Source organism: Macaca thibetana, chromosome 13 (genome assembly GCF_024542745.1).
Source record: "Macaca thibetana thibetana isolate TM-01 chromosome 13, ASM2454274v1, whole genome shotgun sequence".
Taxonomy (NCBI): domain Eukaryota; kingdom Metazoa; phylum Chordata; class Mammalia; order Primates; family Cercopithecidae; genus Macaca; species Macaca thibetana.
In genome coordinates this window covers 101,994,400-102,111,641 of record NC_065590.1, presented here as the reverse complement: position 1 = coordinate 102,111,641, position 117,242 = coordinate 101,994,400, and the positions used below count along the sequence as shown (strand labels likewise).

The following is a 117,242-nucleotide window of genomic DNA, read 5'->3' as shown; positions in this document are numbered from 1 at the left end:
TGATGAATAAATGTCTTATAATAGTCATCTACAATATTTTAAAGGAAAGACATTATTGTGCCAACCTTTTCCGCATTGCTAAAGAGAATAATGCGGCGAATTCCTCTGAAGCCATGAAATGGAGGTGCCCAAATAAGAAGGAGCTTGAAAAAAAAAAAAAGCAGCTTGAAAAATTAATGCACGAAACGTTTAGTGCCAGCCCTGGTGATAATGGATGGTGCATGGAGGAGATTCCACTACTAGCTTTCTCAGGCTGTTGCTTTCTCCTATATTTGGCTGGCACATCTTCTAATCCAGAGGCTCATGGCCCTCGTGCAGGAATGTAATTGTAATTGCTGTGAAAATGCCTGCTTCTCCCTTTGCAGTGGGTTCCAGCGCATAAAAAAGTGAATTAACATAGGCTGCTAATCTATATTTTTCCCATCGTCCAAAAATATTACAACTTTATTTCCTGAAATCTTAGATGACTGCTTTTATATGATGTGGGAATGGAAACAACATGGGCTTCCACTTTGCTAAATTTATTGAAACTTAAAATTCCTTCGTAATATGACTGCCTCAAACTTATCAGATTAGATAATTCAGTTTTCCCTAGAGAGCTCTTCATTTCTTGATTTAGTGAAAACCATATGCTTTTACCTACAGGTGTACTTTATATTGCCTTTAGTAAACATGGGTGAATGTCTTTGTACCACACGAGAGGTAAGGCTAACACCAAGTGGAGTTAAATAAGTATATCATATTCTACTTAACTAAAGATTACCTTATGAATTCTACATAACTAAAGATTACCTTATCAATCATCCAATGCAGCGGTTCTGCCTCTGGGTTTAAGAAAGAAACTCTAACAATGTAGACATCACTTTCAGTATTTTAAAGAGCCTAATAAAAAATTAGACATTCATCACTGAAGTCACAGAAAATGACTCAACAATCAATTTATTTCTTTTCTTTCTTTCTATCCTTTCATTTCTTCCATTTTCCTCCCTTCCTTTTTCCCTTTCTCCCTTCCTTCTTTCCTTCTTCCTTTCTCTTTTCTTTTCTCTTCTCATTTCTCTTTTTTCTTTCTTCCTTCCTTCCCTTTCCTTTCCTTTTCTTCTTTCCTCCCTCCCTTTCCCCCTCCCTCCCTTCCTTCCTTCCCTCTCATCCTTCTCTGCCTCCTTTCCTGTCTTCCTCCCTCCCTTCCTTCCTTCTTTCCTTCCTTTCTTCCTCCCTTCTTTCCTTCCTCTCTTTAATTTCTTCCTTCCTCCCTTCATTCCTTCCTTCTCTTTCATTTCTTCCCTCTCTTTCATTTCTTCCCTCCCTCCCTTGCTCCTTGTACCCCTTCCTCCCTTTCTTTCCCCTCCTTCCACTCACTTTGTCTGTCTCACTCAATGTGGCGATGTGTTCTCTCTGTGCTTCGTCATTGAGTTACCTCTCCCATCTCCGGCACCCACTGATAAGGAAAGTCCAGTTTATCAACACTGCAGTGCTCATCTCAGTTTCCTCAGATACTTCCTGCTTGATTCCCATCTGCTCTTTCATTTATTAGATTTTAGAATCTTAGATGTTCTCTTCCAGGCCATCGCATTTGGTCTCCAGAATGAATTCCTTAGTAATGACTCAAGAGTCAACCTTGCCCTTTTGTCTTTTCTTGGTTGAGCTACACCTGTGATTTCTGAACATCTAACCTCTCTGTCAGCACAGCCCCATGGCTGGTAGCTTTGTATTTTATGTGCCAACTAGAAGCTCTGACTAGCAGCTCTCTGTTGATATATACTTGAATGAAAACCTGTACTTAAGTTTATAGAATACAATACAATTGAATTATAGTTTGCTTTTGTTTTTGTTTTTTCCAAGCGTGGGCTCCATGTGAAGCAAAAAAGGAATATTTTTCCTTGAATAAACATGCAACACAGATCCATTACAATTATTTCTCTTTCAACATCCAAAGTCCAGAAGTTTTAATGATTGGATGGAGCCTCCCTTCTTGTGAGCAGCAAAGTTATAGTTCTGAGACACAGAAACTAAAATGCCAGCTTTCAAGTCAAGCCTTGCATACCAAACGTCATTCCAAAAGTCCAGAAGAATAGAAATGAAAGTTTAAAAAAATGGTCAGTGAAGAATCACTTTATAAGCCAGTTCACTAAATCAATCACTGTGGAGAATAGAAATTCTGGGTCACCTGTCTGACTCACTGACAAGTAGTAGGTATAAGGTCTGGTGACTTTTCTGAAATAAAACATTTGACAAAAGAAAACTGAAAAAAAGTGTGACATATTTAACCCTTCCATATTTTCTCTCCCTGCCCAGAGAAGGGGCTTGGGATCCTTTCCTAGGCCATGGTTCTTGAAGGTTGCATTGGTACAGGAAGTAGATGAAGCAGACATCTGGTTCTAAGGACTCAGTAGAGCACTGCAGTCAGGGTTGTTATGAGCTGTGAATGTGCAGCCAAGACAGAAGAACGGCCACTCCTCAAAAAGTTAGGGGCAAATAGGTAAGTCAGAAATCAAGCAGCAAAGTGGACAAGACTGGCTTCCGAATGAAACACGTAGCTAGAATAGAAGGGGGTGATACAACAGAAGAGAAGATTGGAGAGAAGAAAGAACTCACCAACCTATGCTGATGCTGAACAAGTGCCAATCATGAGCCAATGTTATTGAATCCTCATAACTGTCTTATCTCATTTAACAAATGAAGAAATTGAGGCTTTTAGAGGATAGGGAATTATGGGGATCACATAGCTAATACGAGGAAGAGAGTGCACATCTCAGGAGAGTCATGAAGATTAATGGAAACCAAAGAGGCAAATATGGAACAAGAAAGGTATCTTGGACCTGAAGTATCTTCTCTCTTTGTAAGAAAAGTTCTAAATTTTCTAGGGTCTAATTAAAAGTTTAGTGTATTAGTCTGTTTTCATGCTGCTGATAAAAACACACCTGAGAGTGAGTAATTTATAAAGGAAAAGAGATTTAATGGACTCACAATTCCACGTGGCTGGGGAGGCTTCACAATCATGTCGGAAGGTGACAGGCACGTCTTACATGGCGGCAGGTGAGGAAAGAATGAGAGCCAAGTGAAAGGGGAAACTCCTTATAAAACCATCAGATCTTGTGAGACTTACTCACTACCACGAGAACAATGTAGGGGAAACCACCACCATGATCCAATTATCTCCCACCAGGTCCCTCCCACAACACATGGGAATTATGGGAGCTACAATTCAAGATGAGATTTGGGCGGGGACACAGCCACACCATATCAATTTGGAACAAACTATAGCAAAAGAGAGCAAGTGAGACAGGAATGTCTGTTGATTCTAGCCCTTGTACTTAACTGAAGGAGACAACACCAGGTAACCAACGCTTATTACCATAGTAGAAATACCTTCCAGGTGGGTGAGGCTGTGCACTGAGCCTGAATACTTCAAACTTATTTTTCACTTTAAAGTCTACATTTTAAAGTCCTTTATAGTACTAACGTAACTCATACATCTCCAAGTTAAACAGAAATTTAGTCTAGAATTGAATGTAGGTGGTTACTGCAGGATATTAGCACTTATAAATTACTGACTAGTACTGCTCTCTGTACTTTTCTTATTTCTCATGTTACAGAGGAGAAAACTGAAGCAATAGAGAATGAGTAACTGAACCAGCATTAAGCCATCTTGAAATCAGAAGGAACTGGGATTTAAACTGGAGTCTGTCTAACTCTACATCCTATGTTCTTTTCATTGTATCTTATAAATGTCAATCAAAAAATTCCTGTGAATTATTCTCTTATGCCATTTCCACATACAAAATTCTCCAAACTCAAGTCAAACAGCTGAAACAGACCAACATAGTTAATGTCAAGAGTTGTTATTTTTTTGTATAACAGTTTTCTCAGAATTGTCATTATTTCTCAAAAGTCATTCTGAATTCATGCTTTATTGTCTGTTTCTTTGAACTTTAAAAACAACCAAAAATCTATGGCAATCTCATAGTTGTATGCTTATTTTTTGCATCAAATTCAATGCTTCTAAACTCCCCTGGCTATTATTTTAGACATGGACATTTCATCAGGAATATTAGAAGAGCAATTGAGGGAACAATGAAATCTCATCTTGCCATATGTTTTGCCCCAATCTATTTTTCACGGCTTTGTGATTGTTATATTTTCCATAAAATTGATCCTCATGTAGACTGTTATGGTGAATTTCACAGCAGTGAATACAATTATCCCCAAATGGAGAAAGTGTAGTACTTGTCTACCTCACTGCAGAGGGTGTGATCTTAGCATGTAAACAGTTATTGTGGGGGGATCATACCAGATTTCAGCTTGATCAGGGAGTGTGGAGTTGACACATGTTGGAGGCGAGAATTATATTGAGTATTCTTAATTAACAGTTGTGTTTGATCAGGGATTTAGAAGTTAGCACCTGTGAGAAAGTGAGAATTGAATTCAGAATGGCCGACCTAAGCAGAACAGCTGTCTTGTTGTTGGTGGAGCTTAAGGCATTTGCTAGGAGATGTGCAGGGAAGTCAAGGTGAGTGATGTACATTGGAGGCACACAGTGATCTGTTTCTGTTTTTAGGGGAAAAATAATCACTCGTTGAATAATGTATTATTTCTACTTTGAATGCCTCCAGAATCTGACCACTTACGATTTGGATATCCAATTTTGTCTTAAATTTAACAATTATGTATCTACAGGTAAGGCAGCATAGCTCACTAGAAGGGAATTGTGTTTGGAGTTGGATAGTGCAGGTTGTATCTGGCTTCAGTGATTTTTTTTTTTTTTTTTTTTTTTTTTTGAGACAGAGTTTCGCTCTTGTCATCCAGGCTGGAGTACAGTGGAGCACATCTTGGCTCACTGCAACCTCCGTCTCCTGGGTTCAAGTGATTCTTCTGCCTCAGCCTCCCAAGTAGCTGGGATTGCAGGCACCCACTACCATGCCCAGCTAATTTTTTTGTACTTTTAGTAGAGACAGGGTTTCACCATGTTGGCCAGGCTGGTCACAAATTCCTGACCGCAGATGATCTGCCCACCTCAGCCTCCCAAAGTGCTGGGATTACAGGCGTCGCCACCATGCCCAGCCCACTGATTTTTGTTGTGTAAACTTGGGCATGGATTTTCCTCTCTAAAGCTCAATTTCTCCATCAGTAAAATGAAAGTTATGATTCCTATATAGCAAAAGTGATAAAAAGAGTTAATCTAATCCAAGTATAACACAGTTAGCAATAGTATCTAATACACAAGACAAACATTAAATGAGTGTCCTTTTCTGAGACATAACACCTTCTCCTCCAGGTAAACTAAGCTTCTCCTTAGTCCCTAAATATGTATCTTGTTCACGTGACTTCTGTGCTTCATCTGGGATACTGTTTTCACTTGGATTATTTTACTTTCCTTTTCCTTTTGTTCACATATTTCCCTCTTTGGGACGTATTTATAGCAACAACAAAAATCCCTGTTTTAATCTCAATTTCAGATTTAACTGGGTACCCTGTATCTTTCTTTGCTAAATCTGGCACACCTACTCTAGGAGGTGTTGTCTTTTTAAACTTTAGGATTTGGGCCCAGTGGTCTAAGTGGCAGTCACTAGACAAGTACCTAACACTCAATAAGTACTTATTGATTAGAAAGGAGAAAACTTATAACACGTATCCTGCTTAGTTGTGTTCAGACTTGCCTTATTAAATACTTTTTCGTTTATTTGTTAGAACTAGATTCTAAGTCTATGGACTCAGAGTCCTTAGTTTATTACAGTCATTATGGCATGTCAGTAAGAGTTAAAGTTCTTGGATTTCGTAATTATGTGTGAAATTTCCCAGAAGAGGATAAGCTTAACACAATAGCTTTACTCAATGGTAGACTTTCAATATGGCTAAATCTTAACCTAAAAGAGTAATTGTCCTTTACATTGCAGCCCAAATGACCCTAATTAATGACTTTGCTAACAACTGTTTTTGCTTATAAGCACTTTCTGTTACTTTGTTAAGTTAGGCATAAATATCCATACAATACAAAATATATTGTTAGAAATAATCTTTTTAATTCCTCAAGCTTACTTTCTTTGTATTTATTTAGCTATCCATTTACCTGTTCAGTTACTTATAGTTAGATAGGAAGCAAGTCAAAATACATTTATTGAGCATCTATTCTGTGCCAGGTGCTTTGATGAGAGCGGGATACAACGAGACAACTGAGCCTACAGAACTTGGGCCCTGAGGCCACTGAAGCTGTTTTAAGAAGAGAAAAATTAAGAAACAAACCAAATGAAGGGATATATAGAGTGCTCTGTGTGTGTGTGTGTGTGTGTGTGTGTGTCTGTGTGTCTGTGTACACATGCTTTTAGATAAGTACTTTAAAGGGAAGAAATTCAAGGAAAAATGTTGGCTCAGCCCTCGGAACCCTATAGACTTAAAAAGATTAACCTAAGGAGGCACACATTTTCTCAGAAAAGTGAAAGTTAAATTTGTATAAAACTATGACTGAATCATACATTTACTCTATTCTGCCTTATATTATCATTACTTGGGTCTCCACATTGAGTGGCCAAGAACCAAGTTGGGTCATGCATATAAAAGTATTTCTACTCTCTTTTATTGTCTAAGCTTGTAAAGTTTTACAAAGGTTAGAGAGCAGCTTTAATAATGATACCCAATCTGAATCTGTCAGCTGCTTCTTACTCTCATTCTCATAAGAATAAGCAGTGGTGGAAATTATTCCACAAATGCAAACACACACAGATGACCACAGCTCACTCCAGATTACTTTCTTGCTTAGGATCCAAAGACAATGACTATGTAAATCTGAAAACAAAAAGGACACATCAGTCCATTAAATATTAACATGACATTGCTTTTGAATTTGAAAATGTGTAATTTTTTTTGAAATAAAAGAATGAGATAGTCTTGAGATGTTTAATTTCTGGGATGTGGTAAATTTATAACTGTTTACCAAATAATATCCACAAACCCATCAAACAATATGTTTCCTTATATTAAGGTGAAGATTAATCAAATGCAATGTAACTCTGGCACTAAATAACTTCAAATTACCATTAATTTTGGAAATACTTGTAAGTTACTTAATAGTTAACATTAGTAAATATAGCAATATTTTAAAATATCAAGAAAAATACATAACTTAACAGACCCAATAAATTAAAACTTCATAAATTGCATGTCTTTTCTCGATTTCTTTTCAAGAAATTAATGGAATTATAAACTGCCCACAAACAGTTTTGAGACCAAGATTAAGGTGACCGGCATCCAGATGGTAATAGTGATATGTGGATATTCTTTGACTTTAACTGTATGATTTAAGTACAATAATGGGGTCTATATGGATTACATAGAAAACCAAATCTTAAGGAAGCAAACAGCATGAAAAAAGAAAGCACAGTGGTACCTGTCCAAATACTGAAGCCAAGGGAAGAGAGAGAAATCCAAGGAAAGAAGACGTGTAAAGTCATGGGATACCGAGATGAATTCTGTGCTGAAATGAGGATGTGGAGTCTCTTTATGCTATCATGGGCTAGCTTAAAGGCAGATAACACTGTAGGCAAATGCTCAATCTCTGCTCTCAGGTCAAAGATCCTCTGGGGAGATAGATAATCAAAAACGATCATTTCATGGGACCTGTGTGAAGGTAGTGGTGAGTGCAGGGCCCCACATACAGTGGAACCCTAGAAGGAAGGATGGGTGAGGGACAAAGGTCAGTGAAGGAGACAGAAATGAGTTTCAGGATTAGGGAATTCAGGTGATACATGTATTTTTTATTTGTTTGTTTTTTGTTTTGTCACATGAAGACATTTTTGGTAGAACCAAGCTTGATGTTTCAAGTCTGAAAATACTGAACACTCAGTGGTCCAGTTATCTTCTTCCACAGAGAAAACAGAATTAATTTTCCTTTCCATACCAAAGTCTACCAGATTTGTACTTTCTGAGGGGAGACAGTTGTTCTTGTTCACATCACATGCGCAGCACCTATAATAGAGACCTATCATTGTAAGTACTTACTCAGTGCCTGTTGTTGAACAGATGAGGCCCTCAAAGAGGAGCCATTCTAGGTGTGGCTGACTCAAGGTTCTCTTCCCTGCCTCATTCAGCCCCAACTGCCAGAGGCCAGTGCACTGTGAAGACAGCACAGATGTTGAGGAAGGCCCCTGCCTGTTGTCAATCCAGTTATTTAGCTTAATCTTCACTCCAATAGTCTATAAAAGTTCCTATATCTCCTTATTGAGAAATAGAAGCTCAGTGAAAAGTCCTTCCCATTAGCTGGTTTTCACAATACGCACACACTTAACACCTACACACATACATGCATGTGTGCATATATGCATGCATACGTACATCCAACCCACAAATCCCTGTGTGTCAGACACCAGCTGATTTGTCTGGGGCTGGGTACAGAGTGTGTGGAGGGGGACAGGCTGGGAGGGATTCCCATGTATTGGGCAAGGTACCAGCATCTCCTTAGCTCTTCCTGCCCCCACCTCACGTTCTTAGACTGGTTTTCCCTCTCCTTATTCTAACAGTAACATTTCTGATTTTCAGTTAGTCTCCTCAGTTCTTTCCTCACTCAGTTCCCTCAGTTTTTTTTTTTTTATTTCTATTGCAAAGCAAATCCTTATAGGCTATAGTGTATTTTCCTTTGTGTCAAGTATTTCAAACATGTCTAATTGTTCCCAGGTCATCTTTTGCAGTTTTTTAGTGTTACTAATAAGACATAATTACTCAGGCAGTTCTTTTGTCTATAATAAATTCTACTAGGTTCCATTTTAGCTATTATTCACTTTATTTTGTGTTAAACATCTCTGACAATGATACAGACTGTATGTTTTCTAGAAGACTGATAATAGTCATTTATTTTTGGCGCAGAATGCAGAGGTCATCAGGATGGCAACCATGTAGAATGTGAGCACTTGTTGGTGTCAAAGGCAGGATCCTAACGCCCTGTGCCTTCTGGCCCCGCCGCACTCACCCACACCGGGCATTTTCACTCCGAGGTGTGGGTCCCATCAGCCCGAAAGTCCCAAAGTTAGGTTTTCTCTTTTTTTATAAAATGACATCTTCAGGACTTAAATCATGAAAATACGTTCATTCCTCCAGAAAATAATGTTTCCATGCAGTTACCATGAACTAATACTATAATAAAGAATGGTCTTTGATATTGGCTCTTAAAAAAAAGAGACCAATGACAAAATAACTGCAGTTGCTGAATAATGATTTAAAAAATCAAAAAAAATCTGTAGTGATACTAATAAAATTTCTATCTAACATACTTAATATAAATCCTTTTGCCAAGAGAATGCTTAATGTCATCCTTTGAGAGGGGGAAAATTCACAACCTTTTCCACAAAGTAAACACTTTCTACATTTCAGCCACATTAACTATCAGGAAGTATTTTGTTACGAAGTAGAAAATGAGGCTGTTTAAATAACATGAACTGATGTCATTCAGGAGTAACTCCAGAAAAAACTGTGAGGCATTATTTCGAGTGGATGATAAATCTTTTTTGATTCCATCACTCTGCTGACATCTTGTCTGTCTGTTACTGTCAAGAAGTTTGACTTATTTTCTAACCACACCATATCAAATATCCTATTCTTACCTTTCTGAGCATTTACTCAACCTGAAGTCTTTCCAGATTCTGCTTGAGTGTATCCCAGCAAGACTAGTGTCTCTTCTGCCTTGAGGAAAATGGGTGAATGCCACTGGTTTGCTGGTAAATGTTTGAGCACCAGCTATCCGAAAGAAAGAAAAGAAGAGTCGTAATTTGTGGTCTTGGTCAATTCCTGAGGTGTAACTATTTCCACCCTTGATGAATTAAAGCCACCAGTTTGACTGAGCTTAGAGTTGGGAAGAAGTGAATGCATCACGAGCTGGAAGAGCTGGCTCCAGCCACACACTGAGGGTTGTGGACTTTCCTATTATTTGGGGAATTTATGAGATGAGAAGCTCCAACAGAGGAGTAGAGAGCTTCCCCTAGATGTCTGGATGAGAATGGAAGAGAGGAGAGGTGTTTTGATAGAATCGTTTGTGAGTTCAGGACTCTGATGAGAGTTCCAGGACAAGTTTGCAGCTTGGATTGGTCGTATGTGTGGGAACAAGCAGTCAGGGCAATGAGCAGGTGAAGTCAATTCTGAAGCTACACGTATGTTTCTCGGTTATTTTCAAACTTTCATCCTAAGAATCACATACAGCCTTTTCCAAAAATGCAGATCTCTTAGTTTTTACCCAAGCTGAATCAGTCCTTCAAGAGAGAGCCCTGAGAAATTATATTACAGTAATTGTCATCACTGTAATTCTACTGATTAGGCAAGATTAGGAAACAGAGAAATTGAAGCCTTGCCTTGGGGTGTAATTATCCAAGGGAAAGAAGTAGAATGGTGGTTTCTAATCCTAACTGTGCAACAGAATTACCCAGGGAAGTTTAAAACTTCTGCTGCTTCCCAGCCACTCCAGAGATTAGGATTTAATTTGTCTGGGGTTGTTGGGAAGGCTGGACATCTGTAGATTTAAAGAGCGCCCAGGTGCTTCTGATATGCAGCCAGGCTGGGAAGCGCTGATGTGGTCCTCCTGAGAAGGGGACTGACAACAGCACTCGAGGGAAATCAACAGTTTAAGCTGAAGCGTGTCATGTCACAACTGCAGCTTCTATGTTTATAAGTTTATCTTTCTCAGCAAACTGTGTCCTCCCGGAGACAAGGGCTCACGTCTGCTTTCCTTCTGTGCCCTCAGCACTTAACCAGCAGTGGGCATATGGTAATCCTTCAGTAAATGTTGAGTGAGTGAATGTCCTAATTGGCTTACCTCATTAATAACTTGGTGATAATGTGTTGATTAATGCATTATCTTGTTCTGAGTAACATATTTGTGTTTCTATGGGACCATCTGCAGACAATGACTTAACCCAGAGAAATACCTCCCCTGCTGCGGCAGGCAGGTGGGGGAGACATTTTTTATTAATCCTTTCTCTTTCGTACAAAGTGTATTATGTGGGCAGCTTGTTTTTATTAAAGACAGTCTAGTGTCCTCGTGTATTTGATTTAAGTGTGCCTTAAATATCAACTTCCCAGCTGGAAGGTACAGGGCAGGGCTTTGGAATAATTATTTTAAAAGAGATATAAAGTGGATAGTATTTCTATATTTACAAGCAGTTAAAGACATGCAGTGCTGGATAAGGTAAAAACTTCTCAAATGTGAAAAAATGACATTTTCCTCATAAGCACAAAATATTCCAGAATGACAAACATTAATTTATTCCAAAAGCATGTATTTCATTCTCAGTCCACAGCTTGTTTGGAGAATGAGCACAGCAAATATTCGTGTGTGCTCCCCGCACCTGTGGTCTACTTGGTAAATAATGTGTATCTCAGTCTTCGCACTCATGACTAATGATGAAGGAATCCATGCCTGTGTTCCCTCTGTACGCTTCTCCCATGTGTCTTACCTTTTCCTAGTTTGTTCTCTTGATTTTCTCAATGACAATTAAAATAGAATTCAATGAGAGAAAAGGGCTTCTTGCTTACTGCCATTGGTTCTGCTTTGATGACTTTAAAGTGAACAATCACCTGCTCTCCTCTGCGCTGGGAAGCCTGCATGTCCCGAGACCCGGGGAGGGAAGGGAACTTCTGTGTCTCTCCCCACAACCTCCTCCACTGGGGTGTGATGGAGGAAGGCCAGCTGGAGACGAGCAGTGTGGTTTGTATCAGTTATAGAGACCTTTCTGCAAGTCTACCAGATCTGGGCCATCCACCAGTGGCAACCTTGCACCCCAGGGGACATTTGGCAACATCTGAGACATTTTGGGTTGCCATACTTGGGGGAGGGGGTTGGTGAGAAGGTGGTACTGGCATCCAGTAGTAAAAGTTAGAGATATTGAGAAGTATCCAACAATACACAGGGCAAACCCTAAAACAAATGGTCATTCATCCCCAGATGCCCACAGTGCCCAGATTAGGGAACTCTGACCAAGGACTACATTCATATCCGTATCTGTCTCCAGGTGACTTCTTATGAGAAAGGACATTGCCCTCAACAATACATGTGGTTACTTGTCTACATTTCCATTTACTGAACTCTAGTCAATTCCTAGAGGACAGGAGCAGCACTATGCCGTCTCTGTACCTCCCAATAACCTAGCACAAACCCTTAGGCTTAGATGCCCAAGGAATGAAATGAAGTCAGCCAGCAGACACTCTCTGTCCTGAGCCCTCCCTCGCTGGCTCTTCCACGATATGTAAAATAGTTTGTTTTGTGTTGCACCTTGAAGGCCTCTGTAAAAGCGGGAATCACACCTTGGAGGCAAAACACTGGAATCACCCTCCATCTCAGCGCCTGTGCCACAAGGCCACTGTGAGGCCCTCATGAGTTCATGTGGCCACCTTTTCAGAAAGCCTGCTGCTCTTAATTAGCGTTAGCTACTGTTACTACTACTGCTGCTACTGTTATTATGACTACTACTACCACTACTATCACTATTATCACTATTACTACTATCACTGCTACCACCACTACTGCTACTGCCGCTACTACTACCACCACTACTACACCTACAACCACTACTATTCCTACTATTACTACTACCAACACCACTACTACTATTACTACTACTACAACCACCACTACTACTACTATTACTAATACCACCACTACTACCACTATTACTACTACTACAACCACTACTACTCTCATTACTACTATCAGCACTATTACTAACACCACCACGACTACCACCATTACTACCACATTACTACTACTATTACTACCACCACCACCGCTACTACTATTAGTAGTACTGCTACTGCCACCATCAGTATCACTACTACTGCCACTACTACCACTATTATTACTACCACTACCACCACTACTACTACTATTACTACTACTATCGCTACTATCACCACTACTACTATTACTACTGACACTAATATCACCACTACTACCACTATTAATACTACCATCACCGCTACTATTACTATTACTGCTGCCATTATTACTAATGTTACTACTACCACTACTACTATTACTACTACTGCCACTGCTACCATTACTGCTATGACTACCACTCCTACTACTACTATTGCTACCACTACTACTACTATTACTACTACTGCCTCCCCCGTTTCCTACTACTACTATTACTATTTAATCATAATTCATATAATGGGGAAAAGGATGTCTAACTCATTGGTTTATGCCAAAAAGGAAATCTCATTTTTTTCTTTATTTTTTCCCAATATTTTCCCAACCATTCTCCACCCCTGTCCTTGGTAACCACCTTTCTACTTTCTACTATAAGTCCCACTTTTAAATATATTCCACATACAAGTGAGATCACGCAGTATTTGTCCATCTGTACTAGGCTTATTACACCTCCATAATGTCTTCCAGGTTCATCCGTGTTGCTGCAAATGGCAGTTTTTCCCATCTTCTGAAGGCTGAGTAGTGTTTCATTGTGACATATGCCATATTTATTGATAAATCCATTCATTTGTTGATAGACACTTGGGTTGATTCCATATCTTGATATTGTGACTAGTGCTGCATTGAACATGGGAGTGCAGGTCTCTCTTTGACATACTGATTGCCTTTGGATATATATCCCCAGTAGTGGGATTGCTGGATCATGAAATCTGATTTCTAATGCAATAGTTCTAAAACGGGGTGTGATTTTGCCTGTCTCCTTAGGAAAATGTAGTAATGTCTGGAGATTTTTGGTTTTCTTTTTGATTACCAACAATGGTGGTTGCTACTGGCACCTATTGGGTAGAGGCCAGAGGTGCTGACTGGCACCCAACACCACACAGGATAGCCCCCAACAGAGAATTATGCAACTCCGAATGTCCCTGGTGTTGAGGCTGAGAATCATGGAAGTAGGCCAATGCGTGGTCCATTGCTGGGGAGCGACGGGCAGCTCTGCCCTCGTCTGCTAACATTGGCCTGTCACAACCATCTCACACCTGGAGCACAACTCTGCCTCCTGCCTTGAGCTCACTTTCAGGAAACAAGGCAATGAAAATCAATTTGATGCCATCAGGCTGCTTTCATGGACAGGCTCTTGCCACCTGGGACTTCTTACCTTGTCTCTGTTTTCCTCCTCCGGAGACCAGCTGGGCCCCGGGAGCTGGCCACGTTGGCGCCAGGAGCCTGCTGGGCCCAAGTCCCTGGAGCCAGCTGGGGCACATGGCTGCCTGCATGTCAGCTGTCTGGGAAATCCTGCGATTTGGTCACACGGGGGCTAGGAGCGGAGCACCCAGGCCCTACCCTCGCCCCTCACTCCTCACAGGGTGCTGAGGGCTGCCTCGAAGGAAAAATGAAATAAAATAAATGAGTAACAATAAATAAATCCCGAATGTGTCATCATGGGGCATCAGATGTGCCTCCCTTGAGACACCTCCCAGGGTAGGACCCATTGCTATGGTGAACAGTCCCGGGGAGCAGGGGAGCATGCTGAGGAGTTTCAGGGGAGGGTGGCATCACCCGTCAGCCTCTAGAAACCTCTCTCCTGAGCTTCAAAGGAGATCTCGCCCTCAGAGGAAATGCAGGAGGAGGATGTCCTTCCCCTTTATAGATGAGGATATTAGCAACAAGAGCTAACGCTCACTACATGCTGGGTCCAGCTCTAGAAAGTGTTGTATGTGGGAACTGATTTCACTCTCATTACTGACCCTAAAGGATTGTAAGGTGTGGTCAACACTCCACAAATGCATGGGATGAATTGGATTCTTGAGTTGGTTTCTCTTGACAGTTACCTGGGTTTAAGGCCAATGGAGACATTTGGGGGAAATGTGCGAGGATGAGGTTCATTGAGACTCCTTTTAGAACCCAGCTGATAAATAATATTCTCAGTGTAAATCTGGGCTCCAGACTTTTACGCATGTCACTTTATACACAGCCTGGTCTAAGCACTGGCTTATTGTGACCATTTGGGTGATACCAGGTGAAATTAGTGAAAAGTCAAAAATACGGAATTTTTAGACGAATAGGCACTTTCTTTCAAAGGTTGTTAAAGAAGCTGATTTTGTACTGCTTTTGCTGACTTTGATGAGGTGAGAGCACTGTAATTAGCCCAGCAAAATAAACACTCATGTTATTTCATGTATATATACTTTTTAAATCTTTCAAGATAATTTTATAGAGAAGACAAAATAACTTCTCCTATTTATTTATTTTGAGATGTCACTTTCCTAATTTGTGAAATCTAAATTTGTGAGAGTTAGAAAGAAAGCCAACTACCTAAGTTAGGCCTCCAAACCACTGTGCGTCCCTTTCAGGGCCCTGCCCATCTCTTTCTCGTTCCTTGGTTGAGAACACGAACTTCGGGACTTGCCTCACGTTAGGGCCTGTTCTTTGTTTCCCAGAAAGAAAAGGCTCTCAACACAGAGTCCCATGTACACCAGGCTGCCAACAAACACGAATTGAATGAAGGAGTGGATGGCTGGGTGGAAATGATTTAAGAAATCCTAACTAGGGAATTTCACTGGAAACTTACGAAATTCAATTTATGTGAAGTCTATGAATTGTCCATTTTTGCGTCTGCATATTCAATGCCATAGCTAATTTCCTGCTAAACAGTAGAAATTCAGTAAGTGTTCATGTTGAAAGAATGAAATTTGGAGCTGGGCATGGTGGCTCACGCCTGTAATCCTAGCACTTTGGGATGCTGAGGCCGGCGGATCACGAGGTCAAGAGATTGAGACCATCATGGCTAACACGATGAAACCCCATCTCTGCTAAAACTTCAAAAAATTAGCCAGGTGTGGTGGTGGGCATCCGTAGTCCCAGCTACTCGGGAGGCTGAGGCAGGAGAATGGCGTGAACACGGGAGGTGGAGCTTGCAGTGAGCCGAGATCGCACCACTGTACTCAGCCTGGGCGACTGAGCAAGACTCTGTCTCAAAAAAAGAAGAAAAAAAAAAAAAGGCCAGGCGTGGTGACTCACATCTGTAATGCCAGCACTTTGGGAGGCCAAGGCGGGTGGATCATGAGGTCAGGATTTCAAGACCAGCCGGACCAATATGGTTAAACCCCGTGTCTATTAAAAATACAAAAATTAGCCAGGCGCAGTGGCAGGTGCCTGTAATCTCAGCTACTCGGGAGGCTGAGGCAGGATAATCGCTTGAACTTGGGAAGCAGAGGTTGCAGTGAGTCGAGATCACGCCATTGCACTCAAGCCTGGGTCCTGGGTGACAAAGTGAGACTCTGTCTCAAAAAAAAAAAAAAAAAAAAAAAGAAAGAAAAAAAAGAAAAGAAAAGAAATTTGAGTGCTCTTTCATCCTCAAATAAATCTAGTAAAATAGAAATAAGATTAAGTCATGAGCATAATCATGAGAAGGCGGTCATTCTAATAACAGTGTCTTGACAAGTAGATGCTACATGTAGTGTAATATTTTGATTTAAAAAGTCCCTCTCAAAGTTTCCGAAGTGAGATAACGTACAACGATCCATGTTTTTAGCTACCTTGATAAGTTTAGTGCATCCAGAGCTCTTTCTTACTGGTTAACCGCCGAGTTTCAAATGCTAAGAAATTCTTGATTTTCTAACACAAATATTCAGTATAATTGCTGGTTGTTTGGGAGAAGAAAAATTTAGAATTCAGGAAGAAATAGAGAATGAAATGTTCTAATCAATCGAAAAAGGATTCTACAGACTTCGACGTTGTCTGGTTTACAAAGCAGTCTGCTAATCTCTCACGTGAAATGAATCCTAAGTTGTAGCATTAAAATAGTGATACTTAGATATAAAATTAGAAATGCAATTACAGTCAGAGGGCTTGAAAGAATCATAGAACCCACGTAGGATGACAGCACAATCGGGTGTGGGGAATGAAGTGTGCTGAATCCATCCATTTTGGTGCTAAAGCAGCAGCAGGAAGGAGCGCAGGGAAAGTGCTTAGAGGACAAATTAAGCTTCTAGCAACTGCAGCCGTATTGCATCAGTTAGCATCAATTAGGCTGCCAGGCACAGGACCGAGGCCACTGAGAAGGCTGCTGCAGTAATGAGAGAAGGACATTTTGCGCACCTGCAAAAGATGAAGTCTGTGAACTTGAGTTCATCACCGTAAGAGAAGATGCTGTGAGGGATGAGAGAAGATGAAAAGCACCCTAGGCTCCTGGAAAATCTGGAGTCCAGGGCCTGGTGTCCGGCATGAGGCCACTGTGCAATCTTGCCTCTCTGTGCTCGCATCTGTAAATCAGGACATAGAGGTACATCATCACTTAGGGTACGGCTGTCTTCTTATAAACCAGTCTGAGTCTGTGGTACCACATTAAAAATCACATATTGCAGAAACCAGGGCAGCCACTAGCCCCTGGGACATAGTGTGAATATAGCGATGGATGGTTTATTTTTCTATACCTGCCCCTGTGCATTGCTGGAGGACACGGTCACTATCTTCTTGATATTAATAGTGACAAAATTGACAACACATCAAATTTCTCTGAACAGTAATCTACTATCTACTGCACATTCAAAATCTGAGAAACTCCTCATGAATTATATCACTGAACCTTTACTTGTGCTTTATGAAAGTGCACAAGCAGGTTAACAGTAGGAGAATTCACCAGGTCACTTCCTTACCCGAGTTCCATGCTTTGTCTTCTCATTAACTCCTGTTGACCTGGACCCAGAAAGTCAAGATTTTATGTTTTTTCTAGAGTTAAAATGTTTGTCAGTTATATAATTTATAAAACGTAGCTTAGAAAGGTAAATAACTACCCCTCAGTCATATAACTAAAACGGGATAGATTTATATTTTAAATACTTTTCTCATCTGTTTCCAAACCCCACACTCTTTTCACGTCTCTACTGTTTAATAAATGATCATGTAATAGAAAATATGGGAGTGTATGAAAAGGGAACTAAAGAAGAGGACATTTGAAGAAAGAAAATTGAAGAGAATTATCTTCCACAAGGGAATGTATTTTTAAAAAATATTATCTAAGTCCTAATTTTTTAGACAACATATGAACCAAACAAACAAAACCACCTACGAAGTGCAATGAACATGTAATGTTCTCTCCTGGACTTTTGCATACAGAGCACATATTTTAAAGAGGTGGAAAGAACATTGGCCAAGACCCAGCCTTCCGTCTCTCTTCCCTTCCTCTCTCCCTCTTTCCTCTATTACTTCCCTCATTCATAAATTAACTCATTCATTCTTCAATGTGTACAGTTTTTTCAGATCTTGTCAGCTTATCTGGAGAATAAACTGTATGAAGGGAAGTAGTAAACAATGAGTTTGGACAGGCAGATCTGAGTTCAAAAATCATGCATTCAGGTAGGTGAGCAAACACAAGGCAATGAAGCTAAATTAATTACTATAGTAGATTCCTATGTTCATGGCAGGTTTAGGGAAGACTTCTGGAAGGCAGGAATGAGCTGAGATATGACACAGGGTTAAGAATTGCCAAACTGAGGACACATTATCCACTAGAATACTCAAAGGATAAATTGGTGATTTCCACTTTATTCCATTAAAATAAACTCTTCCCAGAGGAAGGAACTTGGTCATCTTCACTTTATTCCATGAGGACAACAAGATTAGGGACCTCACCTGACTAATCGTCACTGACTTACACTCATCTAGCCCAGCTTGTGATAGAGAGTAGTCTCTTAATACTTAAATATTGAGTCAAGGAATATTTTTCCTTGTCTGTTTTCAGAAACTCTTATCTCAAAAGATCACATGCTTAGGATCGTAGGTACTGAGATCACAAGGAAGGGGAAAATGGAAATAAATTGAGATGTCATAGACACAAAAGTCAAACTGCATCTTCTCATTTATTACCCCCAATACTATGAGCATCCTGAGGCTGAGGTTAATGATCAGGGAGGGTTACATCACCAAAGTCACCTTTTCAGTAAGAAATCAAGCTCAATACTATGAGTATTCTGAGGCTGAGGTTAATTATCAGGGAAAGTTGCGTCACCAAAGTCACCTTTTCAGTAAGAAACCAAGCTGGAGCTTAAGACTTGAGCTCTGTGATTCTAAAACCCTTGCCCTGGACCATGTATAAGATGCAAGTTTGCAAATGCTTCCTCAGGCTAAACATTGGAATACATAACTAGGCATGGTACCAACTTGGAAATTAACTTGAAGAGCAACAGAAGCACTTGCTTTATGAAAGTGCACAAGTAGGTTAGCAGTAGGAGAATTCACAAGGTCACTTCCTTACCCGAGTTCCATGCTTTGTCTTCTCATTAACTCCTGTTGACCTGGACCCAGAAAGTCAAGATTTCATGTTTTTTCTAGGACCAAGCTCCAGCCTCATCAATCATTTAGTGTGCTCCTAATGTTCTCTCAGGGTTTGACTCACACGTCGGCTGTATTCTTGTTGAGGACAGAGCAGATTCAGCCGCCTGGTGCTTCTTCTCCAGCGCAAGGGAAGAAGACACCATTGTGGCTAAATAATCTGAACTTTGCAGTGTCTTGCAGGATAAGGAAGATGGCAGAAACCACAGTAATACTAGATCAGGCAAGCGAAACTTCAAGTCTGGTGAGACAGGGCAGCCTAGGATAATGATTAGTGATGGGGACTAGAGGCAGTTCTTAATTTGAATCACTATTTTGTCACTAACTACTAGTTAGACATGATGCAAGTTATTTATCTTCCCTCAGTGTCATGTCATTTTTTTTTTGTAATTGATGAAATGGTGATAATAATGGTGATACAGATCTTCTATCATAGAATTGTGTCAGCATTAAATGAGACAATCCATAGATGGTTCCTTAGTACTGAAGGAAGGTTTGTTATCGTCTTTGACTAAGTAAACCAGTATGCATTGTAATAAATGTTTTTGCATGTTACATTAATTTTTAGTAAATAATAACATCCTGATCTAATAATAATTAAGCTTTTACAAGCAGGTATAACAACAACAGTAATAGCTTCCCTTTCCTTCCCCGATGCCCAGTAGGGATTTTGTTTCCAAATATTGACCAGGCTCAACAGATACTGTGAACATGGTCAGTCCTGTTGTCCTCACTGACATTTCTTGAACTCATCTTTCAAAGCACAAGAAGGCAAGGAAGTGCTGAATCCAGAGGAAGACAATGTTGACCATGCGCAAGTCAGCTCAGCACCATCTGCAGGAGGCCTCATTGTTTTCTGTTTAGATCTTATTTCTTTTTTTCTTTTCATTCCTTGTGATACTTTTTATTTGTTTATTATTATTATTTGGGTTTTTTGGGGGTTTTTTGTGGTTTTTTTTTTTTTTGACGGAGTTTCACTCTGTCGTCAGGCTGGAGTGCAGTGGTACAACCTCGGTGCACTGCAGCCACCACCTCCCAGGTTCAAGCGATTCTCCTGCCTCAGTCTCCTGAGTAGCTGGGATTACAGGCATGTGCCACCACGCCTAACTAATTTTTGTGTTTTTAGTACAGACGAGGTTTCACCATGTTGGCCAGGATAGTCTTGATCTCTTGACCTCGTGATCCACCTGCCTTGGCCTTTCAAAGTGCTGGGATTACAGGCATGAGCCACTGAGCCTGGCCTATTTGTTTTACATATTACTGCACTGGCCAGAACATCTGGAAAACACTGAATAGCTGTAATAGCCAACATCCTTTCTTGCATTCCATGATTAGGCAGGATGCTATTTAAGATAAATTTGGAAAGAATGTATTTCCCCTTTTCTAATTTCTTATACATATTTTATTTTATTATTTATTTTTGTAGTAATTTCAACTCTTATTTCAGATTCAGGGGGTCCATGTGCAGGTTTGTTACCTGGTTATATTGCATGAAAATGAAGTTTGGGGTGTGACTGATCTCATCACCCAGATACTGAGCAATAGTTTTCAACCCTTGCTCAGGGTTGTCCCTGAGCCCTTTGTCCACCTTTATGTGTCCTATGTCTACTGGGTCCACCTTTATGTCCACGAGTACCCAAAGTTTAGCCCCCGATTATTGGTGAGAGTATGTGATATTTGGTTTTCTGTTCCTGCATTAATTTGGTTAGCTTAATTCTTCCAGCTCCATCCATCTTGCTGCAAAGAACATGATTTCATTCCTTTTTATGGCTCTGTGGATTATATTTTTAATTCTTTTCTTGAATTTGACTTTGAATGCATATTAGAAACTTATATTCTCTTTATTCTTTCTTTCTGGATATTTCTGTCTCAATACTTTGTGATTTTTCAGAGATGCCTACCACCAAATTAATGTTTCATGAAATAGTATGTGTGGGCTTTAAGAGCTTGGATGAGACTATGAACTTTGATATGAAAATGAGGGTTATATATTCATGACCTTCTAGAGGAGAGAACTCCTAATTCCATCACCAACACAGTACCTGGTACATAGCAAATACTCAAATAAATGTTTGTTGAACTGACAAGGTAATCATCAGATGGCTGTTTTGATTTGCACATGGCAAAAAAGAACTGAGAATGAGCATGGAGACCTAAGAGAGATGATCCATCTCCATCATCCTCACTGTGCTTGTTGATGTTTACTGTATTATAGTAAGTCGATTTGTTATTTAGACGGTTGCTTCTGGAAAAAAATTATGAGGAAGGAAGACTTTACTCCCTGTTTAATAGACAAAAAATAGGCCATTGAGGACACAGACCAATTTTCCAAGGTCAAATGTGGACATTTTTACCAGGGCTCTACTTTTCACTCTGTGGGATTTTTTTAAAAATCTTGATTTTTAATATCAAAGTGAATAGCATTTCAAGCCCATTTTTTTTTTTTTTTTTGCTCAGATGTGACATTCTCATACTATAAAAGAAAAAATTCTTAAAAGAACAGATAAATTTAGCCCATGAAATGGAATTACCAACTGATTCCAAACCTGTATCTCTCCTTGACTGACTCTTAGATGGTAGGAAGTCACCTTGTGAGCCCCTATCTATAGAAATATTCAAAGACAATGGTTACCAGGAGGCTTGCATCAGAGAGTCATTTGGGGTCTTAATGGATTATTGTAACAAAAAAACCTTTTTGCCCTAAAGTAGTCATAGAATTATTATTAGATTGCTGGAATTGAAAGGACTTTTAGAATTGTGTAGTCCAGTCTTCTCATTTTTTGGATAAATCAGTCAAAACCCAGGAAGACTAATTATATTACCAGAGATCTCACAGCTACTTAGTGAAAGAACGGGAAGGAGATACCAAGCTTCTGGCTGAGCCATCTTTAATACAGCACAACGTCTTCAGAAAAATACACCCTAGTGTTACAGGTGACCTCCCCGTGACTTTGGGGATGCCTTTACAAAAAGCAAGCCATTTGGTAATACCAAATACGTCCTTCTGTTGATTTTCTAGCTTTTCTCCCTTAACTTCACCCTATTATTGAGGGACTATCTAAAGTTGGAAACAATTTTCTGTAACTAGTGATTTATAAAAATAGAACAGAATGATATCCTCAATCTCTCTCTCTCAACAGAAAATATTTCCTGAAGTTGGAAAATGATTTTTAAAAATTGTTGAAGCCCCTTAATTATAGTTTTCATAAAAAATCACTCTAAGTTTGAAAGAGGATGAAGAACACTCATGCACACATGCACAACACAGACACACATATACACACACACATATCCTAAGAAACTAGAATGTGCCTAAAGATTTGGCTGAAAGTATTGAATTTGTGAGAATAAAAGTTATGTTATAATCATATAATAGAAAAGATACATAATAAAAAAGATTTAAATTTTACATTATCACATTAATCTGATTATTGTACAGATAGGATAAAACAGTGCAATATAATACATTTGATAATTTCAAACACTCAGAAAGAACAACAATTAAATTACATATTGGCATAAAATAAGATACTAAAATTTGCATTTATATAACATATTTGGGATTATAACACTTCTTTCATAAACATTAACTTATTGTATACCTTTAAGAATTTGGGGGTTAGGTACAAATATGTTAATATTACCTTTCCAGATGATTGGCAGCTCAGTGAGATTGGCTTGGCCCAAATCATATAGCAAGTCAGTGGTGAGGCTTCAGATCATCTAGAATTTCATCCAGCATTCTTACCCCAGATCGGAGTGGTTCCTGGAGGATAAGGAAGTACCAATGAGGAAGACTTACGTTGCAGAAATGATGACACATAAAAATGTTGAAAAAAAAAGGAATGCATGATTTTGAAAGCTGAAGATTAATGACATGTAATAATTAGTGACATGGAACTGGTCTTATTTTGTTCACAAACTTTTGACTTGATAAAGGGAAAACAAAATCCAAAATCAACCTATGCTGACTACATATCAGGAAGTCCATTTGATGTTGAAAAACTAAAAATGATTAAAAAACAGACTTTACTTTTCTGGTGCTCACAAATGAGAAACTGAATTATAGCCAAAAAAAAACCAAAAACAAAACAGAAACTTGGAATATGAGTTCTAATAAGAAACAATTTAAATACAATACACCTTTAGTTAAAAAGGAATATGAGGTCAATATTAAATATTAAAAGAACAATGTAAAAATATTTGTATGCCAAAAAAATTATAATTATCTTTCAAATCTGATTTTTAAAGAAAACAAGGAAGTTATTCTCAAAGAGTTAATTTTATGTAAATGTAAATTAAATAATCATTTGAATGTTGGGCTTGTAAATTATACAGAAAATTTACAATTACGGGTCAGGTCAAGTAGCTTCTGATTTAAGAAAAAAAATCCTTAGTTTATGTAATATCAGATTTTCCTCATACAGCTATCAGACAACTACAGCTAATGCACGTAAGCACACACATGCATATATACATACACTGATACATAGTTATATCTATCAGAAAGATATAAGAAAATTATCAGGTTTCACATCAAGTAAATTGCTTTCCAATTTTATTAAATATTGGAGGCAAGAAGGTTTTTAAAAATTATTTATAAAATAGTTCATGTTTATTGTAGAAATATAAATGCTATAATCTAGAATAATTTAAAAATAAACTTATTTTTCTGCATATTTATAGCCATTTAAAAATGAAAACTGGACTCATAAAGCTTTTTGGAATTCAGGTTAATATTTTTATATTATCATGAATTAGAAATTCTTTTGAGAACATAATTTTAATAATTTATAAAGCGAAAGTGTATACCCAATAGTGTTGCTAACAATGGTTTCCTAATCTGAACAGAGAGGAGAACACTAATGGAGTGGTGTGAGAAAGGGTCTTGGCAAACGTGGATAGAAGGAAGCCTGTGTGAGAAGTGGGGTGCGGGGCTGTCGGTGTGGGAGCAGAATGTAGACACCCAGGAAAGATCAAGCGGAGGACAGATGAGGATGAAGTGGTTCCACTGTGCAGGCTGTTGGACCCTGAACGTGGCTGGGAACCCTGTAGATTGTGAAGCAGAAACTCTGAATCCCAGAGCTGACAGGTTAATTGTTAATCACATAGGTTAAAAAAAAATACATCGTATATATTTCACTTCCTTAACTACTTCCTTAACTTCCTTAATCTTTAACAATCTTTAATCTAAATCTCTGACTTTCATCTTCACTTTGGCTTTTTGTTGTTTTTTTTTTTTTGGTGGTGGTGGTGGTGGTGGTGGTGGTGGTGGTGGTGTTTTCGACATGGAATCTTGCTCTGTCACCCAGGCTGGAGTTCAGTGGCGTGATCTCAGCTCACTGCAGCCTTTGCCTCCCAGATTCAAGCGATCCTCCTGCCTCAGGCTCCTGAGTAGCTGGGATTACAGGTGCCGGCCACCATGGCCGGCTAAGTTTTTTTTTTCTTTTGTATTTTTAGCAGAGATGGGATTTCACCATGTTGGCCAGGCTGGTCTCGAACTCCCGACCTCAGTGGACCCACCCACCTCGGCCTCCCAAAGTGCTGGGACTACAGGCGTGAGCTATCACACCCGGCCTTGTCTTCACTTCTTTTATATAAATTCTTATTGCATGTCCCTGAGAAGTTACCTAACATCCCTGAATCTGTTCCCTCATCCATATAATGGATTTCATGATTATGAATGCAAGTATTTTAATATATGTATAATACCTATACAACTATATGCTATAGCTAGTTTAGTATATAACATTCAATTTAAAATAAATTTTCTTCAATTACAGTAAGTATAGCATTTTGCCTTCTGTGTTTTACAAATAATTTGATAATTAATTGATCTCAATAACTGATATCAATAATAATTTTAGTTTGTTAGGTAAAGGTAAAATTTGACGGCTTCACTACGCCTTTCTTTAACCCATCTTAAAACCAGAGAGCCATACTTCATTATTCACAGGGCGGAATGTTGCCAGAAGAATAAAAATATGTCTGATAATTATTGATAATTATTGCTTTTACAGAGTCCGTGCCTGAGTGGCTAGCACTCAGTGAGTGAATATCCTCAACACTCAGTATTTTGCAAAAAGCCTTGCATGATAGATGAATGGCTTTTATGCAGAGATGGGATGATGCATAAGGAACAGAAATCTATTATAGATTTTCTATTAAAATTAGCAAGTAAAATAAGTCATGGTTATTCCAAGCTCTTAGGTAAGAGAGGAGCAAATGTATTACTGGTGACTTTTTGGAGGACTCCCCCTCCTGTGGTTCATGCTCATTCTAAATTGCCTGAGAGTAAGCTGGAGACGGCACTGCACAATAATCCCATATGTAATGTGCTGATAATTAAATCCCTCTGACAATTACATCATGCATTAGCAGGCTCACCCCGATCCATTACTCATGATCACTGTCTTGGACAAAACAAAATGGGCACACGAGGGACCATTCGTACAGCAGATGCTCCTATGGAAGAAGGTAGCCAAATTCTGTTTATGTAATGTGATCCAGGCAAGGCTAAAGCAAGGGCTCCCTTCACCCTCCCCAGTGAGCACCAAGTTCATGGAGATAATGACACCCAATCTCTGCCACCTGCCTGGCCTGGTCTCATTGCCAGTCTAAAAAAGTACATGGTAAAGGTCAACCAGCATGGATGGCACCAGCATATTCCAGAGGGACTTCTGGTGACTTTGAGAGAAGCAGCAATGCTCTCATATTAAGCCTCACAGAACAAGGTTCTCCATTTAGAAAGAGCCAAACTATTTTTTAATTGCTAGGTTGAAATGTTACTCTTTATTTGATCACATAAAGATCATTCTGAAGTGACAAAAGATAAACTGTTACATAATTACAATATTAAATTATAAGTACTTCCAAAATAGACTGTTTGTATGTGTACACACACACACACTCACACACACACACACACACAGTGTTGAAGTTTCACATGTCCATGTATTTAACACAAGAAGTTAAGATATTCCTCAAAATTTTTGCAGACAACATGCATAACAATTTAATATTTACCAGATATATCCAAAGCTGCTAATATTGTAATTAATAAGAATTCAAATAACCAACATTGTCAATTATACAAAATGTTTTCTTCTTGCAATAGACTTTTAACATAAAAAAGAAAATAACAAGAGATGATCAGATATTCATATTAAAAATTAACAAAAAGCAAGCTAATTTTTAAAAGTCAAGTTTATCCTGGAGTCATTAACCTTCTGTTTGGATCTACATATTCAGTATAACCACTGCTATTTTTGGATAAACATCAGAGTAATGACTTTGAAATTTTTCTAAGGAGTGCTGACACTCTACCAGTATGTACTTACAGGATCAAACAAGGTATTCTGTACTTAAAATATCAAACCATGGTCTATTCTGATTGGTTGTATATCTACTTCACTGATACTCCAATATTTTGACTATTATTTCTGCTTCCAAGCTACAATAAACATGCAAGAATTTACTCCTGTTTATTATAATCTATTAGCTCAGCAAGTGATGTAAACTCATATTTTATAAATTATTTCTAAGACGAACATAAAATACGAAGAGCTTAAACCAATGAGAGAAGTCATCAAACTGTGGGAGAGGAGGTGGGGAATTGCTGGAACAGCTTCTTCCCATGGGCCTTGTACATATGTGCATGGGCAGCCATCTGTTTGTGTCTGCAGACCTGCTCCCTGGGAAGCTTTTGCTCTGGTTTGACTCCTGGAGACTGAGCAGGTCCCCTATCTGAGTGAAGCCAGGAGAATATATTAATTATGCACTTGGCTATGTGGGGGTCATACTAGCCTGATTTCAAAACCTGGCCCTACGATTTTCCAATCTCTGATCTAGGCTCATTCTTTACCCTCCCTGCACCATGCCTGCTTCTTTTTCCATTACTCGAGACTGTAAGGCTCTGCTGCTGTAATAAACAAACCTCATAATCCTGGTGACTTAACACAATAAATGTTCATTTCTTACTCTCCTAACCTCCAAAGTGGGTCAGAATACCCCAAGAGCACCTGCCTTCTGCATGGTAACATTGAGATCCAGGCTGCCTCCATCAAAAGATGCCACTGCACGGCTGGTCACGGTGGCTCATGTCTGTAATCCCAGAACTCTGGGATGCTGAGGCGGGCGGATCACCTGAGGTCAGGAGTTCGAGACCAGCCTGGCCAACATGGTAAAACCTCATCTCTATTAAAAATACAAAAAAATTAGCCAGGCGTGGTGGCAGGCGCCTATAATCCCAGCTACTTGGGAGGCTGAGGCAGGAGAATTGCTTGAACTCGGGAGGCAGAGGTTGCAGTGAGCTGAGATCGCGCCACTGTACTCCAGTGTGGGCAACAACAGCAAGACTCCATCTAAAAAAAAAAAAAAGATACCACTGCACATCATGTGAGAATTTTGCACTTGTTCTTAATTGCCTGTGCTTGGAAATGACACACAGCTTCTCTCCTCAATTGGCTATAACTATTCCAATGGCTACAAAGAAACTCTGAGAGAAGCTGGTTGGTCAGTTCACACGTGCAGGAAATACAGAAGAACCAAACATCAAGAGTATGAGTAATCTCCACACAATAATTCATAGAGGAAAAGTTAAAAAAAAGTAATATTTTCCAAAGCTGTTGGTATACTACTTGACAGTAAGTATGCAAGAAATGATCATTTTTATTATGCTGTGTTTTATTTCCATTATTAATTTATGATTCAGTTACATAGGAGACTCCTTTATCGATCCCATCCCTCCATTGCCTATGATGATTTTATTGCCTTTCCAGGATCCTCTTCGGCCGGCTAGGGCCACGAGAAGATCAGGCTGTCTTCCCCAGATGCCTTCTCGGGAGATGGCTGTACATTTAACAGGCTACCTTTCCTGCTGGCCAACCAGACCAAGCCAAATAGTAAAATACGCAATGTTTTCTACCTCCCTTTTAGTTCAAACTTCTGACATTCATAGGTATTCTGGTGATCTGCTTTTATTCCACATGTCCCAGGATTTGCCACTTGTGATAGCCTCCTGGCTTGCCTGCTTCATCCCATCTCCTCCACAGAAATCCAACCCGAACTCCAAATATGGCTTCCCACAGGGCTGAGAAGCAGAGCGCTAATAAAAATTTGGAGAAGCCTGAGGCAAAACAGATGAAATTTAATTTTAAACTAGGGAAAGAGAATCACTGTCAAATGCTATAGGAGGAAGGTTGTATTGAGTTTCAGAAGGCGGTCTAGGTGACACGTGATCCAACGCATTACGAGAGAAGAGTGGGAAGAAGGGAAGTAGAGAGGACCCGAAACTCGAAGTCTCTATACTGTGTGATTTTAACCTATGTCCTAGCCCCTGCTGGCCTTAAGACTGACTTAACCTCTACTCTAATAATTTCTAATCAGACATTTGATCAATTTTATGTCTGGTCCAATTTTATGTCTGGTCCTACAAGCATGCCCAATTGCTTAGAGCAAATAATTCTTCCTTCTTCACCTTGGAGGCCAAAAGAAAGCCCCGAGAAGCATGAGTCAATCATGTGCTCTCTTAATGCCTTCTTTTAAAAGCTATATATATTTAGGATTCATTTGCTTGTTTGCCAATTGTGTTAGTAGTTTTTCACAGTGATATAAAGAAATACCCGAGACTGGGTAATTTATAAAAGAGAGATGTTTAATTGACTCACAGTTCTACATGGCTGGGGAGACCTCAGGAAACTTACAATCATGGCGGAAGGGAAAGTAGGCATCCTCTTCACATGGTGGCAGGAGATAGTGAGAGCAAAGGGGGAAGAATCCCCCTTTAAATTATCCCTTGAAAAGGTTTCACTCTGTCACCCCGGCTGGAGTGCAGTGATCCTTTGAGGCTCTCTACAGCCTCAAACTCTAGGGTTCAAGTGATCCTCAGCCTCCCAGTAGTCTTTGCAGACAGCCTGATGGAGTCTCATGGCACAAGAAGATTAATTAAACAATGTCTTCTAATTTTAATAAATTTCTACAATCCAAAACAAAAAAGAATCCTTTATAAAACCATCAGATATTGTGAGAACTCACTCACTTAATCATGAGAAAAGTATGGGAAAAACTGCCCAGATGATCGAATCACCTGTCTCCCTCCACACATGGGGATTACAATTCAAGGTGAGATTTGGGTGGGGACACAGAGCCAAACCATATCGCCAGTTCTTACTATTTTCTCATTCAGTAAGACTCAGTATTCGGTATCAGTCTCTGGAATCTAAGGGTTAGAACCATCTGCTCATGAAAGCCATCAGGGAACAATGCAAAAGATGTGGTGCATTCCAAAGGTGAAGTGAGAACCATGTTGTTTTAATGTGCTTTGCATCTGTGTGTATCAGAGCAACACTAGTGTTCACTAAGCAGTCTGCCTGTGCTGGCCACCATGCTAAGCACTTTAATTGCATCATCTCATTCACTGTACAACACAAATCTATGACACAAGTGTTATTTTATCCTCATTATACAGCTAAAGACATAGAAGATGAGAATATTTTGTGAGCTTATCAAAGTCACACAGATGCAGAACTAAAAGTTTCTACTGTATGTGCTCTCGGATTGCTGCAGTTCAGACAGCAAATCCTTGGCTTGTGAATAATTCTCAGTTCATTGCAGAATACAAGCAAGGTACAGCCTGCTCTTTCTTTCATTAAATAAAAAGTGTGTGTGTCATAATAGGAAGCTGCTCACGGAAGGGATGAAGGCACATTTGTATGTCTCATCAATCTCTCCCCTATTAATTCACTCAGAGCTTTGAATGAAGCAATGAATGGATTCTCTCAGGCCCTCAGTGACTAATTCAGAGTCAGTGCCTGGCAACCAAGGTGTCTTTAAATACTTTTAGAAGGAGGAAAACAAACAAACAAGAAAACCTGACTGAATAACTGATAGATTTATCACCACAGTAACTAGTCTTAGTAATTCTTCTCAGGTAAACTGGTTTATTCAAGCATTCCCCTTGATTTTGATTGACCTCTGAAAAAATAATTGAGATGCTTTTCTGGGTTGGGAGATGGAAAGGTGACAAAGTACTGTAGTACTCAACCCCTTTCAGCTCAAGGAGTATCCTAAGTGAAGCGGATAAAGGTCCTTCCAAGCAGCCTGTCATCATCTTGGACGAAGGCAGCATCTTGCGCATAGGACACTTCCCATCAGCTCTCCCCATTATGGAACTTTTTCTTTTTTCAGAAATTTAGTCCATAAGTTTTGAGGTGATACTAATCAACCTCCTGTGAGAACTTTGCAGCTCTATCTCCTCTATTTGGGTTCCCGAATGGAGAGGACTAGGAGAGCCTGACCCCATTCCCTCTTCCCTTATTTAGTTCCAAAGTCTGCTCCATAAGTACTAAGACGATGCATTCCAATCTTATATGAAGGTTGAGTGTGAATGCAACCTGAGGATGCCTGAATACTGGTTGAAGTGCCCTTTCACTACAGAAGGTAAGACACAAAACAACACTTACACTGATTAGAGAAAGAAATAGAAGCCCAAAGACACCATGAACCAGCAGGGTCCAAGAGAAGACACTCATTGCTTCATAAACCTGTGAACAGACATTCAAAACCTCCCGTCTTCCAAGCAGGCCGCAATCTACTAGCCCTACCGGGTAATTAACAATCCTGGGCTTGGGATGCTAACGGCCCCCGTCTTCAGGGAGGGGCTGACTGGTTGGAGCACATTTTTGCCCATCTGCTGTCTAGCACTAGCTCTGAGTGAATTAATGGGGGAGATTGATGAGACATACAAATGACTGCCAGTATTTTTAATATGACAAGAAGGCATATGGGTAAGGACACAGAGGATATTCCTGTACTCATTTAGATAGGAAATAAAGCCAATATACAATCCACTCAAAAACTCTGAGTCTGCATACTATTAAGTAAGATCTCAAGTCACAGAAAAACTACTATAGTCATAAGTTTCAGTCATTTGGCATGTTTGGGAAAATGAGAATTCCACAGAAGTGATTTTTAGAAACTGCTGCATGCCCTTTTCTTAGAAGTGGCTCCGCACCCACCCAGCTGCAGGGACACCAGGCTCTCCTAAGACTCAAGCACGCTTCCTCTGCACTCCACCGCATATTTTATTGGGCCAATTCCTCAAGTCTCTGATCTTAAGATCCCAGATTACATGTCAATTCCTCAGATTAAACATTACTAAGACTGAAATCTATACTGCTTTTGTCTATGTATTCGCCATTTAAAAATGTCCCCCGTATCAACTGAATTGCTTATCTAGTGGTCTAATACTTGATTTTTCCGGCCAAGTGTAAACCCGGAGAGCAGAGTCTAAGACTCATTTACTCTTGCTATGATTTGAATGTTGGTATCCCTCCCAAATTCCAATGCTGGAACCTTATCCCCAGTGTAATGGTCTTAACAAGTGGAGCCTTTACGAGGTGATTAGGTCATAAGGGCTCTGTCCCCAGGAATGGATGAGTGTCTTTTTGCAAGAGACTTGGGGAGCCTATTTATCCCTTCCCTGCCTGAGGACACAGCAGGCATCACTCATGAGGAACAGACCATCTCAAGACACCGATTCTGCTCGTGCCTTGTCTTGGACTTGCAGGTTTAATAACTGTGAGCAATACCTTCCTCCCCTCCCCTCCCCTCCCCTCCTCTCCCCTTCCCTTGCCTCATTCCATTGAGACAGGGTCTGGCTACGTCATTGGGGCTACAATGCAGGGGAGCGATCTTGGCCCACTGCAACCTCCACTGCCTGGGCTCAAGCGATTCTCCCACATCAGCCTCCCAAAAGCTGAAACTGCATGCACACACCACCACAGGGGCTAATTTTTTTGTAGAGATAGGGTTTCACCAATTGCCCAGGCTGGTCTTGAACTCCTGGATTCAAGCGATTTGCCTGTCTCAGACTCCCAAAGTCCTGGGATTATAGATGTGAGCCACCACGCCGAGCCAATTTCTATTGTTTATAAGTTACCTAAAGGTATTATGTGATGGTAGTCTCAAAGGACTAAGACAATCCCACATTTCCAATGGGTGGCAAATTGCTCTGATGAATATTTGCTGACTGTTGCCTAAGTATGCCCTTGACCATTTTTCTTCGAGACTTAACTGATTCCCATGTGCCCCATCTTGCCCTCTGCTTCCAATACATCTTCCAGATTAAAGCCAATGTGGTCCTGCTAAAACAAATCTTATAATAACATTACTGATTCTACTAATGTCTCTGGTAATTGATGGAAATGTAACAAAACACCCTAAACTGAGTAGTCTACACCAAGAGCAGTTTGGGCAGGGCGTAATCGAATACACTCAGGATTCCCTTCCCTGGGTAGCTCCCAATTCTGTCAATGTAAATTGGCCAAGTCTCGCAACTCCTTTGTATATACTTCATTTTCTCCTGGGTCACACTTTTTTCCTGTTTCTCTGGGAAATGCCTGGACTTGAATCTGGTTATAGGTTTAAAACTACAGTTCCCAGCCTGTGCATCAACCTGCCCCAGGGTACCACAATAGCTTTACAAGGGTTCTACAGGATATTTTAAGGAAAATACAGAGATAGTCAATGTTTGTCAGACTCCATGGGAACGACTCGCTTGGTGTACGTCCAGTTTCAGCATGAGATCATGCTGCAGCCTCCCATGGTGTCCCGTGTTTCTAGATTGAGATTTTAGGTGTGCACGTGCCATTAGCAAATATTTGTGGTTGCTTAAGAATGAAATACAATTATTTTTTCTTTTGGTTTATGTGTAGTATTCTTTCAAGTAATAACAAAATAAAAAGAAATAAATGAATAAATCAATAAATATTGAGGGGTAAACTTCATGAACAGAATTATTGGGTATTTCATTTGGCCCAGGGCACTGCAGAACATTAGAGATGCTAAGGTAGCCATCAGTTGAGGAAATCTGGAAATTTCTGGACTAGAAGCAATGAGATTTGGTGAGAGAAGGCCCAAAGAATGATCCTAAGACTCTCCTTAGGTGATTACTTCAGAGAATGCTATTCCAGCTTTCTCAGGCAAGGGCTGGCTAATGTCCTCAGACAGGAGAAAAGGCTGTTTCTGTGGGCAGAAGAGGCTCAGCAGAATGTTTGAGGTCCTCAGTTCATAGGGACCTTCCCACCTGCTCCCATCCTTAGCTGTACTGATCCAATTTTCATGGCAATCTGGCCACCCACTAGATTAGACTTCAGGTTCAGCTTATAGAAATCTCAGTCCTGTAGCTAGAGATCAGATTGCTTTTAGGGCAATCTCATAGCTTTCCGGTACATTTTGGGCCTAGAATTGAGATTTTTAAATCCATGCAAATTTACCTGTTTTTTTTTTTTTCCTCCAAGATCTCTAGGATGTTTGCAAGCAGCCAATTAATTCCATTCTACTTATTTTTGGTGAAATTCACTATGATGGAGTTGGTTTCCAAAGGCACATGTTGACTGGTGCTCACAGGTGAAAATTTAATCAAGAGCTTTGTCACTGCTTGGGAAGGGCCCTCAGTGCCTCCTGTGCCCCTGCAACATGGTCACTGATGCCCTTTAACCTCATCAGAGTATCCAAAGAATTCATTTCACTTTCTTATCCTTAAAGTTATGTTGCCCTAGAGCTACTCTTAGTATCACCAACTATATTAATGGAAGCAGAATAGAATTATAAAATATTCTGCATTAATAAATTAGATCATAAAAATTGTGGTAAAAACTGAAAAGTAAAGTTCTAATAAGGAAAATGTGAAAAACAAAACAAGTCACTCACCAGCTCAGGAGAATGTGAATGAGTTGGAGCTTGGGGGAAGCTCAGAGCTGGACCTGCCTAGATGCTGGAGTAGAACCTGAAGGGTCAGACATGGTCGTCTGTGGGAATTTGTTGGGTGTCAGCAACTATCGCCTGCCTCTGGGTTTACGGCAAAGCTTCTGGTGATCAGCCGGGATTGCTACAGAGTCAATAGTCGAAAAGAACAGGGCACGCAGAGCAGAAAAGAAAAATGAAAAGCCTTCTGTCTCATTGTCTGTCACTGCCTGCCACGAATGATGACCTTCAGAGTGTGATGCAGATACTTCACTTCCATCTCCCAACCTAGCACAACTTAGTGGCCCAAAAGGACAAGCACAACCCAGAAATACAGAAAGAAGAGGATTCCAGGGACTTCAGTTTCCAGTTAGTCAAATTTGCCAATGGAGCCATCAGTTTGCACACGTACCCATTTGTCGCCGTTATCTGCTAACTCCTCTGTGGGCGTCTTTCACCACTGTTCTCTCTGGTCCTATTTAACTACTCACAACTTTGAAAAAGAAACCGATTTCTCAGTTTCCTCTGGGCTTCTTTATCTACCACCCCCCAGTTGCCATATATTGCTTTTGGAACTCATTGACCTCAATATCAGTAACTCTTCTCCATAAAAACCTTCCCAAGCTCTCGAATAAAGGTTAAACACTGCTCCTCCTCCATCTGTAGCACCGTGTTATTTCTGTCACGGTGTTTTCCTCACTCTCTTAAAGGTGTCTAATTCTTTGTTTACCCAGTTATATATAAACTCCTTTCGACTAAGGATTCTAGTTAATATAGTGTAAATACCTAGTGTAAATCTTGGCCTATAATAAATCCTAAACTAATTTTTCTTGTTGGAATAGAAAGAAAAAGGGGAAGAAAGAACAAAGGACTGGAGGAAAAGAAGAGAGGAAGGAAAGAGGAAAAGGAGAAAATCAATTAGAAAGGGCTGACTTTGAGAATCTACTATTTTCCATAGCTCTCTCCCGGTGCTTATCCTTTATAGGTCAATGAACCCTCAGGGCCCATCCAAGGTAATGCTTTGTCTTCTACCCTCTGGCATTCACTATTTACGTCACTGTAGGTAATTACTTTTTCCAGCTGGAACCAATCTTTGACCCTATGATTATAAGGAAAAAATCTTAAGTTTAGTTTCTTTTAATAATTGCTATTTTTATAGTTTTAGATGGTACAAGTGCAGATGTGTGACACGTATATATTGTGTAGAGGTGAGGTCTGGGCTGTTAGTGTACCCACTACACAAATAGTAAACATTGTACCCATTAGGTAATTTTTCAAACTTCACCCCCTCCCCACCCTCCCACCTTTCGTAGTCAGCAAGGTCTGCTCTCCCCCTCCCTACGTCCATGTGTACCTGTTGTTCAGCTCCCACTTATGAGTGGGAATATGCAGTGTTTGACTTTCTGAGTTATTTCACTTAGCATAATAGCCTCCAGATCCATCCAGGGTGCTGCAAAATACATGATTTCATTGTTTTTAATGGCTGAGTAGCATTCCATATATTCTATGTATATATGTGTATATAAACATATATACATCTATATAGTACATGCATACACTATATATACTATACTTGACATATATGATATAGACATATATACTACATATAGTATGTATGTAGTATATACATATACTGTATATACTAACTCCTCAATGGGCCTCATATATATGTATGTATAGGTAGATATACTGTATAGATATGTATATGTATATACATGTACTATACATCCACAGTATATGTATATACTACATACATGTATATATAATATGTATATACACAGTATATGTATATATGTATATAGTCTATATACACAGTATATGTATATACTACATACATACATAGTATAATGTATATGTGTAATTTATATATGTATAATACAGTATATATGTACTGTGTATATACATACATGTAGTATATCATAAATGCTATATATATGGTAGTACTTATATAGGTAATGTGTATGTATGTGTTTGTGTGTGTGTGTAGTATACCATAATACTTTTATAGTATATATATATATGTGGTGTATATATATACACACACTATATATAGTATTATGGTGTATATGCAACACTACACACATGAATGAAATACACACACACACACACATTTTCTTTATCTAATTCTCCATTGATGGACACTTAGGTTAATTCCATATCTTACTATTGCAAATAGTGCTGTGATAAACATATGAGTGGAGGTATCTTTTTGATATAATGACTTATTTCCCACTGGGTATATGCCTAGTAGTGGGATTGCTGAATAGAATGGTAGTTCTCTTTTCAGCTCTTTGAGAAATTTTCATAGGGTTTTTCATAAAAATTATACTAATTTACATTTCCACCAACAGTGTATAAGCATTCCATTTTCTCTGCATCTTCACCAACGACTGCTGTTTTTTGACATTTTAATAATAGCAATTCTGACTGATGTAAGATGGTATCTCATTGTGGCTTTAATTTGCATTTCTTTGATGATTAGTGATGTTGAACACTTTTTCGTGTTTGTTGACCACTTGTTTGTCTTCTTTTAAAAATATCTGTTGGCCGGGCGCGGTGGCTCAAGCCTGTAATCCCAGCACTTTGGGAGGCCGAGATGGGCGGATCATGAGGTCAGGAGATCGAGACCATCCTGGCTAACACAGTGAAACCCCGTCTCTACTAAGAAATACAAAAAATAGCCGGGCGAGGTGGCAGCGCCTGTAGTCCCAGCTACTCGGGAGGCTGAGGCCGGAGAATGGCGTGAACCTGGGAGGCGAAGCTTGCAGTGAGCTGAGATCTGGCCACTGCACTCCAGCCTGGGCTACAGAGTGAGACTCCGTCTCAAAAAAAAAAAAATTAAATTAAAAAAAATAAAAAAAATTAAAAAAATAAAAAATAAAAATATCTGTTTATGACTTTTGCCATTTTTTAATGGGATTTTTGTTTGTTGTTGTTGTTGAGTTGTTTGAGTTCCCTGTAGACTCTACATATTATCCCTTTTTCAGATGCATAGTTTTCAAATACTTTTTTCCCATCTATAGGCTATCTGTTTACTAGGTTGTTTATTTTGCTCTGCAGAAGTTTTTAGTTTAATTATGTCTTATTTGTCTGCTTTTGTTGTATTTGTTTTCGAGGACTTGTTCATAAATTACTTGCCCAGGCCAAAGTCCAGAAGAGTTTTTCCTAGTTTTTTTTCTAGGATTGTTATAGTTTCAGGTCTTACACTTAAATCTTTTAATTCATCTTGAATTAATTTTTATATTTGGTGAGAAATAAAGAGTCCAGTTTCATTCTTCTGCATATGACTCTCTCATTTTTCCAGTACCATTTATTGAGTAGGGTGTCCTTTCTCCAGTGTATATTTTTGTTGACTTTGTCTAAGATCAGTTGGTCGTGGGCCTGTGTCTTTTTTTCTGGGCTCTGTATTCTATATAATTGATCTATGTGTCTATTTTTATACCAATATCATGATATTTCCTTTGCTATAGCCTTGTAATATAACTTCAAATCAGGTAATGTGATGACTCCAACTTTTTTTCTTTTGATTAGAATTTCTTTTGTCTATTCAGGTTTGACTTGTTTGATGTCACAAAATTAAGAAGAGATAAAGTCACTTTGTTTTGTTTTTTCAGTTCTGCCATTTGTCTGCAAGCTGACTTGCAGTCTTTAGGATTTAAAAGGAAATTGCATCCAGGTAATGTCTTAAACAAGTGATTCACCACATAACAGAATTACTAACAAAAACCATATGATAATTTCAATAGATGCAGAAAACTCATTTGATAAAGTTCAGCATCTTTTCATGGTAAATCCCCCATCAAACTTGGTATCAAAGAAACATACCTAAAATATTAAAAGCATATAAGAAGCTATATAATTGATCTATGTGTCTATTTTTATACCAATATCATGATATTTTCATTTGCTATAGCCTTGTAATATAACTTGAAATCAGGTAATGTGATGACTCCAACTGAGCTTCCATTTATGACATTCAATGATGGCAATGGCTCCCATTTACTGAGTGTTGCTGAATGCTTCATGTGCATTATTTGACTTAGTCTTTTCAACAGCCGTGTTAGGTAACTATTATTATCACCATTTGCATAGTGTCAAGAATGTTACATTACTGTCTAAGGTCACACATCAACCTAGAGGAAAATCCAAAATTCTATTCTAAAGATCATCTATTAGGCCCTATGCTACATAATTTATTATTGAAGGGAATGCTCCATATCTACCCTGCTTATGACACAGGACCAACCCAGCTAATACAAGTGAGTGCTGTTTGTAAACCACTAACTATAAACTATAAAATGTGAAGATTTTATTGGAATAGTACTTTGCCTTCTGAGACAGTTGCTATACAAAATAAATTTCTGACAGTTTTCCAAGCTTGTACAATTTTTGATGTTGGTTTTGATTTTATTATTTTTGTCTTTTCCTTTTGTAAGGTAGTCAGCTATATTTGCTTTTTGTTCTCAGTATTTCTATTTCTAGGTGCCCTTGTCACAACCTGCAGAACTTAATCTTTTGTGGGTGGAAAACTAGATAGTCAAAAGAAGTGCCGAGTAGATTTAAATGTGGAAAATATGAATTATGAAATACGGGTTACATGGGATTTGGAATATGAATTTTGAGTATAAAATATACTTTTACCCCATTTTAACAAAATCTATGTCCAGTTTCTCAAGAGTTGAGGTCAAAAGGACCACTTGCTTTTGAACAAATACGATTTAATTATATGGTAAAGCCAATGACCTATTAGTGACAAAATATCCCATGCAAATGTTTAGCATTAAAAATACTTTTACCAACAGACAACATAAAAACGACTGTGACTAATGTAAACTAGCATCAATATCTTGATTTTATCCTAAAAAAACAAAACAATATGAAAATCGCAGAAGGGGTACATTTTTTTCCCGTTAGCAATTTATGAGAAAACTGGAAATATAGATTATGAAGATTTTTGGAAAAAAGATAACTTCATTAAAATACTGCATAAACCAAAATGAAAATGAGAAGCCACAATTTCATTTCTGCAACTCCAGTTTTATGTCCGCCTTTAATTTGGGGAATCCAATTGCACGTAGGGAGAATTATACTATAATTTACTAAATGTGGCCATAATTTTCTTTCATTTTTGAGAGTACAATTGGCTTGCTTAGCCCACAATTACTTTAGTGTCCAATTGCCTACACAATTAATTGCAAATGTAAAATGTTACTGGGTAGAGGCTCTGGGAAATGTGTTCCTGATGCCTGCCAATGCCAATAGTTGCCCGATGAGGACCAAAAAATTCACTTTGAAGGACAGAGCTGGCTCTGCATACTGACAGAGACTAATATTATTAAAATTGCCTTTGAACATAGATTGCAAGCAAGACATTGGCAAAAATCAAAGTGTAATTAAGAGATTTAAATGTAGATTTCAAAGGAGACTTGTTGTTAGGGCTTTTTAGCCAGTGGAGGAAGGATTAGCAGAGACAGCAAGCAAAACAGATGTAAAAGATTCTTCTTTAATGAAGTGTTTCTGTGAGTTCGTCTCCAGAGTGTTGGGAAGCAACCAATAGGAACATTTTGACATTTTGACATTTCAACCAGCAGCTGGAAGAGAAGCCTCTGCTAGTTTTCAGCACCTTCCATCGCACACCACAGGGTGTCAGAGAGGCTTTCACAGCAAAGGTGAGAGGTATTACATGCAATGGACCAGGCTAGACTTCACCATTTGAAAAAGTCCTGAGAATTGATAGCCTCTCACCCAGGTATGGTTGTTCATTTGCAATACCTCCAGAGTTTCTACTGTGTATATAAAGGAAAGAAAGAAAAAGCAGATTGCAAATACCTTTTATGTTCCTAGAGAGAGGACTGCATTTTGAACTGCATTTTGGGACCAGTTTAAATAATACATTTCTATTCGTGGATGTGAAAATAGGTTCAGAATTCAAAGAGGTTGCTGACCTATGATTTGGTGATATCATGATAAAATACAAATTACATTTTATTAGATAAAAGCAGCTTTAGCCTTTCTTCTACTTCAAGGCTATGGAAGAAAAAAAAAAAGTAAAACCGTACAATCTGCCATCTCATTCTCTCTGTGAACATTTTTCTCTTCCCAGTGCAATCGAAACACACATATGGTGCCCAGAATTAACATCATAAAAGGGATCCCATTGCTCTGCAGAGAAGACAGTAGTGAGTCATATTCTGAATCCATTTGCACAATTTAGGAATTCAATAGTTAAGGTCAACATACATATGTGAATTTTCATCTCTCACTCCCTCTCTCTCTAACCATGATTTCACACTCCAGTCGCAATCCAACACTACACATTCATTCTTGTTTTTCTTCCTTTCATATTTGCAATTCTTTTCTCCAGTGGTGAGAAAACCAACTTCTATTTTTTTATCTGATCAATTTCCCCTTATGCAAACAATGTCTTCTCACCTACAGGCACACCCCTATGTAGGAGCCCTCCTTACCCATCTACCCTAGCACATGAGTGTCGTGCTCACTCTCCTTGGGCTTCTATCCTCTGCACCAGCTGTTTGTTTGGCTCTACATCCTCCTCACTCCCTTCTGATTCTGAGACGCCCCCTGCAGGAAATCTTAGCATGGATGCCCTTGCATGGGTACCTGAATACCCAGCTACATCCCCACACCTCACACTAGGCCACCCCCCTAGAGTGGACCTTCTTCTCACTCTGGTTGGGAGTTAACGCCTTGCCCTGAGCCACTGCTCCCTCCACTGCCGGGCTAGTGTAGAAGCCTACTTTGCCCCATCTGATGGATTTTTGCACAAAATTCATCAGAAATAGAAGGGAAAGAAAGGAAAAGGAGAGAAGCTGGGAAAGAAGGAGATGGAGAGGTGAAGAAGAAGAAGAGGTAAGCTCACGGTAGACTTTTTGTGGATGAACTTCATCAGGTGAAGAAGTTCTTTTCTATGCTTTCATTACCAAAATGTGTTTGTGTGTGTGTGTGTATTTAACACAATTCACATACAAGTTTTATTAAAGCTTTTTTACTGTATAGAAATATTCTCATATGGCATTTCTCCTTTTCATACATTTAATGGGATGCAGAAGTCTGACTTTGTTAAGTATATTAAATAAGTTAAACTCTTGTCTACATTTGTATTTGTCTTCTTTATTATTATTGATATGCTATAGTTCTTTATATAGTCCGGGACTAGTTCTTGGTTGACTATACGTGTTGCAATATTTTTCTCCCATTCTGTGACTTCTAATCTGTTAATGTATTTTCTGACATTTATTGACTTTCAAAAGTTAAATCAGGTATGGATTACAGGGGACTGGAAGCAGGGAGATGTAACTGCGTTGGGTTTGGATCGTAATCTGGAAAGACACTATCTTGAATGCCATAATCCCAAATGTTGAAATCTCTAAAGATGAGAATCCCTAACGTGTAAGTCCCTAAAGTTGAAAATTCCTAATGTCTAAAATCCTGAAAATCACTATCACAGGATAATTGCCTAATGTTAGGCAGAACTATCACCTTGTTATTTTCTTTATGCAGCAGAAAATGGGTTTCAGCTGAATCCTCAAACCATGTCAGATTTGGAATTAGGTGCAATCAGACTTTGAAAAGTGAATTTCAAGATGTTACCAGTAAAGGGTTTTGTTACTGTTGTTGTTGTTGTTGTTTTTTAACCTTCAGCCCAATGCATTTGGCCGAAAAATCAGGTGAGTGGATTGGCCATAAGATACGAAAACAATGGAAACTTCAGTTTAAAAATATGCTATTCGCCTGCATTGGCATTCATTCCAACTGATGACATGTCACGACCTTTTAATGAATTAAAGCCATATTTGCTGTAAAAAGCCAGCGAAGTTACTGACTGGTTCAAAACTAATTACATGCATGGTGGGATGACAAGACGTACAAAAGTGTTGTTGGTTGATCACCAGTAATTGTTCCTGCCAAATGTGTGGACTGTATATGAGCACACGTGGAATAAATTTCTATGGACCAAAACAGCAAAGAAGTGTGGCAAAGAAGATAGGAAAAATTATTGCAGAATGCTCTTGTTGGTGTATATCAGATCATGAAAGAATTTCAAACTGAGTAGCGCCACACAGAAAATGAATGTGAATGTATTCTCTAAAAAGAGGACGTCCTAACATCTATCCCTGTAATACACTTATTTGTTTGAGTTCCTTGTAGATTCTGAATATTAGCCCTTGGTCAGATGAGTAGATTGCAAAATTTTTTTCCCCATTCTGTAGGTTGCCTGTTCACTCTGATGGTAGTTTCTTTTGCTGTGCAGAAGCTCTTTAGTTTAATTAGATTCCATTTGTCAATTTTGGCTTTTGTTGCCATTGCTTTTGGTGTTTTAGACATGAAGTCATTGCCCATGCCTACGTCCTGAATGATATTGCCTAGGTTTTCTTCTAGGGTTTTTATGGTTTTAGGTCTAACATTTAAGTCTTTAATCCATCTTGAATTGATTTTTTATAAGGTATAAGGAAGGGATCCAGTTTCAGCTTTCTACATATGGCTAGAAAAATAATAAAAATGAAAAATATTTACGCATATTCTTTTGTATCTTTAGAAAGAGAGAATAACTCTCTTTCTAAAGATACGATCATATAAATATACATAATTATATTTTCAGGATTTTAGTCTTCCCGGATTTCAGCACTCAAGATTTTAGCACCTGAGATTGTGCCTTTTGGGATTATGATTATCTTCTAACTGAGCCCTATTAAATATTGTTGAATTTGATTGTCTGTATTTTGTTTAGATTTTTTACCCATGTTGACATAGGTGAGATTAGCCTGTGGTGTTTCTTTCTCACAGTATCTTCTCTTGTTACTTTTCTTTGATTAACGTGGTTATGATAACCTTATAAAATGAGTTGAGGAGTATTTGCTCATCTCCTATCTTCTGGAAATGTTTAAAAATTTTTAAAGTCGTTATTGAATAATTGGCAAAAGTTGTTGGTAAAGTCTTTCAGCTTTGCATTTTGATTGTGACATGAATTTACTGCAGATGTGGTTTTACTGAATTTAAGATTACTTAGATTTCACTGTGGGCTAGTTTTGTTAAGTTGTAGTTTTCTAAGAATTTATCCATTTTATGTAAATATGCAAATTGACTTAAATAAAGCTATAACTAATCTATTTAATTGGGTGTCTAGGTTATTAAAAATAGTAAAATTAAACACTTATTTTAGGCTATGGGTATATTAATTCCCCTTAAGTTAAAAATGAGGATATAAATAGCAGAAAGCCTTTAAAATAAAATATAAAATATGACCATAACCTCAGTGCAGGGAAAGAGGTTTTCAAAACGATACAAAATTATTAAGTATAAAGTAAAATATTGTAAAATTTGCTTTACTAAAATTAAGATTAAAAAAATTAAAGATACCGTAAGAAAAATGAAAAGTCAAGCCACAGAATGGGAAGAAAAACTTGCAAAACATATAGCTAACAAAGAATGAATACCCAATCTATGGTAAAAAACAAAAGAGACTATAATATACCAATGAAAAAAGATACATACAGCTATGGATTAAAAATAACAAATAAAATTGACAAAACAAGGTATCTACATCAAGACACCATAACTAGGAATGCATTTAAGTCTGACCAAACATTTACGGCGGTGTGGAGCAATGGGAACTCTTGTATGCTGTTGGCCAAAATAAAAACCAGTGCAAACACATGGGACAGTCTTCTGGCAATATCCAGTAAAACTTGAGTATGTGTGAATGTATGATCAGCAATTCTGCTCCTAGGTATCTGCCCCTGAGAAGTTATTGCTCATGAGTACGAAGATATATCCTAGAATATTCATAGGTGCATTTTCTGAAATAGTCTGAACCTAGAAACTACTCAAATTACTATGCCTTATAGAATAGATACATATATTGTGGTATGTTTATACAAATGATATTACATAAAATAAAATAACTACAGTTATCTTCAACAACATGAATATTCAACAAAGCATATTATTGAGGAGAAAGGCAAGGCCCAAGAGAGAAGGTGAAATTTCCAGTGTGATTGTGTCACTCTGAACCATCAGATCAGGGGACACTTCTGTCCTAATCCCTTCATCTCATTGAAGTGTAGCAGTGTCTCAGGCCAAACCATCAGACTCCCAGTTCTGCTTTTGGCTTCACCTTCTACTGGCCACCACCCCCTGACTGTCTCCACTCTAGTCTCACTGGCTGCCATGCTGGTTTTGAACACACCAGGCAAGGTCACTCTTTGAGTCTTTGCATGGCTCTCCTTCTGTGGAGAACCCTCTTCCCCGGATGGCTAGAGGGCCACTGCAGCACTTCCTTCAGATCCTGATGAGAATGTTCCACTTTCAATGAAGCTTTCTCAGGCCACTGTCTGTCTTTTGCTTTATTATTCTTCAAAGCATCATCACTACATAATCTAATATTCATGTCTTCATTCATTTATTTATCTCATTAATCATCTGTTTGCTCCTAGTAAACTGTTACCTATGTGATAATACTGGTGCAAAAGTAATTGCAGTTTTTGCCATTAAAAGTGAGGGCCAAAAACCTCAATTGCTTCTAATGGCAAAACCCACAATTACTTTTGCAACCACCTAATATCTTTTTTTAAAATTGCTTCATCCTTAGTTCTTATACAGTGTCTAACTCGTGGTTGTTACTAAATAAATACTAGTTTATTGAATGGTAAAACAAATGGGAAATCCACACTCCAATTCCAGGAAAGCAATTACCACTGAGGGTGGTGAATGCAGACAGCATTAGAAGCTGGTGGCTTATATATACCTATTAAATGTGTCTCATTAAAAAGTGAATAATCAAAAAGCATATAATGCAAAAATGTTAACAGCACTTTAACCTCAGCTGTGCATATATTGGTTCCTATTTGCTTTCCTGTGTGTTTGAAATTTAAAATGTTTTATGATTTTTTAACATAAAGAGGAGAAACAACTTTGGAAGTTTGGCATATTGCATTGTTCTTTTGGGATATAACATATTATTTCCTTTAAACTCAGTATTTCTCAGAGATCTTTTAACATGAGACACATTTTTTTCAAGTGAACAGCTATAAATGATTTCTGCAAATAAATGTGGTTCCCTGTTTGTTTTACTACTCAACCAATCAATATTTATAAAATACCGATTACGAGTTAGACACTTGTCTAAAAAATGAGGATAGAGCAGTTTAAAAAATGATACCATGTTACCAGGTGGGTTATAGTCCAGTGAGAACAGACAGATGATAAACAAGTGGAGTAAATGAATGATTCAAAGCAGGGATGATAGATTAAGTAGCGGGGATGTTACAGAGAAAAACAAAGCAAGCAAGAAAGACAGTGGCCTGAGAAATGAGATAAAACTTTGACTTCATTTTCCTTTCAACTTGGGTCTTGTTTATCTCTAAGGTTTGCCAATATGTACTAGGACCAGAGCTCTCCTGTAAAATACTTTAACACTGAGACATTTACAAAAGTAGATCTCATATCACATTGTATTACTTATGTATATATGTATATATGAATGTATGTATGTATGTATATATGTATCAGTTTTCTAACCATGCTGCTTGATTTCCCAAAGCAAGTGCATCATATTAAAAAACATCATAAAGAGTACCTCATATTAATTTCCCAAATCAAGCTGCATGATTTGGTAAATTCAAGCTACATGATTTGGGAATGAATATGATGTACTGTTTATGTAGATCATATTAATTTATATTCACTTCTGCACTTGTCTAACTGAATTCATTTTTTAAGTTATATGTGGAGCTCTGCCTTAGATTTTGAGGGCATGGGGGCTACATACATACATATGTCCTCAAGGAAAATGACAAATATGTAACTGTTTTTCATTTTATTTTGGCTTCCTGGGAGCTTATAGCCCATTTTGTTTTTCAAATAAATTACATAAAATCTTGGACAAACTAAGCTAAACCAAGGTGAACCTGGTCAGAATGGTAAAAGAATAAGAAAACAAATCCTTTGAAGGAGAAAAATGGCAGAAAAATTTGCTAAGAGAATAAGCGAACTTATTTTTATGTTTTCAAATATTTGAGAAGTGTATACAATTTATCTGTTGACCCTAGAAGGCACAACTAACACCGATGAGTAAAAATGCAATACAGGAAAGAACTTTCTAGTTATCATAACCATCAAGATGGACTGAAACATATCATTAATGTCTAATGAGCATGTCTAGTACACATGGAAAAATCTTGAAGTTTCTTTCCAACTCTCCAGTTCCATAAATCTATAAATATTGGTCCTTTGATATTTATGCCAATCTTCTCTGTAATCTGGAATGAGGGAGCTCACTTCCCACAAAAGACCAACGCTCCTTCCTCATTTAGCTTCTTTCTAAAGGCTCTGACATCTATTTACAAAAATTCTTAGTGTCACAGAGTTCAATGAAGGGTGTTTGCACATATGTAAATAAGTGTGCATGCCTTGTCCAGGGTTGTTAAAGGTTACTGATGCGTGCCATAAATTTTTAAGAGTCATCTGCTGCTCTGGGCAGAGGCCACGGCTGGTAAGGCTGTTTTGCTGCCATCCACTCATCATAAATCCTTCAGAAGGCTTCGCACTGTCATGGGCAATTTTGTTTTTATTGTTACTCTTTCATTTAACAAAACATGATAAATTGGTTCTGTCTATTGTGCGTTTCTCAAATAGCCACTTCCTGGTTCATTATCATGATTATATGACACGTGAAAAGAATAGGGAAGGCTGAGTTAATGGGGCTGTCTATGAGCCACAGACTGCTAGGAAACTAAAAAGATCTGCATGTTGACAGCATCACAGCTGAGTATCGGGACCCACCAGATGTCCCTGAGCTGTGACCAAAATCAAGGAGCCTTTGTTGACACCCCACCCACACACACCAACACCCGCAAAGGTTATGCATTAAAGAAGGATGATAGATCAGTATTGTGCAAAAAGGAATAAAAATAAAAAAATAAAATATTGAATGTTTTCCTTATGAGTCTTCCAATTGCTTTCTTTGTATCCCCTATAACTCTCTCTATTGTGTAAAAATTCAATTAACAATTTCATAAATCAATTACAAGAGTTTTTTTTTTAATGAAGTTATCAAATATTTAATGGATGTTTTTCAGAGCACAATGGTGAAATTCAATTTCTAGTAAATTAGTTTTTTTAACCTAATCCCAGAATATGCTTAATTATGTAACATAATTTTGCGTTAGGTATTTAGTGACAGAAACAAGTACTATTTGGTCATTACAATCTCATGATTATAATTCATCAAAGTACATTCAGAAATGATTTTACCATGATTCAGCAACAATATCAACAAAACAGCAAATACTAAATTGAAGTGGAGTTAGATATTTTCTAGCTTCAGAAACCATTTTTCTAGGCCCAGAGTTTTCTGTGTGCGCACTGCACATAACCAACAATAGTAGTGATGAGAGCGAACACATGCACAGGGCTTTGGAGTCTGAAATGAATTTGCTCACCTGGTCCCTTCTTTGATCATCCTGATTATGCTGAGAGGTAGACAAGCTCTACTTCATTTTCCACATGAAGAACTGAAGATTCAGGAAGGTTAAGTGACTCTTCTTGAAGATGAATCTAAAATGTGCTAGGCTGGAATTCTGGCTTCAAAATCTGTTTTCTTTTCCATTTTATTTTCTTTTCCAACTCTGTCTCTCTGTCCCTTAAAAAATCTGTTCCTTCCCCTGCCACACCATGCCTTGTGGTTGATGCCTCAGTAACACTGAAATGCTGTCGGTGAACAGACCTGCCATGTGATTCCAGAAGCCCATGGCTTGCACAGCCTGTTCTGATTGCTTGGAATTCTTCTCCAGGTGAACAATGAAGCTCCTGTTGATCTTCTAAAATTCTTCATTGTCATCATCTCCTTAGTATCACATTTCCAGACACCTTTCCATATTTTTTTAAAGCTTTGTATTTAATGCCCAAACACACCCCAAAATAGAATTTCTTTCAGCCTCAACATTTGTCAATCTTCAGTCCTTTGTGATTCTTCCATCATTTCCTTGATGTATTTGTTGGTTTTGTGTTGCTGTTTGCCAGAAAATTTCAAAACAAATTTTAGACATCTGTGAATATGTTCATATACATTCTAAAACATTTTGTTTCCCATTTGTAACCTATTTATGATTATGTCATTTCTTTCCCAGTATGTCATCAATTGTCCTCAGTTTTTTCAACATGTATCTTCTGTTGGCTTATTCAAATAAGAATTAGAGGAGATTCTCATACTGTACCTTCTTGATGTGGAACTTGTATCCCCCTCAGTCTATAGCAGGCTCCCCACCTACCTCCGACATTTCCCCCATGCTTTTCCTTTCTTGAAGAAATGGTAGAATTTCTCAAAGTCTGGATTTGATTCATTGCATCTCCTGCTATTTAATATGTTCCTTTATCTTATTTCTTATTAACTAGGCAATTAAGTCTAGATGCTTGATTACATTCGGTCTTTATATATAGATAGATGAAACTTGATTAAATGCTTGATTAAATACATTTTGTATGTATGTATATGTGAATAATTGAAATGGGGTATCAAGCATTTCCTATTGCACCATCTCAAAGAAATACATACAATCTTATTGTTCCACTTTTAAAACAGTAAAGTTAATGTCTGGGTTCAGACATTATCAATCTGATCCATTCATTAATGACATCCCTGTCTATCTTTCCCAGTGGATTTCACCCGTGGTAAAGTAGTAAACAAAAGAAAACAAATATTTGTTGCCTAGCACCATTATTTCATTGGAAGTAGCAAAATGGTAATTTCTAAATTCAAACATTTGTCCTTTTTTGTAATTTTTTTCTGTAACAAACTTAGCCTCACCAAGTATTTTTTTTTCTAAAATGCAGTCTGTATTAGAAAGGCAGGATAAATGTTGTTATCTTCTTTTACTTAGCAATATTTAGAATAATCAGTGAGTGCCCTAGCAAACTCCAAAGTTGATCAATAAGGTTATTACTTTTAAAAATGTATTATTATAAATGAATGGACGTGTGCACATTTGTGTGTATGTATATGTGTGTGTACATTTTCAAAATATTTTTATGGTGTAATTCACTCCACTGCAGTTGACATTCTCTTGGTTGCTCAAATTTTCTCATCAAGGGCAGTAGAACTCCGTTTTGCAAGTTGCTTCTTATACAGATGGCCTCTTGTTCATCTGTGATAATTTATTTGCTTTCGACATGACCAAATGTCCCAGGCTCACATTTTATTAGATGAGACCTTTTAAATTGCCGAAATTCAATCATTTTGGACCTACAAAGGGACAATGTAATACAGTTCAAACTAATACATATTTTGCTCCTATAGTAGAGTGAGCTAGTTCAGGGAGTCCTGGTTCCTTATAGTGAAATAGTGTTTAGATATCATAGGGGATGAAATGTTAATTGGTCCTGGCTTTTGATTACTTCAATATATATTTCTTAAAAGAGAAAAAAAAACACAAGTGTGTAATAATTTTTCAATTTATGTAAAGATTATATGATTTTACTTTTATTGAAATTCTTTTTATTTTTGTATTTCATTTCTCTTATGAAAATCTTCCTTTCTAATTATACTAATAAAAACATATTTTCTTTATCCTATTTAAACTATGCTAGGCATATGCAATAGTCTCAAAAAACAAAGTAGTAATGTCAATATTGCTGACAGAACAAATATATTATAACAAAATTGTTATAGATTACCAGATGCAATATAAGATACTGTGTTAGGTTTTTCTTTCATTGCTGTAAAGAAATACATGAGACTGGATAATTTATAAAGAAAACGGGTTTAATTGGCTCATGGTTCTGCAGGCTGTTCAGGAAGTATAGCACTGGCATTCACTTCTGGAGAGGCCTCAGGAAGCTTCCAACCATGACAGGAGGTGAAGGAGGAACAAACACATCAATGGCAAAAGGAGGACCATCCGGGCGAGGTGGCTCATGCCTATAATCCCAGCACTTTGGGAGGCTGAGGCGGGTGGATCACGAGGTCAGGAGATGGAGACCATCCTGGCTAACACAGTGAAACCCCGTCTCTACTAAAAATAAAAAAAAATAATAATAATAATAAAAAAAAAATAGCCGGGTGTGGTGGCGGGCACCTATAGTCCTAGCTACTTGAGAGGCTGAGGCAGGAGAACGGCGTGAACCCAGGAGGTGGAGGTTGCAGTGAACTGATACCGCGCCACTGCACTCCAGCCTGGGCAACAGAGCAAGACTGCGTCTCAAAAAAAAAAAAAAAAAAAAAAAAAAAAAGGACCAAGGAAGGTAAGGAAAAGAGCCACATGCTTTTAAATGACTAGATCCCCTGTGAAATCAGAGCAAGAGCTCACTTCTCACCAAGTGGATGGTGTAAACCATTCATGAGGTATCTGCCCCCACGATCCAAACATTTCCCAGCCGGCCCCACCTCTGACACTGGTGATTGCATTTCAGCATGAGATTTGGGAGGGACGAATGTCAAAACCATACCAGATACCTTGTGTTTACTTTTAGCTTAGATTATACTTGGGTTTTAGAGTAACTTAATCATTATTTGACTTCCTGTACTACTTAGTTGATATATTTTAGGTTCATTTATTTCTACTTTTACAGATTGTTTTCTTTTTCATTCTTAAAAAAATTATATAATATTTTTCATGGTTTTAGAGTCCTCCAGCTATTTTGTAACACCATCTTAATATTTATATTATTTGCAATCATTGTATATATGATATTATACATTTGTGTGTGTTCATGCCAGTATATCTCACTTGACCAGGAACTAAGTGGGGTCAGGTTCCGTGTCTATATATAGCAAAGTAGTTGGCAAGAGAGAAAGTTCTAAACTTAGACGTGAGTCGTGTGTGTGTGTGTGTGTGTGTGTGTGATGTGAATACAAGAATGAAACAGTTGTACATCAGAAAGGTAAACTTGTAGTGTTCATTTCTGGAATACATAACATGTGTGTTGATCTCAATAAAGACTAGGAATATAGGTTGCTGGGGTATATTTGGAATCACTGGGTGTTCTTCCATGCCGAAAAGTGAAAAAAATTAGTGCTGAGTTAGGTAAAATGAACACATCTTAGAAGAATGAAGATGGGATATTAGCTGTGCAGGGCTTTTTGAAATTAGAACCTCAATGGTCAAGCTCTACAACTCCAGTTAGACAGATCTGGATTCAAATCCTAGCCCAGCTCTACCTCTGAATAAATATATAATATTGGACAAGTTATCTACATTTTCTCTAACCCAAATTCCCTTATTATGCAATGGAGACAGTAAAAATTCCTGCCTCTTAAGGTTGCTGTGAGGAATCTGTGATAAAATAAATATAATGTGCTTATCACAGGGCTATGAACATAGAAATTAAGTAGTTATTACTAAAGAACTCTTATTACCACCATCATCATAATTATCTACTGCTACTGCTAATACTACTATTTACCACACTGTTTTTAAATGCACTTCAAATTTATTAACTAAGGTAGTAGTTCTACCTTAATGACAAGTACATGACTCCACATTTAATGCCTAAGGTAGTAATTCTCAACCTTTACTGTACTTGGAAGCGGGGGAGGGACCTAAAAAGTACAGATGCCCAGTTGCCACCCCTGAAGATCTGTTGTCCTTGCTCTACAGTGTGGACCACGCGTGGGGTTTGAAAAGCTCTCAGGTGATGATAACGTAGCACTAGGATGGGGGAAAACTGCTGAAGGCCTTCAGATTTCAAACGATCAAGTGAGAAGCTGTTTGTTAACATTTGACTTATTCATTTATAGGCACAATTCTGCCTGGCAGTTTGTGAAAAGTCAAAATAATCAAAATCAATTTCCATTAAGAGCACTATGCACACCCTAGCTAGGATTCAGGGACACCCTTTTTCTTTCTGCCATTCTCTATCTGCTAATCTGCTAACTATGGATAAAGGTTTTCATTATCAGTAAAAAACCACTTGTGACTCAGGCTAAAGTACCAGTGAATCCCATTCACATCATATGAAATAAAGGTAAAATGAATCAGTACTCCCAGGGACTAACATCCCGAGGTCAGTGAAGACCATTCTGCTTAGGAAAAAATAGATATGAGGCACATTATCTCCTGTCCCAGCTATTGTGTTAATCTCTAAGTTTGATACACGTTAAGAATGAATCCTTAAAAAGAAAAAAGCACGCAGTTCAACCCCCTGCACCAGCATGAGCTGAATCTCTAAGTGCCGTTGTGCTTTGTATTTTTTCGTCTTATTCTTCCTAATGAACGTAAAAGCATTGAGGCTCAGAACGCAACTAGGATAATCAATAAGGACCTTTACAAACAACTCAGGCATTTTAAAGCTCCTCATCATTACAATGGAGACATAATTACATAAAAATTTTAAAAACCCACAGCAGGGCAGTGCAAGTATTACTGTAGTACCTTAGCTTTAAAATCAGATCCTGGGCTGGGTCCTACATTTATGATTCATTAATTTTACTCGTGATTTTCACATGAACATAGTTTTCAATGCTGAACAGGCACAAGGCAGCACCATCATCGATGCAGCAGGCTGGACCATGCCCCTCTCTGCTTACTCCACGTGTGTGCCGCAGGACAGCTAAGGATGGGGAACTGGAAGGCTGAAACTATTTTCTTCAGCTCTGTTTGAAAAGTAAACAAACTGTATCATTTAGAAGAAAAATTCAAGAACTTCTGATTTCTCTTTAGGCCACTGTACTTGCACATCTGCTTAATTTTCGGTTCATTGAGAAGCCTAGTTTTGAGTTGTAAAGATTCAAGGACAATAGTAAGTCGTATCTTTTGAAAGATCTGAATAATAAGAATCAACGTCACCGGAATTTTACTCCATTCCATAAATGTGTAGATATAGATATAGATACAGATGACTTCTTTTTTTGATTTCTGGCATTGGAACCAGGCTCCATATTAAGAAAAAACTGAGCTAATAGTGCAATGAGGAATAACTAAACTTATTTGTCACATGAGCAAACTTTAAGAAGAGAGCCCACACGGCACCAGACATTCAGGACTGGATCTGGATTATTGCTAGTGGACTCTCATCAGAAAGCCATTGACATGAACACAGATTCCCATCAATGAGTTCCTTACACACAATGAGTAATCATTGCACATAATGTGTAATCTTACATGTAATGTGTCTCATTAGAAACAGAATATCTTGAGATACGCTATATATAAATGGCATGTCAACATAGTTGGTGGAAGATTAATATTGTTTTGTGGGTGGTCCTAATAAGTTGTCCAGGGTGTTACATATCACTGACTGTAGAATTCCCTTGGATTTACCATTTACAGTGTTATCGACCACAAGTAGCAGTGGATGAAGACATGGTAGAATTGTTGGCACTGAACCCTGACTCAAAGTTTCCTTCTCCACTGCCATTCTCAGGGCTTGAAATGAAGCTTTGGGGTCCCCGAGACTCCCCTCTTAAGATATGTAGAAAATTAGAATATGCCACCTCAAAATATGCCTCTTTTGCCTAAGGATTGTTGAGCTCAAGGCAATTAAGAAACAGCAGATGCAAGAGTGCTCTCTGCATTGCCTGTTTGCCTAAATGCAGGGAACTGATTTACGAAGACCAGAGATATTCCACCTCCCTTTCTACAAGGGAAAACAAAGGTTAACCCCCTTAAGGCAAGTTTAGACCCTTTCTGGCTTGGAGAAAGGCAGAAAAAACTCATCTGCCAGTTATCTGCCTTCCCAAGGGTTGCCACCCCCAGGAACTCAGATTCCTTTCCCATGTCTTGCCATTTGTCTAAAAATTTACTGCTCTTTGTTGAGGATGCTACATAAGCTGGAAATCAGAGCCATCTTACTGAAAATGTCTCACTCCCTAGGCATCTCTCATGTATATGTGAAATATGCATGTTCGTAAACTTCTGTTTGTCTTTCACTTGTTAGTCTGTCTTTTGTTATAGGGGTTCATTTCAATGAAAAACTCATGATAATTAAGGAAAAAAGTATTTTTCTTCTCCCACTAGATGCAAATACTCCAGGAAAGAAAAAGGAAAGGAAATGGGAGCAAAGTAAAACATAAATATTTCCATACTCAATTTCCAGCAAACTGAGGCATAGAAGCTCATCACTGACTTGTCATTTCGTTGGAAAATACAGTTGCATATCTAGACCTTGCTTTCCAAGCTCAGTCACTCACCTTGCTACACGCACTAATATTTCTGCTCTGTTGCTGCCTCTCCCTCAGTGGCAGACTATTTTTTCATCTCAGTGTCCCTAGTGCCAAGTAAAAGCACTATGACTTTTTAGATGCTGAAAGCATGTTGAACTAAACCATGTTTGTTAAAAATAGCAATGTTACCCATTTCCCTATGTAGATCACTATAGATAATGCCATTCAAACTTTAAGACAATGCTGTATATATTGTCCTTGCTTTCATGGGGAAAAGCTCAATACTGCCTTTCAGCAAAGGGCCAGGTTGCTTCTCATCACAGACCTGGGGCTTCCATGTGCTACCTTCCCACAGTGTTTCACTGAAGAATGATGGGAAAAACATGGCGAAGGGTGCAGAATGCAGAGCTGAGGTTAGCACTTTGACGGCAATTTTATCTTTCCTATATTCCTCAGTTTTCTGAGATGCTGTATCTTTTACAAGAAAAACTTTTTTTTACCATGATCATTTTCAGATGTAGATTTTCTCTTTTAGAGTTTCTCTAACGTGCTGAATCCTGCATTCTTGCAAGTAAGGTATGGCAGCTTGAAAACGTGAAACATGGCATTTTCCTGAATTCTACATAGTTGTTAGTGTTGCGGCAAATGTATAAAATGCCACACTCTATGTGTTGTGTTTTGAAGCTCTGGTACTGTCATTTATAAAGATGTCCTTGCTTCCAATGTGCACTACGTATTGTAACTCAGAGAGGTATGAGTTTCCTGGAAGCCAGAGTGCCTTAGCTGGCTATCTCACTCACAGCATGGGGACCCACAGAGAAACCCAGGAGATTGTTAGTAGTTTGGCACTACCTTGGCATAAGACTTGTTGGCTCAAAGGATGCAGGGAACTTGAATTCTTTCTGGGTAAATGTGAAAACTCATTTATTAGTTTCTCTGCACCAATGCCTACATATAAAACATTGTTTCAAATGACAGAGGCTGTCACCATGTGGAGTAGAAACAGTCCTCCTCTTTACTCCTTTCTGTAGCATCTTCTTTTCATCTCAGCATATTCCTACCTCTCAGAGACATGGCATAGGACCTAGGCTAGAGAAAGCAAAACGTTTCCATTAACTTCTGCAGATTTCCTGTGCTAGTCAGAGTTTCTGAGAATCAAAGAGGATAAGTCATCTCCTTGGGTAGGAGTCTCTCGCTATCCTAGAAAAGGTGGGAAATTGTGATTTGGAGGTGCATATCTTTGGAACCAAACAGCTGATGGGTGGACCAATGTCTTGAATACTGTCTTACTCTACTACTATTCAATCTAGCAATCCCATCACTGGGTATATACCCAGAGGGAAATAATTTATTCTATCAGAAAGGTACTTGCACTCATAGGTTCTTTGCGGAGTGATTTACAATAGCAGGGACATAAAGTCAATCTAAGTGCCCATCAGCAGTGGATTGAATAAAGAAAATGTGGTGGACTTACACCACGAACGACTATGCAACCATAAAAAAGAATAAAACCAAGTCCTTTGCAGCAACATAAATGGAGCTTACCAGCATAAGAACAGAAAACCAAATACGGCATGTTCTCACCTATAACAGGGAGCTAAGCATTGAATAAACATGAACATAAATATGAGAACAATAGATATTGGGGATCACTAGATGGAGGTTGGAGGTAGAGAGGATGTAGGCTGAAGAACCACCTATTGGAAACTATGCTTACTGCCTGGGTGGCGAGAGCATTGGAATCCCAAGTCTCAATGTCATACAATTTACCCATGAAACAAACCTGCATGTATACCTTTTCATCTAGAATAAACTTTGAAATAAAAAAAAAATAGACTTCAAAGATCTGCACCAAACATATAGCAGACAAAATTACAAATTGTGTAAATGCCAGTTTTTACCACAAAAATCACTGGATGGTAGATACAGGAAAAAGAACATTAGACAGGATTGAAAAGTCTGGGTTTGAATCGTAGTGTGAAATTCAGATTCGCAGTAGTTTAGTTCTGCATCTGTTCACAAGCAAGAGAGAACAGGTGCTTCTGGACATATTGTTCATATATGTTCTAATTAATCTAGGCACTCTATTTGTAAGCCAATGGGGCATATCCACACAGTATAGCATATTGATTAAGTGCATGAGCGTTGATCATAGAGAGCGAGATGTAAAGACTAGCTCTGTACTCACAAGCTGTGTGATCTAAGCTACTGAGCAGATTTTCTTCATCAATAAAATATCCTTCATAACTCCAACTGCAATGATGATTATGAGGATAAATGAAAAGGAAGGCACAGGAGAACTTACCAGTGGCAGCTATTATTTTGGGATGACTATTGTACCAGATCCTCCTGCTAGGCTGAATGTGTGTTACTGCTGTTGCTCTCATTCTATTTTGTCTCACTGCCCAGCTGCTCAACTTCTAGTTTCAGAACCCAAATCTCTTCCCTCAGCAAAACACCCTCTCAGGAAATGGAACTATGGGAAACGTACTGGAACCTGAAAATGAGGAGATCACCCAATTTTCAGGTTCCAGGTCTGGGCTTTCGAGCCATGGCTGGAATTCTGAAAATTCTAAGTATACATTAACTAAATGTTAGTGCAATAAAAGGACCGATTCAGCAGCCATGGGAACTGCCTCAGTCATGGTCATAGGACCAAAGCCAGTTCACCAAGTCTTCCCTTTGCTTTTGCTGAGAATGTTGGGAAAGGGTCATTGTCTTCATGCTGAGACTTCCTGCTATTTGTAAAGAATGTACTAGGAGGTGCTGACGGGTATGGACGTTGTACATGTATGAGTCTGCAGGAAGGCAATCTCACTTGAAAGAATAATAAAGACCACCTGGATCCACTGAATTTCTACCTCAAACGTCTCAGTTTCTTGACGTATTCTATTTCATTTTTTATTTAAGTCAAATTGAATAGGTTTCTGTCATTTGTCACTAAGAGAGTTATGGCTAAGACACTTTTATTACACATCCCTCTTCTGAAACAAGACCAGGCCATTTATGATTTGTTTCTTGTTCAGAATTCTTCCCCTATCCTTTGAACTCGGTGTTAGAAGCTGGCCTCCCAAATGCCTGCGTCCAGATGGCTTAGGTGGGACTTAGGCTTGGACACAAGTTTATGATTCTCCTAGATCAGCATTTCCTGCAGTATTTATTCCATTGTAGGCAAGCTTATTATTAATTTATGTGAAAATACAAAGGCCACAGGATAGCTTAAAAATAACCTTCAAAATGAAAAAGAAAGTGGAAAAAATCACTCCGCCCAATATTAAATTCTATTATATAGCTGCATTAATTGAGACAGTGTGGTATTGGCCGAGAGACACATATATCGACTGAACAGAAGAGAAATTGACCAAAATAAATATGACCAACTGTTTTTTGATGAAAGTGCTAAGGCAATGCAATTAAAAATTAATACCCTTTTTAACAAATGGTGATGGAGCAGTTTAATATTTAGAGTTAAAAAAAAATTTTGACCTAAAATTCACAGCTCATATAATAATTAACTCAAAATAGATCTTGTACGTAAATATAAAATGTAACCTGATGAAACTTTTAGAAAAAAAATAAGAGGAAACCTTGGAGATTGAGAGTTGGGCAATATGTTCTTAGACTTGACACTAAAACAAATAATCTACGGAAGGACAAAGTAGTAAATTAGACTTCATCAAAATGAAAATCTTTGGCTCTGTAGAAAACCCCACTAACAGGATAAAAAGGCAAGCAATAGACTAGGAGAAAACACTTGTAGACTACATAGCTTTTAAGAATGAGTACCTACAAAAAATGAGCTTGGCGTGGTGGCAGGCACCTGTAGTCCCAGCTACTTGGGAGGCTGAGGCAGGAGAATGGTGTGAGTTTGCAGTGAGCCGAGATCGGGAGGTGGAGCTTGCAGTGGGTCCAGATTGTGCCACTGCACTCCAGCGTGGGCGACAGAGCGAGACTCCGTCTCAAAGAAAAAAAAGAAAAAAAAAAAAAAGAATGAGTATAAGAATGAGTATCTAGAATAGATGAAATCTTAAAGCTCAATAGTAAAAGTACAAACGTTCCAATTACAAAGTGGGTCGAAAGACATGAAGAGACATTTCACCAAAGAGGATTGTGTGAATGCTCAATAAACACGTGAAATAAAATAAAGTTCAAGATCACTGGCTGTTAGTGCACTTGTGCCTCCATAATAGCACCCACCATTGACCGGCAGCTTGAACAGCAGACGTTTATTTTCTCACAGTTCTGGGGCTGGAAGTCCAAGATCAAGCAGGATTGAATTCTCCCGAGGCCTCTCTCTGGGGCTTCATCATGGCCACCCTCCTGCATCCTGTGCAGATGGCTGCCCCTCTGGATATGTCTCCCTGGTGTCCTTATCCCTCTTCTTATAAAGGCTCACATCAGATTGGATTAGGGCCTAAACCAGAGACCTCATTTTGACTTAATTACTTCTTTCAAGGACCTGTCTCCAAATAGAACCACATTCTTAGATATTGAGGGTTAGGGTTTCAACATATGAATTTTGGAGAAACATGATTCAGCCCATAATGTTGGCCATTAGTGCAATGAAAATTAAAACCAGAGTGAGACATCACCACACACCTATGAAAACAGCTAAAATAAAAAACAGTGATGACACCCAATGCTAGTGAGGAAGCTGATAAATGGGATCACAAATACCTGGCTGGTAGGGCTGTAAAATGGACATGCACTCTGGAAAAAAAGTTTGGAAGGTTTTTGTTTTTCAATTGTTGTTTAGCTAAACATGCAACAACCGTATAAACTCAGTAATGCACACTTAGGCTTTTATCCCAGAGAAGTGAAAAAGTGTGTTCATACAAATACCCATACACAAATATCAAGGATTGTTTTATTCTTAATAGCCAAGAATAAGAAGCAACCTAGATGTCCTTAAACAGGTGACTGTTCAAACAAACTGTGGTGAACTCTACCGTGAAATATGACTCAGCAAACAAAACCAGCAGACGATTGATGCAATCAACCACCTGAATTCCTCTTCCGGAATTTGTGCTGAGTAAATAAAACCCCTCCCAGAAGGATTGTATGTAACATTTGAAACGTGTTTATAACGTGTGAAATAAGAAAACTGTAGAAACGAAAAACTAATTACTAATTGCCAAGGGTTACAGAGAAAAATGTAGGCAGGGAGCAAGGGGGTGTGGTAAAGGGCAACTGGAAAGAACTCATGGGGTGGAAATATTCTACTTCTTGGAAATGTTCTGTATCACTGGCTGTGACACTGCCGGACAGTTATTCAAGATGTTGCCTTCCGGGAAAATTCGGTAAAAGGTGGAGGATATCTCTGATATTTATGTGTTAACCTACAAATATCTCCAAATTAAAAATATAATTAAAATATCCTTGATTGTACAAGGAACTACTACAGAATGTACTTTAGCAAGAAACTGACCTCACATGGAAGAGAGCATTATTTTCCCATACTTTGAAATATTTCAGAAAAAAACTTCTAGAGAAAGGACACGTTTATCAGCTACTAACTTTAAAACAAAACTTGTAGGATTATGCTGTCAGAGAAACTTTGGAGATTTTCCAAAATTCTTATTTTACCAAACCAAAAAATAAATGACAACTTGGAGTAAATGTATATTCACCAAGATCACACAGTGAACGGGCAACTAAGCCAGGATGACGTCTCCCAGCTCCCTGGCCACAGCGACTGCCACCACACCACACTGTTTGATTTGGCTAAGCTTGAAAATTAACTACTCTTAAATTTAATATACAATATTTTTCATTTTAACTAGTTAAGTACCTACATAATGGCTTTCTCTGCATTGGAGGCCGATATAATTTGATGGATATTAGGGAAATTAAAACTTTGAAAATCCACAGCCAGCCTAGTTGGGGATACAGTGAGGAAGTGTTAGGGACAGACACCACCTGTAGGTTGTATGAGGCCAACTAGGGTGATGCAGGGACTCTGAAAGGCACACAGCTCTGTAGCTGAGATGAGCCACTACAGCTTCACTGTAACCAGCTACACAGTGAGGGAGTTGGTCAAGACCTATATTCTCAACGTGCATTATCCTGCTTTATGCTGGCACATACAAGATCTCTACCATGACTCCAGCAAGATGGGAGACAAAAAAGGGAAAGTGAGACCATGGCTATTACTTGAAGAAAGCTGTTTGTTACAAAGCAAAAGGGGAAGACCTTGCTTGCCTATAAATTGATGGTAAGAAAATGTTGACCTACATTGACTTTTAATTAATGTCTAGAACTAAAGTCTTGTAATTTCACTAACCATTCCTAATAAAAATACGTACACAAATCTAATTCTGCCTGCTATGGCACATATGGGACAGCTATGCTCCTCACGGCCTCTGCAAAGGATGTGATGCCCAAATTCAGTGGGGGAGAAGTTTCTAGGATCTATGTACCTAAGCTCCAAGCTTGAGAAGACTGGCCTCAGTTATCCTCTATGTTGTACCTAGGTGCCATAAGCTCATAGTTATTTTCCATAACCCTTATGCTCTGTGAGCAGTTTACCTATGCTCATTATTTCTTATCAGGACCTTTACATTGAAAACAAGGAGAGCAATCTGTTACTCAAAGGAACACACACAGAGACGCACACACAGCAGATGCATACATGGGCGCACACACACACACACACACACAAATATACATGCAGATGCACACAGAGATGCAGATACTGATGGGTACACACATCCACACACACAGATGCACACACAGATGTAGATGCACACACGGGTACACATACACATGCACAGGCACATACACAGATGCAGAGGCACATGGAGACACACCTACAAACATACGAATACACACAAGTACAGATACATACATGGGTACACACATGTATGCATAAATACACAGATGCAGATCCACACAAGCACACAAGCACATACACATACACAGGTACACACAACTGCAGATGTACTTGGGTACACACACATACACAATGCAAATACACAGATGCAGATGCACACAGTTACACACACATACACAAACACACAATTTCAGAAGCACATGAGTATCACACATATACACAAATACACCGATACAGATGCACACAGGTACACACTCAGATACACAAACACACAGATGCAGATGCACACAGGTACCCACACATACACATGCCCAAACACACAGATGCAGATGCACACAGGTACCCACATATACACATGCCCAAACACACAGATTGCAGATGCAGACAGGTACCCATACATACAAATACACAAATACACAATTGCAGATGCACAGAGGTACCACAAACACACACAATGTACACACAGATGCAGATACGCATGAATACACACACACATCATTGTGAAGTGTTTATTTCTAAGGTTTTTTGTTCACTAAATATGCTGTGCCAAATACTCAATGAACTCACAAATTGATACTATTAAATGAAAAAGTTTTAAGCAGCTGATTAACATTTCTCCATTTACCCATTCATGAGATCCAGTTATGAGTTAATATTAAGTACACAGTAGAGTGAAATTTACATTGAAAATGGAAACAGTAAGCTTTAGCACGGTTGAAAATCTTCTCTATATGCTGTGGAAGGAGTGTTCCTCCATAATTTATACACTGAAATCTTAACCCCAATGGAATGATGTCAGGAGCCATGCACTTTGGCAGATCATTAGGTCATGAGGATGGAGCATCCATGAGAGGGATGGGGGTCATTATAAGAAGAGAAACAAGAGACCTCGCTCTCTCTTCTCTGCCCTGGGAGACGACTGTTGATGAAGGACAGGGAGCGGAACCACCCCAGGCTCTAAGTCCTGATCGTCCTGGACTCCCCAGTTTGCATGACATTTGAGAAATAAGTTACTGTTGTTGAAACCATCTATGGTATTTTGTTAGAACAGCCTGAGTGGACTAAAATGTAAACGCAGAAAGTGAGGGGTGAATCACGACTTGAACTCCTGTCTGCCTAACCCCAAGGCCCACCTCCTCCTCTGCCATCTTGCTCCCATAATGTGCTCTTACTAAGGATCTTCATGTGCCAGGCACTGTGGTATCAACTCACCTCTCTCCAGCGTCAATGCCGTTTTCTGAATAATACAAATAAAATTACTAGACTCTTGTTTTCTCTAAGCAGAATGAAAATGGGTAGGTTACTGAGATGACGAATTATTTAAAAATGACCTACACTCTGAACTTTCACCTGCTTTGTATGCGCTGCAAAATGGTATTTTGGGTACAGGATTATGTTGCATGAGTGTCTTCATGAGCATTAATATTCTCTTTGAAAATATGGCTTTGTTGTTCATTATCTTTGAATTAAGACTAAGTCTTTCATTTCTTTTTTCTCTTATCTTTTCTCTAGCTAAAAAAAAAAGAAAGAAAGAAAGAAAAAGAAAAATCTCAACCATTAAAATACTCATCTTCCAAGACAGGAATAATAAATCTTGAAGTGGTTCATTAAATATCAAACACTTATTTCAGTTGTTTCTTCTGATTTTGGAATGCACTTTATACAAAACGCCTCTAAATGGTCAGTTTTACTGATTACACAGTGTTTATACTTGAAGGAAGTGATGATTTTGTCACACTTGCTCTGTCTCATTCAAAGACGGTCATTTAGTAACAGGCAAATGGGGTGTAGCACCCTTGGGGGCAAAGTAAGCAGGTTAAAAACGGTAGAGAAAATGGGAAATTTGAGTCATACTTTTGTTAGCCAATGTTTGACTTCCAATTACCAAGATCTCCTGCGAGCTGACTGACATGTACATGTACACAGAACTGTATGTAATTCTACGAATAACACAAAATGGTCCTATGAAGATGGGGGATACTGAAAGCCCTCATAAGTGTGTGGCACTTGGGTAAACTTTTCAAGCTTCTGACAGTCATTGACAAGATACCCTGTCTGTTCTGACCTTGCAAGGCTGCTACTGCTACACCCTCACCTCGGCACTTTTGGGCTCACTACTCACTCTCAGACTTTTCAAGAATGTTATGTTTCTACCATCACAGCTGTGCACTAACTGTCTTCCTGGCTAGAAATCCTCTTCCTCAGAATCTAGCAGGTACTTCCTACTCATCTTGCAGAGTCAGCTCTGGCTGTTCTTCCATCTTCCTTCTCCTGATAGCCAAATCGGGCTTTGCACCTTGTGATTTAATGAATGCAGAATCTGTATGATAATGATTTTAGTGTGTCCCCATCTGACCTCTTCAGAATTCTGTGAATTCTTTAGGAACAGGAGGTGTTTTTTAAAAACTTTCCAATGCCTGAAAGCATCTAATAGATGATCAGTTACCATACGTTGAATTTAATTTGTTAGATCGTAGAGTAGAAATCCAACCTCCATCTACTGACACAGAAGTAGCACCCAACCCCCTTTCCTATGCATTTTAGTTGGCCTAAAACAGACCTTTTCCTGCCAGCTGATGCTTATGTATCTTTAGGTATGAGAAATGTAAGCCTATAGCTTTATACAGTTGCCCAAAGGCTGAGGACTCAAGGAAAGCCAGAAAGGGACAGAGTTTATCTGGTTAGCCACATGAACACCATGAATATCAACTGGCAGCCTGAGTTCCCGCCTTGGTGTTCTTATCTAGTACAGGATGACCAGCTGGGTGAGCTAATTAGCCCTGGAGTCTTGCTTATCTTCTAAGTCAGCCAGCTCCCCCCCATACACCATCAATTCACAGCTGTAAAAAATGCTATAGCACGAAAGAAAATACTTCACAAAAAAATGTGCTTTGTAGATTTTAATAAGGATTACACATGGCCTGTGAAGGAGAATTAGGTAGAAAACACAGGAGCGGTGTGTGTCCTGCAATTAATGTGGTTTTTGTTGTTTGTGTTTTTGTTGTTGACACACAGATCAGGAGAGATTTGTGTCCAGAGAATGATAAACGTAAAAGCCAAACGTTTTCTGCATTTTGATCGTATTCTCTTATATTCTTTTCAAAAATACACTAGAGGTTATGCTTAAAAGAGATCTTTGGATGCAATCATCTATATATCTCTTAGAATATTCCCAGAGATTGCTTTTAAATGTTCTGCCCTTATTTCAGATGCCCTTAGAAAATAAATGATAGTGGTATAGAGTTAGGAGGAACCATGGAGTTCATCTGACCTGAGCTGCTCCCCTCTACATTTTCCTAAAAATGGTGATGCAAGTTAAAAACAGTAAATTACAATATAAAATTATTTCCTTTGAAAATGGAATAGAAAACTGCAGAGATGTAAATGGTGCACATTTGCCCTAATGCAAAAATTGCCAACACGTAATTCATATTATAGCCTGATTGTAAGTTGCGCACTTAGATGCCTCTTGAATAGTGGAGTTTAAAAAATAAAAGCAAAACAAGCCATTAAATATGGCAAATGGCTTTCTCTATTGATTTCTCTTTTAATCTGTTAAGTAAAGCAAATTCCAAGACAATTTCTATTATGCACATATTTGATAATTACTTGAAGTTTTAAAAATGAAAGAATATAAATTAAATTACATCAAGCACCTCATGCAGTAGACTATGTCCTTTATGCTTTTATTTATACTACCTCATTGTATATAAAAGGTTCATGTAAATACTAAGGAGGATGGGTTTGTTCCCATAATATTTAACTTTTGTCTACACATTTTATAGTTCACATTAATTAGTCAAAGTGCGATTTTCCAATCTCAATTTGCCTAACATGGAAATTAATGAAAGCTTTTATATATTTTATTTCAGATATTTAAAAAATGATATTGACTTTGCAATTCAACTTGCAGAGACTACTTCATAAGGAAACGAGGAAGAAAAAGACAAGAACAAAAAAATCCCACTTTCCTCTTTTAAAAACGATCATTATTTAGGCTATAGATTATTCTATAAAAATATGTACCAATTAAGTATGCATTGCTTTCATCCATATAATTTGTATTGATTGTACAAAAATGAAACTCTGTATGTAAATATAAGTACTTGATGCACTTTGGGCTTGAAAACAGCAATGAGATACACAGACATGAAATAGGAATGAAATGAAGAACAAACACAAACCAATCAGAGATTACATTTAAATATTCTCACACCTTATGAATCAGTGAAAGGCACTGTATATACTGAACAGAGCTGTGTTATTATAATGTAATATAAATACAGTTTCCAAACACTTCTATGGCCAGTTACATGCCAAGGATGCAAATTTGATTAATGTAAACCTGATTACTATGCTTTGAGAGAATTTGTGGCTTGGTGGAAAAGAGTTAAGGATTTGGACAAAGATGTCCTTAAAATAACTATTATAATGGAGGTAAGTACACTTGTGAGATGGTGCACCTAGACTTCTCACTGTGGATGTAGCCCTTCAACTGAGACCCAGGAGGCCTAGGACTACCACAATCAACCGCAAGCAGTGTTCTTTCTTTCTTTAATTTAGGAAGGCTTCTTGTTTGGGCAGAATGCATGAAGACACCACTGTAAGAAAATAAAGATCATATTTTCATGTAGTTTGACTTTACTGAGTGGGCGTGGCCTCCCTAGGATGGCTGCCGCCTTCCCTGTTTTTTCTTGCCAGGTTGACCCCTCCTGGATACTCGAAGGGCCTCTACCTGTTCTCCTATCTGACTTCTGTCTCTGCAGAGCCCATTCTTAGCTACTCACTCAAATGTTGCTTCTCACTAAGGCCAGACCCGGACCATGCCTGGGTCCTGAACCAACTCTCTACAGTGTCTCCTGGGAAGAAAGGGTCTCTGGATACCAAACTTTATCACACCTCAGCTGGGACCATGTGCCAACCACTTCCTTAACTCAACAGTTTAGACTGGCATTCACTGCTGGCCTCTAATTCAATAGCATGCATAGTTCCAAAATCAATAAGTCAAATATACTTGTCTTAAAAAAAAAAAAAAAGAAAAGAAAAGAAAAAGAAAAAAAAAAAAGAAAAGGCTTTTGCTTATTAGGGTCAAAGTATAATCAAATGAAGACCAGGCCTGAAGAATCCCTGAACAGACAAAACCAGTGTGGTGTCATAAATAATTTCAACCTTGCTTGATTTATAAACATAAGCAAAACTTAACTTATTTCTTATAAATACCTACATTAAAAGAAAAAAACAGAACTCAAGCTCAACCAATCAGAAGTAGCCAACAAACCTATAATTATGGAACTAGGGACTTTTCCCAACGGGATATACGAATTAAGGTCACTGTATACCTGTAACCAATCAAACATCTTCCTTGCTTTATTTCCACGTACATCCTATAAATGCCTCCCCCTCGGTGGAGCTCTTGAGACACTTCTGGTTTGGAGCTGCCTGATTCATGAATTTTTGTGTGTTTAAATAAACTCATTAAAATTTTATTGTGCCTCAATTTAACATTAGCCTAACATACATCCTGTGCATAGAAAAAGGCTACACAGAGAAACCCTTTCTTCCTTAGACAACAGGGGACAAAAAAAAAAGAGCGAGAGAGAGAAGAAAAAATAATTAAAGAGATCCTTTTACCCATGAAAGTTTTGGAGGAAGATACTTCCTGTGATTCAATGCTGTAGGTATGCAGAGATATTTGAAACTGATAAAGCCAGGAAGTTGCTGATGGGAAGTCAGATTTCTTTATGGATATAAACATCTTCCTGAGAGAACTCTGACCAGAAGAAGACAGTTGTTCATCTGCAACTTATGAGATATACTGGGGAAAATGAACAGTCTTTCCATTAGACATGCAGTGGGAAAAACCAAGGGATAAAGTCAACGACAAAGCAAAGTTTTTTAGGTGGATGTGGCATTTTAGAATTGCCTATAATAAGTGGAAAGCAACAGATGATGTAATTTAAATTTCTTCTCAAACTGAAAGCAGGAAATGTAACATAAAGGATTGTCAGATTAATGTTCTTTACATACCTGGTTTATTTTAATCCCTGCTATATTCTTAGGTGATATTAATGCACTTTATAAGATTAAATAAACTGAGGTTAAGGAAAAGTGTGTGTGTGTATGTACGTGTGTGTCTAGTGTCTGTGTGTGTGGGGTGTGTGTGCATGTGTGTATACAAGCTCACATGGCTGATATGCTGGGGGACAGTGTTTAACTGTAGGTCTGTCCAAGCCACTCAGGGTAAAATAAATTACACCAAAGGCCACAGCCACCCTGAAAAGTTTGGTGCATCATGTGACGCACCTTTCAGCCCCCTCTTTTTTTATCTATTTAGACACATGATATTTAATAAAGAAATTAAAGTAACATTTTAACTTCACTTAATCTTATATAATAATTGATAGCAGCATTTTTTTGAAATAGGCAATATGCCTTAAAATTATAGATGATGTATGCCATTTTTCACCCAGAAGAATACTGCTCCCAGGAAAGTGTATCTATGCTCTATTCTCAATCCTACTTTCTCTTGGGCTCCCTCTCACTTCCATCTTTCTCAAAGACGTTGGTTTCATTTTACACTTAAAAAAAACATTTATGATTCTACATTTCCCCACTCTCTTACTTCCTCTCATCAGAGCCACCATCCATTGTGTTTCAAAGTAGTATCTGGCAGAAATTGTCTTTCCCCTTATCCTACTGAGGATCAGCACCCACCAGTATCATACCATTTCTTTGATTTTCTTTCCTTGTTATATCCTCATTAATGGATAACAAAAACAAATTAGCTGAATGCATTATCTGGTAAGAAAGATGCAATGTTACTGGAAAGATAACCAACCATTGTATACTAGATAGAAACATTGCCTGCATCAATTTTTTGAAAGTACTTCACTATTACACAATAGCCAAGATTCTCAAGTCACCTGCCTCTACCTCTCTTAACCATAGACACTTATGTCCAAAAGCACCTTCATTTGGCTATTCAAAAACAACTTTAAGTCCCAATTCCAAAAGGAAACTCAACGGGCCCACCAAAATAGCTCCTTTTCCAACCAGTTAACGGCTCCGTCATCCGCCCAGTCACTCAAATTCGAAACCTCCAGCCTTGTTGATTCTTTCCTAACTGCCCCCTCTGTCCAATGTATCCTTTAGTTTATTGTAATTTTCCAGGAAAGTAATTTACAAATATTGTCTTACCGCTCAATTTTCATCTTCATATTAGCTCAGGTCTTCTTCACTTTTAAACTAATCTGATCAACAGCCAGCAACTATGTTTATAGCTTCCAATCTCACACCTTTCTTCTCCTGGAGTTGCTGTTTAAAATACAAAATTGAACACACATCATTTCTACTAAAAACTTAGTTGACTCTCATTGCTGATGATGTAAGGTTTAAAATCCTCAATAGAGCACACAGACTCTTACACTCTCTACTCAACTTGCACATGTAACTCCAGCCACTCTCTCCTCTAAGTATCCTATTCTTCAGCCAGCCATGCTGAACAGCTTCTTTTCCTGACAAGTGAATAGCATTTATCCATCTCCAGAAAGAGACCTAGCAGAGTTCTAGACACAGAGACACTTAATGTTTATTAATGTAAATGGTATATTTGAATTTTCCACCTCTCCAGCTGGACGTGGCTTTTCTTTCTCAAATTTTTATGTTTATCTGTGCCTCTCTGACAAGTGACTCTCAAGATTGGAGAGAAAAAAAGTTTCTCTGTGCATCTTTCGAAAGAGTTGGCCATTGATTCCTGTAGCAGGTGGTGCATGGTTCTCACAAATGTGGTGGACTAAGATGGTAATCGGAAAAGGAGATATGAAGAAGACAGACGTGATGTCCAAAGCACTCTGTGGGACATAGAAAATCAGACCATTTTCCCCAAAGTGCTAAGGGTCACTCTGACAGCGCTAATGAACTCCACAGGGCTCGTGGACTCAGTCATACATGATTCATGGTTTGATGGAACCACTTTATGCTTTAAAGTCAGTAAAAGCTGAATATAAAGTCTGGAATCACCACTTAATTTACAGTAAGTCCTTGGGAAAATCTTAATTAGCCTTTCTCATCCTGATTTCTAAAATAAAAATGGGGATTGCAGTTTTCACCCTGGGTGGCAATGAGGGTTAGCAGATAAGGCTTAGCATAGGGTCCAGCACATGATAATAGATACAGGAAAGTGTTATTTTTAGTCTTTCAACAAATGTTAGCAGAAGAATTATATTTCAAGGTCTAATTATGCTATTGATACCAATAACCATTTTAATTATTAGGATTTTTTGAGATACAAATTAGGTCCAGTGGAATAGATCAAAAAATATTTATATTTAGACTTATGATAAGTTTATCTTGTGTGCCTGAAAATTAATTGAAAAATGTTATCACAAATTGAATAATAATTCACAATTTTAAAACACTGAGTTTATTATTCTTTTAATCAATGAAAAATCATAGCACTTAGAGTTACAAAAATCTACTAAAAATTCAAATATTAATTTTACCCCTTAAAATCTGTATTTAGTCAAATAACTTAATTTCTCTAAAGACTGGGATAAGAACAGTTTATTATTGAATAACTATGAATACCAAAAATTGCTGGCAACTTGGTAAATTAGTGTTACCCCTTTCTTCTTCCATTCTGAATTACATTTCTCCTTAAGCAATTGTTCATAGGATTTTTCTGGAGGAAGAATTGAAAAGCGCTTTGTAGAAACAATAGTTTATTCTGGGAAATGATAACATTTCGTAAATATCAAAAATTTCCAATAGAGAAGTCATTAAAAATAATTTTCTCAAGATTTCAATATTTTCTTGTTATTTTGGAAAAATGTACAAAAGCATGTTGATTTCTCTGTGCCTTTTCCATTGTGTGCATGTTTTAAAAACATGTTTGGTTATAAACATTTCCCAGTTGGCACCCTGGGAGGCTTCTCGCTTGTTTGAGCACATTGAACAATGAGCATTTCATGGAGCTGCATGTAATCCACTTGTCTGAACATCCTGACATAAACTAAATTTCATAACAAAATAAAACAGCCACAACATCATAAAACAGAAAAAAATAAAACAAAATAAAAGCTCTTCAGCAGGTATATATAACTTCCCATGAGTTATTTTTCTCCTCTGTAAAATGCCAACAGTAGTTATGTCATATGGCTATTCCAGAATTTAGTTTAAACGTGCTTAAACCAGCACGTGACACCAAGTAGTAATAAATGTCAGCTAAAACACAAAACTGAGTGACATCAACTCACTGAGTGATATCTTTTATTTAAGGCTCAATTTTGTCCTGTCTTAGAAATTTTCCAGTAGGTGTATTGGTTTTCTTTCTTTTTTTTTTCCTTCTTTCTTTTCTTTCTTTCTTCTTTCTTTCTTTCCTTTCTTTCTTTTTTGTTTGTTTGTTTGTTTGTTTTTGAGACTGAGTCTCACTCTGTCTCCCACGCAGGAGTGCAATGGCCCGATCTCTGCTCACTGCAGTCTCCACCTCCCGTGTTCAAGTGATTCTCCAGTCTGAGCCTCTCGAGCAGCTGGGATTACAAGCGGCCGCCACCACGCTAATTTTTGTATTTTTATTAGAGACAGGGTTTTGCCGTGCTGGCCAGGCTCGTCACAAACTCCTGACCTCAAGTGATCCGCCTGCCTCGGTCTCCGAAGGTGCGGGGATTACAGACGTGAGCCACCATGCCAGGCCTGGTATGCTGCTTTTCAATTACGAGAGAGAAGCTGATAGGCTGATGATGATGTCGGGGGAGGAGTTTAGGTTCAAAATGAGAACAGGGAGCGGTGGTATGGGGAGCGAGAGGTTTGGTTTATTTCATAGTTTGTAAACACATAATATAGATATGGGTAATCTGTATATAATATACATAGATGTCATGATGCACATATTCAATTTAGAGTTTGCTGCAAGCTCTTTCACACTCTGTTTATGAAATAGAAACATAGAAATGATTTTTTTATTTTTATTTTTGCTAGATAAACAAATTGAGCATTCTGAGCTGAGGGAGGTAAACCCATTAACAGAGAGATCTGGAATTTAAGTCCGAGTCTTACACTGCTAAGTCAAATTTTATTTTACTCTTTACCATGGCCACTTTCTTATAAATGATTGTGTATTAATTTGTGTATATATATGTATAAATATAAACCTATTTTATATACTTGTGTGTTTTTATATTTTATATACTTTTGTGTAATTTTATATAATTGTGCTTTAGTCTCTCTATGATAAATACATATATTATTTTATAACCATATAAATATATTTGTATAAAAAGATATATTTTGATAAGTTTTATACCAAATAAGCTGCAACTTGCCAAATTTAATTCAAGTCACATAAAACGTAATCAATAACAACATATTAACCAATATGATATAGCAGGAAAAACAAACATTTCTTTAAACTGGATAGGGTGGATGAGCTTTCTACTATAGTTTTATAGCACCTGCATGCATTTTAGATAATGGAGTTACATATTTTCTAAAAGTTTAACTATGGTGTTCTTTCTTGCATGCATTATGCTATATTAGCAAGTGGCTTACAGCATGTTAACATGCAAAATCATGTCTCTCCAGTTAGCTACAAACCCCCTTCTATTAAAACTTCCGAAGCAACATTAATGATATATTTGATTTTGAGTCCTTCATGTGCAATTTCAAAGAAAAGAAATCTTATTTTTCTACATACTCTGAAAGGCTGCTCCATGCATCATGGGCTGAAGGAAGCAGGTCCTGCATCAGTGAGGTGCAAGCATGTTCTCCTGCTCTAGTTCCTCCAGTCGAGGAATGGCAACAGGGTCAAATGAGTATGACATCATGGATATGAATCTCTCCACCAATCATGAGCATAATTCCAAGTCAACCTTTTCAACGACGTACATTTTTGCATGAATTCTCTCTCATTTATTGAACCACGCTAGGAAATGAAAGGATTATGGTATTAAAGACAGAGTGATACATTCACAATCCAGGTCGTATTTCAATCTAATTTAAACCTCAGCTGAAGGCTTCTTAAGTAGACATGGCCATTAAAAAGAATATCTTTCCCAAATGGAAAGTAAAATAAATCTGATTTTATAGGAGTTACAGACATGGGTTGAAAAATTAATCCCTGGTCCTTTTTTTCCAAACCAGAAAGATTTAGGTGAACCAAAACGTACTAGGCTTTAGACAAACCTTTATTTCAAGTAAAATGGAATTTTTCTGTAAGTCCTCTGTTGTTTTTCTTATCTATTCTTTTGTACATTGGACTTGAAAAGTCCTTGCCCGTAGCTGGTGTGAGAGGTCTTGTATTCATAGCTGGAACCTTGACGGAATTCTAAAAAAGGCAACGCCATAGATGGTATTAATCCATAGTGGCGATTTCCTACCCATCACACACGATTGCATTTCACATAATTTGAATCTGGTGACGATGCCCACCTGTGTTAAGTGCTAAGCACAGGTCACAGTCAGAGGGGTGTTCTCTGGAAATCCAGAGCCCAAGGGCCAGGTGAAAATAACACAAGGAATCTGACCCAGGGGTGAGCACAGTGCAGGAATGGGGAATTAAAAAAAAAAAAAAAAAAGTCAGGTGTCACTTAGATGCAGGAATAAAGAGCAAGCAAGACAAAGGTGAAAATGCCATGAGAAATCCCAGGTGGGAGCCAAGTGCTCCTGTACAGGGTGTGGCCAGTGAACAGAGAGCATCACAGTAGCAAGGAGTGCTCGCCACACAGGGACTGGATGAACTCATTCCTCTGACTTGAGCTTCACCCACATGAAGGCTATGTCTACAAACTGGTTCTGGCTTTACATGGTTCCCAATCCCTGGGAGAGGAGCAGTGCAAGAAGAAGGTAAAACACAGGCTTGGAGCTGGACTGCTTGGGTTACCATCCCAGCTCTGCCACTTACTAGTTTTGGACAAGTGGCTTACATTCTCTGCACCTCTATCTCTTCACCTATAGCATGGGAAACTAATAATACTTACTTCAAAGTCTTATCAAAAGAAACGACTTATTCCAAGAGTAGCATTTACGACGATAAGCGTTGGAAAGGTGCTTCATTGTGATGGTAGGCTGTTTCCATGCAATTTTCTCCTGCATTTTTCAGTCACGAGTAATTGCTTTTGAGAGAAGAATGTTTTAGTCTTTAAAGTTTGAGTTCCAAATGTCTTTCTTAGCAGAGAGTGTGTCTAAACTAATATTGTCACATAGAAACATTAATTAAGGAAAACACTTCACTTAAGTTAATTCAGCCCTGTTTTTCCAGGCAGAGGTATGGCAGGTCCTCAAATAATGTCATTCTGTTCAATGTTGTTTTGTAATAAAGTTTATGAGAATAAACATTGCCCCTGGCCAGTGCAACTCTCTGTGTAGGTTTTCTCCAGGTACTCAGTTTCCTCCCACATCCCAAAGTAGGGCACGTTAGGTTCACTGGTGTGTCACAGTGGCCTCCTTCTGCACGAACTGAGTGTGTGTATGAGGGCATCCTGCGATGGGATGGCGTCCTGTCCAGGGTTGGTTCCGGTCTTTGACCCTGAGCTGCCCAGACAGGCTGTAGTCACCTGCACCCCTGAACTGGAATCACCAGATAAATATCTTATTTGTTTTTATTAGCCTTTCTTAAATGTACACATAGCTCACATTTATTCCAACGTTCAATATTAGAAGTGTTTTAGGGTCTTTATTTTTGAAGTTTGGTGATGTTTTTGTGACCAGAAGCATGCCACAGGAATTTAAGTCATGTTCATATCAATTAGCCTACAGTAATACTGACTTCCTTATACATCATTTTGCTTAAAATCCCAGTTTCCAAGAACTTATTGATGACATAAGGAAGGACTCACTGTATATACAAACTCATATTCACCATAATGAGCAATTACATAGGCTGAATTTTAACAAACGACATCTCATTTTAATAAGTAGAACTGTACTTGATGGCAGGGGCCGTTTTATTACAGTAAAATTCAACACAGTATTTAGGAGCATTGCTCATGGATCCAATTTCTGAATTCAGCACATACTACTTTTGTGGCCCTGACACTTTTAAGCTCTCTGAGTCTCTGTTTTCCCATCATTAAATGAAAGTAATAATAGTACTTGCCTCACAAAGTTGTGAGGATCAAAAAAGATGCTACATGAAGAGTCTCTAGTATAAGTATTAGCTATTTTTATTGTACCAATTTCGAAGTTCCTGATGCTAAGCAAATTTAGCTGACTTGCCCCAAATTATATACATTTATTTGAAATAGACATTAGAGAACTGATGAGTTTCAGCTGTGAACAATCATATCAATCACCAAAATGATTATCGTATTTTCAAATCTCTTGAGACAGTTTTTATTTAGATTTTTATATTTGGAAGGCACATTGTTGAGATTGAATGATAACTATACTTGCAATATTGCCAGTGTCTGAAAAAAAAAATCCACATAAGTGGAAGGCATCAGGTCCAGACCTGCCACAGTAATTTCAGAAGGTTGGAGACTATATTGGAGACAGAATTTCCAGGACTTAAGATTGTTTACTGAGAACCAATCAAGTCTCTGCAAAACAAGCAGTCTCCAGAACTGGAGGCAGCATGGTGGGACAGGAAAAGAAACACGTGAATTCAACTTGAGCACTTTCTATGCTTGAATTGGACATCCTGCACAGCCCCCCTTTATCTTCCTGTCCACCAACAGGAGGCGCCAGTACCCTCTACTCACCTTTACAGCCTTGTTTTGAAGAATAAAGTAATAATGAAAGCACTGTGTAGACCCTAGAGTAACACACACTATAAAGAGTGGAGAACCCAGGCGTGGAACTGAACCAAAAGCTACGTCAGAGTATGGAATCTGAGAGCATCTCCATGCAGATCCAGGGTCCATTTCTGACCCCAGGCGTCTGAGTTAAGGCAGTGGTAAAACACTTACTATGTCATATTCAGGATTCGGTGGGGGGTAGTTAGCAAGAAGCCAGGGGAGACAAGGAGGACAAACAGCCAAACCGAGGAGGCCTAGTCTAGCCCCTTCATGAAGAGGACAATGGGTTGGTCTTTTGGCAGGGTCTTCTCCAGGGGAAGTCACCAGACCTTGGTCAACAGGCAGTAGAGGAGTGATTGGAGGCTTGGAGGTTTGGAAGTTCATACAAAAATATTGTTTGGAATAGCCAATCTGTAATAATATAACCATTCATGCCAGTCACAAAGACACTCAGTAAATGACAATTATTAGTATCACTAATACAAAACTATAATGTGGTAAAGCTACCAGTGAACAGTGGAATGAAAGGAGAGTGATGATTATAGGTTGGTGGAAGGGGAACTGGGAAAACTTTATAGGAAGGGTTATTTTTTTCATCATAACCCTAAATACATTCAGGGCTTCCTAAATTACATATATATATTGTTTATATATATTATATATGTTTATATATTATATATGTTTATATATATAAAATATATAGATAGATTAAGAGATGAATGTGCTTTAGGCCAAAAAAGCCACATAAGAAAGAAAATATGCTTTGGCTTAAGATGTATTGTGTTCAAGGAGACAGCAATGTGTCTGTATTAGTCTGTTCTCACATTGCTGTAAGGAACTACCTGAGACTAGGTAATTTATAATGAAAGGAGATTTAATTGACTCACAGTTTCACAGGCTGTATAGAAAGCATGACTGGAAAGCTTCAGGAAACTTACAATCATGACGGAAGGCTATGGTGGAAAGGGAAGTGAGCACATCTTTACATGGCAACAGGAGGGAGAGAGAGAATGAGAGAGAGAGAGGTAGCACTAGGGCATGAAGGGAGAGGTACTACACACTTTTAAACAACCAGATCTCATGAGAACTCTACCATGAGGCAGCACTAGGGGCATGGTGTTAAACCATTAGAAACCACCGCCATGATCCAATCACCTCCCATCAGGCCCCACCTCTAACACGGGGAGATTAAAATTCAACATAAGATTTGGGTGGGGACACAGAGCCAAACCACATCAGTGTCCGAGATAAAATTTTCCACTGAACTACACGTAGATCAACATTTGGCTGGAGGAAGAATTGGCAATAAATAGCATTAATTAATTAACTAATTTTTGTCAGCTTTATTGAGGTATGATTGACAAATAAAAAAATTATATACTTAAGATGTAAAATGTGGTATTTTGATATAAGTATAACTTGTGTAATGATTTTCAGAGTCACACTAATTAATATCTTTGTCACCTCACGATTACCTTTATTTGGTAAGAACACTTAGGATCTAAAAAAGTATACAATACCTTAACTATGGCTACATGTCAATAGTATTTAATTAACAAGAAAAATGCTTACAGGTCATCTCCTAAGTGCCAACCACTGTTTCATACTTTAGAGTTACATCAACAACAAACCACGAACAGAACCAAGGTGATACTAGAAGGTGGACTGATATTATCCTTCAACAAAAGGATGCTGCCAAGTCTTCCACTGAGAAAGCAGATCCTAAATGCCAGTCATATCTCCTAGGATAAGATTAAAGAGCCTAGTAGACCTGGTTATCTAAACCACCAAACGGGCTGACTCTGATTGGACTCTGAGGCTACAATCCATCCCCAGATTAATCTCCAGAAGGCTACTCAAAAGCTACAAAAAAGATCCAGTCAGTGTCCAGCTATAGACACAGATTAAATGACACCAAAGCTTATCCCTGCATGAGTTACCTTGTAAAAATACCAATATTTAACTTTACCAGTATTGAAAGACTCTATGGTTGATTAGTGACAGATTTGAGAAAATCTAAAGCAGAGTCCTATGTGAAAGCAGTGAAGAGTTTTCTGTAAAGAGTTTTTTCTTTTTTAAGCCAATGTACAAACATCATCAGCATTTAAATTAGACTTTGAGGACTAAAGGAGAAGTCTGAAATAATGTGGTTATTCTTGGCGCGCAACGCCTGTGCCTAGCATCTTGGGGGATACCGGTTTTGAAGACTACATTCCAGATCTAATGTCTTGGTGTTTCCATTTAGTGATTTTGAACCTCTGTGTAGTTGAAACATTGAAAGAGAGAACAAAAGAATGAAAAATAAAAATGTAAATGAGCTTATTTAACACACAGCCAAAATTCTCTGATGTTAGGTAATTGCTCAATATACCAAGATAAGCAAGAAATTATCAATTCATCATTTTGAAGTGTCTGCTAGTCTGTGTATATTGACTATTTTTGAAATTATGTACATCTACAAAATACATCTATATCTATAAACTGGTTTATAAGCATGATTAACTTTTCTCATATATATTGTAACAAATTTTATTAGGATTCAAAAAATTGCATATTCTAGAAATGATGGCACTGACTGAGGCTCTGTCATGTAGCTCACCTGTAATTACCTGTGATGGAAAAGGGCCCAGGGGCTGGCTGTGTACAATCAAGAGCCACCGATGATAAGCTGATGCATTTCTATTTGTGTGTGTTTGTGCCTGATGGCTGACTCTAACTGACACGAAAGAAAGACCCTTTCTCCCTTAGGTAAAGCATTCATGTTTGGAAGAGAAAGGCCAGCTTTTAGGCCTTTGCATCTTGGAGAAAGAGATTATAAAAATGAGACTCCCTCCCCGTATGCTGCAGTTCAAAAAGACCTGGTATTGAACAACTTAATCTTTTGCAGATCTCTTTTGATATGCTGACCTGACAGGTTCCCAGAAAGCACTGATACTACAAAGCAATTAAAATCAAACACACAGGGAGTTAAAAGCTTTTGCTGTCAAAGCAGAGACCAGGAGAAAGACGTCTCTTTTACAGCACTGTGCTAGACCCCAGAGACCAGACCAACCTGGGCCCTACAGGCTGGAAGACACTGAGGGGAACCCAGAAGCCAGCACAAGCAGAATTTGGATTAAGGTATACTCCAATTTTGGGGAAAGAAGACAATGACATAAGCTGGGCATGGATGGAACTGGTACCTGAATATTTTTGCTAGAGGGGCCCTGTGTTCTGGGCATGGTCCAGATTGGGTGGTACCACACACCTGGGACAGTCAGGAGAAGTCACACAGGCGCTGAGCTCTGGTCTGAATGTTCTGGAATGCTGGTCTACATCCTAGGGCTAGCAAGGCTCATCTGAATCACCTTGGAGACTTTTTAAATTAGAAGGTTCTTCTTCCTCCTTCTTAAACTCCTTCCTCCAGGAATCATAAACTAGTATATTTCAGAGGGTAACCCGAGAGTCTGTCCATATTTTTATGCATTCCCACATAACAATCATTATTAATTATTCCTCACTCTTGTCTCACTCCCCAGTTCAGTCAATCTCAATCCTGGCTGCACCCTGGAATCGCCAGGTAAACCTGGACACTACCAATGGCTAGTTCTCCCTGCTGATGGTTGGTTTTTATTGGTTTTAAGCAGAGCCCAGGTGTTAGCAAAATCTCCCTCATGAATATTGCATGCAATCCATATTGAAAACTGCCTCTTCTGATGCAGGAGTATCTTCAATAATATGCAGACCGAAGGGAAGTTTGCCCTCCTTTTCTAAAGGCCCCAGTGACACAGAATCTCCTTCGTCATTATGAAGTCAACTTCAATTTGGAGGGTCCAGTAGCAAAATAAAAAATTTTTTTGAAACCAGAATCTGCTTCATGGCACCTAATTGTCATGGTCCTGATTCTCCCTATGGATTAAATTGGCCCATGGGCTGTTAGAATATATCTCTGCTTAGCTGATATCTCTTCTCTAGGCTGGCCACACTTTCTTCATAGTTCTAGGGCAGGAAGCAAGGCTGGCAGGAGATCTTATTCAATCAATACATACTTATTTGGAGCCTATTAGCTCTCAGGTGCACCAGGCTTTAGGAAAACAGGCCAGACATGCGAGCACAGTCTCACCAGTGTAGGGTTGAAAACACATCCCAGTGGAGGCAGCTTGTAAGTGCCGGCATCCATAGTCAGCCTGGGCTCCAGTTCCAGTTATGCTTTAATCCGCCTGTCACTCCAGGCAGGTATTTCCCTGAGCTTCAGCTCCTCCAGTCATAGAGTGGTGATAATAACACAAATATTTGTGGGGTATTATGTATCAGATAATAGAAATTCAAAAAAGGTACAATATGATATCCAATTTAGGACAAAATATGCATGTAACCCACAATGCACATTGATAATGTATCATAGGAAGTGACACTAGAAGAATTGAGAAAGGGAAAGACAGCATAGTTTTCATGAGCTTCACACCTGGGCACATCACATAAAAAAACTGGTAATCAGGTTGGCCAATGTTCAGCATATAATACCTATTGACTCCTCGCGTAGCACTAACTCGGTGAGCTAGATGAGATAATGTGCATGCCCTTTGTGGGTCTACTATAGATATTAGCTGTCATCCTGTTGCCTCAATTGTCCTTATTCCAAAATGGACAAGACTGACTCCAGACCTGAGAACAGAGGTCTCAGAGTGCCTAAAATCCTTCTAGCTGGAAGAACCAAACTACAAGACTGTACCCTGGGATACAGATACCTACAAGCCACTGCAGGAACTGTAGAAACACAACACCTGCTTTTGGAGGAGGGTCCCTGTGTCTTCTCATTTTAATCTTCTAAGCAATAGGGTTCAGTTCTATTGCTTCCTCCCCAAACAGTTAATGGCTTTTGACCACTGTAAAATAAATCCAGATAGGTACACAGGTAGTATTGATTTACTTAACAATAAATATATTTGTAAATGTCTATGTTTTCAGTCTTGTCAACACATTATGCAATTTTCTACTTCCTTGCACTAGCTAATCAATCTTCCTCATTGGAAATACTTTCCTCTAAGTTTTGCTGATCGCTCCTATCTTTCCATTACAATGGTGCTTCTGTACCTGGGCTAGAAGTTAGAATCGACTGGAGCACATTAAACAATCCTGACACCCGTGGTGAGGTATGGTCAGTGGGGTTTTTGAAAACTGCTCATTAATTTTATTCTACATTCATTTTGAACCCCACTGCCTCACAGCTGGGATAAACCTTCAGCTCTAAGCTGCAGCCTTCTCTAATCACAGCAACTGTAGTGATGGCTCCTACATCTGAATTCTAGCAGTAATTACTTCTCAGGAACACCAACTACAGACAGTTTCACAATATAGTTATTTACAGAATGATCACTAGGTCAAATTAGGTGTACATTCTAGGTTAGATCGCTTCTACTATAGCATGTAGAAATCTTAGAAAGTGAATCCCTGAGCCTTCATTTCCTCATTTATATTAAAATAGGAGCATTGTATTAGATGATTTCTCAGTGGCCTCACAGATTAAGTACATATTTTGAAAGTCAGCATCTTGTCTTCTAAAATAATTTGCAATTCCCTGGAGGGCAGGGACCACATCTCATGCTGCTTTTGTTCCTCACAAGCAGTGGAGTGTTTCAGTTAAACTACATATCTTACTTTTCCTGTGCCTGCTCCATCACAAGTTTCTAGAGAAAGCTCATTCTCACCATTTCTTTGGCTGTTACTAAAAAAATTACTCACCATTCTTAGCTCCCACATTATCTTTGGAACTATCTGTTATAGGCACCATTTGTTAGGCACTACAATAATCACTTTACATCCATGACACATGTTCAAATATAATTATAATTCTGAGTGGTGGATATTATGTCGTCCAATGTTTGTTTGTGGGTTGGTTTCTAAATTAGTCCTGTTTGCATATGTTATTTTTTCAATAAAAAGAGAATTATGATAGCTTGATGGTGTGGACCTCCACTGACCAGATAAATTGGTGAAAACTATAAAAAAAAATTAAAGATCCCTGGAAATGGTACAAAGTACAAATAGCAAATAAAGAAACATCTATTCAAGAACAATTACAAAAATCAGCAAGGAAGAACAGAATCTGTCTTATTTTGAATGAAGATGGCTACAGCTCAGTGAGGTAGACTCTCCACTCCAGACTGCTGGTGCTGCCAAGCACTGGGGTCCCTTTCCCTGGCTCTCAGCTGGAGGCTGTCTTCCCAGAACATCCACATTTCTCATCTCCCCTCCAGCTACTTTGTGTTGGGGCTGAGTCTTGGGTGACTGCATTGCCCACTCAAAACATGGCAGGCTGATGACACCAGGCTCCTCATAACCCTGACCCAACTAATGAGGTGGTGATCCTAGGCCTGCAGACATAAACCAAGAGTCCCTCAGCTGGCTGCTTCACTAGCCCACCCAGCACCACCGACTAGAGTGTGATGTCACTCAAAGAGAGACTTGTCATTGTCCCAACCCAGGCTCCAGAGTCCTGGTTAAGAGATATGCTGGGGGAGAAACAGATTTAAAACAGCTCCTGATCCCTTCCCAAAGGCATTGACTTCATTTGCAATAAAATACGGAAAAAGTCAAGACCAAGGGCTTTCTCAAGAAGAATGGAGTTGTGGTGAAAACCCTGAAAGGAATTTATGAGTCACATAATGGTACAGGTTAGACCATGATCCAGCTAGCTTTCAGAAGACAGATGTACACTTGAGCCTTGAACAACACGGAAGTTAGAAGCCCTGACCCCCTATGCAGTTAAAAATCTGTGTATAATATTTGGCTGCCCCAGAAACGAACTATTAATAGCCTACTGTTGACAGGAAGTCTTACTGATAACATAAACAGTTGACTAACATAGATTTTGTAGGTTATATGTATTACACATTGTATTCTCATAATAGAGTAAGCTAGAGAAAGGAAAATATTATTAAGTAAATCATAAGAAGGAGAAAATATATTTACTATTCATTCAGTGAAAGTGGATCATCATAAAGGTCTTCACCTTTATCGTCTTTACGCTGAGTAGGCTGAGTAGGCTGAGAGGAGGAGAAAAAGGAGGTGTTACAGGTAGTTAGACAAGCATGAGCGGGGCAGGAGAGGGCCGGCTCCTTCCCCACCAACTAGAAATATCCGGTGATGGTTTGGCACTTACCACATTGCCTCTTTAAAAGTGATAAATTCGCAGCCGGTGCCAGGGAGAGGCCATTTTCGGAAGATTCACAAGTGCTGTACTAAAATGTTAATTGAATGCAGGCACCACGGAGACACAGCTTCCTGAGCGTGCGCATTAAGAGACAAAACGGCAGAGTATGACGTTCTGAGGACAGTCCCCTGGAAAACGGAAGAAAGCCTCAGAGAGGCTTGTCTGCAACTTCCTAAACATACCGCGCATGCTCACCTCCCCAGGGTAAGAGCGTCCTTACTGCGCATGTCCATACCGCGCATGCTCACCTCCCCAGGGTAAGAGCGTCCTTACTGCGCATGTCCATACCGCGCAAGCTCACCTCTCCAGGGTAAGAGCGTCCTTACTGCGCATGTCCATACCGCGCATGCTCACCTCTCCAGGGTAAGAGGTTCCTTACTTCCACCCTAAGGGAAAAACCATGGGAAAGGGCCCAGCGTTTAAAAGTCTTAGGATGAAGGTTAAACACTGCACGTGACCTCGGTGCCCCCTTGAGTCTCTTCCAAGCGTACTTTCCTTATTTTCTTTCCCGTTTTAAATCCTTTTAAAATAAACTTCCACTCCTGCTCTGAAACCTGTCTTGGTCTCTTTCTGCCTTGTGCCCCTCAGTCAAATTTCTTCTGAGGAGGAGGCAAGAATTGAGGCTGCTGCAGACCCATGAGGATTTGCCATCAGTAACTCGGATACCTTCCACCGGTTACAGAGGCGTTGGTTTTACTGTCTCATGGGTGGCAGAGGCAGAAGAAAAACCACATATGAGTAGATTTTTTTTTTTTTTTTATCATAGCTCATACCTGTGTTGCTCAAAGGTCAACTGTAGATCAGAACAGCTGGGTAGAGTCCTCTTAGTGTCAGAACAAATATCAAAAACTGACTTCACAGCGTGGTCAAAATGGTGAAACCTCCTCTCTACCAACAATACAAAAAAAAAAAAAATAGCCGGATGTGGTGGTGTGTGCCAGTAATCCCAGCTACTCAGGAGGCTGAGCCAGAAAAATTCCTTGAGCCCAGGAGGCAGAGGTTGCAGTGAGCCGACATTGTGCCACTGCACTCCAGTCTGGGTGACAGTGAGACGCTGTCTCAAAAAAAAAAAAAAACAAAAAAAAAAAAACCAACTGACCTCAGAAACAGATTCATCCAAGAAGCCACAATCTCTGAAGAAGAGATACAAATGGTCAATTAGCACAAGAAAATATGCTTGGCATCATTAGTCATCATAGAAATGTAAGTCAAAACCACAATGAAATACAACTGCACTCCCATTATGATGGCTAGAATCAAAAAGTCAGATAAATGTTGGCAAGAATCTGGAGAAATTGGAACACTTGTGCATTACTGGTAGAAATGTAAAATGGGGTAAAATCCTTTGGAAAACAGCCTGTCAGTTCCCATAGTAATTAATGGTTTTTGTATCATTCAGCAATTCCACTCCTAGGTATGTGTCCAACTGAAATGAAAGGATATGTCCACAAAAATGCTTGTACATGAATGTTTATGGCAGCATCATTCATAATATCCAAAAGGTAAAAATAACTCAAATGTCTGTCAATAGGTGAATGGATAAGCAAAATATGAAATGACCATACAATGCAATATGACTTGCCTATAACAAATATGGAGTACTGATACATGTTAGCATATGGATGAACCTTAAAAACGTTCCACCAAATGAAAGAAGCTCAACACAAAAGACCACATATTATATGATTCAGTTTATTTGAAATGTCCAGAATAAATATATCTACAGAGATAGAAAGTGGATTAGTAGTTATTCAGGGCTGAGGTTGGGGACAAAGGGAATATTGATATTCTAGAATTGATGGTGATACTATTTGCATGTATCTGTGAATATCCTAAAATCCACTGAATTGTACACTTTACATTGGTAAATTTTATGTTCTGGGAATTATATCTCCATAAAGCTATTAAAAAAAAAGAAAAGGAAAAACAGATTAGACTTAAGGATATCAAAACAAAAAGGAACAGTTGCCAAGATGGTGTTAGAGGAAAAAAAAATTATTCGGGGTTCTTCCCATGGAGGATAAAGAAAGAGCAAGCAGCGTTGCCAAGGAGAGCCTTCAGAGCATAATACAGACCTGACTTGAACTAAGGGAGGGTAAAAGCGGGGGATGCTTGGGTAGAAGGAGCCTCAGAGTGCAGTGAAGCTCTGAGCATTTCTAACCCAGCCTCAAAAGGAGCTCCGGCATAAAGCATGGCTATTAATGAGTCTTGCATGGGTGGATGGTTTCTTGTACTGCTGGCTTGCCTAGTCACTGGCTGGGAGCTGCCAGGAGAAGCATGACCTCAGTTCAAACACTGTCGTGGATCCCAAAGGTGCAATTGCTGAAGGCCATCAGCTAATTACCCTTCTTATAGCTGATCAACAAGTTCTTAAAGATAAATTGGAGTATCATAAGTCCATGTCTGCCACAAGGAGCCTTGAAGTAAATTATGTTTTAGATCTTGAAATCATCATTACAGAGGAAATATCAGTGTTAGCCGTGGTGAATCTGTACAGGTCTCAGCAACTCAATTCCTGCTTCCTCACGGGAAAGAATTCATCTGAGCAGCATAAGGCAGAGTGACAGACTGAGGCAAGGTTTAGGGTTGGAGTGAAAGTTTTATTAAAAAGTTTTAGAGCAGGAACAAAAGGAAATAAAGTACCCTTGGAAGAGGTCCAGCCGGGCAACTTGAGAGATTCAAGTGCACCATTTAGTCCTTTGACTTGGGATTTTATATGTTGACATATTTCAGAGTTTTTTGCATCTCTCCTTCTTTGATTTTTCACTGGAGTGGGCTGCCCACAATGAGCAGTGGCCTGCAAGCACTTAGGAGGGGCTACAAATGCAGTGTGTTTACTGGAGTTGTGCACATGGTCATTTGAGGCATTTCTTACCAGTCAAGTATTCCTAGAGGAGGGTCATTATACCAGTTAAACTATGCCATTTTGCCTCTTAGTGCACATGCTCAAGCCTACTCACGCAACTCCTTGAATCTTACTGAGAAGCTGCTAATCATCAGCTGCAGGCATTTTCTATATATTGGAAGACTACCTTTCCCTAGCTCCAGATGTGAGCAATTATTATTTTAGACAAACAGTTTAACAACCTCCTGACCATCACCTGATGGTTGCCTTCCATTCCTCAGAGGGGGCTCCCTCCTGCCCTGCGCATGTCTGCTTAGCTACCCACTCTAACATCAGGATTCTGATGAAAATGACAGTAAATCCAGTGTCATGAGTATATGGAACTTATTTTCTAAATCCTAAATCCCAAATCATAATAGTTTGATCAATTTTTAAATTATGAAATCATATAATTTCTGATGCATAGTTTAGAAATATTTCCTCTTAGTACAGCATTTATAGCACCGTAAAGATTATTGACCTATTGAACAGGCACAGCTGATACAACATTCTTACTAGACTTTTTAAATTATTATTATTTTGAGACAGGGTCTCGCTCTGTCACCCAGGCTTGAGTGCAATGGTGTGACCTCAGCTCACTGCAACATTCACCTCCTGGGTTCAAGCGATTTGTGCCTCAGCCTCCTGAGTAGCTGGGACTACAGGTGCATACCACCATGCTGGGACGATTTTTGTATTTTTAGTAGAGAGGGGGTTTCACCATGTTGGCCAGGCTGATCTCAGATTTCTGGCCTCAAGTGATCCACTTCCCTCGACCTCTTAAAGTGCTAGCATTACAGGCGTGAGCCACCATGCCCAGCCCTTTTTAGGCTTCTTAATGTAGAATAATTAAAAGAGACATCAATGTTTGACAAGTCTGTTATGAATGCATGGCATATGAAAAAGTAAAAATCCCTTAGGCATTAGGAGTCCCCCAAATCTGATGTCCTTTATATAAGGGAGTTGACTCTAGAGGTCTTTCACTTCCAGATTATCCACTGGTCATGATGATATTTGCAATAATAATTAAGACTTATCAATTCTAATTTTTTATAAACTGCTTGTGATGGTGATTAAGCTCTTATCTCCCAGCTCCAAACACAATGTTTGCTCCTTTGCTTTGTGATGCTGGATTTAGGCTCTGCAGATAATTTTTCTGCTGTGCCAGCTGACTCTAAATTCAGTTTTGGCAAAAGGCTTACAAGAGCAAGGCAGGCAAAAGGAGGTAAGGATTTGTTTTTTTCTGCTTTTTCCCTGTCTTTTTCCTGGTCCTACAAACATCATCCTAAAATCACCCTATGCTTCTGTCTGCAGCAGCAGGTAAAGACACTTAGCAGCTCTTCAGTACTCAGAGAACCAGAGACGAATCCTGTCTTCTCATAGAGCCCAGCAACTGCCTTTCCTTGGGAGTCTTATGTTTCAGCTCCATGCACCCCTCCTTGAGGCTTCTAAGTTCCAATAGTACACATCTCTCTTTCTAGTTCTGCCAGTCCTAAAGAGTAGGGCAAGCTACTTCCTGTAGTTGCTACCCTCATGTATTAGTGTTGTGGTTTGTTTGTTTTCTTCCTTTTTTTCAGTTCCCTACTTAATTTTATATAAAAACCTGCTCAGGTCCTCTCTTAAAATTATGTTCTCTCTCATATGTTATATACTTTCTCTTAAAATATTTGCTGTTTTTCAGTTATATCAGTTATATCTTCAGTTTCCTAATTGAACCCGACTAATACAGTACTTTATGCACAAGATCTAATATAATTTTTCCAATAACCTATCTAAATAGATATTATCCCTATTTTACAGATGAAGCATCACAGCCTCAGAAATTGTTACTTGCTCAGAAACTCCATGTTTGTTAGTGAGAGACCTAGATCAAAGTGTGAGGAATTCCAAAAATCTTACCCTTAATCGCCATCATAGGGTGTTTTCTGATGAGAGACCATGGGATTCCTGACTTTCTTCGGACACAGTTGTTTGCTCCTCTTCCAGAACTTTCTGGAATTAGTTTTCACTCTGTGTTTCTGCCATGAGCATAACTGTATGTTTGGCTCCATAAAACATTCTAAAATATTTCACTCACATTTTCATAGTCTTAGTAATATAGACTGCAAGAAAAAAAAAAAGAATTCTAAATCATAGATAAGACATTTCTTAAATTTAGTAATGTTGACATCTTAACTTCTCCTTAACCTTTATTTTTTTCAAGGAGCTGAGGCATTTCCATTTCGTGACTGTTGGAAAGCCCGTGCATGGATGCACAGCTTCCTTCCTTGACAGCTGTGTCCTCAAAGTGCACCAACTATGTCCTCTTCAGTGACAGTAGCCATGGCCAAAATGCCAATGTGCTGCAGTCATCACAATCCTCGATTTTAAAACATTTTCATCATCTCAAAAAGAAACTCTGTACTTTTTAGCTTTTACTCCTCTAGCCTCCTGTCCCTCACCTCATCCCCAGCCCTAAGCCATCACTCATCTGATTTCTGTCTCTATGGTTTGGCCTATTCTGGCCATTTTATGTCGATTAAATCATACAACATTTTGTGCTTCATGGCAAGTTTCTCTCAGCATAATGTTTTCAAAGTTCATCCCTGTCATGGCTTGTGTCAGTACTTAATTCCTTTTAATGGCTAAATAATATTCACTGTATGGGTATAACATATTTTCCTATACATTTGTTATTAGGTTGGCACAAAAGTAATAGTGGTTTGCCATTGAAAGTAATGGCAAAATCCATGATTACTTTTGCACCAATCTAATAGTTGGTGGGCATTTTGGTTGTTTCCATTTCTAGGCTATTGTGATTGATGCTACTATAAACATTTGTGTATAAGCTCTTATGTGGACATGTTTTCATTTTACTTGGGCATGAATGTGGTAGTGGAATTGCTGGGTTATATGGAAATTCTCTGCTTAATCATTTGAGGGCATGTCAGACTGTTTTCCAGAGTGGCTATACCATTTAACATTCCCGCCAGCCATGTGCCAGTGTTACGATTTTTCCCCCTTTGCCAATACTTGTTGTTAGGTGACTTTTTGATTTTAGCCATCCTACAAGGTGTAATGTAGTATTTTATTGTGATTTTTGGCTTGCATTTCCCTGATGACTGATGATGTCAAGCACATTTTCATGTGTTTGTTGTCCATTTGTATGTTATGCATAGTAAAGTGTCTGTTCAGGTCCTTTGCTCATTTTTTTTTTTAATTCGGTTCTTTTTCTTTATTATTGAATTGTAAGAGTTCTTTATATATTCTGGAAACAAGTCTCTTGCAGATAGATGCTTTAAAAATGTTTTCTACCGTTCTGAGGGTTGATGTTTTACTGTCTTAAAGCTGCTTTGAAAGCAAAAACTGTGAAAAAGAAAATTTTGATAAAATGTAACTTATATATTTATTTTGATGCTGTGCTTTTTGGTGTCATATGTAGGACTCCTTTGGTAAAATTAAGGTCATAAAGATTTATATACCTCTGTCTTATCATAAGAATTTTACAAATTTTGCTTTTACATTTGGGTCTGATCCATTTTCAGTCAATTTTTGTATGTGGTATGAAGTAAATGTCCAACTTCATCCACTTACATGTTGCTATACAGTTTTTCCAGCACCATTTTTTGAAAAGACTATTCTTTCCTCATCGAATAATTTTGTGCTCTTATGGATTATCGCTTGACCATAAATAGATAGATTTTCTTCTGGGGGGCTTTCAGTTTTATTCTGTTGTCCTATGTAATTGACTTTTTGTCAGTTTCACCCTAACTTAGTTACTGTAGATTTGAAGTAAGTTTGAAATCGTGAAATATAACTACTCCTATTTTGTTTTTCTTTGTAAAGATTGTTTTGGCTAATTTTCCTGAAATCCCATATGAGCTTTAAAATCAGCTTGTCAATTTCTATAAACAGCTGAGGTACTGATGAGAATTTTATTGACTCTGAAGATAAGTTTGAGGAATAATACCATCTTAACAATGTTAAGTCTTGTGATCAATGAACATAGGAAGCTTTTCTAATTATATACATAGTCCTCAATTTCTTTCAATCACATTTTATAGTTTTTAGAATATGTTTCATCCTTTTTCCGTTATAATCCCTTTAAGTATTTTGTTGTTGTTGTTGTTGTTGTTATTATTATTATTTTTGAGATGGAGTCTCGCTCTATTGCCCAGGCTGGAGTGCAGTGGTGCAATGTTGGCTCACTGCAAGCTCCACCTCCTGGGTTCACACCATTCTCCTGCCTCAGCCTCCTGAGTAGCTGGGACTACAGGCGCCCACCACCACACCTGGCTAATTTTTTGTATTTTTAGTAGAGACGGGGTTTCACGGTGTTAGCCAGGATGGTCTCAATCTCCTGACCTCGTGATCCACCCGCCTCGGCCTCCCAAAGTGCTGGGATTACAGGTGTAAGCCACCGCGCCCAGCCAAGTATTTTATTATTTTTGAAGCTATTGTCAATGAAATTGTTTTATTAACTTCATCCCCACAGTGCTTACTGAAATTGTACAAAAACACAATTAAATTACATTTTGATCCTGTATCCTTCAATGTTGGTGAATTCATTTATTAATTTTTTGTGTGTGAATTCTTTCAGATTTTTTATATGCAGAATTATGCCATCTACAAATACAAATAGTTTTACTCCTCGTTCTTCCTTGTGGATGCCTTATTTCTTGATCTTGACCAATTACCTTGACTAGAATATACAGTTTACTGTTGAATGGAAGTGTCAACAGTGGATATACTTTTATTATTCCAGATCTTAGGAAGAAATTATCCAGCCTTTAACCATCGAGTATAATGTTACTTTCTTCATAGATATCAATTGAAAACATTCTCTTCCATGATAGTTAATTTTAGGTGTCAACTTGAATGGAGTAAGGGATACCTAGATAGCTGGCAGAACATTATTTCTGAAATGGCATTTCTGGAAAAGATTAACGTTAGAATCAGTGGACTGAGTGAGGAAAATCCGCCCTCACTTAATGTGAGTGCTCACCATCCAATCAGCTGAGGCCCATATAAAACAAAAGGTCAAAAGAAAGCGAATTCTCTCTCTTTCTCTCTCCTTGTCTCTCTCTCTTTCTTTTCTCTCTCTCTCTTTCTCTCTCTCTCTCTCTCTGTCTCTTAGAACTAGGCTTTTCTCCTGCCATTGGTCATTTAAACTTCAGGTCCTCTGGCCTTTGTACTCCACAGCTTGCATCAGCAGCCCCTGGGTTCTCATGTCTTTGGATTGAGAATTACACCATCAGTTTCCCTGGTTCTGAGTCCTTTGGACTTAGATTGAGCCATAATACTGGCTTCTCTGGTCCTCTAGCTTGCAGATGGCCTGTCATGGGACTTCTCCGTCTCTATAATCATGAGAAATAATCCCCCTAATAAACTTATTCTCATATAACTATATCTAAGGCAGTACATTCAATTGATTCTGTCTGTCTGGAGAACCCTGATTAATATACTTTCTTTCCTAGTTTGTTGACTTCGTTTTTGTTTTTGTTTTTGACCCAGTAATCCCATTCCTAGGTATATGCTGAAAGGAGTATATACATTTTTCTACTGAAAAGACAAATGCGTGTGTATGTTCAACACAGCACTATTCACAATAGCAAAGACATGGAGTCAACCTAAGTGCCCATCAGTGGTGGATTGGGTAAAGAAAATGTGGTACATATACACCATGTAATACTACACAGACCATAAAAAAGAATGAAATAAATAATGTATTTTGCAGCAACATGAATGCAACTGTAGGCCATTATCCTAAGCAAATTAACACAAAAACTGAAAACCAAATACCACATGTTCTCACTTACAAGTGGGAGCTAAACATTAGGCACACGTGAACATAAAGATGAGAACAATAGACATGGGGGATTACTAGAAGGGGAAGAGGGAGGAGGGAAAAGTTTGAAAAACTACCTATAGACCACCATGCTCATTACTTGGGCAACAGGATCAATCATATCCCAAATCTTATCATGCTGCGATATACCCATGTAACAAACTTGCATATGTCTGCCCTGAATCTAAAATAAAAGCTGAAATAAAAACAAAAAAAATTCTATTGAAATAGAGTAATGTATTAATTGAAATTCAGATGTTAGCCAGGTGTAATGGCACATATTTGCAATCCTAAATAATTGAGAATCTGAGGTAAGAGGATCTCTTGAACCCGGGAGTTCAAGACCAGCCTGAGAGATAGAGCAAGACCTCCACTTAAAAAAAAGTTCAATTCAAATATTGAGCCGACTTTGCATTCCTGGGATAAATTCCACTTGGTCACAGTATATAATTCTTTACATAGGTTGGTGGGTTGAGTTTGCTAGTATCTTGTCCAGGATTTTTGGATCTGTATTTATGAGACATATCTGTAGTTTTTTTTCTGTGATATCTTTGTCTGGTTTGGGTATCATAGTAATATTCTTCTCATAAAATGAACTGGAAAATATTATCTCCTTTTCTTTTTGTTTTTTGTCTACTTCTTGAAATGTCTTTGAAGAACTGGTATTATTATTTTTTTAATGTTTAGCATAGTTAAGCAGTGCAGCCATCTGCGTGTGGGCTTTCTTTTGCAAATAGTATTTTGTTTTATTTTGTATTGATTACTTATTCAATGATTCACCTACTACAAGTATATTCAGATTGTTTATTTCTTCTTGAGTTAGTTTGGTTAGTTTGTGTCTATCTAAGAATGTGTTTATGTCGTCTAAGTTACCTAATTTATAATGAGTGCACTATTGCTCATATTAATTGGTATTTTTTTTTTATTTCTGTTGCACCAATAGTAACCTGCATTTGTTCATTACTTATCCTAGTAATTTGAGATTTCTCTTTCTTTTTGCTTTTTCTCACTTGGCCATTATAACTAAGTGTTTCTCAACACTGTTGATCTTTTCAAAGACTCAGCATTTTACTTCTTGGATTTTCTCTATTTTTGTATTTTATAATCAATTACTTTCAGCTGCATTCTTTATTTCCTTTGTTCTACTTATTTCAGTTTTAGTTTTCTCTCCTTTGTCCAGTGTTATTGATTTCAGAACTTTTATCTTTCTTTCTTTTTTCAGTAATTTCAACTTTTATTTTATGTTCTGGGGTACATGTGCAGATTTGTTATATGGGTATAGTGCATGATACTGAGGTTTGGGATATGAATGATTTCATCACCCAGGTACTGGGCATAGTACCCAATAGTTACTTTTTAAATCTTGGCCCCCTCCCTCCATACCCCTTCTGGTACCCCCCAATGTCTATTGTTGCCATCTTCGTGTCCATGTGTATCCAATGTTTAGCTCCCACTTATAAGTTAGAGGATGTAGTATTTGGTTTTCTGTTTCTGTATCAGTTTGCTAAAGATAATGGCCTCCAGCTTCTGTTCCTGCAAACAGCATGACCGTGTTCTTTTTATGCCTGCATAATATTCCATGGTGAATGTGTAACACATTTTATTTATCCAGTCTACCACTGATGGACATTTAGGTTGATTCCATTTCCTTGTTATTGTAAATAGTACTGCAGTGAACATATGTGTGCATGTCTTTATAATAGAATTATTTTTATTCCTTTGGGTATATACCCTGCAGTGGGGTTGCTGTGTCAAATGGCAGTTCCACTTTTAGCACTTTAAGGAATCACTACACTGTCTTCCACAATGCTTGAAGTAATTTAAGTTCCTATCAATGGTATATGAGTTTTCCTTTCTCCACAACTTTACCAGCATCTGCTATTTTTTGACTTTTTAATAATAGCCATTTTGACTGGTGTGAGATGGTATCTGTTTGTGGTTTTGATTTTCATTTCTCTAATGACCAGTGATGCTGAGCTTTTTTTGATATGCTTCTTGCCACATGTATGTCATCTTTTGAGAAGTGTCTGTTCACATCCTTTGCACACATTTTATTGTTTATTTTTCCTTATAAATTTGTTTAAATTCCTTATAGATGCAGATTATTAGACCTTTGCCAGATGCATGGTTTGCAAAAATTTTCTCTCTTTCTGTATGTTGTCTATTTATCCTACTAATGGTTTATTTTCCTGTGTAGATGCTCTTTAGTTTAATTAGATCAATTTGTCAATTTTTGCTTTTGTTGGAACTGCTCTAGTGTCTTTATATGAAATCTTTGCCTGTTCTTATGTTCAGGATGGTATTGCTTAGGCTGTCTTCTAGAGTTTTTATAGTTTTGGGTTTTACATTTGAAACTTTAATTCATCTTAAGTTGCTTTTAGTATATGGTGTAAGGGAGGAGTCCAGTTTTAATCTTCTGCATATGGCTAGCCAGTTATCTCAACACTATTGAATAGGGAGTCCTTTTCCCATTGCTTGTTTCTGTTAGTTTTGCTGAAGATCAACTGGTTGGAGGTGTTCAGACTTATTTCTGGCTCTCTATTTTGTTCCATTGGTCTATGTTTCTGCTTTTGTACCAATGCCATGCTGTTTTTGGTTCTGGTAGCCCTGTGATGTAGTTTGAAGTTGGGTACCATAATGTCTCCAGCTTTGTGCTTTTCACTTAGGACTGCGTTAGCTATTTTTTGGTTCCATGTAAATTTTTTTAAAGTTTATTTTTTTCTTTGTTCTGAAAATAATGTATGCAGTAGTTTCATAGGAATAACATTGGATCTATAAATTGCCTGGGGAAGTATGGCCATTTTTAACAATATTTTTTCTTCCTATCCATGAGTGTGTGTATTAATTCATTCTCACATTGCTTTAAAAATAGCTGAGATGGGGCAATTTATAAGGAAGGAAGTTCAATTTGCTCATCGTTCTGCTGGCTGTACAGCATGCATGGCAACATCTGCTTCTGGGGAGGCCTCAGGGAGCTTTTACTCATGGCAGAAAGCAAAGCCAGAGCAGACACATCACATGGCCAAAGCAGGAGCAACAGCTGGAGGGAGGTGCCACACACTTGTAAACAACCAGCTCTCACAAGAGAACTCACTATTGCTACCAAGGGATGATGGTGTTAAGCCATGAGAAACCACACCCATGACACAATCACTCCCCACCAAACCCCACCGAAAGCAATGGAGATTATATTTCAATGTGAGATTTGAGTGGGGCCACAGTTCCAAACCATATCAGCATGGAATGTTTTTCCATTTGTTTGTGTTATCTCTAATTTCTTTGAGAATTGTTTTGTAATTCTCCTTGTAGAGATTTTTCACCTCCCTGGTTAGCTATATTCCTAGGTACTTTATTCTTTTTGTGGCAATTGTGAATGGAATTATGTTTGGCTATTGTTGTTGGTCTTGTCTGTTGTTAGTGTATTGGAATGCCAGTGATTTTTGTACATTGAAACATTGCTGAAACTCTTTATCAGCTGAAGGAGCTTTGGGGCCAAGACTATGGAGTTTCTTATTCTGCCTTTTTCTGTTTTCCACTTCCTTTGTAGATTTTTTCCCCATCTCTTTATTTTGAGCCTATGGGTATTGTAGCTAGTGAGATGGGTCTCTTGAAGACAGTATACCAATGAGTCTTGGTTCTTAATTTAACTTATTGCTCTCTGCCTTTTAATTGGGGAATTTAACCCATTTACATTCAAGGTTAGTACTAATATGTGTGTGTTTGATCCTGTCATCATGTTGTTAGCTGAATACTATGCATATTTGTTTATGTGGTTGCTTTATAGTGCTACTGGTTTATATACTTAAGTCCGTTTTTGTAGTGGCTGGTAATGTTATTTCCTTTTCATTTGTAGTGCTTCCTTCAGGAGCTCTTGTAAGGCAGTTATTTTAGTAATGCATCCCTTCAGCATTTCCTTGTCTGAAAACAATCTTTCTTCTCCTTTACTTGTAAAGCTTAGTTTGTCTGGATATGAAAATCAGGGTTGGAATTTCTTTTCTTTAAGAAGGCTGAATATTGGCCCCTGATTTTTACTGGCTTGTAGGGTTCTGCTGTTAGTCTGATGGGCATCCCTTTGTAGGTGACCTAACCTTTAACATTTTTTTCCTTCATTTTAACCTTGGAGAATCTGATGATGTTTATCTTTGGATATTCTTGTGGAGTATCTTACTGGGGTTCTGTAAATTTCCTGAATTTCAGTGTTGTCCTCTCAAGCTAAGTTGGGGAAGTTTTCATGGTTGTCGTCCTGAAACATGTTTTCCAAGTTGCTTACACTCTTCCCATCTCTTTCAGGGACACCAATGTGTAGTAGATTTGGTCCCTTTACATAGTCCCATATTTCTCAGAGGTTCTGTTTTTTTCTTTTCTTTTTTTTTCTCTGTTGTTGTTGGCTATCTTATTTCAGAAAGCCAATATTCAAGCTCTGGCATTCTTTATTCTGCTTGTCCTGTTCTATTATTAATAAATACTTGTGATTGCATTATGAAACTTGTGTAGCATTTTCAGCCGTATCAGGTTGGTTATGTTCTTTTCTATACTAGCTATTTTGTCTGTCAGTTCCTGCATCATTTTATTGTGATTCTTAGCTTCCTTAGCTTGAATTTCAACCTGCTCCTGCATCTCAATAATTTTCTTTCCTGTCCATATTCTGAATTCTATTTTCAGCCCTGTCTGAAGAGGAAGACCACCTGTGGAATTCAGGCCCAATAACTCCACTAAGGGTAAAGTCTTCTATGGGAACAATTGGAGCCTAAGGCTATCCCTTCCCATGCTCCAGTACTGATGCTCCTACACCAAACCCTTTGGGTTGTACATCACCTGGCTTTCTGCCCCTATGACTTTGCTAAGCAGCATCCTTGCTAACTTAAGTGTCCATAGTGTTCAAGAGGTCTCACCCTGCTGGGATTACAGAGGCCCATGGTGAGAACAGATTGCTTCTTGCTAGTTCAATTTATTCATTCTCCCAGAGTTGCTGGGGGCCAGGAACAAGTCCCAATATGTGACAGGCCCTTGCATGGTTCCAAGCTTCCTGCTCCTTTAGCTCAGCTCCTGTGTCTTCCCTCCATTCACTCTCAATGCCTTCGCTCTGAAGATGTTAGTAGTGCACCAGTTGTCTCGCTCCCTCGATGGCAGCTGTCTCTGACTAGTGGGCCATCTTGCTTTCCCCTATCTTTCTTAATATAAGCATGTACTATTTCTCTCTGAACACTTTTTAGCTCCTGTTTCTCTCCGAACACTTCTTTAGCTCCATACCATAAGTAGAGGTATTTTGTGTCCACATTTCAATATGTGTTCTGATTTCCATTTTGATTTATTCTTTTCCACCTTAGTTATTTGTTACTGTGTTGTTTAATTTTAAAATATTTGCAATCGTCCCATTTGTTTTCTAACTGCATTCCATTATGATTGAAGGACATGTTTTAAATTATTTATATTCCTTTACATTCATTTTATGTTCTAACATATTGTTTATCCTGAACAATGTTCTATGCACAGTTGAGAAGTATATTGTGTTTTTATATTATTATATTATATTATTATATTATATATTATATTATATTATTATATTATTTTATACAATATACTTATACAATATACATATATACTAAGAATATATGTATATTGTGTTACTGTTGAGTGAAGTATTCTATACATACCTGTTACTTATAATTGCTTTGTAGTTTCATCTTCTACTTCCTTGTTGATCTCTATCTAGTTATTTAATCTACAAGTGAAAGTGGAGTATTGAAATCTCCAATATTATTGTTGACTCATCTATTTCAACTTTTTATTCTGTCAGTTTTAAATACATATGTTTAGATGTTCTTTTATTGAAGTACATAATATAATTTATAATTGTTATACATATTATATATGTTTATAATTGTTTTATCTTTCCAATAAATTAACTGCTTTATCTGTTGTCACTGTAAGATGGTCTATTTTATTCTGAAAAATGTTTTTTTTGGCTTAAAAGTCTGTTTTGTCTGGTATCAGTATAGCCACTCCATCTTTCTTGTGGTTTACTGATTGATTGCATACTATATGTTTCTCCAACCCACTTTCAATCTATTTGTGTTTTTGAATCTAAAGAACATTTCCTTTAGACAGCATATAATTGGATAATTTTTAATTCAGTCTGACAATCTCTGTCTTGTGATTATTTATTCCATTCACATTTAATATTATTCTGGATATAGTTTGATTTATGTTTGTCATTTTATATCTTCTGTCCATGTGTTTATTTGTTCCTCTATTACTTCATTATACCTTTGTTTTGTATTAAGTGAATCTTTTCTAATAAAACATTTACATTTGTTAACAAACATTGTTTCTGTATTTATTTAAACATTTGTTGTAGTTATTCTATGGCTTACAACACACATCATATCTTATCCAAAAAGCTTGATTTATACTAGCTTAATCCAAATAAAATACTACTGCTATATAGTTCTGTTATATTTCCCTTTCTTGTGGTATTATTGTTATGCATATTGCATCTATTAATGTTATAAACCCAGAAATGCATTATTAGAATTATTGCATTGCTATCTTAAGATTTTCTCCTACCACCCTTTGTAAAGTTATTGGCAAATATATTACACAAGTATTTCATTTCTATATGCTATATGCCCATTAACATATTGTATATGTATTATTTTATACAATTGCTTTTTAAAATACCTTAAGAAGGGAAAATATGAATACATATTGTCTCTTATAATTTCATAATTACTTTTGCTAGTAATTTTGGTTTGTGTGGATTCAGATTACTGTATGGGTCACTTGTCTGAAGAACTTTCTTTAGCATTTTTTGTAAGGTGGGTTACCAGAAACAAACTCTCTCAGTTTTTGTTTATCTGGGAGTGTTTTTATTTCACATGCATTTAGAAAAATAGCTCTGCTGGATCTTTGTTTAAAACCTTTTTGTTTGCTTTATTTTTTAATTTTCCTTTGAGGCCTTTGAATTCCATGTGTTATCTCACTGCCTGTTGGCCTCCATTATTTCTGCTGAGAAGTCGGCTGTTAATCTTATATTGTGATTGCCTTGAAAATTACTGTTTATTTTCCTGATGCCTTGTTTTATTGTGATACTTAGTTCTATTGTATAATCTCTATTGCTTTATTTTCAAGTTCACTAATTCCTTCATCTGACAGTTTAAACCTACTGTTCAGGCCCTCTGGAGAATGTTTTTGGTTTGTTGTTATACTTTTCAACTCCAAAATTTCCAGTTTCTTTTTTTCTTAATGTAATTTTTATCTCTTTATTGATTTTCTCTATTTGGTGTGATATTGTATTTATACCTTAAATTATTTCATTTATCATGCATGCCTTTGGATTTTGAACATAATTCTTATGGCTCTTTTGATCTATTAAACCTGACATCGGTCACTCTCACAGAAATTTATGGTTGCCTACATTGTTACCAGTGTGTGGGATATACTTTACTGTTTCTTTGTATGCCTTGTACTTTGTTGTTGTTGTTGGAAACTACACATTTTAAACACCATATTGTAGCAACTCCGGGTATTTGTCTCACCATCAAACATATATCCAAGACTTGCTGTTGTTATTTACTTGTTTTTCCTTTTTCCGTTTGAATAGTGACTAGCTGAATTATTTTAGTGAAATCTATTTCCTCCCTCACAGTTATTATCCTTTGTTGTTGCTCCTCCAAAATGATGATATTTGGGATATCTCCACCTTTACCCTGTGATGACAATAGCTTTGATGAGGGTCTCTTCCAGTCTTTACCTGACCAAATCCAGCTGATAGACTTCACTAATGCCAACTTATTGCTTATTGTCTTCTATATTGTTCTGGGCATGAATTTGGCTACAAACTACTTCAATCAAGTTATGACTCTTTTGATGGATTCCCTTCTGTGGTCAGTGTTTAATGTTTGTTTTGACATCAGAAAGACTCCATCTAGCTGTGTTATTTTCCAGTACCCAGGCAAACGGACTGTCCTGAAGTCTGGCTGTATCTCTAGTAGATCCACGAGTCTCTTCACAATTGACTTTTCACTGCAAACTCTTTTTCTTAAGGGAACCCTTAGGCTTGAACTTCTCAATGCTCTGTTTCAAGAGAAGACAGTTACTTTGGGAAGAGATTAAGAGCTTTCTACTCTTTAGCTTGCTTCCCCACCTCCTCCCAACTTCCAAGTAAGAACTCAGAAGGTGGAATTAGGGACAACAGCGAGCTTATGTCTAGTGATTCCGGTTCTAGCACATGAGAGTTTAATGGAAGGAGCAGAGGCAGTAGCATGGACCTTTTAGTTTGCCTCTTCCGTCATAGACCTACAGGTAAGGGAATGTCTATTAAGGAACCAGTATTATACCCATGGTAAAGTCATTGTTTCATGACTGGAAACTGGATGAGAGAATGAAGCTCTTATCTCTTGACTGCCCTTGCCCAAGGCTAAGACACAACAAAGCATAGCTATAGGTCTAATGAAAACTGCCATGTCCTACTTCTAAATAGAAGAAAGCCTTCCATTTAAGAGCTGGAGTAGGGGAGAGAGGAGGGAGCCCTGCATTCTTGGCTGCAATAGGCTAGAGTTGACTCTACCTTGCAGAGCTAGAAAGTAGAGGGAGGGGGATGTCTTGGTTCAAATACCATAGACTCTTGGTGTCTTACCAAGTTTTTTGTAGATTTTCTTGAATAGATATTTCTTCAGTGGATGTTTTTCTTAAGACTATTCCCAGAACCTCTGAATGGTGGTATTAAAAAAAAAATGTGGCAAGACTCAGGGGCTCATGTCTGTAATCGCAGCACTTTTGGATGCTGAGGAAGGAGGATTAATTGAACCCAGGAGATTGAGACCAGCCCTGGGCAATACAGTAAGACCTCATCTCTACAGAAAATTTAAAAATTAGCCGAGCATAGTGGCACAGTGCCTATAGTCCCAGCTACTCCAGAGGCTGAGATGGGAGGATTGCTGGAGCCTAAAAGTTGGTAGCTGCAGTGTGTCAAGATTGCACCACTGCAGTCTAGCCTGAGCAACAGAGCAAGACCCTGTCTGAAAATAACAACAATAGTAATGATAATAATTTCTTCTAGTTTTTCAGGGGAGATGGTCAAGGGAGATCATCCTGTTGCTGCACTAGAAGTTGATGTCCTGGCAATTATTTCCTGGAGGACCCAAGTGACACATCCCTCCACCATTGCTTTTTTTCATGTGGGCTTTGAGAAACAACATTGAACACATATTTGCATGCAAGGGAAAAATATTTCCATAGCAGTTGCTGTCAGTTCACCTGACTATGTAAGAATCTTCCTTAAGCAGCAGTCTGCCTTTACAGAGAAACAGCATTAACTGAGTGGCTCATTCTTCAGAGCTCTTGACAGCCCCAGGGCTGAGCCACTCTATTTTAATACTGCTCTGTAGATAATGATCTTCATTTTGGCAGAACCTCAAAATGACCTTGATGTTTACAATAGCAGGGCAAAGCAGTGAATTGGCTGACAGCATTAAAACAGACAATTAATAGCAAGAGAGAAGGGAACTCCCTGTTCTTCTAATGTACACATATTTTCTAGTAAAAGTAAAAATCCATAATCTCTTGCTTAAAGAAATGGTATACTATTTTCAACTTTTCATCTCAATTTTATAAAACCGGAGAGAGTATTGTCAGGTTGTTTTAAACACGTAAATCATATCTTCTTTCTGAAAACTTATGTTAAAAAATAAGGGGTTATAAAATGTGATCTAAAAATAAAGTGCTATATGCAAAGTGTAGAATTAGAGCATTCATTTCATGACTTCAAAGCAATACTTTTTAACCCCCTTTAAAGCCTAATTTAAAGATGAAAAAGTACTTTTGATTATTTCTTTAAAGTTTCTATTTAGCACTCTAATTTTATTTTTTATCTAATAAAAGAGATTCTTAAAACTACCCATAAATTATCCTATGAAAGCAAAATAACCATTAACCATATAAATCAAGTGAGGACTAAATCATATTCTGCTATTTATAACAAGCTTTTGCTGTGCATTATCCAAAATTGAACTAACATACACTTTGACTTTTTTTCTTGACATAATTTATAGAAATTTGGCCTTTTTATGACTTTCATAGCCATTATTCTTTATTTGCTATTGATTATAAGTAAGCTCAGTTTGCTTTGGGACATCTAGTTAGTGGTGATTCAGATTAAAGTCTGTTACAACTATATTTAGCTAATGTAAAGAAAATTAAATAGATGACTCTTCAGAACTATTGAGAAGGCAACAGCTAATCTTAACTAATTATGCTTACTTATGATATTCTATGGCCTTTATAGTAAAAACCATTAGCTAATGCCAACTCAGTTGTGATCTCTGCATAGACTACTATGTCTCAGAAAAGTGTGTATTCTCTCTATGCAAGTAATGATCCAGAAATTAGTACAGCTAAAAAACAAAAAAATTCTTTGTGTATAAACACAATTATATTGGTCATGTTTACCTATTTATAAAAATGCAAACTGTATAAATTAGATACATAGAATATGTTATAAAATTTTTATTCTTCTAGTTTTGCCATGTAAAAAAGGGCTTGGATAATTAAGATTAACAATGGCTAGAAAATATTAAGATAATAAAAATTCAGAGAGAATCTGTAACTCTATTGATATTTATGACAAAAGTTTGGGTATCAACTGCCCTAGGTTTCACTATTGTGAGTGTATAGAAAGAAGGGTGATACAATTTGGATCTGTGTCCCCACCCAAATGTCATGTTAAATATAATCCCCAATGCTGAAGATGGGTCTGGTATGATGTGATTGGATCACGTAACAGGGCTTCCCCCTTTGGTACTGTTCTTGTGACCAAGTTCTCATGAGATCTGAATTTCTAAAAGTGTGGCATTTCCCCCCATGTCTCTCCTGATTTGGCCATGTAAGACATGCTTGCTTCTCCTTTGCCCTCCATCAGGATTGTGAGTTTCCTGAAGCCTCCTCAGAAGCTGCTCTCCTTTCTGTACAGACTTCAGAACTGTAAGTCAATTAAACCTCTTTTATTTAGAAATTATTCAGACTCAGGTATTTTTATAGTAGTATGATAACTGACTAATACAGAAAATTAATACTGAGGAGTGAGGCATTGCTCTAAAGATATCTGAAAATTTGAAAGCAGCCTTGGAACTAGGTAATGGGCAGAATGTGCCTGCTTCTCCTTCTCTCTCTGTCATGACTGTAAGTTTCCTGATATCTCCCCAGAAGCTGCTATGTTTCCTGTACAGTCTGCAGAACTATGAGCCAATTAAACCTTTTTTCTTTATGCATGACCCAGTCTAGGTATTTCTTTATAACAGTGTGAGAACTGACTAATACACAGGGCAATTATATTAAAATCTCTTTGATCATTTCTCTTGTGTGAATAAACTAAGAGAACTAATTATTTCATTCATATAAATACACATAAAACAACTCATCATCTTGGAAAAGGAACATGGTATCTGTAATATATTACCACAGCTATCTGAGTGCCAGTTTGTTCAGGCTGCTATAACAAAACAACATAGACTGGGTGGCTTATAAACAGCAGAAGTGTATTGCTCACACTTCCAGAGAAAAGACAGTCCAAAGTCAAAGTGCTGACAGATTTGGCATCTGACGAGGGCCCGCTTTCTGGCTCCCAGACAGTGGCCCCTAACTGTGTCCTCAAATTGTGGAAGGGGAGAGCAAGCTCCTTTGGAACTGTTTCATAGGGACACTAAGCCCATAAAATTCGCCCACTAAGACCAGAAAATTTGTCTGAATTTTTGAAATTTAGACCTCATTTGAAAAGTTATTTTTTAAATGGGTGATACATAAAGAAATCTAAAATAATTTATATCTCTTATTTTGATAATTATAAGAGACTATCTTAAGGAAAGAATAAAAATGCAGGAAAAATTATTTCTTTAAAAAATACACATCTTGTGTGATGTTTATATAATTGGAAATAGCCTGTGGTCCCAACTGCTTTGAAATTATTAACTATATTGTGATTTTGATGTTTATATTTAACAGAATAAAGTACAACAGTTTAAAAGTAATATTTATGAAGAGTTTATATAGCATGTGCATGAAAAAGTGCAGATAATACAATTCTTCAGCTAGAACAATAACTAGATAAGCATTAAAATGAACATAAATCAATGATAGATGAATACTAGAAATAAATGGTTGCCTTTGAGTGGTAAGCTTATGAGTAATTATTTATATTTTTGTGCTATGTTTATGTTTTGCAAACGTTTACAATCAGTATATAACCTTTGTAAGGGAAGTTTTAGAAGATTTTCATCATTTTGATTGGGATATAACAAAGAATGTATTCTAACCTTCTTAGAGGTCTACTTAAAGTAAGAGAAATCATAGTGCAACAGAGTTGAATTCACTTGAGTTCATTGACTGTTACTGTTGCAGGTGCAGACCACAGTGGAGCAATGCATGAACATTACAAGTCAAGGAGAACAAAGGACGATATGAAGGGGTGAGAGTGTATGGGAGGCGAGTTGCCATGTTATAGCACTGCAGAGAGAGGTTCTCTTATAAAGTGGTATTTGGGCAAAAGTTGACCTCTGCAAATAGCTTGTGGAAGAGAATTCCAAGCAAGGAAGCCACAAGTTTAAATGCTCTGATGTCAGAGAAAACGGAATGTAAGAACAAAGGGACTCTAGCAGAGGAAAGCTTAAATTTAGGTTGGGGGTGGACGTGAGAGGAGAATGGCCTTCTATAGAAGAGCGGATTTCTGAGTTAAATCCTTTAAAATGAGTAGTTTTGCAAAGAACAACAACAACAAAAAAAAAAAAAAAAAAAAAGAATGAGGAAAGGAGCCCAGTGGATAAACTGTCATATGCAAAACACAGAGGTGTAAAGCAGGAGGCCCAGGGATCAGCAGCCTTTGTGTGTGGCTAAATCATAGGGTCCAGGTAAAAGTGGAAAAAGGAAAAACAGGGAGGGTTTGGTTTTAACCAAGAAACTTAGACTGTACCCCATATGTGACGAGAAAGCACTGAAGACCCATAAGCTGACCAGACATGTGCTCTAGAAAGTACACCAGAAACAACATGTAAGATGTTACAGAGCCACTTCTGGAGGCTTAAAGAGGTGGGCTCTTAGATTATTTTTACAATGACATAGACAGAGGCAATGAGGTACTTCACTTAGGCACAGGTAGTGATCCGAGAGCTGTTCAGGAAATACAACCTACAGCAATAGGTGATTAACTGAATACTCTAATACAGTGAATGAAAGCATGGACTTAGTCCATAATAGAGTTTAGATTTCTGTTTTCACTGTGAGATTTTTATACTTGAGCAGGGGGTTGGGGGATTATGACATAGTTTACGTGGGAAGAAATGCCCATTTTCAGTAAACCTGATGACTTTCCATTTGGGTGTCTCTTATGAGATGTTGTAGCCATTAGTGTAAATAGCCAGTTTATACTGAGATATATGAGTCTGAGCTTATAAAAGGTGGTTAAGAGTAATAAGTATGCATCTTCAACATATGGCACTAAGAGTAGACAAAAGAAATAAATTGAAGGAGATGCATGATATTACAGTATTTTGCTCAATTAAAGTCACAGTATAAAACGACAGTAGATATTTTACAAAATCATAGTCAAATAGTAATGATAGGCACAACTGAACACAATGAGTTGGTTTTCTACAGTGGGGAAAGAAATGAGCATGTAGAACAGGAATATAAAAAAAGGAAAAATAAACAAGCAAAAAGATAAAATAGTAAATGAGTTCATAAACTAAGAAAGAATTTTGCATGTACCCATAATGATTTCATGCTCTAAGCAGAAGTACCCATTTATTTTTTGTACTTGATGTCCAAAAAATAGAAATAAAAAATGAGAGTGAGAAATACTAGAAAATACAAAGATAAAGTTATAAAGCATGTTTGGGAATGAAGATTTGGTAATTACAATAAATGCTAATGAATTAAATCCACCAACCAAAATATAAACTCTTGGGATTGTTTAAAATGAAATAATAACAAACAATACAATACAATTCTCTGCCCTTGTTTTTTATAAGAGAAGTACTTAAAAACAGAAAGATAAGACACATAAACTTTGAAAATTTAAAAAGAGAGCTAAGAAGTATAGAGCAAAGAAAGGAAGAGTACCTATTTGACTATCAAAAAAATAGATTTAATTTTAAGACAAAAAATGACAATGAATAGAAAGGGACATTTCGTATCAGCAAGAGAAAAAAAATGCATCAAGAAGAAATAATATTGATGAACATATGAATTTTTACCATAACCAACCCCAAATAATAAAACAACAACAGATAAAATTACCAGGTAAAATATATCAACTAACAAATATAGTTGGGAATTTTTTTAACATAACTTTCCTAAATAGGTAGATCAAGAAAGTAAAAAATAAGCAAAGACATAGAAGATATGAATAACAATAAGGTTTAATATAGATATGTGTGCATGAACTTTACACAAAACAGAGACTTTGTTTTTAAAATAATATATGAATTATTCATGAAATTTTACTGGGCATTAGTGTACACACACACAAACACACACATTAATTTCCAAGGATCAACTTTATACCCACTTTATTGAATGCAATAAAATGAGAAAATGTTAACAAAATGAAAGCAAAAAGAAATTTCTGGTATCTGAAAATTATATAACATTATAAAATAATTTGAGTTGAGGAAAAACAGCATTGAGGAAATTGGGAAATAATTATAAATCAACACTGTAAATGCTATGTGTCAGAATTTGGAGCACATACTAATATCAGATCATGAAAATAATTTTATACCTTTACATTTGTCAGAATACATGAATGAGCTAGGGTTTCAAAAGAAATTGTTGGAAGATGAACAAATTAAAATACTGACGAAAGTAGAAAAGACATATAATAAATGCGAGGCAGAAATCAGTTTAACAGAAAGTAATGTCTGAAAAAAAGTAATAAAAGAGTTTTACAAGCCCGGGTCATCAAATAATGTCGAAAACAAAGCAATTAAGAAGTTTAACAACTCCAGTTGTTGGATGTAACAAGCTCATGCACCACACGTTGCAAAAAAAAGAAAAGAAAAACAGAAGAAAATACAACACTAAATTAAGAAATTGGGAAACAGCCAAGCAGATAACAGAGATTACAGAAAAAATAAATAAAATAAGTATATATGAATAACTTTGGTGGTCCAAGTGTAATAGATGAGTTGCTAGAAAATACAGAATGTTAACAATGGGTTGAAAAGAAACAAAATTCCTGAGTAGACTAACAACCTTAAATGGATTTGAAACAGTCATCAAAGATCTTATAAACACTTTTTCCTCTCCCCACTGTTACTTTTTAATACAATAAACATTTTATTATGTTAATACAAGTTTGATTCTAAAAATGAAGGAGGAAAATGAAAAACTTCAGAACTTATTTCATTTATGATTGTAAATGCAAAATCCTTAAATATGTATTAGATAAACAAATAAAAGTTGTATTAAAACATATACCTTAATTAACTTGTATTTATTTCAGTAATGTAAGAACCATGTTCAACATCAGAAATATCACTGAAATTTACTACAATGAGCAAAATGATAAATAAATGGAACGGAATGGATAGTGTAGAAATAAATCCTAGAAAGTAGCAAGACAAAAAAGACATGTATCTGCAAAAGAGCCAGAGTTACATTGACAAGATTTTTTTTGTTGAGGAGCAGAGGCGGTAGGTAGAGACAAGGTCTTGCTATGTTGCCCGGACTGATCTTGGACTCCTGAGCTCAAGTGATCCGTCTACCTCGGCCACTCAAAGAGCAAGAATTATAGGTGTGAGCCATCATGCCTGGCCAACAAGATTTTGAATGTCACTAATGGAAACCAGATTTCAGTGAGGTACCTTCAATGTGCTGAGAAAAGACATTTCTCAACCTGTAATTATATGACCTAATTTAAGAATGAGGACGGGGAAAAAAAATCCAGACAAACAAAAAACAAGAGAATGAACCACCAGAAGATCTGCTTTAAAAGAAATATTAAAAGTTGTATATCAGGTCGAAAGAGAGTAATCCCGGCTGAAAGTTTTGAAGGAGGAATAAAGAGGGAAGAATGATAAGTATGCAATTAATATAAACAAGCTTGACTTAGAATAATACCAGCATTTCATCAGGTTAAAATACAACGCAGCTAAAATACTCAAAACCATTACATAAACCAAGACAGGAAGAGAGGAATTAAAATATTGTAGGGCTTTTCTGCTTCTGGACGGAGGGTAAATATATTCACGATTTCTAGACTCCAGCCAACTGAGAACCAAGTGTGGTAGTCCAGGCCTTGGAGAGGTGGGAGGTTGGGGGACTGGTGCCCCAGGGGCAGGCACTCCTGCGTGAGGACTCACTGAGGCTCTGGGGACCCAGGCACTGTGCCCTCAGCCTACACCTGACTTTCAGAAGGCAATGAAATGTCCACAGCCTTCTTCAGTGCCTTTATGTCCATCACCTTCACCCCCCAAATCTTCCAGATGTGAATGGGGTTCTGAGCCCTTTCTCTCGTCTGTGGAGTTTTTCACTTCTTTAGGGGACTCGGACAGGTTATAATTCTGTAACTATATTAACTTTTTCTTTTTTTTCTTTCTTTTTTTTTTTTTGAGACGGAGTCTCGCTCTGTCGCCCGGGCTGGAGTGCAGTGGCCGGATCTCAGCTCACTGCAAGCTCCGCCTCCCGGGTTCCCGCCATTCTCCTGCCTCAGCCTCCCGAGTAGCTGGGACTACAGGCGCCGCCACCTCGCCCGGCTAGTTTTTTGTATTTTTAGTAGAGACGGGGTTTCACCGTGTTAGCCAGGATGGTCTCGATCTCCTGACCTCGTGATCCGCCCGTCTCGGCCTCCCAAAGTGCTGGGATTACAGGCTTGAGCCACCGCGCCCGGCCAACTTTTTCTTATCAGTTGTGTGGAAGTGACACTTTCTGACCCACTTTCTGCCTCCTCAGTAGATGGGATTCTTCTTCGGTGTTTTTTGGATGCAACTTTTGAAGCATGATGTCCCTCGCTCCTCATTCATAAATTCATTTTATTAAGCAAATCTATACATCAAGATTTGTGCTGAAATGAGCTGATTCTTGAGAAAGTTATCAACTTTCCTCAGATGTTCTATGCCCCTTAGAAGGGAGGAGGATGCCTGGATCCCCGGGGACATGGAGCATCCTCTCTCCCTGCAGGGAACCGCCTTTGCTCCTCTGCCGAACAGTGCATCTGGGTGGCACAGCGTCTTTTGACTCAAGAGACAGGGTGGGTGTGCAATCTGCTAGGGTTTATGCTGGGTCAAAAGTCACTTCATTTATAACGAGTAATCATCAGCAGTTCACCTCTGTGTGTTAGGCAATTGGCTATCATTTTCTCAGTTGTGAGAAAGTTGGAACCATGTTTGTCCTCTGAAGCAGGAACGTCGGGATCTGGATGCAGGGGGTCTCACAAAGTCCTGAGCTCTGGTCATGCTGCTCTCCTTCCACTGCCTGTCTCTGTGGGGCAGGAGCCCAGGCTCAGTGCTGCACATGCCAGGGGCCGGGCTGACGTCCAGCAAGGGGTCCGTCCACTGTAGTGAAAACTCACACTTCAGTAAAGACACGGCTGCTTAAAAGACACTGCCTTTCATGAAATTGTCATGAAAGAAAATGAAGCAAGCTGTAGTTTTGAAAAGATATATAAAAATAAATAAATGGCCACAGATAAAAGGCTTCAAGCTCTGCACTTATCTTAAGAGCTAAGGGGAGAGAAAGGTTATATTTTTTCACACTCAGGTGTCCCCATGGTAACATGAAAAATCCTTTCTACTCTGCAAGCCACACTTGTGCTATCAACGCTCCCAGGAAATGTTTGCCTGTTTGTAATCTAAGACTAAAGAAAAATAGACACAGATGTATAATGCTTTGGAATGTTTACTTCTGAGAGCTTTTACCCTAGGAAAATCTACTCTATTATCTCACTCCCTGCAATCTTTCTCTCAAGGATAGATAGAGGAGCTGCTACGAGCCAGCCCTGTCCCAGATGATTACCATCTGGGAGGTCCCAGGTTGTGGTAGAGCCCAGTGGCCACAGAGCTGGTGTTGTCAGCTGTACGTGCTCCTGGTGGCAAAGGTCCTAAGCCCTGCAACGTCCCCAGCATGGAAAATGAAAGCACAAGTTTCCATGATACACAGAAAATGACATTGCAATAGCATATGGTCAGAATAATGGGAAATATCACTTAAAAAGTACATTTGACAGAAATCTTATTTTATGTATTCAGTAAGTGTCAGCAATTCTGGGCAGACCAGACTCATTATTTAAAAGTCTTAACAATCAGATTGTCTACAAATAGATACTATCAATTAATATAGTTAACGAGGAATGGCAAAATACATTTACTTTTTACTTATTTAACACAGTAGATCCAGATATTTTTATATGCTTTATAAACCTATAAACCAACAATATATTTTAAAAAAACAAGATTCAGAGGAGGGTCTTTTGATGGATTGCATTGCTCCTGATAACTATATCTTATCAATATCTATTAGGGCTATGTGCTAAGTAACTAATAGCCTAAGGCAATAAAATGGAGAAGAAAAGGTGTTAACATCAGGACCACACTCTTTCCCTAGGACTTGCATGTATAATTGCTTATTTATTCTTTGTGACCTCCCAGACCTTATCTCACATTGCTATTGTGGAGCTTAACACACAGAACTGTCTCTGTGTACTTTGCACTCCACTTAGGAAGACCCTGGAGTCAGAATCTATTCCCCATTTATATTAATACTCCTGTAGCTAGAATCAAGAAGGCAGTCATGGGTCTTCAATGATCCTAAACACCAGCATGATTGAAACAACAATAAACACAGAAATAAGCACAATCCCTTGAGCAAATTTTCATAACAAGGAGGCACAAAACGGAGACGAAATTAAATTTGCATGCACCGAGCAATCTACAGACATGATTACATTTAACCTTCAGAAGGACCCTATGGAATGAGAATTATTACTCTACTCCTTTTATTATTATTTTTTTTTAATGAGTAAACTGGGACTCAGCTTGTTTAGGTGACAGAGGACCCAAGAAAGGTTAGTGGGATAAAAGCAAAGGGTAAGAGATGAAGGAGTTGAAGACATGCAGTTGTGCTTCTGGCTAGTGTAGACAGACAACATCCTCCTTCCATCCCCAAACACAAGTATACACATAAGGCGGAAGCATCTGGGCTTTGGCAGCAGCAGTGTTTGAATCATGGCTTTTTCACTTACTAACTGGTATTTCTAAACATGTTCTCAATAAACAGTAAGGACTAGACCAGGCACCATGGCTCACACCTGTAATACCAGCACTTTGGGAGGCCAAGGCAGGCAGGTGGATGGCTTGTGCTCAGGAGCTCAAGACCAGTATGGGCAACGCAGCAAAATGTTGATTCTACAAAAAATACAAAAATTGGCTGGGAGTGGTGGTGCATGCCTGTAGTCCCAGGTAATTCGAGGCTAAGAAGTGGGGGCATCGTTTGAGCCTAGGAGAAGGTGGTTGCTGTGAGCTGAGATTGCCACAGCTCTCCAACTTGGGCGACAGAGCAAGACACTGTCTAAAAAAAAAAAAGTAAAAATAAAGGATTAGTATATTTCTGCAAGTCATTATTATCATAGGAAGATGTCGTTTAACCCACAAGTTAACCAGTCTGTGGTACATCTTGGTATAGTAACTGGCTTTAGTGCATTCTTCCTGAGAAAGACATTCTCTGTTGTATAATCCTTTTAACGAGCATTATAAAATATCTCCCAAAATTCTAAATGTAATAAAACCTCTGCAAATCTACTGCATGAAAGAACACATAGGTAATGAATCAAATGAAGTAAGATGATGTTCCTTGTTTCCTGCTGTGAGTGCATGCTCATCAGGAAACTACACGTTTCTGCAAGGACATTTTATTGCCAATGATGCCAGGCAGCAATTCAAGTGACATTGTACAGCACAATGCCTAGCAAAGGATCTCAAAGGCTGTTTCCAGTAATCAGGGCTTGCTGATTCCTATCTCTTCAGTGTGGCCTGCATGCATTTATTTTCTCACCAACCTGGCCAGTGTTACAAACTAATAATTCAACATTGATGTGCAGATAAAATCTTGCAGGTCTGGATACTCAGGTGTGAAGTTCATTTCCTTAACGATAATTACAGTAAAGGTGTTCCTGGAACAAATCCGTTTAATACAATTACAGAAAATATCAGGACAGGGCTAGGAGAGAAGAGAACAGCAGGTACTTTATCACTGAAAATAAGATAACACCGTTTGCTTCAAGGACTGTATCTACACAGAGAACTACTTAAGTAGTTCACAGAGGAGTTGGTTTCTTGGAGGGCATCTACACCCAGTATCCAAGGAAACATTCAGAAAAGTGTCTTGGAATAAGGGTTTGTTGGATGTATAGGATCCTCCTTCAAGCATGTGGTTTAAAAAAATGTACCTCTTGATCAGTTCTAGAAATTGGACCACTGTGATTCATTCAAAAAACACAGCAGAGCAGACGCAAGGTGCCACCTTTGAATGGCTCTAAACCTTGGTGCACACCCTTCCTAGCTCCTGAAACGCCCTCCATTGCCTGCCTTTCAATACTCACACTCACTCTTCAAAACCAGCTTCAATTTTATTTTTAGGTACAAGAATTTCTTGACCCTTTGGAAAAAATAAATGATACCACCTGTATTATTTTAGTGCCAAGTAAATACTATTTTTGTTGCATTTATTACCCAACACTGACAAGTATTTGTTTAGAAGTCCGTGTTGAGTATAGATTAAGTACTCAGTAGAAATTTGTTGAATCAAGTATTACCTTCTGTCTCAGATGGTGGTGTGATAAGAAGCCATGAATAAATGAATTCTTAGAAATTGAGACTCAACTCATGAACAGTGAGGGTTTTTTCCTGTATTAATTCATTCAATCATCCAATTAACAGATTCAGTGAGCATCTATTATAGCTACGCATTATGCAAATCTCTGGAGAAGAAAGGAATGAATAAGCTTTTTATTTTATTCATAAGCTTAATGAAAAAGACATATTTCTTATTTTTTGCAAAATTATTATATAAAATTTTATAGATTTTTTTATAATTTAGATGAACATATTTTAAATGTAATTACTCTTCAGAATAATGCTGTACTTTTTCTTTTCTCTGAAAAAGGCACTGAGAGTGTGCGTTTCCTCAAAGATGTAGAGAGCATTTCAGACATTATGAAAACAAATAGCGTGAAGCCTGAGAAGAGAATTAAATCCTCACCTTTGTGAACTTTAGCTTTGCCATCTATTGTTATCAAGATGCCTGCATTCAGGCTGACTGGCACCAACCACTGCTCTTTGTTGATTGTTCCCTGGTTTTGTTGAGTGTCCCCTGGGTGAACAGCATGTTTTCCAGCACTAATAGAATAGAAAACAGAATTTTCTTGCTGGTTATCTGAGGCACTCCAAAGAGTTAGTAAAATCCAGTTGAGCAAGAGGGGTCTCTCTGAGCCTTGGTTTTCTCTTCACAAAAATAAATGGGTTGGGAAAGCTTGCCTACCTTTACCTAAGAGATTCTTTAATCTGCATATTCATCTCACATATGTTGACAAAACAACCATTAGCTTGGAGGGGTGCGGGGAGAATGAAGCACTATGGAAGACTGGAGAGGGAGAAGAGAAGGAAGTGAACAACCTTCATTCAAATTCTGCTCTATAGGAATCCAAGTCTATTTCCATTCTGTCTTGGGTTCTCTTCTCTGTGATTAATCACTAACTTGGGGCTGAAATACAGGTCTACACTTCTCTGTATCCACTGTCTGTATCTACATCTGTGTCTGTCTAGTTAGCTAGCTATTTATATTAAAATTCAAAAATAAGGCACAAGTTGTAAACAAGGATGTTCATAGAGCAACTCAGGTAGCGTCCTGGGCTACCAGCACCCTCCAGTCCTGAGGTTGTATGGTGTAAATGTGAGGATGCTCACTCATATTTTAATGTGTCAAGTGTATATATCAGTGGTTCTCAAACTTGAATGTATATCAGAACCACCCAGAGGGACCATTCAAATGCAGATTGATGGGCCTGACCTTAACATTTTCAGCTCTAGTCAGTTTTAGATGGGTCCAAGAATTTGGATTTCTCACAAATTCCCAGGGGATACTGATGCAAATAGTCCAGAGATCACCCTTTGATAGAGAATGGTGGGGCCAAGTGATGTGAGAAATGCCTATTCTCTGTACCAATCCCTCTTCCTAATGGGAAAAATATACCATAGCAAGGACATGTCTTCATTTGCATATTTCATGTTATCTTTTGCAAATACTGTTTTCTCTTTTGGAGTTCAGGCATTTGGAGGACACCTGTTCATTAGCCTGTGTCTATTGTTGGGTAAAGGAGGCAAATTCAAAAAATTTCTTGCAACAAAGAAATTGTAAAAACTCAGATATGCTCAATATTACTTTATAAACGACCCTTGCTGCCCTTACAGTGTATAAACTGTGTATTTGCTCTACCTGAGCACCTTTTAGGTCCTAAGATTTTTCCTGGTTCTTTGGCTATTTATCTCCGTATTTCAGCTCATGAACCACTTGACAGGCTTTGCTTTTAAAAAATGAAGAAATTCATAAGAGTTTTACAACAATAATATAGGAAGCAGTAAATCTTAAGAAAACATATTAAGAAAAGAAGATGTGTATCACTTGTCTGCTTTTCTTTTGTATCTTTCCCTAGCAATTACTGTGGGGCTATCCCCCTCAATGATTTATTTATTTATTCCTTTTTATAAAAACTGTATTCACTCCTGGAAACTCTTCTAAGCTCTTGAACTGTTGTCTTGGGCTAACTTTTCAATGTTATTTTTAAAATGGCATTTTTTCTTAATGAAATAAGCTTGGTAATAGTTTGATTCTTGCTCAATTATAATTAGGGGAATAGTTCAACATTCATTACCTCATACGAGGCTGACAACTATTCTGATAGTTGATATGCTTACACCCATTTTACAGAGGAGGAAACTGAGGCATAGGCAGGAGAAGTAACTTCACCAGTTATCTGGGCACAGATAATAGCTCAGAGATTCAATCTGAGTGTGTTGTGTTCCAGTGATTCCACTATGCATTATTATGTACAGAGTTACATATACTATAAGAGAAATTGTATTCAAGATACTTAGTTATATTTTTTATTTTGATCCAGAAAAATTACCACCCTGCCCACAAATGCACTTTACAATCTCTTCTGTTGCATTTGAAGATACTCTATCAGCAAAGCAAAAAGACAAATGACAAAGAGCCATCTGCATCACCTAAATGTTACACAGGGGTTCTGGATAAAAATATGACTCCTGGCCCAGGGTTCTTCTCTGCACTGAAAACCACAATTGTCCGCTTGTTTCCTGTCTTAGTCATGTCATGCTCCATGGAGTCTCAAGGCCGCCTATCCTATCTTGTCCTGTACACATTGGAAGGTTGAGATGAGATAGAATATTCACTCATTCTTTTATTGGCATTTATAAAGAAGCCTCATGGCATACAGTTCACAGGTGCTAGGATGATGCGAACATGAATAGGAGAAGATTTCTGATCTTCAGTGGCCACCAGATCATTGGAAGATATGAAGCGAATGCCTGTGATTAGCAAGTATTACATATTAGCTGTTATTTCCTGAAATGAAAGTGGTTGTCACAAACCAGAGCCAGTAAAAGACCATGAGGTATTAGAAGAAGTCAGGATTTCAGGATGGCAGGATTAGGAACATCTTAGTGAAAGAAAGTGGCATTGGGCTGTACTTTAATGTTCTGTTTTTAAACATATGTGCACATGCTTCTGAGATGTGAAGGTGGCCAACTGTGTTACAAGAAGAAAACATGAAATTTGGAAATACAATAATTTTTATCTAAATTATTTTTAAACTACATTAACACTTGATTTACTACTGAGACTGGTACTTTCACCCATAACAAAGTGTCATGTCTGACACGTGAGTTGTGTCCAGGGAAGGGCGGAGCTCCATGACAGATGGAGGAGCTGATACTTTGCCTCTACTGACTCCTTTAACTTGTTAACATTAAAAAAAAAAAAAAAAAAAAAAAAAAAAAAAAAAAAAAAAAAAAAAAAAAGATCCACCTCTGAGGGCAGGGAAGAACAAGTGCCCCTGGAAAGAGCAGCTTACTACCAAGAGTTTTGAAGGGAGGTGGCCTGGGCAGTGCAGCCCCTTTTTCTTCTTCCCAGCTTACCAATTAGATAAGCTCCTCCTGTGACAGAAAAGGATTGAGTGTATAGGATTTACAGAGTCTATTATTTGGCTTTAATTAAGTTACGTAGAGAAATGTACAAGTAGTTTGAAAATGTCTACCTAGAAAACATGGATTAAAGATGATCTTACAAAGTCATCAATAAGAACATGGCAGAACTTTCTTTCAAATGCTTCGTACAAGTTCACTTTCAATCACATTGTAGACACTTAGAACCCCCAAACCAAAATAATCAGTAAGACTATTTTAATTATGGATTTACAGCCACAATTATTCAGTATCTACCTCATCCAACATGTATATTTTACTCTTATATATGGAATTTATTAAGAAATGTGCAAGTGTTATATTGGTGGACAGATGAATGAATAACTAAAATCTAGAAATTAGGCTTTTCTTTAGAATGTAAGTAAAACTAAGCATTAAATGAGTCAGATTCATAGATGAAAATATGTTAGTGATAAAGACATGGGTCTTGATATTTTTCTATGCATTCATCAACTTGCAAATTTGGGAATGTCAAAGCCTAATCTCACACAAAAATTGACTTTAACATTTCTACTTATAGTAATAAAAAATGCATTTATTATAGGAATACATGTAGGTGTATTATCGAGTATGTATCAATGATTTTTTTTACCAGATAAAGTCATATGATCTAAAGTTTACACATTATTGCCTACTAGATGGGCAAGATTCTGTACTCCAGTGATCCGAGTAATACCCTGATAAATTTGCAAATTGTGTGGATCGCTCCAAGCCCTGGTCAACTTGGCATCCCCAGCACCTGGCATCACACTTGGTAATAATAGTCATTTAAAAATTCACTGTCGAATAAAGGTTTAAATAAAATACACACAAGTTACATGATAGATGGATTGAAATAATTTATATTTTCTTTTTAAAAGAGGCTAGAGAAGAGCAAAATTACAATTCTAGATTGTACATTTCAGTGAAATGAAAACTGATGACTCGTCCAAAAAGAAATAGATATTACAGCCTTCCAAAGCATATGTCTACATTTACATAAACAACATGAAATATTGTTATTTGGTCCAACATTTGATATTATATCAAGCATATTTTTATGTCATCTCCTTCCCTTTAATCTCATAGCTATTATTTAACATCAGAATTATAATGTTTAAATAATTACTTATTCTAATTACTTTGGGCAATGAGAGATATTTATACCTTTTTAACAGCAAATGTTTAATTAGCATATTAATCAAAAAATGAATAATTTACAAGTTGACTAACAGATATGAATTATTCCAAAAGAGGCTTTGGCCATGAGGAGCTCAGAAAGTCTATCAATTTTTTGAGATGTTCCCAGGCATGTAACCAAAAGTGTTACTACCTATTTAATCAACTATTCAGAAAAATAAGATTAAGAATCTCAATGAATTAATGACATTTAAATTATCTCTCACGTTCGTCCTCTGCCTTGAAGTCCTGATCTCTCATTTGGTCCTGTCTGAAACACAAAGCAAGAATGAGAAGCAGTTAACTCCAGATTGCCCTTGACGCCATGGCCTCAACAGCACCCAGACATGGTGAGATAGTCAGGCTTCTTGCTCAACCTAGTGGAAACTGGCTTTGAGGCCTGAGTTGCACTCAAAATAAAGTTAGTTTGCTTAGTGCCTATGAAGACACACTCACACTCACAGGGTCTTGAGGACAGAGGTAACTGAGCATTAAATAGAATGCTTTCCTTCTGGATCAATGCCAAAAACTACAGGATCTTTTAAGACCAACAGGACTGCTTCTCATCTCAAGACCTGGTTTTCTATCCTTAACACAGTAGTTTATACCAAACAATTTACAAATAGGTAACCAAGGTGAATAGGTCACTGTCTTGGGGATGGGGAAGACTCTATCTCCTCTGTTCTCCGATGAATTTATTTAAATACCTCATTTGTCCTTTCAACTCTGTCTTTGATACCAATGCTTTATAACAGTTACTGTAACTGCAGCTATATTACACCAAGGCACTGGTTATAAAGTGAAACTCAACCAAAAGGTCATTTTGTGATTTGCAGTGCATTATGTTTAATAATACAAAATGACTGCATGTCAGGTAGCTTTGGGGAGAGTGTTGCTCTAACCCTAGAATAACAGGGCTCTCCCAAACACTCCCTCTATGTGCTGACAGTCATGGTGAGGCCACTGGGTGTGGTCTCAGGAGGATGTTGGAGCAATGCCTGCTAACAGATTTTTCTGCCAATGTCGAACAGGCTCCAGAGCTGTGAATGGCACCCCCACAGATGACAGGCAGGATGACAGAAGAAAGAAGAGATAAGAAATGTAACACGGGGTAGATGTGAATACTCTTTCACTGGACATTTCCTTACTTTGTCATATATTTTGATCCCCTAATTTAATTAGAAACACGAATGAATGAATTCCCAGTACAACTTTCCCCTTTTTTATCCAGTGAGATATTTTAACCCATATTTTTATTTTCAAC

The 117,242-nt window shown here is 38.0% G+C and overlaps 2 long non-coding RNA genes across 5 annotated transcripts; both read right to left on the bottom strand.

Moving 5' to 3' along the window:
- Positions 1-7,164: 7,164 nt before the first annotated feature.
- LOC126933483 (uncharacterized) lies at positions 7,165-35,217 on the bottom strand. The gene is made up of 5 exons (XR_007718634.1): positions 33,944-35,217; positions 22,876-22,997; positions 17,000-17,163; positions 9,585-9,717; positions 7,165-8,102 (listed from the first exon to the last, which is right to left on the bottom strand). It is a non-coding gene; the product is annotated as an uncharacterized LOC126933483 (long non-coding RNA).
- A 112-nt stretch (positions 35,218-35,329) lies between these two features.
- On the bottom strand, positions 35,330-82,018 carry LOC126933481 (uncharacterized). 4 transcript variants are annotated; one of them, XR_007718630.1, is made up of 6 exons: positions 81,796-82,018; positions 72,897-73,031; positions 71,615-71,842; positions 68,122-68,238; positions 52,363-52,583; positions 35,330-35,426 (listed from the first exon to the last, which is right to left on the bottom strand). It is a non-coding gene; the product is annotated as an uncharacterized LOC126933481 (long non-coding RNA). The 4 variants fall into 4 exon arrangements; XR_007718631.1 differs by lacking the exon at positions 52,363-52,583 and having other exon boundaries at positions 35,336-35,426; XR_007718633.1 differs by lacking the exons at positions 35,330-35,426; positions 52,363-52,583 and adding an exon at positions 47,072-48,005.
- Between the last annotated feature and the right edge of the window lie 35,224 nt (positions 82,019-117,242).